The sequence below is a fragment of the Macaca nemestrina genome, chromosome 15 (assembly GCF_043159975.1).
Source record: "Macaca nemestrina isolate mMacNem1 chromosome 15, mMacNem.hap1, whole genome shotgun sequence".
NCBI classification, from domain to species: domain Eukaryota; kingdom Metazoa; phylum Chordata; class Mammalia; order Primates; family Cercopithecidae; genus Macaca; species Macaca nemestrina.
In genome coordinates this window covers 61,344,177-61,476,052 of record NC_092139.1, presented here as the reverse complement: position 1 = coordinate 61,476,052, position 131,876 = coordinate 61,344,177, and the positions used below count along the sequence as shown (strand labels likewise).

Below are 131,876 nucleotides of genomic sequence, written 5' to 3'. Positions count from 1 at the left end.
CCACCTCCTAGGCTTGATTTTCAATGTTGCTGAACAGGGGTCATAGAAAACAAACTGAACAAAGACACAAATGAAGCCTTTAACTCAGTGAGCAAAGACACAGCACCTCCCCACCCCCACAACAGCTCCAGAGCCACACAGCTGCTGCCAGAGCCTGAGCACAGGCCTGAGCTCTGGCCCGTGGATCTCACCAATGCATTTCTTCCCTCTGTGTCAAAAAATGTATCCATAAATGGGATTCGTTTACTTGGGATATAAAATAATGTATACCTCTAATTTTGTCCCAGAACTGTGTAAACCGACCTGCTGTCTGCCACAATACAGTCCTCACCCTGCATCAGGAGCTTAGATGGGGGAAGCTGGCAGGGCTGGAAGCCTGAGAGTCACAGGTGCTCGGACAGGAGAGAAAAGCACCACAGAGAGCCAGGACTTGCCTACAAGTCACATTTGTAGGGGTCTAGTGGTCTGGGCAGGCTGGGAAATGCTCTCTACAGGAAAGGCAATAAATATTGCCCCACATCTCCCACCACCAAACAGAAAGTGCAGGTGGTCAGCCCCAGGGCTCACCTGCCCTTTGCCAGGGTCACGAGTCAGGCCCAGGCTGTGCCCTTCACGCTACCCTCAAGGGGACTTCCTGCCAGGCTGGGACAACTGCACCAGGCCCTGATGCCCTGGGAAGGACAGGGTTGTGTTTAACAGAAAGAGCTAAACCTGCAGGGATGAACTTGCCTTTCCCCGGGGCCATGGGAAGACTTATAGAAAGTTCTACCCATCAGGACAAGACTTCACATGACACCATCAGATGAACTGATTTCACGCCACAGAGGGAGGAAGAGGGCACGTGGTCTGCTGGTCACAGCACACACACGCTCCTGAGAGCTTCAGACCCAGCAGTGTGGCTCAGGTGCCAGGTCAGGATGTGGGAGGACACCGTGTCTGGGTGAATCTATCACCTTTGCTAGCTGCCTTGTTTCACCAGGTGGAAGATATGGCAATGGGAGCACAGCAGTAGGAAGTCCAGTGTCCCCCAACCTTCCACATCACACCCAGGACCTCTGAGGCGCATCTATATCCTGCACATCTGGGCTCTGAAAAGCAGGAGGTCCTGGTTTCCACAGCTGTGGGGCTTCTAGCCAGGGCAGGTCCAGGTTCTCTGAAAAAAAACAAGCTCTGGGTGCTGCTTTGTCCTCAGGCTGCTCCTCCATGGGACCTGCGGGCAGAAAAATGAGTACCACCTGGACCGTGGTGTCAGCTGGAGCAGGACTGTGCTGCCTGGGGAAGGAGGGGCTCCACGCAAGTGCCTCTCGGTACACAGCATTTGATGACATGTGGACAAGTGCGGGAGCTCTAGACCAAGGACTATGTGGTGAGCAAGGCTCAGGGCCCCTTAGGAGTGAGGGCCTGGGTTACACGACCAGGCGGTCACCCGGACCCTCAGCAGAAGGTGGAGGGGGTGGTGATCATTACCTGTGCAACCTTGAGATGGGTGGCAGCCACAAGAAAAAGGGTTCATTGAACCCACATTTTGTAACTAGCACCCAGGAAAAAGCCTAGAATTTAATAAAGACAAGGCCCCTGTCAGTGCAGTGCTGGCTGGGGCACACCCCCTGGTGCACACCCGATCCTCCCCCAGGGCCTCGGCTGTGAGCTTTGATTGTAGACACACTTATGCCACGGCCCCTTCAGACTGCTCCTTTCACCTCTGAAAAACCAGACAGGATGCTTCTGTTCCTGGAAACGTGAATGCCCTTCATGTGCTTTTTACTTTGGCTATAAACTCTTCTGCAACCGAAATATATGCAGAGGCCTTGTGTGTTCCCAAGGTTTCCAGGCATCTCTGAGAGTTGATTCTCAGTTCCCAGAAGGTGTGACAGCTCCAAAGCATGTGCTGCTGGTTTCTAATCTCCGTGTATTTTTGTTCCCTGTGGACAGCATGTTTCTAACCCCCTGGCACATGCTTGGCTCAGATCTTTGAAAAAGCCAAGGGTGGGAGACAGAATGATGTGGAATGGGCAGAAACTATGAGTAAAGGCTGGCCTCACCCCAGGAGGAGACAGAATGCATTAGCCAAGTGAGGGTGCCAGGGAACCCACGCAGCAGCCTAGGGAAGGTCAGGGAATGGAGCTGGGGTTTCGGTTGTCACCATCCCAGAGTTAGACTCAGCCAGGTGAACAGCTGATTCTCCTCCACAGAACCCTTGGGCTGGCACAAAACATGCAATTCACACAGAGAAAGACCAGTCATGTCCACCCCCTGTGGCCTCCACATACCTGAGCCTGTACCTGATATATCGCAGAACAAGACTCCACAGCCATGCATCTGTTCTCTCCAGGGCATTTTATGGTGAGAAAGGGATTTACTTAACATGATGAAAATAGAAGAGGAAATAACCTTGATAAGGACATAGTTCCACACCCGCCATCCAAGGCCTAGGAATAGTGCTCAGCCAGGGCCCAGCACTTCTAGGGCTCTGGGAAGCTGCAGTGGAGTTGGGGTTGGAACAAGGAAGAGTGGCCATTTGCAGGTAGTGTGGGCACCAGGCCCTCTGCAGGGGAAAAGCCCAGTGGCAGGATGAGAGGACAGCAGAAACCTGTCAGGGGCTATTTACACCCTTACCGTGGGAAGGGGATACACTCCCAGGTGGGGCCACTGTTTAAATTGAAATCACTCAAGTCCATCACCAGAAAACACAAAGAGGATTGTCTTGCCAGAGATTAGTGACCTGAGACTTAAACAAAATGCCAGTTCGCAAATAGAAGGATTCTTAGTTCCACAGACCTCATGTCTACAGTTGCAGTAAGCAAGACTGAACTCAGCCACGCTCACCTGCAGACACTGAGATGCTTGCCAGGAGGCTGTGCAGTGGAATACAAGACACGAATGCTGACAAGGATGGGAAGAGCCTCCCTTTTCTGGCTGGGGGGAGGGGGAGACTTGGCCAATCCAAAAATAGATAACAGAAGGTCTCAGAGCTCCTGAGGCAAGAGCTACTTAGGCATTCAGAGATACTTGGATGATGGCATTGTCTTCAGTAGAACCCTGAAAAAGCACCAGGGACTCCCAGGCAACTTAGCTTAAATCTCTCAAGAGTAGAGCTAGTCTTTGAGCTCTCCATCAAGTGGGTGAGCCTTCGCCAGCATGACAGCACATAATAAAGTCGCCCTTGTTAGCAGCAGGGACAGGCCTGATGTCACTGATCCTGAGGCAGGAATCTTGTAAACCCATATAATTTAATTTTGTGTAAGCTCAAGCTCGTCACTGAGATCATCCTCTGTATGATGATCCATGAGGCCACCATGAACAGCATGGATGGACCCAGGCCACGGATGGGCCCTCTTCATCCTGGATGAGGAGCCCACAGTTGCCATTGTCCCTCAGTCAGAATAAAATCAAGACAAAAGCAATCAGAAGACCCATACACCATGAGACTGAGGGGTTTTTTTCAAAGATGTCAGAATAGGAAAATAATAAAATGGAAAAAAGTCCAGAATTCCATCCCCTGAGTTGCTTCAGAGGCCTCCCCAACTCCAGGCCACCAGGTGCAAGGGGCCTGCCGAGGAATTCTCCCTGGGTAGAAACTCCTCTGGTTTTTGCCTTCCACCCAATGTTGGCAACTTCAATTTCATCTTTTTCGACATCATAGCTAACATTAAAAGGACGCAGGTCAAAAAAGAGTGATGCGCTGCAGCCCTGACAATGCTCCCAGTGAGCATTTGTGCAAAACTCTTCCCTTGACCTGCAAAACCAGGTCCAGGCAGGGTCTTGGGGCTGTGATGACTGCATCTCTGCCTCCTCCTCTCTGCAGTGCGGTCTCTTCACAGGCAGAGCATTCACTCCTCTCTAGCTTCTCACCAGCCCAGGATGCAGGGAAGAAGTAGCTTATCAGCACAGTCTTTGAATATTTTGCTTTTCCAGCTGGGCTCCTATGAACAATGTGTCCAACTATAGGTAAACAATGTGTGCAGATAATGTGAGAGTGACAGCACCGTGTCAGGACCATGCAAGAAGCTGGCCAGAGGCACAAGCAGCAGATGGGATGCTGATGGGGGTGACTGAAATCCAGTGTGGGGCAGCTGTGTGCTGTGATCAATCGGCAGGGATAGGGAAAACAATAACCCTGGGCCTGGCTAACATTTGCGTGGGAGAACATTGACCCAAGTCCCCAGGAGAACGTGGAAGAGAACCGCAGGTCATTGTCAAAGGCAAAAGTAACCGCAGAGTTTTCTTTCTGGTTCTAAGCAGATGGGAGGGGTGTAGCCTGCAGAACCAAGGGTGTGGGGGTCCTAGAATGTTGTTGGTGGTTGTTCAGTAAAGGGCTTCACTTTTCAACCTGCAGAACTTTCCGTCTATGAGTGTGGGTTACATCTACACATATACAGGAGATCATATACTCCCACTCAGCCACCCATATCTAAATATGGGAGTATTAGGAAACATAGGAAAGCAACATCCTACTAGATTACATTGCTTGCAGTGAAACCATTTAAACCCCTGAGCCTCGGTGTCACCAATTAACACTGCGTGTAAGGAGAATGCCTGCCTCATGGGGGTTTGTAAAGACAGAATGTAAAAATAAAATCTAGAGTGCTTGGTAAACTAGAGTTCTAAATAAATATTGGTTGTTACTATTATTATGTCAGAAGTACTAGTCATAAGACTGAAATACTTCCCTTGAATGAGAACTCATTGGAAAGAAGTTGGATAAATTTGTGTTTGAAACTGCAATAGGACTAAAAATATGCCAATTAATTTATTAATGTATTCATGTTCATTAACTTATTTATATTCAAATGAATTAAATATTTAGTGCATGCTCAGAGCTGGGAACACACCACCATAAGGGCTGCACAAACTCTGTCCTCAAAGCGATTGTTTTCAGATGACCTCAGAGGAAAATGAGAAGGAAACACCGGCAATTTCCTTCAGTGGATACCTTAGCTGGCTGCATAGCTCATGTTAAGTCAGTCTTCATGAGGAACTCAGAATGTTTGGGGCTTTGGTATTAAAACTACAGATCTCTATGGCAAGCCTTCAGAGCTCCTTGGATTAGACATCAGCCGCTGCAGTAGCGTCCCCTGAGAAACCCGCACACGTTCTGAACACTTGCATGAGTTTCCTTTCCTTTCGGGCCACTATATGTGGAAAAACACTTTCACCCATGACCCTAACTGTCCCAAACTGCAGCAGAGGCAGATTGTAGCCAGCTAGTCCCTGTCAATGGCCTGTTGCCCTCTTCTGGGTCAGCCTTGTCCGTCCAGCCTGAGGTGTTCTCTGAGACAGCCTAGCCACCATGCCACACGCCCCTCAGCCTGACCAGAGCATCAGCATGCTGTGCATGGCCGTTAGCTGGGATGACTCAGAATTGTGTGCTGTGGAGCAGGGCTCCGAGTGAAGCATGTGGTCACTCAGGCCATGGAAATGATTCAAGCTCTTACTCCTCTGTCAGCTCAGTGCCTGCACAGTGGAAAGGAAGCACATCTATTGATTTCTTGGCCAAAAGAGCAAGTTGATACATTTTTTAAAGCTTTGACATTTTGTCTTAAAGCAACAGTGGGCCTTGTTCAACTAGAATCTCATTTCTCCAGCCTAATTTTGCTGGAAAGGCCCCCAACCCAGGCAAGCCCCTGGAGGAGAGAGAGCACCTAGGATGCTGGCACCAGATGGCTTTGTTCCCCAGCCTTCAATATACTCAGTTACAAAATAACCACAGCAGAGGTTTGATAAGATTACCCCCAGGCCATTTTTCAGGTTTATATGCTACCATATTTTCTACCAGAATACAGTATTTGAATCAACTTTCAGGGGCCCCAGCCTTCAGCAGACACTCTGGTGAATACAGCCATTTTTCTAGCCTCAAAAGCACGGTTTGCAAACTGGTTTGTTCTTTGCAGGAGAAAACCACACGCGTGGCCATTGAGGCCCTTGGTTAGCAGAATTGAGGGGATTTCATCTGGCTCTCACCTAGAGGTCATCGTCAGCATCCTGAAGTCACTTGCCAGCCTCTGTGCAGATGTCCCCTCAAGGGGCTTCAGTCTGTGGAAGTGAAACAGTGAACACAGGACCTGCCTAGACTTCCTGCCTCACAGCACAGCACCACAGCCTGGATTGCACTCAGCCTGATACTTGGTTGGGAACTTTACTCCATGAAAGCATCCAAATAAAAATATACAGACTCCCCACCTATCCTGTCTGCCGTCGGGTTCTAATTCCTCCACAGACATCCCATCAGGGAGCTTTCCCCCGTGACGGGGGACTCCTGCACTGGACTCCATCCCTCCCCTACTGGAAAAGCACAGGTGCTGTGGCATGAGTTTAACCGACTGAAATTCCCTGATCTTCAGAGTAATAATTCTAAAACAGGGCCACAAATACCCTTGTCAGTGTACTTGGAAGAACCTCTCATTACTTGAGGCCCTGGAAATGTACACACCCCTCCCGTTTTCCAGTGTGCTGTCAACCCTGGCATCAGAGCTCTTCCCGCCGTGGGCACTGGTAATTGTCTTACTGGAGAAAGTCAAGCTTTTAAGTCCCAGGAATACAGGGTTCCTATTTCTTTAGGCTGTGTTTATTTTTACACTATTGCTGGTAGAGTCAGTGTGCACTCAGTGAAGATGAAGCAAAAGTGTCAAAGAGTGATTTCCAAGAAGATGAAAAATGATCTGCAGTTTCTACTTCCTTAACCAGCAGGCGATGTCTCTCCTGTGGCATCAGACAGTGGAGACAGTGGCGCTCACTGTGGGGCCTCCTGGCTGAAGGAGGGGACAACACCGTGTTCCGTCTCCTTAGATGCTGTATGCACCTCACCTGGGTGGTGATTTACTTGAGAGAAACCCATGTGTGGAGTAGGGAGTGCTGCCTTTGGCACCTACCCAGGTCTAGCTCTGGACTCTGCCTCTTACCAAGGGTGACTTCTAGGCCTAACTCACCTGGTGGCTGTGAGAACCCAGTCCCCACAGATCCAGGCACTTCACAGTTCACAAGGTGAATGCTCAAGATGATAGAATCTTCCATTGGCTCATCTGAGCACAGCACTCCCACAGCATCAGCTCCATTCACAGCCAGCTGCTCTGCCAAGCGCTGCTGTTTTCCTGGAATTGTGAATGCCCGGAGTCTCCACAGGTTGCCAGCTTGAGTCCGGAGAAGGTATATGTATGTGGAGAATAATAAATAGTGAATTTTGTGAAAGTTAAAATGAAAGAAAATGAAATGAAAGAAAAAAAACTTGAATATGAAAAGGTCTTTACACACCATTTTTGCTTTGTTTTTTGCTTTCGGTCCTTTTTAGTTGGTCACAAGGTCTAGCGCAGGTATTAACATATGATGTCAGTCTTCAGGCTCAGTGAATTCCTCTGTCTCACCTTGCAGGTTATATAGGAACTTGCAGGTGGCAGAATCCTAGGAGCTGGAACTCCTGACTCTGCCTGAGGGATCACGGTGCTTCCCATGCAGTGATTCTGTGACTACAGGCACCTGCCTCTCAGAGGAGGAATTTTCAAATCTGTCACAGCTACACTTGCAGGGGTGTCCGTTGTCACTTTTTCTGATGGAGAACTCGGTTGTTGTGAAACATATAGTTTCTGATATTTTGATCCTCACACTTCCCACACTAAACAGCAGCACTGCATTCTGTCCCGCAACTTTGAAAGGGGAAGCAAGAGGTTACATCCTGTCTGAATCTCGAGGTGCTCCTTGAGGAATGTCCAGTGGCTGCTCTGGCTTGGGACAAGCAGTGTCTCACAAGACCAAAGTGCCTCGTGGCACAATCCTGTCAGCCACAGAGGCCGGTGCCAGGGCCATCACCCCAGACAACATGACCAGTCCCAGACTGCTGTCCCAGACAGCACACTGCCCATCAGTCCAGGGAACCCTCTATTTACCATTACATACTGTCGAGGGACTTCATAGAAAATGGTCTTGTGGATGTTGTGAGCTTCTTATGGTTATTTAATAATAACCCCATGAGATGCAGACCCTGAGCACAGGGGGATCTCAGTGTGCGTTCCTGTTGTAAGGGCAGGATGAACGGTCCAGTCAGAGGCCTGTGGCATTGGGCATATGGGCACGTGGATCTGGTCAGCATCTTCTGCCTGCAGCTCTTTCTTCTCCAGCAGTGCACGGCATCTGCGTTAGTCAGGGTTAGCCAGAGAAACAAAACCAACAGGATGTGAGTGTAGATGCAGAGGGAAATTTATTATAAGGAGTGAACTTGTTATTCGCAATGCCGACCAGCCCCAGATCTGCAGGATGAGGGGACAGCTGGAGGCCCAGGAAAGCCCTGTGTGGTTCTGTTCCAAGGACTCACAGGCAGGAGGAATTCTCTCTGTTTGGGGAAGGGCAGGCCTCTTGTTCCCTGTGGGCTTCAGCCTGATGGGGTGAGGCCCCCACGCTGGGAAGGGCAAACTGCTTTATTCCCTCTGCTGATTTAAACATTAACCTCATCCAGAAATACCATTGAGAGTAAGGCCTGACCACACCGGGCTCCCCGTGGCCAAGTCAAGCTGACGTATAACTGAAGGTCACAGCATCTGAGAACTTTCTCTTCCTCCTTACGTCAAAACCCCCATGAGTGTTTAGAGCAAAACAAATTCAGAACCGAGGCTCTCCTGGGTGCCCCTGTCCAGACACTCTGAATGAAAGTCCGAATTCCAAATGGGGCACCTGCCTGCTTCCCAGGCCCCTTCTTCCAGGGATTGGGGTTGGGACGTGGGTCTGGGTGCATCCACTTCGGAAGTCCACACCGGGAGGCTCAAGGTGGAGCCATAGCACTGGGCCAGGGCTATGGGTTCCTAGGGGCTGGTTTTCCAGGAAATAAGAAAGCAGCCACTTGCAGAAGAGACAGAGTTGAAGCCCTGACCCTGCAGTGCTGGGTCAGTGGATCCGTTCCTGTCTCTGCTGAAACTAACCTGTGTTCTGTTATTGACAATACAATATTCCCAGCTAAAACAAAATGTGCCCTATGCTGACCCTGCAGGAACTGTCTTTGTGAAGTCAGTACTACCAGGTTACTGAAGTTCTATTTCTAAACTGCTGAACCCAGACAGTGACCTGGACGACTGTTAGACCTGGAGGCTGGCTCTGATACAGGCCTGAGGCTGCCTAAAATCACTGCAGGAGTGGAAAAGGCCAATTGAGTGTTCATTTGACTTTTCTGCTACTGCACAAATTATGCCAGGCCTCTTTACATTCTAAGCCAACAGGTGGGATTCAAGAGCCATTCTCCATTGCTTTTTGTTTTTTTTTAAACTTCGTCAAGTTTAGATACTGGTGAGTATGTGACTTTATTTCTGTGTTCTCTATTCTGGTCCATTGGACTCTGTGTCCGTTTTTACACCGGTAGCTGTTGTGTTGGTTACTACAGTAACCTTGCCGTGTAGTTCGAAGTTGGGTAATACGATGACCCCGGCTTGGCTCTTTTTACTTAAGTTTGCTTTGGCTCTTTGGGCTCTTTTTTGGTTCCACACACATTTTAGAACAGTGTTTTCTAATTCCGTGAAAAATAGCATGGGTAGTTTGGTAGGATAAGATTTCTAGATTGCTTTGGGCAGTATGACTATTTTAATAATTTTGATTCTTCCAATCCATGGCCATGGAATTTTTTTTTTTTTCATTTGTTTGCTGTCTGTGATTTCTTTCAGCAGTGTTTTGTAGTTCTCCTTGTAGAGATCTTTCACCTCCTTGGTTACATATATTCTTAGGGATTTATTCTTTTTGTGGCTACTGCTAATGAGATTGAATTCCTGATTGGGCTTTCAGCTCTAACATTATTGCTGTATAGAAATGCTACCGATTTTCATACATTGATTTCTATTCTGAAATGTTAATGAAGTTATTACTTCTAGAAGCCCTTTGGTGGAGTCTTTCAGGGTTTGGGTATAGAATTACATCATCAGTGAAGAGAAATAGTTTGACTTTCTCTTTTTCGATCTGGATGTCTTTCATTTCTTTCTCTTGCCTGACTGCCCTGGCTAGAACTTCCAGTACTACATCCAACAGGAGTGGTGAGAATGGGAATCATTTTTTGTTCTAGTTCTCAAGGGGACTGCTTCCAGCTTTTGCCCATTCAGTATAATGTCAACTGTGTGTTTGTCATAGATAGCTCTTATTATTGTGAGGTATGTTCCTTTGATGCCTACTTTATGGTTTTTTTTTTTTTTTTTTAACACAAGGGGATGTTGAATGCCATCAAAAGCTTTTTTCCACATCTATTGAGTTGTGTTTTTAATTATGTTTATGGGGTAAATCACATTTTTTTATTTTCACATGTTGAAACAACCTTGATTACAGAAATCTACAGGGTGATGATGAATTAACTTTTGGATGCGCTGCTACGCTAAGTTTGCTAGTATTTTGTTGAGAATCTTGGGTATATGTTTATCAGGGATATTGGCCTATAGGTTTTGTGTGTGTGTGTGTGTGGGGGGGTGTGTGTGTGCGTGTCTTTGCTAGGTTTTGATATCAGGTTGACACTGGCTTCACAAAATAGTTCAGGAGGAGTCCTTCCTTAACTGAGTTTGCTTCAAGAAGTTGCCGGGGGCCGGGCGCGGTGGCTCAAGCCTGTAATCCCAGCACTTTGGGAGGCCGAGACAGGCGGATCACGAGGTCAGGAGATGGAGAGACGATCCCGGCTAACACGGTGAAACCCCGTCTCTACTAAAAAACACAAAAAACTAGCCGGGCGAGGTGGCGGGCGCCTGTAGTCCCAGCTACTCGGGAGGCTGAGGCAGGAGAATGGCGTAAACCCGGGAGGCGGAGCTTGCAGTGAGCTGAGATCCGGCCACTGCACTCCAGCCTGGGTGACAGAGCAAGACTCCGTCTCAAAAAAAAAAAAAAAAAAAAAAGAAGTTGCCGGGATTCCCCCGTCTCAACCCCAGATCCCCAGGAGAGTTCAGCACCGCCCTTGCTGTGGGTGTCACAGAGACCGATGCGGGTCCCTCTCCCCGGGAATGGGCGAGCCTGGGTCCAGTCCACAGGGCGCCTCGCAGGCGCTGATGCAGGATGGAGTTGAGGTGGGGGCAGCGCTGGACCCCAGGGCCCATGCCTGCCTCCTGGGAAGCCCGGTGACCCAGGCAGCCCTAGCGAGGTCCCCGGGCTCCCACAGGACAGATGCGGACATTGGGGCTGGGGAGGCCCTGCTACCCTCGGGACTGTCCCTCCAGCCCCCAGCTTTCTGTGATTCTCTGGGCACCCTCTGCAGAGGGGCAGGGGATCCACCCTGGATACCGAGGTGCCGAGCTTGAGGGACCCCAGAGCTTCAGCCAGGCCGCTTCGTTTGCGGGGTGAAGCTGAGGTTCAGAGGAGGGCAGGGGCAGGTCCTGGGGGCTCACCAAACAAAGGGAGCCTATCTCTTGGCTGGGGTCACAGGGAGCGCTCCTGTGCCACAACCCTGAGCTGTGTCTGGCCGGTCCGAGCCGCGGGCCCTTTAAGAGGGGGTGGTGCTTCAACCTGGCAGGAGGGACGCTGCCAGCGTGCATGTGCCTGCGTGCACGTGCCCGCGTGCATGTGCCGCCCCTACGGAAGCTGAGACTACACTTCCTGTGAGGCCTCGGCAGCGGCGGCGGAGCAGCCTGGTGGTTGGAGAGAGCTTCCGAGAAGCCGTGGTGGGTTTCGCGTGACAGTGGAGGAGGAGGCGAGTCTCGGTAAGTGTCCGGGGCATGGACCCCACTGGGAACCCTCTGGACCTCCCTTCTCCTTCCCGGTCACTCCCTGCTTTCGGGCCCTGACTTATTCTGGGCATCTGGGCCCAAGTCGTCCGCATGGAGGCGGTTGTGGGGTCCTGGCCTTGGCAGCGTCCGCCCTCCTGCCGCCCCTTGGCCCAGAGCCCCGGCGGTGACACGCTGGTCCAGGGTCTCTGCGAGCCCCATGGGCTTCTGAGCTGGGGTCTAGGGTTATTTTTGATGCCTCAAGACCTTTAGCAAGAGACCTGGCCAGAGCAGGGGACATGTGTACTTTCAATTCTTTGAGGAGTGTCCGGCTATTTAGCTGTTTTCCATGGTGTGTATCCTAATTTTCAGTTCCACCTACAGTGTATGAGTTCCCCTTTCTCGAAAACCACACTCGCATTCCTATGTTTTTCTTTTCGTTTGTTTTGTTTTCTGAGACACAGTCTTGCTCTGTTGCCCATGCTGGGGTGCAGTGGCGTGATCGCGGCTCACTGAAACCGTTGTCTCCTGGGTTCAAGCAATTCTCCTGGCTCAGCCTCCAGAGTTGCTGGGACTCTGGGCACCAGCCACCACACCCAGCTAATTTTTGTATTTTTAGTAGAGTCGGGGTCTCACGACATTGGGCAGGCTGGTCTCAACCTCCTGACCTCAGGTGATCCACCCGCCTTAGCCTCCCAAAATACTGGGATTACAGGCCTGAGCCACAGCTCCCTGCCCCTCCTATTTTTAAAAGTTTTTTTTAGGAATATTCAATAAGTGTGAGATTATGTGCATGTGGTTTTGAATTACAGTTTTCTGATGAATAGTTAATTTTGAGGACCTTATATCGTATCTGTTGTTCTTTTTTATGACTCTACAGAATTGTCTGTTCAGGTTCTTGGCGAAATAGTTGATTGGATTCTTTTGCTGCTTTATAGTGTTTTCTGTGTACACATTAGATGACAACTCGTGAATTACAAGATTGCCTGAAATTTTTGGCTAATCTATAGGATGCTTTTATTATTTGTAAAGTAATTTGTTTTGAGATGCAGAAACTTTTCAGGTTGGTATAGTCCCATATGTTTGTTTTTGCATTTCATGCATGTAATTTTGGTCACCCATATAAGAAAATATATATCAGTGACAAAGCATTTAGTTGTCAGTGAGGTTTTTCTTCAAAGGTGTTTGTTTTCCTCTTTGCAAAGATGAGCAGAGATTCAAGTAACCAAAAATACATGTTCATCCTGTGTTTTAAAAACTTTTTGTGGTTTATGGTCTTTTGGCCTTCAGTTTGGGGGAGGGGGTTTTGTTTTTCATAGGTCGTGTAAAATAAGGGTCCTGTTTCTTGCTTCTGCATCCGGATATCATTTTTCTCAAATGTATTCATTGAGCAGACTCTGCCTTCCACATTGTGGTGTTCTTTATGAAAGTCAGTTGACTATGTCCATATTTGTGTTGATCATGTTTTTGCTCTCCCTGTTTTTTTCCACAGTTCTAGGTATTTTTATTTATGCAAGTACCATATTTCTGCTGCATGACTACAACTTGGCAGTGTAATTTGATATTGAGGATTGTGGGTTCTCACTTTGATTGTATTTCTGAGGGTTCCTTTAAATATTCATTGCCTTTGTGGCTCTCTGTGATTTTTAGCAATATGTATTTATTGCTGTTAACTTTATTTCACAACACAAAGGTCTATAATTAGGGGTACATTTTCATACATATAGATGGGGTAATGATCAAATCAGGGTACTTGGGAGCTCTATTCCCTCACACAGGTTATATTTTTGTGTGGAGAGAACATTCAAAATTATCCCTTCTTGCTCTTTAGAAAAATATAATATTGTTAACTCCAGTCACCGGGGCTGAGGAGAACATTCAGATGTATTCCTTTAATGTTAAGATAACTTTGTTTCCATAACCAATCCTTCCCCATTCCCCCTCTAGCTCCCAGACTGTGGTAATCAATATTGTGCTTTCTACTTCTTTAAGATAAACATCTTAAGATTTCACGTGAGTGGTATCATGCAGTGTTTGTCTTTCTAGGCCTAGCTCATTACATTTAGCATAATGTTTTCCAGGTTCATCTGCTTGCTCTAAGTGACAGTGTTTCATTGTTTTGATGGCTGAAGAATATTCCCTAGTGTATGTATATGAGAGTTTCTTGATCTCTGTATCTGTGGATGAACAGGTGGGTTGAATGATACCCAGTAGTGGGACTGCTAGATGGTTTGGTGTTTCTTTTTTTTCCTATTTGCAGGACCCCTCAACTGTTTTTTATAGCATTAATAATAATTTACGTTTCCACAAACAGTTCCCCTTTCTGGAAATTCATACCAGGATTTTTTTTTTTTTTTTTTTTTTCTCTGAGACAGAGTCTAGCTCTGTCACCCAGGCTGGAGTGGAGTGGCCGATTTTGGCTCAGTGCAAGCCCCACCTCCCGGGTTCATGCCATTTTCCTGCCTCAGCCTCCCGAGTAGCTGGGACTACAGGCAGCCGCTACCACGCCAGGGTAATTTTTTGTATTTTTAGTAAAGATGGGGTTTCACTGTGTGAGCCAGGATGGTCTTGATCTCCTGCCCGCGTGATCCACCCGCCTCGGCCTCCCAAAGTGCTAGGATTATAGGCATGAGCCACTGCGCCCAGCCTAGGAATTGTCTTTTTAAATACTTTAATTTTTTTGTAATGTTCATTCTAGTTGGAGTGAGATAAATTCTGAGTGTGGTTTTGATCTACATTTTTCTCATGAGTAGTAATGTTAACCCCATTTTTGTAAACATTGGGTCAGTTTCCTGTGTTCTTTGCAGAAATATCTACTCAGGTCATTTGCCCAGTTTTGATCTGTGTTTTTTTCTGTTGTTTTGGTTTTTTTGCCAGCTGGCAGTGTTACTAGCTTGTACATTTTCAAAAACAACCCCTTATCCACTGTATGTTTGCCCAAACTTTTCTTATAATTTTCAGTATGCTTTTTCATTTGGTTCATTGTTGTCTTTGTTGGGCACAAACTCTTCAGTGACATGGTCCCACACTTGTAGAATTTCTTGGTTAGCTGTGCTGTTGGTTACTAATCAGGAAAAAACAAAATTGCTACCAAAGCAGTCCATTGTCAATGATTTTTTTCCTTGTATTTTTGTTACTTTTTGAAAACCATGAGCATACATCCAAGTTGCCCTAAATATACACACACCAGAGGTTGTCTTTATAGGAGCCTTATGGTTGCAAGTTTGGTGTATAATCTTTAATCCTTTTGAGTTGATTATTGTGTATCTAGTACCATAAGAGTCCTGTATTGTATTCCATATGGATATCTAGTTTTGGAAACCTTCCCCATTGTGTCATTTTGCTGGTGTTTTGAAACATGTGTTCACTCTGTAGAATTTTGTGTTGATTCTTGAGCATCCTCATTTTTCTCACTGGTCTGTGTTTCTCTGTGTATGCTAGTAACATATGGGTTGGTTAACCAGGGATTTTCTAATAATTAGAACTCAGAGAATGTGATGCATCCCATATGGTTTGTATTTCTCAGGATAGCTTTGGAAATTCAGCATGTTTCACATTTTCACATACATTGTGGCATTATTTCTATTTCTTAAAACACTATTTGCCATATACTAAATGTATATGATCAGAGGGTACAAGGAAGATTTTGATACATGTATATGTTGAGTAATGATAAAATCGGGTTATTTAGCATCTCTTCACCTCATATAGTTTTTATTTTTTGAGTGGTAACAACATTCAGAATCCTTCCTTCTAGCTACTTTGAAACATATGACACATTTGTGTTAAGGCTAATCACCCTGCTATGGAATAGAAGACCAGATTTGATCACTCTCATCTGAGAGTGACTTTGTACCCATCACTGATTCCTTCCCAGACCACCTCTACCTCCCCTGCAGACTCTGGTGACCCCTATTGAACTTGTTACTTCTAGGATGTAAAGTTCTTTTCAGTCTACATCCCTGAGATAACATGGCATCAGTCTTTCTCGACCAGGCTCATTCATTGGACTTGATGTTCTCCAGGTTTCGTCATGTGGCTGCAGATGGCAGGATTTTCCAAAGCTTTGTGGCTGAAACATATTCTGTGGTGTATCTATACAGCAGTTTCCTCATCCCTGCAGCTCCGTATGCACAGGTAGGTTGGTTCTGTACCTTGGTCACAGTTACAAGTGCTTTAGTACCCCTGGGAAGGCAGATAGCTCTCTTCAGCCTAGGATTTCAACTGCTTTAAATGTGGAACCACTGGTGTGGCTGCTAGCTGACGTGGTAGATGTACTGTGAATTTGTTCAGGAATCTCTAGCTGTTTTTCAGAGTGTGTATACTAATTTACATCCCCACCAATAGTGTTTAAGAGGTTACCATTCTATAAGTCTATACTGGATGTCACTTTCCAAAAATCTGTGTTTTGTTTGTTTTGGGTAGTATTCATTCTGAGTGGAATGAGACGGAATCATAGTGTGGTTTTCATGGACATTTTTGTGAGGATTAGTGATGTCAATAAAGTTATTTGAGAAATCCCCACATTGCTCTCCATGATGTCCAAACTAGTTTTCATTTCCACCAACAGCCGACCAGCATCCCTTTCCTCCTGTGCCTCACTGCCATTTATTCTTGTGGACTGTGTCACAATCGTCATTCTGACCAGTGTGAAATACTATCTCATGGGTTTTTTGCTTTACATTTCTCTGATGATTACTGAGGTAGAGAAATGTTGTCCTGTCTGTTGGTTGCTGTAAACCTTCTTCTGAGATGCTTGTTTTCATGCCCCTTGCCCTTCCTTCATTGAGTTTTTGTTTTGCTGATTTATTTGCTTAAGGTCTTTGAGGTAGATCCTGGATATTAGACTTCATCAGATGCATACGTGGAAACATTTTCTGCCACTGCGTAGGCTGTCCGTTTACTCTGTTGGTAATTTCTTCTGCTGTACAGCAGCCCTTTTGTACATTAGGCCCCACTTGTCAATAATTGTTTTAGTTGCACTTGCTTTTTACACATTTTGTAAAAGAACACCAAAAGACACAACGAAGAAGGGGGAATCTGCTTAATAAATTGTTTTAAAAATTGGATATCCCTATATAAAATAATAAAATAGAATCCCTATTGTGTAAAAGGCACAAGAACCAACTCAAAATGAATTAGAGACTGATACACAAAGCAGGGACATAGGCATATCCGTGCTGTGCCAAATCCTCTGTCAAGAAGGGTATTTCCTAGGTTCTCCTGCAGGCTTTTCATAGTTTGCAGTCTTGCATTACATCTTTCATTCATCTTGAGTTAGTTTCGGTACACAGTGAGACACAGGGGCCCACTGCCTTTCTTCTGCAACTGGCTAGCCATTTATCCCAGCACCATCTATCGAGAGGAGGGAATCCTTTCTTCAAAGCTTAGTTTTGTGGATTTTGTTGAAGATCAGATGGTGTTAGGGGTGCGGGTTTACGTCTGGGTTCTCTAATCTATTCCACTGGTCTGTGTGGAACGGGGTCCCTAATTTTTCAATGGAATGTAAAATCAGGAAGTGTGACACAACCGGTGTAGTTTGTATTTCTCAGCGTTGCTTTGGAAATTCAGGGTGTTTTGTGGTCCACATGAACTTTAGCATTGCGTGTTTACATATTTTTTAAAAGGTTGTCCATACAGTAATGGCATACAATGGGGGAAGTTAGAGCGGGGCATTTTGGTTAATGCAGATACAGAGAAATGTTAAAATCAGGATATTTAGAATCTCTGTTATCAGAAACTGTTGTTAATTTCTTTGTGATGGAAACATTTGGAATTTTGCATTTACAAGACTCTCTATTATCACAAACAGTTGTTAATTTCTTTATGGTGAAAATATGGGAAATCTTTTCCAGATTTTGTGAAAAAGGTGTGATGAAGTGTTAATTTACTCTAGTCACTGTGCTGTGGAATAGAGAGGAACAATTCATGCCTCTCATCTAAGTGTAACTTTGTACCTATTTCTGATCCCTGCCCATCCCCCCTCTTCCCTCCAACCTCTGGTAACCAGTATTGTGCTCTCTAGATTTATGCAATAAAGCCTTTTATTTTGGATTCTACATGAGTGAGATGTGGCAGTGTTTTTCTTTCTCTGCCTGGTTTAGGTCATTTACCATAATGTCCTCCAGATTCAACAGTATGGCTCCAAATGATGACATTTCATTCTGTTTTTCTGGCTGAAGACTATTCTATTTGTGTACATCTATCACAGTTACATTATCCCTTCATCTGTGGCTGGACAGGTAAGTTTATTCTGTATCTTGGCAGTTGTCAGTAGTGCTGCAGTCCACATAGGATGGCAAATATCTCTTGCATGGACTGATTTCTTTTGCCCTGAAAGTATACTTAATGGTAGAATTGTCAGATGAAGTGGTAGTTGTAGGTTTAATTTTTGGAGGAACCTCTCACTGGTTTCTGTAGTTTGTATACTAATTAACGTTCTTACCAAACGAGTTGCTCTCTGGAAATTTACACCCACATTTGTGTCTGTTTTAATGTATGTTATAACTTTGATAACATCCATTTGAATTATAGTGAGATGATGTATGTGTTGTTTTGATCTTTCTCATGATTTGTGATGCTATCCAAGTTCTTAAACTTGTTTTCAATGTTATGTCTTCTTTGCAGAAATGTCTGTTCAGGTTCTTTTGACCCATTTTGTTTGGTTATTAGTTTCTCATTTGTGTTTTTGCTAGTAAGTAGTGTTAGTGGCTTAGACATTTTGAAGACAACCTTTTATCAGATGTATGTTTGCCGAAACCTTTCTTGCAAACTTCAGGATGACTTTTTAATTTTTTTCATAGTTTTTTTTTTTTTTTTTTAATCTGCTTGGGCACAAACTCTAGAATGGGATGCATTCCCATGTGTGTCTGTTTTCTTGGTTCCCTGTGACGTAGGTGACTGATGAAGAAAAATAAAATCATGTCCGAACTAATCCATCACCCATGAGTTTTCCCCCTGTATTGTTTGTTTGGTTTTGGCACAGTGTGAACACAGATCCACATTGACCTAAATATACCCACACTGTATGTCTTCTCTTTGAGGGAGCTTGATGATTTCAAGTTTTGTGTATTAGTCTCTAATTCATTTTGAGTTGATTGTTGTGCCTTTTACACAATAGGGGTTCTATTTTGTCATTTTATATGGGGATATCCAATTTTTAAAACAATTTATTAAACAGATTCCCCCTTCTTCATTGTGTCTTTTGGTGTTCTTTTACAAAATGCGTGTACTACCAAGGAGTTTGGGTTTGTGATTGAGCTCCCTCATTCTGTCTGTTGGCCTGGGTGTCTTGGTTAATGCCAGTCATCTGTTGTTTAGATAACTAGCTTTTCAATATAATTTCAAATGGAAGACAGTGATGCGTCCCACATACTTTCTATTTCTAGAAATGCTTTTGAAATTTAGGGCATTTCATGGTTCCATGTTAATTTTAGCATCGTTGGCATCCTTTTTTTTTTTTTTTTTTTTTAAAGAAATTGCCCTAAAGTATATGTATATAACTAGAGGATGCAGGGGCCATTTTGATATAGGTACCCCTAGCATATTGATGAAATCACAATATTTTGCATCTGTGAAGTCCTCTAGGTATTTTATTTGTCTGTGGAGAGGATATTCAGAATCCTTTCCAGCTATTTGGAAAATTCACTACAATATTAACCTTAATCACCCTGCTATAGAAGAGAAGGGTAGGATTGAGTTCAGTTTTCTAAGTGTAACTTGGTAACCATTACCAATTCCTACCCAGGCCCCTCTTCTCCCCTGCCTCTGGTAACCACTGTTGAACTTTCTACTTCTATGAGGTCAGCTGTTTTAGATTCCACATAGGCGAGATTATGCAGTATATGTCTTTCTCTGCCTGGCTCATTCATTTAACATAATGTCCCTCAGGTTTTTCCACATGGCTGCAAATGACTAGATGTCACCCATTTCTATGGTTGAAGAATACTCCGTTCTGGATGCATGTTGCAGTTTCCTCATCCCTTCATCAGTGAATGAATGGGTAGGCATATTTCCTATCTTGGGTATTGTGAGTACTATAGTACACAGGGCAAGGGAGGTATCTCTTCCACTTAGGAATTTCATTGACTGTAAATGTACAGCCGGTGGTGGGAAGGCTAGATGAAATGGAGTTTTTACTTTGTTTGAGGAACTTCTAGCTATTTTTGCTAGAGTGTGTACCAATTGATATTCCCACCAAGAGTGTAGGAGAAGAGTTTCCCCTTCTGCAAGTCTATACCAGTTGTTTCCTTTTCAAACTTGTATTTTTGTTTTCAGTAACATTCATTCTATGTGTATGGAAGTGGTATCTCACTGTGGTTTCCCTTGACATTCTCGTGAGGATTAGAGCTGTTGGGAAACTTTTTCTTTTACCTATGAGTGAATTGCTCATCTACTTTTCAGACATGTCTGTTCAGGTCCTTGGCCCAGACTTAGCTTGGGTATTTGTTTTTGTTTCTGTTTTTGTTTTCTCCCACATCATAGTGTTAGTTTCTTGCACATATTTTGTAAGAACCCCTTTCAAAGACAGGATTTTCCATAATTTTCTTTCAGTCTTTGAGGTGCCTTCTCTTCTGGTTCATTGTTTTCTTTTCCCTACATAAGATCCAATGTTTTCCGTAGTCCCACATGTTTATATATTAGTGGTGGCTTTTGTGTACAATTAAAAACAGTGAAAAAGGTTGCAAGCCATGGCATTGTCTATGGGTTTTTTCCTTCTAATTTTTCTTTTCTTTTTCTTTTTATATTTTACATTTTGCAAATTGTGTGCATAGATTAGTCTTCTAAAATATATGCTCACCCTATGTTTCCTAAGGGAAGTAAGTGGTTTCAAAACTGAGTTTAAGTCTTCAGTGTAATTTACATGGATTCTGTCCTATTTCACTGTTTTTCAAGTGGTTATCCAGTTTCCTCAAAATCGTTTATTGAGCTGACTTTTCTTTTCCCATTGTGTCATTTTGTGTTCGTTTGAAAACTGTGTTCACTGTGTATATACATTTGGGTGGCACAGGGGACTCCGTCATTCTGTCCATTGGGTAGGCTCTTTTTCTGCCAGTAGCAGATTGTTTGGATCAATATAGGTTTTAGTTGTTTCATCTTTTTGCCCACTTAGTACCTTTAGTTTCTTGTGTGTGTTAGATAATGATTCCTTTGACATACATAATTTTCTATAATTTTATCCCAATCTTTAGGATGCCTTTCCTTTTGGTTCATTGTTTTCTTCTTGTTTAGAAATTTTAAAGTTGTCCTTTGTCTATCATACTTATATTTGCTTTTGTTGCTAGTGATTTCTGTGTCCCATTGGGAAATAAAAAGACATGGTGAAGCCATTGTATTGTGTATGTGTATATTCTCCCTAATTTTTTCTTTTTGCAATTGGTGTGTACAGATTCAAGTTTCCCCAAAATAGACACCCTGTGTTTTTTACCTGGGAGCTGTTTTAATTTCAGTGTTAGACTTAAGTGTTCATTTTATTATGTGTTGATATTTCTGTATTGTGCAACATAAGGTTCTTCAGTCCTTTGCACATGAATATCCAGGTTTCTCAACCTGAGTACCTTTGGTGTGTTTCTGAAAAATGTGTTTACTCTATATAATTTTTGTCTGATTTTCTGCCTCCTTCATTTGGTCCATTTGGTTATCTTTCTGTGTTTATGCCACTAATGGATGGAGAGGGACAATGTAAGTTTTATTTTGTTTTCCTGTGTGTGTGTTTTTCTTTTTCTTTTTCTTTTTTTTGTTTTTGATCTTTCAACCTTGATTTTCTAAAAGAATACCAAGAATACTGTGATTAACAGTATTATGAACATAGTACCAGTAAGGTGGTTCATCGATTTAGAATCTCTTTCTCAATAGGGGTAAATTTTAGTGAAATAATAGAGATAACAAAGACATTTAACAGAAGAGAGCCCTTATAAACAAGTAAGTTCCAGTATAAAAAAGTTCAGTAGGCCAGGCGTGGCGGCTCACATGTGTAATCCCAGCACTTTGGGAGGCCAAAGCGGGCAGATCACCTGAGGTCAGGAGTTTGAGACCAGCCTGGTTAACATGGTGAAACCCCTCTCTACTAAAAATACAAAAATTAGCCGGATGTGGTGGTGCGCAGCTGTCTTACCAGCTACTCAGGAGACTGAGGCAGGAGAATAGCTTCAACCTGGGAGGCAGAGGTTGCAATGAGCCATGATCACGCCATTGCACTCCAGCCTGGGGGACAGAGTGAAATTCTATCTAAAAAACATAACATAACAAAACAAAAAACAAACAGAACAAAACAAAACAAGACAAAAAAACTTAGTAAACAAATGTCACTTAAACTGTGTAAGAGTTATAAAGTGGTTAAACGTCCCCCCCAAAATTTTGGAGGGCTACTTAAGATCATTAACTGGACTGAGACACAGAGAATACTACAGACAAATAGGACATGTGGGTATAAAAGTAAAAGTTATAAATATTAGAAGCCATTGTGTCAACACATTAGTATGTCATGACCAGATATCCTTTATGGCAGGAGTGCAAGTGAGATTCAGCATTTGCAAATCCTGTAATACTGTTAAGCACATTCACAGAGTTAATGAGAATGCCATGTGTTCATGATCGTGTATGTGAAAAGACACTGTCAGGATTCTACAGCATGGTATATTTTTAAAATTTCACAAAATCAGAATTGCTGTAAAAATGTATAAAATATGAAATGGATTTGTACAGAGAAGATATAATAAGACCACAATTTTAGAAAATTATGTGTAACAGTATGAAGAGGTCAGTGATTCTTTAATCATTTGATAAATTGAGCTTGACTTCAATGTAGCTACTATCTGACTGTGCATAGAGATAAAACTGATTGCAAAGAAGAATAAACAAAAATATCCATAAAAATCTGAATATCAAAAATAACTTTTCATGTATTTTAAATACTTGGAAATCGAAAGTGTGATGTTGATTCATAACTAGACTGAGAGAAAAATGAAGCACAGAATTCAGAGAATAGAATGAAACATATATGGAAATTTTCTGTAAAATAAAAGCAGCAGTGGTAACAGAGGAGATGTAGGCTCTGAGTGTCTCATTGGAGACTGAAGTCCACATATATGCAGCAAAGCCTTTGTCTCCCTGTTGTTTTTGCCTCCTGCTGGTCATGTGCTTTCACACATGGAGAGAGGACATTTAACCTTTGAGCCAGGGCGTCATTTGCTGTTGTCTGGTGGGTGAGCTTTTTGCTGGCATACTCCATATTGTTACATGTTCTTGGGACCCACAGGATTAGTCTTGGTCATCTAAGATGTTACATCTTATCATCTTAAGGTATTACTGACTTTATCACCTTCAACCGACTCCTATTTATTCTTTGAAATAACCAGGTCCACACATTGTTTTGGTAATTCTTTCAGTTGGTGATTCGCCTGGTGTAGCACTATGTGAGAAACCTCTTCTCAAATGACCCACAAGTGATAAGAGGCTGTGAACAAACAGTTCACAGGAGGGACCAACCACGTGCAGACATGGAGTGGGTCATTTCAAGGTGAGGTGGTCAACCTGTACCCTAAACTGGCACAGACAGGAGAAGCCACAATCCTTTAGAGAGAAAAATTGCAAAGTATAAATATCCTTTGTTAAGAGAAATAGAGACCATCTTCAGAGGTTGTAATAGTATTAAAATGTGTTCTCATTGTTCAGCTCCCACTTATGAGTGAGAACATGCAGTGTTTGGTTTTCTGTTTCTGTGTTAGTTTGCTGAGAATGATGGCTTCCAGCTTCATCCATATCCCTGCAGAGGACTTGATCTTATACTTTTTTATGGCTCCATAGTATTCCGTGGTGGATATCTAGCACATTTTCTTTTTCTACTCTATCATTGATGCACATATGGGTTGGTTCCATGTCTTTCCTATTGTGAAGAGTGCTGCAGTAAACATCCGTGGAGCAGATAGTGCTCAAAGCAAGAGGAAACTCTGAGCATGATGAGCTTGAAACATGATGGGGTTCAGGCAAGATGGAGCTCTGAGCAATATGAAGCGCAGAGCAGATGTTGCTCAGAGTAAGATGGAGCTCCAAGCGTATGGTCTCAGAGCAAGATGGAGCTCAAAGCAAAATGGAGCTCCGAGCAGATGGTGCTCAGAGCAAGATGGAGCTCAGAGTGACTGGAGCTCCAGGCAAGAAGAAGGTTTGAGCAGATGGTGCTCAGAGCAAGATGGAGCTTGGAGTAATTGGAGCTCTGAGCAAGAAGGATCTTAGAGCAAATGGAACTCTGACACGTGGGGCTTAGAGCAGATGGTGCTCAGAGCAAGATGGAGTTCAGAGTGATTAGAACTTTGAGCAAGATGAAGCTCAGAGCAGATGGAGCTCTGAGCAGATTGTGCCATAGCAAGATGGAGCTCAGAGTAGATGGAGCTCTGAGCAAGCTGGAGCTCAGAGAAGATGCAGCTCTGATCAAGCTGGAGCTCAGAGTGAATGGAGCTCTGAGCAAGCTGGAGCTCAGAGTAGTTGGTGCTCAGAGTAAAATGGAGCTCCGAGCATTTGGTGCTCAGAGCAAGATGGATCTCAGAGCGATAAGAGCTCCAAGCAAGATGGAACTTGGAGCAGATGTTGCTCGGTGTAAGGTGGAGCTCAGAGCAGACGGTGCTCGGTGCTCAGAGCAACATGGAGCTCAGAGTGATTGGAAGTTAAAAACATTGCTCTGTAGGATTGGAGCTCTGAGCAGATGATGCTCAGAAGCAAGATCGACCTCGGAATAAATGGAGCTTTGAGCACAATGGGGCTTGGAGCAGATGCAGCTCCGAGCAAGATGTAGCTTAGAAAACATGTTCCTCACAGTAAGATGGAGTTTGAGCAGATGGTGCTTAGAGCAAAATGAAGTTGAAAGCAATTGGAGTACTCAGCAAGATGGAGCTCAGAGCAGATGGTTCTCTGAGCAAGATGGAGCTTGGAGCAGATGAAGTTCTGAGCAAGAAGGAGCTCTAAGCGAGTTGGAACTTGGAGCAAATGTTGCTTGGTTTCAGATGGACTCAGAGCAGATGGTGCTCAGAGCCAGATGGAGCTGAGAGAACATGCTGCTCACAGTACGATGGAGCTTCAAGCAGATGGGGCTCAGAGCACAATGGAGCTGGAAGTGATTGGAGATCTCAGCAAGATGGAGCTCCAAGCACATGGAGCTCTGCGCAGAGGATGCTCAGAGCAAGAAGGAGTTTGGAGTGATTGGAGCTCTGAGAAAGATGGAGTTCTGAGCAGTTGGTGCTCAGAGCAAAATGGAACTCAGAGTGATAGTGCTGAGTTAGTGTAGTAAGAATTAGGAAGTGTATATGTGAAGCAATGAGCTTTACAGTCAGTGTGATTTTTATTATCTTTATCACCATTAGAAACAAATCAGTTTTTCCCCTAAGTGCTGTTCCTATATTTAATGTAGTTACCAGTACCTAAACTATAGAAGTTTTTGATTCATTTTTCTCTTCATCTTTATAAGAAGTGTGATAATGGCAAAGCTTTTTTTTCTTTTGAAAACACAATTCTGAGATCAAATAAAACAGTTGACAACTTTGAAACTTAAAGGAAATCACTAGAGTGTAACATATATAATGTTCCTGCTGCCTCTCACCACATTATGTTCAAGGAAGATGATTCCAATCACAGGAATAATTCCTCTTGTTAAATGTATTTCCTGGGATCTTTTCCAATTTTACACTTCAAGATTTTTGATGTAATGAAATCGATTGCAATCTGATTGCTTTCTGTTTCTCCTATTTTATAGTTAGTCAATGCTTAGCCATTTTTTCTTCTAGGTTTTTGTTTTGTTTGTTTTGTTTTTTAAACTCTTTAATCTTCCTGTAATTTACTTTGGCTTGCATCAGAAGATGAGGTTGTAAATTGCAGTCACCCTAGTGAGTTTCCTAAATGCCATTTATTGCTTGCGATTCATTTTACAGCCAGTGATTAACAGTTGAATTAGTACTGTTCCAACAGATCATACCTCTTATCTTGTTTACCTCTGTTCCAGTGCCCAGCCAATAGAAGGTAGCCAATATTTATTGAAAGTACATGAGAATGGTTTTAATATGTTCGCTTTGTTTTTGAATCTCCCCGGCACCTAGAAGTGTAGCACACAGTGGGGTCTTTAATCTTCTGATGAATTAATGAGCTGAAAGATCTGACACTAGGGGACTGCAGTTTTGCTTTTTCTCTGCAACCAGAATGACCTTTTAAAAATTATTACCATGTCACTTTTTAGCTTACCATCCTTTAATGGCCTCCCATTTTGTTGAGACTGAACCCAAGTTCCTTACTGGACCTCTGACCTCGTCTTTGACAGTCTCTGATCTCGTCACTCTGGTCCCTCTCTCTCATGGTGCTGAAGCTGTTATTGGAAAGGGGTCCTGATCCAGACCCCAAGAGAGGGTTCTCGGATCTCACACAAGAAAGAATTCCAGGGCCAGTCCATAGACTAAAGTGAAAGCAAGTTTATTAGGAAAGTAAAGGAATGAAGAATGGGTACTCCGTAGAGCAGCCCCGATGGGTGCTGGTTGCCCAAGTTTATGGTTATTTCTTGATTATATGCTACACTAGGGTTGACATTTGTAAACTGCTATGGCACTGGTGGGAGTGTAGTAGTGAGGACAACCAGAGGTCACTCTCATCGCCGTCTTGGTTTCAGTGGATTTTGGGCAGCTTCTTTACTTCAACCTATTTTATTAGTAAAGTATTTATTACCTGTATCGTGTACCGACCTCCTGTCTCATCCTGTGACTAAGAATACCTAAACCATCTGGGAATGCAGCCCAGGAGGTCTCAGCCTCATTTTACCTAGTCCCCATTCAAGATGGAGTTGCTCTGGGTCAAATGACTGGCAATGCCACATTGACCTTTTTTTTCCTGTTCCCAGAACATTCTAAGCTCTTTGCTTGTTTTGGCCCAGGCCTTTGCACTGGCAGTTTCCACTGCCAGGAATACTGTCCTGTGACTTGTTACTATCACCTATGTCCAAGCTGAAACATGACCTCCTTGGGTTCTCTTCCTGACCACCCTGTCTGATCCTGACCCCTATCCTACCCCATCTGGCTGGTTACTCTCTGTCACATTTCCCTGTTTTATTGTCTAATCAGCACTCATTGATATTTGACTTTATAAGTCCATTTACTCATTTGTTGTCTGTCTTCTCCACTAGAACATAAGCTCCCTGAGGGCAGGGATTTTGTCTGCTCTGGATGATGTCTGTCTCCCTCTCAAAGGCCAACACATCTTGTGCTGTTAGAGCAGCCTTTAGATAGGCAGCCTTTACAAGATCTATGAGATCCACCTGATCTGACTGAGTCTCAATTCCCCATAATTGTATCCGTTTTTATCTCCTATGCCCCATATTGTCCCCATTTGTGCTCCCACTGAAAGAATATTTAAGTGCTTTCCAGAAGCTGGAGGGGGTGGGGTGAGGGAGGATGCTGTGGGAGAAGACACTGTGAACCAGACCAAGGCCATATAGCAAGGGCCTCATATGCATATTAAGAATTTGGTTTCAAGAGCAATGAGAAGACAGATTTGCATGGTGAAAATAGAGTCCTGCTTGTAGAGAATAAAGGTGTGGGAAGATTGGGAGGAGACACAGGGAGAAAATCTGGAGGCTCTTCTGGAAATGGAGATGAGAGATGCAGGGTACCTGGACTTGGTCAGTAACAGTACAGATGGAGGAAAGTATGTGGATTCAAGAGACATTCAGAAGGCAACAGTTGTAGAGAAAAATGTTTGTTTGTTTTTGAGACAGTCTGTCTCTCTGTTGTCCAGGCTGGGGTGCAGTGGTGCGATCTCGACTCACTGCAACCTCCGTCTCTTGGGTTCAAGCGATTCTCATACCTCAGCCTTTGGAGTAATTGGGACTATAGGCACCTGCCAACACACCGGGGTAATTTTTTGTATTTTAGTGGAGACAAGGTTTCACCATGTTGCTCAGGGTAGTCTTGAATTCCTGAGCTCAGACAGCCCACCCAACTCAGCTTTCCAAAGTGCTAGGATTACAGGCATGAGCCACTGTCACCCAGGCTGGAGTGCAGTGGCCGGATGAGCTGAATTCACTTTATTTTTCATTTGCAAAATATTTATTGAGGATCGACTCTGCACCAGGCAGTGGATTATCAATGGTGAGGAAAGAAAAGTCTCTTAGGGCATTCTATCTAGTGTAGTAGAGACACATTAATGAAACAACCAGAAAAATAAATATAAATGGAAAATCTGAATAAGTTACAAGGAAAAATGCTAAGTGTTATGAGAATTTATGACAGCGAGTCCTCATCTAGCCTGGGGGAGAGTCAAGGAAGTCCTTCCTTGGGTCATTCTGAAGGATGCATTTGAGTTAGCCAGATGAAGAAGAGAGGGTAGGAATCGGAGTGAGGGAGGCCTGCCGGAAAGAGGGAACAGCATGAACAAAGGCTTGAGCTGGAGGAATATTGGCCATTTGGATAAACTGAAGACCAGCATGGCTAAGGAAAGAAAAGAGAAGAATGGCAATGAGCTTAGAGAGGTTGCAGGAAACAATCAGCATGATCAAAGTTTTATAGGTCATATAAATGATCTTGGTCTTTATTTTTTTTATTATTATTATACTTTATGTTCTAGGGTACATGTGCACAAAATGCAGGTTTGTTACATATGTATACATGTGCCATGTTGGTGTGCTGCACCCATTAACTCGTCATTTACATTAGGTATATCTCCTAATGTTATCCCTCCCCTCTTCCCCCCCCCTTCCACAAAAGGCCCCGGTGTGTGATGTTCCCCTTCCTGTGTCCAAGTGTTCTCATTGTTCAATTCCCACCTATGAGTGAGAACATGCGGTGTTTGGTTTTCTGTTCTTGTGATATTTTGCTGAGAATGATGGTTTCCAGTTGCATCCATGTCCCTACAAAGGACATGAGCTCATCCTTTTTTATGGTTGCATAGTATTCCATGGTGTATATGTGCCACATTTTCTTAATCCAGTCTGTCATTGATGGATATTTGGGTTGGTTCCAAGTCTTTGCTATTGTGAATTGTGCTGCAATAAACATATGTGTGTATGTGTCTTTATAGCAGCATGATTTATAATCCTTTGAGTATGTACCCACTAATGGGATTGCTGGGTCAAATGGTATTTCTACTTCTTCATCCTTGAGGAATCGCCACACTGTCTTCCACAATGGTTGAACTTGTTTACAGTCCCACCAATAGTGTGAAAGTGTTCCTATTTCTCCACATCCTCTCCAGCACCTGTCATTTCCTGACTTTTTAATGACCGCCATTCTAACTGGTGTGAGATGGTATCTCATTGTGGTTTTGATTTGCATTTCTCTGATGGATAGTGATGATGAGCATTTTTTCATGTGTCTGTTGCGTGTATAAATGTCTTGAGAAATGTCTGTTCATATCCTTTGCCCACTTTTTGATGGGATTGTTTGTTTTTTTCTTGTAAATTTGTTTGAGTTCTTTGTAGGTTCTAGGTAGTAGCCCTTCGTCAGATGAGTAGATTGCAGAAAATTTCTCCCATTCTGTAGGTGGCCTGTTCATTCTGATGGTAGTTTCTTTTGCTGTGCAGAAGCTCTTTAGTTTAATTAGATCCCATTTGTCAATTTTGGCTTTTGTTGCCATTGCTTTTGGTGTTTTAGACATGAAGTCCTTGCCCATGCCTATGTCCTGAATGGTATTACCTAGGTTTTCTCCTAGGGTTTTTATGGTTTTTGGTCTAACATTTAAGTCTCTAATCCATCTTGAATTAACTTTTGTACAGGGTGTAAGGAAGGGATCCAGTTTCAGCTTTCTACTTATGGCTAGCCACTTTTCCCAGCACCATTTATTTAATTGGGAATCCTTTCCCCATTTCTTGTTTCTGTCAGGTTTTTCAAAGCTCAGATGGTGGTGGATGAGTGGTATGATTTCTGAGGGCTCTGTTCTGTTCTGTTGGTCTGTATCTCTGTTTTGGTACCAGTATCATGCTGTTTTGGTTATAGTAGCCTTGTAGTATAGTTTGAAGTCAGGTAGCATGATCCCTCCAGCTTTGTTCTTTTGACTTAGGATTGTCTTGGCAATGTGGGCTCTTTTTTGGTGCCATATGAACTTTAAAGTAGGTTTTTCCAATTCTGTGAAGAAAGTCATTGGTAGCTTGATGGGGATGGCATTGAATCTATAAATTACCTTGGGCAATATGGCCATTTTCACGATATTGATTCTTCCTATCCATGAGCATGGAATGTTCTTCGGTTTGCTTGTGTCCTCTTGTATTTCATTGAGCATGGTTTGTAGTTCTCCTTGAAGAGGTCCTTCACATCCCTTGTACGTTGGATTCCTAGGTATTTTATTCTCTTTGAAGCAATTGTGAATGGGAGTTCATTCATGATTTGGCTCTCTATTTGTCTGTTATTGGTGTATAAGAATGCTTGTGATTTTTGTACATTGATTTTGTATCCTGAGACTTTGCTGAAGTTGCTTATCAGCTTAAGGAGACTTTAGGCTGAGATGATGGGATTTTCTAAATATACAATCATGTCATCTCCAAAGAGAGACAATTTGACTTCCTCTGTTCCTATTTGAATATGCTTTATTTCTTTCTCTTGCCTGATTGCCCTAGCCAGAACTTCCAATACTATGTTAAATAGGAATAGTGAGAGAGGCCATCCTTGTCTTGTACCAGTTTTCAAAGGGAATGCTTCCAGTTTTTGCCCATTCAGTATGATATTGGCTGTGGGTTTGTCATAAATAGCTCTTATTATTTTGAGATATGTTTCATCAATACCGAATTTACTGAGAGTTTTTAGCGTGAAGAGGTGTCAGATTTTATCAGAGGTCTTTTCTGCATCTATTGTGATAATCATGTGGTTTTTGTGATTGTTTCTGTTTATGTGATAGATTACCTTTATTGATTTGTGTATGTTGAAGCAGCCTTGCATCCCAGGGATAAAACTGACTTGATTATGGTGGATAAGCTTTTTGATGTGCTGCTGGATTTGGTTTGCAGTATTTTATTGAGGATTTTTTCATCAGTGTTCATCAGGAATGTTGGCCTGAAGTTTTCTTTTTTTGTTGTATCTCTGCCAGGTTTTCATATCGGGATCATGCTGGCCTCATAAAATGAGTTAGTGAGGAGTCCCTGTTTTTCCATTGTTTGGAATAATTTCAGAAGGGATGGTATCAGTTCCCATTTGTACCTCTGGTAGAATTCGGCTGTGAATCCAGCTGGTGCTGGGTTTTTTTTTGGTTGGTAGGCTATAAATTACTGCCTCAATTTCAGAACTTGTTATTGTTCTATTCAGGGATTCGACTTCTTCCTGGTTTAGTCTTGGGAGGGTGTATGTGTCCAAGAATTTATCCATTTCTTGTAGATTTTCTAATTTATTTGTGTAGAGATATTTATAGTATTCTCTGATGATAGTTTGTATTTCTGTGGAATCAGTGGTTTTATCCCCTTTATCATTTTTTTATTGTGTCTATTTGATTATTTTCTCTTTCTTCTTTATTAGTCTGGCTAATGGTCTATTTTGTTAATCTTATCCAAAAAACAGCCCCTGGATTCGTTGATTTTTTGAAAGGTTTTTCGTGTCTCTATCTCCTTCAGTTCTGCTCTGATCTTAGCTATTCCTTGTCTTCTGTTAGGTTTTGAATTTGCTCTTGCTTCTCTACTTCTTTTAATTGTGATGTCAATTTTAGATCTTTCCTGCTTTCTCCTGTAGGCATTCAGAACTGTAAATTTCCCTCTAAACACTGCTTTAGCTGTGTCCCAGAAATTGTGGTAAGTTGTGTCTTTCTTCTCACTGGTTTCAAAAAACTTATTTATTTCTGCCATGATTTTGTTATTTACCCAGTAGTCATTCAGGAGCAGGTTGTTCAGTTTCCATGTAGTTGTGTATTACTGAGTGAGTTTCTTAATCCTGAGTTCTTATTTGATTGCACTGTGGTCTGAGAGACTGTTTGTTATGATTTCCGTTCTTTTGCATTTGCTGAGGAGTGTTTTACTTCCAATTATGTGCTCAATTTTAGAATAAATGTGATGTGGTGCTAAGAAGAATGTATATTCTATTGATTTGGGGTGGATAATTATGTAGATGTCTATTAGATCCCCTTGGTGCAGAGCTGAGTTCAAGTCCTGAATATCCTTGCTGATTTTCTGTCATTGATCTGTCTAATATTGACAGTGGGGTGTTAAATTCTCCCACTCTTATTGTGTGGGAGTCTAAGTCTCTTTGTAGGTCTCTATGAACTTGCTTCATGAATCTGGGTGCTCCTGTATTGAGTGCATATATATTTATGATAGTTAGCTCTTGATGCATTGATCCCTTTACCATTATGTAGTTCCCTTCTTTGTCTTTTTTTAATCTTTGTTTGTTTAAAGGCTGTTTTTTTCAGAGACTAGGAATGCACCCCTGTGTGTTTTGCTTTCCTTTTGCTTGGAAAATTTTCCTCCATCCCTTTATTTTGAGGCTACTTGTGTCTTTCCACATGAGATGGGTCTCCTGCATACAGCACACCAAATGATCTTGACTCTATCCAATTTGCCAATCTGTGTCTTTTAATTGGGGTATTTAGCCCATTTGCATTTAAGATTAATATTGATATGTGTGAATTCGAGCCTGTCATTATGGTGCTAGCTGCTAATTTGGCCCATGTGATGATTCAGTTTCTTCATAGTGTTGATGGTCTTTACAATTTGATATGTTTTGGCAGGGGCTGGTACTGGTTTTGCCTTCCCATATTTAGTGCTTCCTTCAGGAGCTCTTTAAGTCATACCTGCTGGTGACAGTATCTTCAGCATTTGCCTGTCTGTAAAGGGTTTTATTTCTCCTTCACTTATGAAGAAAAAACTGTGGGAAAATGACATTTATGTTTTTCTTTCCTAGAGAGCATAGGTCTTCCTTCCTCCAACTTTTTATTATACATCACCTATACACACATATGTAAATACATCTATATAATCAATTTATAGTATCTACTTGAGTACTGAATATGAGATGGTACTGAGATTTAGCAGGGTCAGAATAACATTAGAAGCAAAATCAGAAATGATCACGATAACACTGTGAGTCATGTCTACTTTGTATATTCTTGACGTTCAAAATTAATAAATTACTTTTTAACTTAATAACTAAACCAATTACAACTTTTTTGTAAATTATAAAAGGGAGTCTTTCTTGTCATCTTCATTAATTATATGCAATGTTACCACTACTGAATTTTAAGTAATATTAATATTAACATAATAAAATATCCTATATTTAGTCTTACTATCCCTCATTTTTATTCGTGTTTATAGTGGAACATCTGTTTGGCTGAAATTTTAAACTGCCTGCACTAAAATAGGCTAACAAATGTCATTTAACACTTAGTATAACTGAAAGTACTAAGTCTAAAAATTTGTCATAATAAAACAAGGTGATATTTACATCACTAAAAAAAACTACATAAGTTGTATAAACATAATTATTTTTTTTGTTTAAGTGGGTTATATAATATTTTATTTATTTATTTTCATGTTCTTTTTTTCTGTTTTTTTTTTTTATTATACTTTAAGTTTTAGGGTACAGGTGCACAACGTGCAGGTTTGTTACATATGTATACATGTGCATGTTGATGTGCTGCACCCATCAACTCGTCAGCACCCATCAACTCGCCATTTACATCAGGTATAACTCCCAATGCCATCCCTCCCCTCTCCCCCCTCCCCATAATAGGCCCCGGTGTGTGATGTTCCCCTTCCAGAGTCCAAGTGATCTCCTTGTTCAGTTCCCACCTATGAGTGAGAACATGCGGTATTTGGTTTTCTGTTCTTGCAATAGTTTGCTGAGAATGATGGTTTCTAGCTGCATCCATGTCCCTAGAAAGGACGCAAACTCATCCTTTTTTGTGGCTGCATATTATTCCATGGTGTATATGTGCCACATTTTCTTAATCCAGTCAGTCACTGATGGACATTTGGGTTGATTCCAAGTCTTTGCTATTGTGAATAATGCTGCAAAAAACATACGTGTGCATGTGTCTTTATAGCAGCATGATCTATAATCCTTTGGGTATATACCCAGTGACGGGATGGCTGGGTCATATTACCACGATCCTGGCCCTGCCCTGCCTTGGCCCTATGCTTTCCTGGCCCTGCCTTGCCTGCCCTGGTCCTGCCTTGGCCCTACTCTAGCTTTGACCCTGCGCTGGCCCTACTTTGGCCTTCACCCTAGACTTGCCTGGGCACTGTGCTGGACCTGGCCATAGCACAGACCTGGTTGTGGCCCTGGCCCTGCCATGGCCCTGTCCCAGACCCTAGCCCTGCCAGGTACCTGTCCTGGCCCTGCTCTGGGTCTGGCTTTATCCTTGGTTCTTAGATGACCCTGGCCCTGACCCTGCCCTTGCCCTGGCACTGGCCTTGGACATATCCGTGGTCCTAACCCCGGCCCTGCCCTGGAGCTGTCACTGTCTTGCCCCTGCCTTGACCCTGGCCCTGGAACTGCCACAGCCATAGACCTGCCCTGGTTGGTCATGCCCTGCCTTTACCCAGTGCTACCCTGGGCCTGCTCCACCCTGCCCTGGCTCTGCCCTGCCTTTGGCCCTGCCCTGACCTCGCCTTGGCCCTCACACTGGCCCTAGTGCAAACCTGGTCCTTGCTCTGGCCTTGGCCCGGCATTGACCACTGCTCCTGACCCTGGTCGTGCCATGGCCCTGGCCCTGCCAATGATCCTAAGAGTCCTGGCCCTGGCGCTGTTTGGCCCTGTCCTGGCCCTGGCCCTGGCCTGACCGGACACTGGCCCTGAAGTGTATTTGAAGGTATCCTGTCCCTGGTTTAATCTTGCTCTGCCTTCGCGCGTCCCTCTCCTGGCCCTACCATAGCCCTGCCCCTTCCCTGGCTCTGCCCTGGTCTTGTGCTTACCCTGAGTGAGAACTTGACCCTGCCCCAGCCTTGTCCCAGACCTGGCCATGGCCCTGCCCCTGCCCTGGGCCGGCGCTGGCACTGGCATGGACCCTGGACCTGGCTCTTGGCTACTTAAGGCCATACCCTGGCCCAGCCCTCCTCCTGACCCTGTCCTGGCCCTAATTTGCGCTGACCCTATCCTGGCATGCTATTCTGGCCCCACCCCTGACCCTGTCTCTGTCCTGGCCCTAGCTAAGTTGGCCATGGCCGTGTTCCTGACATTGCCCTTTCCTGGTCCTGGCCCTGGCCCTGCCCCGGCCCTGCCCCGGCCCTGGTCTGAACCCCGGCCCTGCAATGGACCTGCCTTGGCCCTGCCTATACCCTGCCTCTGGCCCTACCTCTGCCCTGGCCATACCCTTGCTCTGGCCTGGACTCTGATCCTGGTCCTTGTCCTGCCCCAGCTGTGGCCCTGGCCCTGCCCTGCCTGTACCCTGTTCTATCCTGGGCTGGCCCTGCCGTTGCCTGGTCTTGCTCTTGCCCTGCCCTAGCCTGCCTTGCTTGTGCCCTAGATCTGCCCCGGCCTTTGCTCTTGTCTTGGTTCTAGCACTGACTCAGCCGTGGACCTTCCCTGACCTTGCCTCAGCCCTGGCACTGCCCTGGCCTTGCCTTGGCATTTGCCCTACTCTCTCTAATGCCTGGCTCTGGTCCTGCCTTGCTCTGCTCTTGTTCTGTCGTGGCACAGCCCTGGCCCTGGCCCTGGCCCTGGTCCTGCCCTTATGCAGGCCTGCCCCTGCCACTGCTCTGGCTTTGACCTGGACCTTGGCCATACAGTGACCCTGCCTTGACCCTTTCCTGGCCCTGGCCTGGAACGTGGCCTTGCCAAGGACTCGCCCTGGCTCTGTCATGGCCCTGGCGTTTTCTTGGATTTGGATGTGCCCTGTCCCTTATTTGCCCCGGCCCTTCCCTGATTCTGCCCTTGCACTTCTCTGGGGTAGGGGGACAGGGTCAGGACCAGTCCAGGGCAGGGTCAGGACCAGGGTAGGGCCTTGGTAAGGCCTGAAGATGGGAAGGGCCAGGGCAGCGGCAGGGCCAGGGAAGGGTGTTAAGTTGAGGCTCTTAATGCTACCTCCCCTCGCATCTTCCTCTAGGCTTTTGTGGCTTTGCCCGCCCAGCTGCTCTGTGCCAGGAGGAGGAGGAGACACCTGGAGCCTGAGACACCACGGCTTGCCTCGCTGAGGGTGGGTGGCAGTGACGGAGACTGCAGCGTGCTGGAACGGTAGGAGAGTGACCACGCTAGGAGGTCAGGCGGCTGCAGCCAGGGTTGGGGGTGAGGCTTACAGCGATGGCCGGGCTGCGGCAGTGGCCAGGTGGTAGAAGCCTTGTAGGGTGGGCTGTTGCATTGGCAATGGGCCTGGCTTTGCCCTGCCACTGCCGTGGACCTGGCCCTGTACTGCCCTGCCTTGCCCTGGCCCTGCCCTACCCTACTGTTACGTGGACTGTCTCGGCCCTGCCCTGCTCCGATCCCATCCTGGTTTTGCCTTTGCACTGGCCTTTCCCTGAACCTGTGCTGGCCCGGCCTTGGCTCTGGCCCTGCCTCTTGTCCTGACCCTGGTCCTGTCATGGCACTGGCCCTGCTAGTGGTCATGGTCCTGCTCCTGTTCTGGCCTTGACCTGGCCTTGGACGTGTCCTGGCCCAGATTTGTTCTGGCCCTGCCTTGGCCCATCCCTGCCCTGGCCCCACCGTGGCCCTGCCTGTTGTGCCCTCTCCTGGCACTGACTTTGCCCTGTCATGGCTCAGTGGTGCCATTGACCTGCCTTACACTGCCCTGGTTGTGCCCTGGCCCTGCCTGGCACTGGCCTCTCCCTGGACCTGCTCTGACCCTGCCTTGGCCTTTGCCCTGTCCTCACTATGGCCTGGCCCTGGCCTTGTTCTGGCTTAGCCCGGGCCCTGGCCCTAGCCCTGGTCCTACCGTATCCCTGGCCTTGCCCTTATCCAGACCCTGCCCGTGCCTCTGCCCTGGCCCTGGCCTGGAACCTGGTCCTGTCAAGGACTTGGCCTGACTCTGCCATGGCCCTGGCCCTGCTCTGCCTTGGTCCTGGCCCTGACCCAGACCCTTTCCTGGCTGTGCCCTGGCCATGGCCTTTCCCTGGCCCTGAGTTGGCAGTGGTCTGCCCCTGGTCTTGCCACCACCCTACCCTGCCATGCACTGGATGTGTCATCAGCCTGCCCTGGCCCTACCTTGTCCCTCACCCTAGTCTTCGCTAGGCCCTGCTCTGGACCTGGCCCTAACCCAGACCTGGCCCTGACCCTGGCCCTGGCCTTTGTCCTTCATAGCCCTGGCCCTGAAGTGGACTTGGAGGTGTCCTGGCCCTGGAGTGACCTGGCTCTGCCTTGGCGTGTCCTTGTCCTGCCCCTACCATCACCTTGCCCTGTTCTGCCCTGTCCTAGTACTGACCCGGCTGTGGCATTGCCCTGCCCTACCCTGCCTTGGCTGTGCCCTGGCTCGATTCCGGCCCTGGCCCCGCCCTGTGCATGCCATGACACTACCTCAGACTTGGCACTAGCCTGGTCCTTTCCTGGCATGAGCCCTGCTCTTTCTATGGACCGCCTTTGGTCGTGTCCTGCGCTGGCCATTCCATGCCCTGCCCTGCCCTGACTCAGCCCTGGCCTTGGCATTGCCCTTGGTCCTGCCATATTTCTTGCCCTGTCCCTATCCTGGCCTTGGCCCTGACCCTTACCTTGCTCTGGCCCTGTCCTTGCCCTTACGCAGCCCCTGGCCCTGTCATGGACCTGCCCTGGACCTGTCCTGGCCCTGGCCCTGCCCTGCTTCAGACTTTGCCCTGGTTCACCCCTGGCCTTGACCGTGAAATGCCTGACCCTACCCTGGCCTTGCACTGCCCTGGCCCTTGCCCTGACTCTGGTCCTGTCACTGGAGAAGCCCCCGCCCTGTTGCTCTTCTTCCCATGGCCCAGACACTGCCTTGGCCCTGCCCTGACACTGTCCTGGACCCTGGCTGTGCCGAGAACCTGCACTGTTGTTGCCCTTGTTTTGCTCCTGTCCCGAACCTGGTCCTGCCCAGGCCATGGCCATGGCCCTGTCCCTGCCCTGGCTGTTCCCTGGCCCTGCTCAGGTCTTGGCACTGTCCTGGCCCTGGCCTGCCTTGGCCCTATGCTTTCCTGGCCCTGCCTTGCCTGCCCTGGTCCTGCCTTGGCCGTACTCTAGCTTTGACCCTGCGCTGGCCCTACCTTGGCCTTCACCCTAGCCTTGCCTGGGCGCTGTGCTGGACCTGGCCATAGCACAGACCTGGTTGTGGCCCTGGCCCTGCCATGGCCCTGTCCCAGACCCTAGCCCTGCCAGGTACCTGTCCTGGCCCTGCTTTGGGCCTGGCTTTGTCCTTGGTTCTTAGATGACCCTGGCCCTGCCCCTGCCCCTGCCCTTCCCCTGGCACTGGCCTTGGACATGTCCGTGGTCCTAACCCCGGCCCTGCCCTGGAGCTGTCACTGTCTTGGCCCTGCCTTGGCCCTGGCCCTGGCCCTGGCCCTGGCCCTGGCCCTGCCACAGCCATAGACCTGCCCTGGTTGGTCATGCCCTGCCTTTACCCAGTGCTACCCTGGGCCTGCTCCACCCTGCCCTGGCTCTGCCCTGCTTTTGGCCCCGCCCTGACCCCGCCTTGGCCCTCACACTGGCCCTAGAGCAAACCTGGTCCTTGCTCTGGCCTTGGCCCGGCATTGACCACTGCTCCTGACCCTGGTCGTGCCATGGCCCTGGCCCTGGCCCTGGCCTGACCCTGGCCCTGAAGTGTATTTGAAGGTATCCTGTCCCTGGTTTAATCTTGCTCTGCCTTCGCGCGTCCCTCTCCTGGCCCTACCATGGCCCTGCCCCTTCCCTGGCTCTGCCCTGGTCTTGTGCTTACCCTGAGCGAGAACTTGACCCTGCCCCAGCCTTGTCCCAGACCTGGCCATGGCCCTGCCCCTGCCCTGGGCCGGCGCTGGCACTGGCATGGACCCTGGACCTGGCTCTTGGCTACTTAAGGCCATACCCTGGCCCAGCCCTCCTCCTGACCCTGTCCTGGCCCTAATTTGCGCTAACCCTATCCTGGCATGCTATTCTGGCCCCACCCCTGACCCTGTCTCTGTCCTGGCTCTAGCTAAGTTGGCCATGGCCGTGTTCCTGACATTGCCCTTTCCTGGTCCTGGCCCTGGCCCTGCCCCGGCCCTGCCCCGGCCCTGCCCCGGCCCTGGTCTGAACCCCGGCCCTGCAATGGACCTGCCTTGGCCCTGCCTATACCCTGCCTCTGGCCCTACCTCTGCCCTGGCCATACCCTTGCTCTGGCCTGGACTCTGATCCTGGTCCTTGTCCTGCCCCAGCTGTGGCCCTGGCCCTGCCCTGCCTGTACCCTGTTCTATCCTGGGCTGGCCCTGCCGTTGCCTGGTCTTGCTCTTGCCCTGCCCTAGCCTGCCTTGCTTGTGCCCTAGATCTGCCCCGGCCTTTGCTCTTGTCTTGGTTCTAGCACTGACTCAGCCGTGGACCTTCCCTGACCTTGCCTCAGCCCTGGCACTGCCCTGGCCTTGCCTTGGCATTTGCCCTACTCTCTCTAATGCCTGGCTCTGGTCCTGCCTTGCTCTGCTCTTGTTCTGTCGTGGCACAGCCCTGGCCCTGGCCCTGGCCCTGGTCCTGCCCTTATGCAGGCCTGCCCCTGCCACTGCTCTGGCTTTGACCTGGACCTTGGCCATACAGTGACCCTGCCTTGACCCTTTCCTGGCCCTGGCCTGGAACGTGGCCTTGCCAAGGACTCGCCCTGGCTCTGTCATGGCCCTGGCGTTTTCTTGGATTTGGATGTGCCCTGTCCCTTATTTGCCCCGGCCCTTCCCTGATTCTGCCCTTGCACTTCTCTGGGGTAGGGGGACAGGGTCAGGACCAGTCCAGGGCAGGGTCAGGACCAGGGTAGGGCCTTGGTAAGGCCTGAAGATGGGAAGGGCCAGGGCAGCGGCAGGGCCAGGGAAGGGTGTTAAGTTGAGGCTCTTAATGCTACCTCCCCTCGCATCTTCCTCTAGGCTTTTGTGGCTTTGCCCGCCCAGCTGCTCTGTGCCAGGAGGAGGAGGAGACACCTGTAGCCTGTGACACCACGGCTTGCCTCGCTGAGGGTGGGTGGCAGTGACGGAGACTGCAGCGTGCTGGAACGGTAGGAGAGTGACCACGCTAGGAGGTCAGGCGGCTGCAGCCAGGGTTGGGGGTGAGGCTTACAGCGATGGCCGGGCTGCGGCAGTGGCCAGGTGGTAGAAGCCTTGTAGGGTGGGCTGTTGCATTGGCAATGGGCCTGGCTTTGCCCTGCCACTGCCGTGGACCTGGCCCTGTACTGCCCTGCCTTGCCCTGGCCCTGCCCTACCCTACTGTTACGTGGACTGTCTCGGCCCTGCCCTGCTCCGATCCCATCCTGGTTTTGCCTTTGCACTGGCCTTTCCCTGAACCTGTGCTGGCCCGGCCTTGGCTCTGGCCCTGCCTCTTGTCCTGACCCTGGTCCTGTCATGGCACTGGCCCTGCTAGTGGTCATGGTCCTGCTCCTGTTCTGGCCTTGACCTGGCCTTGGACGTGTCCTGGCCCAGATTTGTTCTGGCCCTGCCTTGGCCCATCCCTGCCCTGGCCCCACCGTGGCCCTGCCTGTTGTGCCCTCTCCTGGCACTGACTTTGCCCTGTCATGGCTCAGTGGTGCCATTGACCTGCCTTACACTGCCCTGGTTGTGCCCTGGCCCTGCCTGGCACTGGCCTCTCCCTGGACCTGCTCTGACCCTGCCTTGGCCTTTGCCCTGTCCTCACTATGGCCTGGCCCTGGCCTTGTTCTGGCTTAGCCCGGGCCCTGGCCCTAGCCCTGGTCCTACCGTATCCCTGGCCTTGCCCTTATCCAGACCCTGCCCCTGCCTCTGCCCTGGCCCTGGCCTGGAACCTGGTCCTGTCAAGGACTTGGCCTGACTCTGCCATGGCCCTGGCCCTGCTCTGCCTTGGTCCTGGCCCTGACCCAGACCCTTTCCTGGCTGTGCCCTGGCCATGGCCTTTCCCTGGCCCTGAGTTGGCAGTGGTCTGCCCCTGGTCTTGCCACCACCCTACCCTGCCATGCACTGGATGTGTCATCAGCCTGCCCTGGCCCTACCTTGTCCCTCACCCTAGTCTTCGCTAGGCCCTGCTCTGGACCTGGCCCTAACCCAGACCTGGCCCTGACCCTGGCCCTGGCCTTTGTCCTTCATAGCCCTGGCCCTGAAGTGGACTTGGAGGTGTCCTGGCCCTGGAGTGACCTGGCTCTGCCTTGGCGTGTCCTTGTCCTGCCCCTACCATCACCTTGCCCTGTTCTGCCCTGTCCTAGTACTGACCCGGCTGTGGCATTGCCCTGCCCTACCCTGCCTTGGCTGTGCCCTGGCTCGATTCCGGCCCTGGCCCCGCCCTGTGCATGCCATGACACTACCTCAGACTTGGCACTAGCCTGGTCCTTTCCTGGCATGAGCCCTGCTCTTTCTATGGACCGCCTTTGGTCGTGTCCTGCGCTGGCCATTCCATGCCCTGCCCTGCCCTGACTCAGCCCTGGCCTTGGCATTGCCCTTGGTCCTGCCATATTTCTTGCCCTGTCCCTATCCTGGCCTTGGCCCTGACCCTTACCTTGCTCTGGCCCTGTCCTTGCCCTTACGCAGCCCCTGGCCCTGTCATGGACCTGCCCTGGACCTGTCCTGGCCCTGGCCCTGCCCTGCTTCAGACTTTGCCCTGGTTCACCCCTGGCCTTGACCGTGAAATACCTGACCCTACCCTGGCCTTGCACTGCCCTGGCCCTTGCCCTGACTCTGGTCCTGTCACTGGAGAAGCCCCCGCCCTGTTGCTCTTCTTCCCATGGCCCAGACACTGCCTTGGCCCTGCCCTGACACTGTCCTGGACCCTGGCTGTGCCGAGAACCTGCACTGTTGTTGCCCTTGTTTTGCTCCTGTCCCGAACCTGGTCCTGCCCAGGCCATGGCCATGGCCCTGTCCCTGCCCTGGCTGTTCCCTGGCCCTGCTCAGGTCTTGGCACTGTCCTGGCCCTGGCCTGCCTTGGCCCTATGCTTTCCTGGCCCTGCCTTGCCTGCCCTGGTCCTGCCTTGGCCGTACTCTAGCTTTGACCCTGCGCTGGCCCTACCTTGGCCTTCACCCTAGCCTTGCCTGGGCGCTGTGCTGGACCTGGCCATAGCACAGACCTGGTTGTGGCCCTGGCCCTGCCATGGCCCTGTCCCAGACCCTAGCCCTGCCAGGTACCTGTCCTGGCCCTGCTTTGGGCCTGGCTTTGTCCTTGGTTCTTAGATGACCCTGGCCCTGCCCCTGCCCCTGCCCTTCCCCTGGCACTGGCCTTGGACATGTCCGTGGTCCTAACCCCGGCCCTGCCCTGGAGCTGTCACTGTCTTGGCCCTGCCTTGGCCCTGGCCCTGGCCCTGGCCCTGGCCCTGCCACAGCCATAGACCTGCCCTGGTTGGTCATGCCCTGCCTTTACCCAGTGCTACCCTGGGCCTGCTCCACCCTGCCCTGGCTCTGCCCTGCTTTTGGCCCCGCCCTGACCCCGCCTTGGCCCTCACACTGGCCCTAGAGCAAACCTGGTCCTTGCTCTGGCCTTGGCCCGGCATTGACCACTGCTCCTGACCCTGGTCGTGCCATGGCCCTGGCCCTGGCCCTGGCCTGACCCTGGCCCTGAAGTGTATTTGAAGGTATCCTGTCCCTGGTTTAATCTTGCTCTGCCTTCGCGCGTCCCTCTCCTGGCCCTACCATGGCCCTGCCCCTTCCCTGGCTCTGCCCTGGTCTTGTGCTTACCCTGAGCGAGAACTTGACCCTGCCCCAGCCTTGTCCCAGACCTGGCCATGGCCCTGCCCCTGCCCTGGGCCGGCGCTGGCACTGGCATGGACCCTGGACCTGGCTCTTGGCTACTTAAGGCCATACCCTGGCCCAGCCCTCCTCCTGACCCTGTCCTGGCCCTAATTTGCGCTGACCCTATCCTGGCATGCTATTCTGGCCCCACCCCTGACCCTGTCTCTGTCCTGGCTCTAGCTAAGTTGGCCATGGCCGTGTTCCTGACATTGCCCTTTCCTGGTCCTGGCCCTGGCCCTGCCCCGGCCCTGCCCCGGCCCTGCCCCGGCCCTGGTCTGAACCCCGGCCCTGCAATGGACCTGCCTTGGCCCTGCCTATACCCTGCCTCTGGCCCTACCTCTGCCCTGGCCATACCCTTGCTCTGGCCTGGACTCTGATCCTGGTCCTTGTCCTGCCCCAGCTGTGGCCCTGGCCCTGCCCTGCCTGTACCCTGTTCTATCCTGGGCTGGCCCTGCCGTTGCCTGGTCTTGCTCTTGCCCTGCCCTAGCCTGCCTTGCTTGTGCCCTAGATCTGCCCCGGCCTTTGCTCTTGTCTTGGTTCTAGCACTGACTCAGCCGTGGACCTTCCCTGACCTTGCCTCAGCCCTGGCACTGCCCTGGCCTTGCCTTGGCATTTGCCCTACTCTCTCTAATGCCTGGCTCTGGTCCTGCCTTGCTCTGCTCTTGTTCTGTCGTGGCACAGCCCTGGCCCTGGCCCTGGCCCTGGTCCTGCCCTTATGCAGGCCTGCCCCTGCCACTGCTCTGGCTTTGACCTGGACCTTGGCCATACAGTGACCCTGCCTTGACCCTTTCCTGGCCCTGGCCTGGAACGTGGCCTTGCCAAGGACTCGCCCTGGCTCTGTCATGGCCCTGGCGTTTTCTTGGATTTGGATGTGCCCTGTCCCTTATTTGCCCCGGCCCTTCCCTGATTCTGCCCTTGCACTTCTCTGGGGTAGGGGGACAGGGTCAGGACCAGTCCAGGGCAGGGTCAGGACCAGGGTAGGGCCTTGGTAAGGCCTGAAGATGGGAAGGGCCAGGGCAGCGGCAGGGCCAGGGAAGGGTGTTAAGTTGAGGCTCTTAATGCTACCTCCCCTCGCATCTTCCTCTAGGCTTTTGTGGCTTTGCCCGCCCAGCTGCTCTGTGCCAGGAGGAGGAGGAGACACCTGGAGCCTGTGACACCACGGCTTGCCTCGCTGAGGGTGGGTGGCAGTGACGGAGACTGCAGCGTGCTGGAACGGTAGGAGAGTGACCACGCTAGGAGGTCAGGCGGCTGCAGCCAGGGTTGGGGGTGAGGCTTACAGCGATGGCCGGGCTGCGGCAGTGGCCAGGTGGTAGAAGCCTTGTAGGGTGGGCTGTTGCATTGGCAATGGGCCTGGCTTTGCCCTGCCACTGCCGTGGACCTGGCCCTGTACTGCCCTGCCTTGCCCTGGCCCTGCCCTACCCTACTGTTACGTGGACTGTCTCGGCCCTGCCCTGCTCCGATCCCATCCTGGTTTTGCCTTTGCACTGGCCTTTCCCTGAACCTGTGCTGGCCCGGCCTTGGCTCTGGCCCTGCCTCTTGTCCTGACCCTGGTCCTGTCATGGCACTGGCCCTGCTAGTGGTCATGGTCCTGCTCCTGTTCTGGCCTTGACCTGGCCTTGGACGTGTCCTGGCCCAGATTTGTTCTGGCCCTGCCTTGGCCCATCCCTGCCCTGGCCCCACCGTGGCCCTGCCTGTTGTGCCCTCTCCTGGCACTGACTTTGCCCTGTCATGGCTCAGTGGTGCCATTGACCTGCCTTACACTGCCCTGGTTGTGCCCTGGCCCTGCCTGGCACTGGCCTCTCCCTGGACCTGCTCTGACCCTGCCTTGGCCTTTGCCCTGTCCTCACTATGGCCTGGCCCTGGCCTTGTTCTGGCTTAGCCCGGGCCCTGGCCCTAGCCCTGGTCCTACCGTATCCCTGGCCTTGCCCTTATCCAGACCCTGCCCGTGCCTCTGCCCTGGCCCTGGCCTGGAACCTGGTCCTGTCAAGGACTTGGCCTGACTCTGCCATGGCCCTGGCCCTGCTCTGCCTTGGTCCTGGCCCTGACCCAGACCCTTTCCTGGCTGTGCCCTGGCCATGGCCTTTCCCTGGCCCTGAGTTGGCAGTGGTCTGCCCCTGGTCTTGCCACCACCCTACCCTGCCATGCACTGGATGTGTCATCAGCCTGCCCTGGCCCTACCTTGTCCCTCACCCTAGTCTTCGCTAGGCCCTGCTCTGGACCTGGCCCTAACCCAGACCTGGCCCTGACCCTGGCCCTGGCCTTTGTCCTTCATAGCCCTGGCCCTGAAGTGGACTTGGAGGTGTCCTGGCCCTGGAGTGACCTGGCTCTGCCTTGGCGTGTCCTTGTCCTGCCCCTACCATCACCTTGCCCTGTTCTGCCCTGTCCTAGTACTGACCCGGCTGTGGCATTGCCCTGCCCTACCCTGCCTTGGCTGTGCCCTGGCTCGATTCCGGCCCTGGCCCCGCCCTGTGCATGCCATGACACTACCTCAGACTTGGCACTAGCCTGGTCCTTTCCTGGCATGAGCCCTGCTCTTTCTATGGACCGCCTTTGGTCGTGTCCTGCGCTGGCCATTCCATGCCCTGCCCTGCCCTGACTCAGCCCTGGCCTTGGCATTGCCCTTGGTCCTGCCATATTTCTTGCCCTGTCCCTATCCTGGCCTTGGCCCTGACCCTTACCTTGCTCTGGCCCTGTCCTTGCCCTTACGCAGCCCCTGGCCCTGTCATGGACCTGCCCTGGACCTGTCCTGGCCCTGGCCCTGCCCTGCTTCAGACTTTGCCCTGGTTCACCCCTGGCCTTGACCGTGAAATGCCTGACCCTACCCTGGCCTTGCACTGCCCTGGCCCTTGCCCTGACTCTGGTCCTGTCACTGGAGAAGCCCCCGCCCTGTTGCTCTTCTTCCCATGGCCCAGACACTGCCTTGGCCCTGCCCTGACACTGTCCTGGACCCTGGCTGTGCCGAGAACCTGCACTGTTGTTGCCCTTGTTTTGCTCCTGTCCCGAACCTGGTCCTGCCCAGGCCATGGCCATGGCCCTGTCCCTGCCCTGGCTGTTCCCTGGCCCTGCTCAGGTCTTGGCACTGTCCTGGCCCTGGCCTGCCTTGGCCCTATGCTTCCCTGGCCCTGCCTTGCCTGCCCTGGTCCTGCCTTGGCCGTACTCTAGCTTTGACCCTGCGCTGGCCCTACCTTGGCCTTCACCCTAGCCTTGCCTGGGCGCTGTGCTGGACCTGGCCATAGCACAGACCTGGTTGTGGCCCTGGCCCTGCCATGGCCCTGTCCCAGACCCTAGCCCTGCCAGGTACCTGTCCTGGCCCTGCTTTGGGCCTGGCTTTGTCCTTGGTTCTTAGATGACCCTGGCCCTGCCCCTGCCCCTGCCCTTCCCCTGGCACTGACCTTGGACATGTCCGTGGTCCTAACCCCGGCCCTGCCCTGGAGCTGTCACTGTCTTGGCCCTGCCTTGGCCCTGGCCCTGGCCCTGGCCCTGGCCCTGGCCCTGCCACAGCCATAGACCTGCCCTGGTTGGTCATGCCCTGCCTTTACCCAGTGCTACCCTGGGCCTGCTCCACCCTGCCCTGGCTCTGCCCTGCTTTTGGCCCCGCCCTGACCCCGCCTTGGCCCTCACACTGGCCCTAGAGCAAACCTGGTCCTTGCTCTGGCCTTGGCCCGGCATTGACCACTGCTCCTGACCCTGGTCGTGCCATGGCCCTGGCCCTGGCCCTGGCCTGACCCTGGCCCTGAAGTGTATTTGAAGGTATCCTGTCCCTGGTTTAATCTTGCTCTGCCTTCGCGCGTCCCTCTCCTGGCCCTACCATGGCCCTGCCCCTTCCCTGGCTCTGCCCTGGTCTTGTGCTTACCCTGAGCGAGAACTTGACCCTGCCCCAGCCTTGTCCCAGACCTGGCCATGGCCCTGCCCCTGCCCTGGGCCGGCGCTGGCACTGGCATGGACCCTGGACCTGGCTCTTGGCTACTTAAGGTCATACCCTGGCCCAGCCCTCCTCCTGACCCTGTCCTGGCCCTAATTTGCGCTGACCCTATCCTGGCATGCTATTCTGGCCCCACCCCTGACCCTGTCTCTGTCCTGGCCCTAGCTAAGTTGGCCATGGCCGTGTTCCTGACATTGCCCTTTCCTGGTCCTGGCCCTGGCCCTGCCCCGGCCCTGCCCCGGCCCTGGTCTGAACCCCGGCCCTGCAATGGACCTGCCTTGGCCCTGCCTATACCCTGCCTCTGGCCCTACCTCTGCCCTGGCCATACCCTTGCTCTGGCCTGGACTCTGATCCTGGTCCTTGTCCTGCCCCAGCTGTGGCCCTGGCCCTGCCCTGCCTGTATCCTGTTCTATCCTGGGCTGGCCCTGCCGTTGCCTGGTCTTGCTCTTGCCCTGCCCTAGCCTGCCTTGCTTGTGCCCTAGATCTGCCCCGGCCTTTGCTCTTGTCTTGGTTCTAGCACTGACTCAGCCGTGGACCTTCCCTGACCTTGCCTCAGCCCTGGCACTGCCCTGGCCTTGCCTTGGCATTTGCCCTACTCTCTCTAATGCCTGGCTCTGGTCCTGCCTTGCTCTGCTCTTGTTCTGTCGTGGCACAGCCCTGGCCCTGGCCCTGGCCCTGGTCCTGCCCTTATGCAGGCCTGCCCCTGCCACTGCTCTGGCTTTGACCTGGACCTTGGCCATACAGTGACCCTGCCTTGACCCTTTCCTGGCCCTGGCCTGGAACGTGGCCTTGCCAAGGACTCGCCCTGGCTCTGTCATGGCCCTGGCGTTTTCTTGGATTTGGATGTGCCCTGTCCCTTATTTGCCCCGGCCCTTCCCTGATTCTGCCCTTGCACTTCTCTGGGGTAGGGGGACAGGGTCAGGACCAGTCCAGGGCAGGGTCAGGACCAGGGTAGGGCCTTGGTAAGGCCTGAAGATGGGAAGGGCCAGGGCAGCGGCAGGGCCAGGGAAGGGTGTTAAGTTGAGGCTCTTAATGCTACCTCCCCTCGCATCTTCCTCTAGGCTTTTGTGGCTTTGCCCGCTCAGCTGCTCTGTGCCAGGAGGAGGAGGAGACACCTGTAGCCTGTGACACCACGGCTTGCCTCGCTGAGGGTGGGTGGCAGTGACGGAGACTGCAGCGTGCTGGAACGGTAGGAGAGTGACCACGCTAGGAGGTCAGGCGGCTGCAGCCAGGGTTGGGGGTGAGGCTTACAGCGATGGCCGGGCTGCGGCAGTGGCCAGGTGGTAGAAGCCTTGTAGGGTGGGCTGTTGCATTGGCAATGGGCCTGGCTTTGCCCTGCCACTGCCGTGGACCTGGCCCTGTACTGCCCTGCCTTGTCCTGGCCCTGCCCTACCCTACTGTTACGTGGACTGTCTCGGCCCTGCCCTGCTCCGATCCCATCCTGGTTTTGCCTTTGCACTGGCCTTTCCCTGAACCTGTGCTGGCCCGGCCTTGGCTCTGGCCCTGCCTCTTGTCCTGACTCTGGTCCTGTCATGGCACTGGCCCTGCTAGTGGTCATGGTCCTGCTCCTGTTCTGGCCTTGACCTGGCCTTGGACGTGTCCTGGCCCAGATTTGTTCTGGCCCTGCCTTGGCCCATCCCTGCCCTGGCCCCACCGTGGCCCTGCCTGTTGCGCCCTCTCCTGGCACTGACTTTGCCCTGTCATGGCTCAGTGGTGCCATTGACCTGCCTTACACTGCCCTGGTTGTGCCCTGGCCCTGCCTGGCACTGGCCTCTCCCTGGACCTGCTCTGACCCTGCCTTGGCCTTTGCCCTGTCCTCACTATGGCCTGGCCCTGGCCTTGTTCTGGCTTAGCCCGGGCCCTGGCCCTAGCCCTGGTCCTACCGTATCCCTGGCCTTGCCCTTATCCAGACCCTGCCCCTGCCTCTGCCCTGGCCCTGGCCTGGAACCTGGTCCTGTCAAGGACTTGGCCTGACTCTGCCATGGCCCTGGCCCTGCTCTGCCTTGGTCCTGGCCCTGACCCAGACCCTTTCCTGGCTGTGCCCTGGCCATGGCCTTTCCCTGGCCCTGAGTTGGCAGTGGTCTGCCCCTGGTCTTGCCACCACCCTACCCTGCCATGCACTGGATGTGTCATCAGCCTGCCCTGGCCCTACCTTGTCCCTCACCCTAGTCTTCGCTAGGCCCTGCTCTGGACCTGGCCCTAACCCAGACCTGGCCCTGACCCTGGCCCTGGCCTTTGTCCTTCATAGCCCTGGCCCTGAAGTGGACTTGGAGGTGTCCTGGCCCTGGAGTGACCTGGCTCTGCCTTGGCGTGTCCTTGTCCTGCCCCTACCATCACCTTGCCCTGTTCTGCCCTGTCCTAGTACTGACCCGGCTGTGGCATTGCCCTGCCCTACCCTGCCTTGGCTGTGCCCTGGCTCGATTCCGGCCCTGGCCCCGCCCTGTGCATGCCATGACACTACCTCAGACTTGGCACTAGCCTGGTCCTTTCCTGGCATGAGCCCTGCTCTTTCTATGGACCGCCTTTGGTCGTGTCCTGCGCTGGCCATTCCATGCCCTGCCCTGCCCTGACTCAGCCCTGGCCTTGGCATTGCCCTTGGTCCTGCCATATTTCTTGCCCTGTCCCTATCCTGGCCTTGGCCCTGACCCTTACCTTGCTCTGGCCCTGTCCTTGCCCTTACGCAGCCCCTGGCCCTGTCATGGACCTGCCCTGGACCTGTCCTGGCCCTGGCCCTGCCCTGCTTCAGACTTTGCCCTGGTTCACCCCTGGCCTTGACCGTGAAATGCCTGACCCTACCCTGGCCTTGCACTGCCCTGGCCCTTGCCCTGACTCTGGTCCTGTCACTGGAGAAGCCCCCGCCCTGTTGCTCTTCTTCCCATGGCCCAGACACTGCCTTGGCCCTGCCCTGACACTGTCCTGGACCCTGGCTGTGCCGAGAACCTGCACTGTTGTTGCCCTTGTTTTGCTCCTGTCCCGAACCTGGTCCTGCCCAGGCCATGGCCATGGCCCTGTCCCTGCCCTGGCTGTTCCCTGGCCCTGCTCAGGTCTTGGCACTGTCCTGGCCCTGGCCTGCCTTGGCCCTATGCTTCCCTGGCCCTGCCTTGCCTGCCCTGGTCCTGCCTTGGCCGTACTCTAGCTTTGACCCTGCGCTGGCCCTACCTTGGCCTTCACCCTAGCCTTGCCTGGGCGCTGTGCTGGACCTGGCCATAGCACAGACCTGGTTGTGGCCCTGGCCCTGCCATGGCCCTGTCCCAGACCCTAGCCCTGCCAGGTACCTGTCCTGGCCCTGCTTTGGGCCTGGCTTTGTCCTTGGTTCTTAGATGACCCTGGCCCTGCCCCTGCCCCTGCCCTTCCCCTGGCACTGGCCTTGGACATGTCCGTGGTCCTAACCCCGGCCCTGCCCTGGAGCTGTCACTGTCTTGGCCCTGCCTTGGCCCTGGCCCTGGCCCTGGCCCTGGCCCTGGCCCTGCCACAGCCATAGACCTGCCCTGGTTGGTCATGCCCTGCCTTTACCCAGTGCTACCCTGGGCCTGCTCCACCCTGCCCTGGCTCTGCCCTGCTTTTGGCCCCGCCCTGACCCCGCCTTGGCCCTCACACTGGCCCTAGAGCAAACCTGGTCCTTGCTCTGGCCTTGGCCCGGCATTGACCACTGCTCCTGACCCTGGTCGTGCCATGGCCCTGGCCCTGGCCCTGGCCTGACCCTGGCCCTGAAGTGTATTTGAAGGTATCCTGTCCCTGGTTTAATCTTGCTCTGCCTTCGCGCGTCCCTCTCCTGGCCCTACCATGGCCCTGCCCCTTCCCTGGCTGTGCCCTGGTCTTGTGCTTACCCTGAGCGAGAACTTGACCCTGCCCCAGCCTTGTCCCAGACCTGGCCATGGCCCTGCCCCTGCCCTGGGCCGGCGCTGGCACTGGCATGGACCCTGGACCTGGCTCTTGGCTACTTAAGGCCATACCCTGGCCCAGCCCTCCTCCTGACCCTGTCCTGGCCCTAATTTGCGCTGACCCTATCCTGGCATGCTATTCTGGCCCCACCCCTGACCCTGTCTCTGTCCTGGCTCTAGCTAAGTTGGCCATGGCCGTGTTCCTGACATTGCCCTTTCCTGGTCCTGGCCCTGGCCCTGCCCCGGCCCTGCCCCGGCCCTGCCCCGGCCCTGGTCTGAACCCCGGCCCTGCAATGGACCTGCCTTGGCCCTGCCTATACCCTGCCTCTGGCCCTACCTCTGCCCTGGCCATACCCTTGCTCTGGCCTGGACTCTGATCCTGGTCCTTGTCCTGCCCCAGCTGTGGCCCTGGCCCTGCCCTGCCTGTACCCTGTTCTATCCTGGGCTGGCCCTGCCGTTGCCTGGTCTTGCTCTTGCCCTGCCCTAGCCTGCCTTGCTTGTGCCCTAGATCTGCCCCGGCCTTTGCTCTTGTCTTGGTTCTAGCACTGACTCAGCCGTGGACCTTCCCTGACCTTGCCTCAGCCCTGGCACTGCCCTGGCCTTGCCTTGGCATTTGCCCTACTCTCTCTAATGCCTGGCTCTGGTCCTGCCTTGCTCTGCTCTTGTTCTGTCGTGGCACAGCCCTGGCCCTGGCCCTGGCCCTGGTCCTGCCCTTATGCAGGCCTGCCCCTGCCACTGCTCTGGCTTTGACCTGGACCTTGGCCATACAGTGACCCTGCCTTGACCCTTTCCTGGCCCTGGCCTGGAACGTGGCCTTGCCAAGGACTCGCCCTGGCTCTGTCATGGCCCTGGCGTTTTCTTGGATTTGGATGTGCCCTGTCCCTTATTTGCCCCGGCCCTTCCCTGATTCTGCCCTTGCACTTCTCTGGGGTAGGGGGACAGGGTCAGGACCAGTCCAGGGCAGGGTCAGGACCAGGGTAGGGCCTTGGTAAGGCCTGAAGATGGGAAGGGCCAGGGCAGCGGCAGGGCCAGGGAAGGGTGTTAAGTTGAGGCTCTTAATGCTACCTCCCCTCGCATCTTCCTCTAGGCTTTTGTGGCTTTGCCCGCCCAGCTGCTCTGTGCCAGGAGGAGGAGGAGACACCTGGAGCCTGAGACACCACGGCTTGCCTCGCTGAGGGTGGGTGGCAGTGACGGAGACTGCAGCGTGCTGGAACGGTAGGAGAGTGACCACGCTAGGAGGTCAGGCGGCTGCAGCCAGGGTTGGGGGTGAGGCTTACAGCGATGGCCGGGCTGCGGCAGTGGCCAGGTGGTAGAAGCCTTGTAGGGTGGGCTGTTGCATTGGCAATGGGCCTGGCTTTGCCCTGCCACTGCCGTGGACCTGGCCCTGTACTGCCCTGCCTTGCCCTGGCCCTGCCCTACCCTACTGTTACGTGGACTGTCTCGGCCCTGCCCTGCTCCGATCCCATCCTGGTTTTGCCTTTGCACTGGCCTTTCCCTGAACCTGTGCTGGCCCGGCCTTGGCTCTGGCCCTGCCTCTTGTCCTGACCCTGGTCCTGTCATGGCACTGGCCCTGCTAGTGGTCATGGTCCTGCTCCTGTTCTGGCCTTGACCTGGCCTTGGACGTGTCCTGGCCCAGATTTGTTCTGGCCCTGCCTTGGCCCATCCCTGCCCTGGCCCCACCGTGGCCCTGCCTGTTGTGCCCTCTCCTGGCACTGACTTTGCCCTGTCATGGCTCAGTGGTGCCATTGACCTGCCTTACACTGCCCTGGTTGTGCCCTGGCCCTGCCTGGCACTGGCCTCTCCCTGGACCTGCTCTGACCCTGCCTTGGCCTTTGCCCTGTCCTCACTATGGCCTGGCCCTGGCCTTGTTCTGGCTTAGCCCGGGCCCTGGCCCTAGCCCTGGTCCTACCGTATCCCTGGCCTTGCCCTTATCCAGACCCTGCCCGTGCCTCTGCCCTGGCCCTGGCCTGGAACCTGGTCCTGTCAAGGACTTGGCCTGACTCTGCCATGGCCCTGGCCCTGCTCTGCCTTGGTCCTGGCCCTGACCCAGACCCTTTCCTGGCTGTGCCCTGGCCATGGCCTTTCCCTGGCCCTGAGTTGGCAGTGGTCTGCCCCTGGTCTTGCCACCACCCTACCCTGCCATGCACTGGATGTGTCATCAGCCTGCCCTGGCCCTACCTTGTCCCTCACCCTAGTCTTCGCTAGGCCCTGCTCTGGACCTGGCCCTAACCCAGACCTGGCCCTGACCCTGGCCCTGGCCTTTGTCCTTCATAGCCCTGGCCCTGAAGTGGACTTGGAGGTGTCCTGGCCCTGGAGTGACCTGGCTCTGCCTTGGCGTGTCCTTGTCCTGCCCCTACCATCACCTTGCCCTGTTCTGCCCTGTCCTAGTACTGACCCGGCTGTGGCATTGCCCTGCCCTACCCTGCCTTGGCTGTGCCCTGGCTCGATTCCGGCCCTGGCCCCGCCCTGTGCATGCCATGACACTACCTCAGACTTGGCACTAGCCTGGTCCTTTCCTGGCATGAGCCCTGCTCTTTCTATGGACCGCCTTTGGTCGTGTCCTGCGCTGGCCATTCCATGCCCTGCCCTGCCCTGACTCAGCCCTGGCCTTGGCATTGCCCTTGGTCCTGCCATATTTCTTGCCCTGTCCCTATCCTGGCCTTGGCCCTGACCCTTACCTTGCTCTGGCCCTGTCCTTGCCCTTACGCAGCCCCTGGCCCTGTCATGGACCTGCCCTGGACCTGTCCTGGCCCTGGCCCTGCCCTGCTTCAGACTTTGCCCTGGTTCACCCCTGGCCTTGACCGTGAAATGCCTGACCCTACCCTGGCCTTGCACTGCCCTGGCCCTTGCCCTGACTCTGGTCCTGTCACTGGAGAAGCCCCCGCCCTGTTGCTCTTCTTCCCATGGCCCAGACACTGCCTTGGCCCTGCCCTGACACTGTCCTGGACCCTGGCTGTGCCGAGAACCTGCACTGTTGTTGCCCTTGTTTTGCTCCTGTCCCGAACCTGGTCCTGCCCAGGCCATGGCCATGGCCCTGTCCCTGCCCTGGCTGTTCCCTGGCCCTGCTCAGGTCTTGGCACTGTCCTGGCCCTGGCCTGCCTTGGCCCTATGCTTCCCTGGCCCTGCCTTGCCTGCCCTGGTCCTGCCTTGGCCGTACTCTAGCTTTGACCCTGCGCTGGCCCTACCTTGGCCTTCACCCTAGCCTTGCCTGGGCGCTGTGCTGGACCTGGCCATAGCACAGACCTGGTTGTGGCCCTGGCCCTGCCATGGCCCTGTCCCAGACCCTAGCCCTGCCAGGTACCTGTCCTGGCCCTGCTTTGGGCCTGGCTTTGTCCTTGGTTCTTAGATGACCCTGGCCCTGCCCCTGCCCCTGCCCTTCCCCTGGCACTGGCCTTGGACATGTCCGTGGTCCTAACCCCGGCCCTGCCCTGGAGCTGTCACTGTCTTGGCCCTGCCTTGGCCCTGGCCCTGGCCCTGGCCCTGGCCCTGGCCCTGCCACAGCCATAGACCTGCCCTGGTTGGTCATGCCCTGCCTTTACCCAGTGCTACCCTGGGCCTGCTCCACCCTGCCCTGGCTCTGCCCTGCTTTTGGCCCCGCCCTGACCCCGCCTTGGCCCTCACACTGGCCCTAGAGCAAACCTGGTCCTTGCTCTGGCCTTGGCCCGGCATTGACCACTGCTCCTGACCCTGGTCGTGCCATGGCCCTGGCCCTGGCCCTGGCCTGACCCTGGCCCTGAAGTGTATTTGAAGGTATCCTGTCCCTGGTTTAATCTTGCTCTGCCTTCGCGCGTCCCTCTCCTGGCCCTACCATGGCCCTGCCCCTTCCCTGGCTCTGCCCTGGTCTTGTGCTTACCCTGAGCGAGAACTTGACCCTGCCCCAGCCTTGTCCCAGACCTGGCCATGGCCCTGCCCCTGCCCTGGGCCGGCGCTGGCAGTGGCATGGACCCTGGACCTGGCTCTTGGCTACTTAAGGCCATACCCTGGCCCAGCCCTCCTCCTGACCCTGTCCTGGCCCTAATTTGCGCTGACCCTATCCTGGCATGCTATTCTGGCCCCACCCCTGACCCTGTCTCTGTCCTGGCCCTAGCTAAGTTGGCCATGGCCGTGTTCCTGACATTGTCCTTTCCTGGTCCTGGCCCTGGCCCTGCCCCGGCCCTGCCCCGGCCCTGGTCTGAACCCCGGCCCTGCAATGGACCTGCCTTGGCCCTGTCTATACCCTGCCTCTGGCCCTACCTCTGCCCTGGCCATACCCTTGCTCTGGCCTGGACTCTGATCCTGGTCCTTGTCCTGCCCCAGCTGTGGCCCTGGCCCTGCCCTGCCTGTACCCTGTTCTATCCTGGGCTGGCCCTGCCGTTGCCTGGTCTTGCTCTTGCCCTGCCCTAGCCTGCCTTGCTTGTGCCCTAGATCTGCCCCGGCCTTTGCTCTTGTCTTGGTTCTAGCACTGACTCAGCCGTGGACCTTCCCTGACTTTGCCTCAGCCCTGGCACTGCCCTGGCCTTGCCTTGGCATTTGCCCTACTCTCTCTAATGCCTGGCTCTGGTCCTGCCTTGCTCTGCTCTTGTTCTGTCGTGGCACAGCCCTGGCCCTGGCCCTGGCCCTGGTCCTGCCCTTATGCAGGCCTGCCCCTGCCACTGCTCTGGCTTTGACCTGGACCTTGGCCATACAGTGACCCTGCCTTGACCCTTTCCTGGCCCTGGCCTGGAACGTGGCCTTGCCAAGGACTCGCCCTGGCTCTGTCATGGCCCTGGCGTTTTCTTGGATTTGGATGTGCCCTGTCCCTTATTTGCCCCGGCCCTTCCCTGATTCTGCCCTTGCACTTCTCTGGGGTAGGGGGACAGGGTCAGGACCAGTCCAGGGCAGGGTCAGGACCAGGGTAGGGCCTTGGTAAGGCCTGAAGATGGGAAGGGCCAGGGCAGCGGCAGGGCCAGGGAAGGGTGTTAAGTTGAGGCTCTTAATGCTACCTCCCCTCGCATCTTCCTCTAGGCTTTTGTGGCTTTGCCCGCCCAGCTGCTCTGTGCCAGGAGGAGGAGGAGACACCTGGAGCCTGTGACACCACGGCTTGCCTCGCTGAGGGTGGGTGGCAGTGACGGAGACTGCAGCGTGCTGGAACGGTAGGAGAGTGACCACGCTAGGAGGTCAGGCGGCTGCAGCCAGGGTTGGGGGTGAGGCTTACAGCGATGGCCGGGCTGCGGCAGTGGCCAGGTGGTAGAAGCCTTGTAGGGTGGGCTGTTGCATTGGCAATGGGCCTGGCTTTGCCCTGCCACTGCCGTGGACCTGGCCCTGTACTGCCCTGCCTTGCCCTGGCCCTGCCCTACCCTACTGTTACGTGGACTGTCTCGGCCCTGCCCTGCTCCGATCCCATCCTGGTTTTGCCTTTGCACTGGCCTTTCCCTGAACCTGTGCTGGCCCGGCCTTGGCTCTGGCCCTGCCTCTTGTCCTGACCCTGGTCCTGTCATGGCACTGGCCCTGCTAGTGGTCATGGTCCTGCTCCTGTTCTGGCCTTGACCTGGCCTTGGACGTGTCCTGGCCCAGATTTGTTCTGGCCCTGCCTTGGCCCATCCCTGCCCTGGCCCCACCGTGGCCCTGCCTGTTGTGCCCTCTCCTGGCACTGACTTTGCCCTGTCATGGCTCAGTGGTGCCATTGACCTGCCTTACACTGCCCTGGTTGTGCCCTGGCCCTGCCTGGCACTGGCCTCTCCCTGGACCTGCTCTGACCCTGCCTTGGCCTTTGCCCTGTCCTCACTATGGCCTGGCCCTGGCCTTGTTCTGGCTTAGCCCGGGCCCTGGCCCTAGCCCTGGTCCTACCGTATCCCTGGCCTTGCCCTTATCCAGACCCTGCCCGTGCCTCTGCCCTGGCCCTGGCCTGGAACCTGGTCCTGTCAAGGACTTGGCCTGACTCTGCCATGGCCCTGGCCCTGCTCTGCCTTGGTCCTGGCCCTGACCCAGACCCTTTCCTGGCTGTGCCCTGGCCATGGCCTTTCCCTGGCCCTGAGTTGGCAGTGGTCTGCCCCTGGTCTTGCCACCACCCTACCCTGCCATGCACTGGATGTGTCATCAGCCTGCCCTGGCCCTACCTTGTCCCTCACCCTAGTCTTCGCTAGGCCCTGCTCTGGACCTGGCCCTAACCCAGACCTGGCCCTGACCCTGGCCCTGGCCTTTGTCCTTCATAGCCCTGGCCCTGAAGTGGACTTGGAGGTGTCCTGGCCCTGGAGTGACCTGGCTCTGCCTTGGCGTGTCCTTGTCCTGCCCCTACCATCACCTTGCCCTGTTCTGCCCTGTCCTAGTACTGACCCGGCTGTGGCATTGCCCTGCCCTACCCTGCCTTGGCTGTGCCCTGGCTCGATTCCGGCCCTGGCCCCGCCCTGTGCATGCCATGACACTACCTCAGACTTGGCACTAGCCTGGTCCTTTCCTGGCATGAGCCCTGCTCTTTCTATGGACCGCCTTTGGTCGTGTCCTGCGCTGGCCATTCCATGCCCTGCCCTGCCCTGACTCAGCCCTGGCCTTGGCATTGCCCTTGGTCCTGCCATATTTCTTGCCCTGTCCCTATCCTGGCCTTGGCCCTGACCCTTACCTTGCTCTGGCCCTGTCCTTGCCCTTACGCAGCCCCTGGCCCTGTCATGGACCTGCCCTGGACCTGTCCTGGCCCTGGCCCTGCCCTGCTTCAGACTTTGCCCTGGTTCACCCCTGGCCTTGACCGTGAAATGCCTGACCCTACCCTGGCCTTGCACTGCCCTGGCCCTTGCCCTGACTCTGGTCCTGTCACTGGAGAAGCCCCCGCCCTGTTGCTCTTCTTCCCATGGCCCAGACACTGCCTTGGCCCTGCCCTGACACTGTCCTGGACCCTGGCTGTGCCGAGAACCTGCACTGTTGTTGCCCTTGTTTTGCTCCTGTCCCGAACCTGGTCCTGCCCAGGCCATGGCCATGGCCCTGTCCCTGCCCTGGCTGTTCCCTGGCCCTGCTCAGGTCTTGGCACTGTCCTGGCCCTGGCCTGCCTTGGCCCTATGCTTCCCTGGCCCTGCCTTGCCTGCCCTGGTCCTGCCTTGGCCGTACTCTAGCTTTGACCCTGCGCTGGCCCTACCTTGGCCTTCACCCTAGCCTTGCCTGGGCGCTGTGCTGGACCTGGCCATAGCACAGACCTGGTTGTGGCCCTGGCCCTGCCATGGCCCTGTCCCAGACCCTAGCCCTGCCAGGTACCTGTCCTGGCCCTGCTTTGGGCCTGGCTTTGTCCTTGGTTCTTAGATGACCCTGGCCCTGCCCCTGCCCCTGCCCTTCCCCTGGCACTGGCCTTGGACATGTCCGTGGTCCTAACCCCGGCCCTGCCCTGGAGCTGTCACTGTCTTGGCCCTGCCTTGGCCCTGGCCCTGGCCCTGGCCCTGGCCCTGGCCCTGCCACAGCTATAGACCTGCCCTGGTTGGTCATGCTCTGCCTTTACCCAGTGCTACCCTGGGCCTGCTCCACCCTGCCCTGGCTCTGCCCTGCTTTTGGCCCCGCCCTGACCCCGCCTTGGCCCTCACACTGGCCCTAGAGCAAACCTGGTCCTTGCTCTGGCCTTGGCCCGGCATTGACCACTGCTCCTGACCCTGGTCGTGCCATGGCCCTGGCCCTGGCCCTGGCCTGACCCTGGCCCTGAAGTGTATTTGAAGGTATCCTGTCCCTGGTTTAATCTTGCTCTGCCTTCGCGCGTCCCTCTCCTGGCCCTACCATGGCCCTGCCCCTTCCCTGGCTGTGCCCTGGTCTTGTGCTTACCCTGAGCGAGAACTTGACCCTGCCCCAGCCTTGTCCCAGACCTGGCCATGGCCCTGCCCCTGCCCTGGGCCGGCGCTGGCACTGGCATGGACCCTGGACCTGGCTCTTGGCTACTTAAGGCCATACCCTGGCCCAGCCCTCCTCCTGACCCTGTCCTGGCCCTAATTTGCGCTGACCCTATCCTGGCATGCTATTCTGGCCCCACCCCTGACCCTGTCTCTGTCCTGGCTCTAGCTAAGTTGGCCATGGCCGTGTTCCTGACATTGCCCTTTCCTGGTCCTGGCCCTGGCCCTGCCCCGGCCCTGCCCCGGCCCTGCCCCGGCCCTGGTCTGAACCCCGGCCCTGCAATGGACCTGCCTTGGCCCTGCCTATACCCTGCCTCTGGCCCTACCTCTGCCCTGGCCATACCCTTGCTCTGGCCTGGACTCTGATCCTGGTCCTTGTCCTGCCCCAGCTGTGGCCCTGGCCCTGCCCTGCCTGTACCCTGTTCTATCCTGGGCTGGCCCTGCCGTTGCCTGGTCTTGCTCTTGCCCTGCCCTAGCCTGCCTTGCTTGTGCCCTAGATCTGCCCCGGCCTTTGCTCTTGTCTTGGTTCTAGCACTGACTCAGCCGTGGACCTTCCCTGACCTTGCCTCAGCCCTGGCACTGCCCTGGCCTTGCCTTGGCATTTGCCCTACTCTCTCTAATGCCTGGCTCTGGTCCTGCCTTGCTCTGCTCTTGTTCTGTCGTGGCACAGCCCTGGCCCTGGCCCTGGCCCTGGTCCTGCCCTTATGCAGGCCTGCCCCTGCCACTGCTCTGGCTTTGACCTGGACCTTGGCCATACAGTGACCCTGCCTTGACCCTTTCCTGGCCCTGGCCTGGAACGTGGCCTTGCCAAGGACTCGCCCTGGCTCTGTCATGGCCCTGGCGTTTTCTTGGATTTGGATGTGCCCTGTCCCTTATTTGCCCCGGCCCTTCCCTGATTCTGCCCTTGCACTTCTCTGGGGTAGGGGGACAGGGTCAGGACCAGTCCAGGGCAGGGTCAGGACCAGGGTAGGGCCTTGGTAAGGCCTGAAGATGGGAAGGGCCAGGGCAGCGGCAGGGCCAGGGAAGGGTGTTAAGTTGAGGCTCTAAATGCTACCTCCCCTCGCATCTTCCTCTAGGCTTTTGTGGCTTTGCCCGCCCAGCTGCTCTGTGCCAGGAGGAGGAGGAGACACCTGGAGCCTGAGACACCACGGCTTGCCTCGCTGAGGGTGGGTGGCAGTGACGGAGACTGCAGCGTGCTGGAACGGTAGGAGAGTGACCACGCTAGGAGGTCAGGCGGCTGCAGCCAGGGTTGGGGGTGAGGCTTACAGCGATGGCCGGGCTGCGGCAGTGGCCAGGTGGTAGAAGCCTTGTAGGGTGGGCTGTTGCATTGGCAATGGGCCTGGCTTTGCCCTGCCACTGCCGTGGACCTGGCCCTGTACTGCCCTGCCTTGCCCTGGCCCTGCCCTACCCTACTGTTACGTGGACTGTCTCGGCCCTGCCCTGCTCCGATCCCATCCTGGTTTTGCCTTTGCACTGGCCTTTCCCTGAACCTGTGCTGGCCCGGCCTTGGCTCTGGCCCTGCCTCTTGTCCTGACCCTGGTCCTGTCATGGCACTGGCCCTGCTAGTGGTCATGGTCCTGCTCCTGTTCTGGCCTTGACCTGGCCTTGGACGTGTCCTGGCCCAGATTTGTTCTGGCCCTGCCTTGGCCCATCCCTGCCCTGGCCCCACCGTGGCCCTGCCTGTTGTGCCCTCTCCTGGCACTGACTTTGCCCTGTCATGGCTCAGTGGTGCCATTGACCTGCCTTACACTGCCCTGGTTGTGCCCTGGCCCTGCCTGGCACTGGCCTCTCCCTGGACCTGCTCTGACCCTGCCTTGGCCTTTGCCCTGTCCTCACTATGGCCTGGCCCTGGCCTTGTTCTGGCTTAGCCCGGGCCCTGGCCCTAGCCCTGGTCCTACCGTATCCCTGGCCTTGCCCTTATCCAGACCCTGCCCGTGCCTCTGCCCTGGCCCTGGCCTGGAACCTGGTCCTGTCAAGGACTTGGCCTGACTCTGCCATGGCCCTGGCCCTGCTCTGCCTTGGTCCTGGCCCTGACCCAGACCCTTTCCTGGCTGTGCCCTGGCCATGGCCTTTCCCTGGCCCTGAGTTGGCAGTGGTCTGCCCCTGGTCTTGCCACCACCCTACCCTGCCATGCACTGGATGTGTCATCAGCCTGCCCTGGCCCTACCTTGTCCCTCACCCTAGTCTTCGCTAGGCCCTGCTCTGGACCTGGCCCTAACCCAGACCTGGCCCTGACCCTGGCCCTGGCCTTTGTCCTTCATAGCCCTGGCCCTGAAGTGGACTTGGAGGTGTCCTGGCCCTGGAGTGACCTGGCTCTGCCTTGGCGTGTCCTTGTCCTGCCCCTACCATCACCTTGCCCTGTTCTGCCCTGTCCTAGTACTGACCCGGCTGTGGCATTGCCCTGCCCTACCCTGCCTTGGCTGTGCCCTGGCTCGATTCCGGCCCTGGCCCCGCCCTGTGCATGCCATGACACTACCTCAGACTTGGCACTAGCCTGGTCCTTTCCTGGCATGAGCCCTGCTCTTTCTATGGACCGCCTTTGGTCGTGTCCTGCGCTGGCCATTCCATGCCCTGCCCTGCCCTGACTCAGCCCTGGCCTTGGCATTGCCCTTGGTCCTGCCATATTTCTTGCCCTGTCCCTATCCTGGCCTTGGCCCTGACCCTTACCTTGCTCTGGCCCTGTCCTTGCCCTTACGCAGCCCCTGGCCCTGTCATGGACCTGCCCTGGACCTGTCCTGGCCCTGGCCCTGCCCTGCTTCAGACTTTGCCCTGGTTCACCCCTGGCCTTGACCGTGAAATGCCTGACCCTACCCTGGCCTTGCACTGCCCTGGCCCTTGCCCTGACTCTGGTCCTGTCACTGGAGAAGCCCCCGCCCTGTTGCTCTTCTTCCCATGGCCCAGACACTGCCTTGGCCCTGCCCTGACACTGTCCTGGACCCTGGCTGTGCCGAGAACCTGCACTGTTGTTGCCCTTGTTTTGCTCCTGTCCCGAACCTGGTCCTGCCCAGGCCATGGCCATGGCCCTGTCCCTGCCCTGGCTGTTCCCTGGCCCTGCTCAGGTCTTGGCACTGTCCTGGCCCTGGCCTGCCTTGGCCCTATGCTTCCCTGGCCCTGCCTTGCCTGCCCTGGTCCTGCCTTGGCCGTACTCTAGCTTTGACCCTGCGCTGGCCCTACCTTGGCCTTCACCCTAGCCTTGCCTGGGCGCTGTGCTGGACCTGGCCATAGCACAGACCTGGTTGTGGCCCTGGCCCTGCCATGGCCCTGTCCCAGACCCTAGCCCTGCCAGGTACCTGTCCTGGCCCTGCTTTGGGCCTGGCTTTGTCCTTGGTTCTTAGATGACCCTGGCCCTGCCCCTGCCCCTGCCCTTCCCCTGGCACTGGCCTTGGACATGTCCGTGGTCCTAACCCCGGCCCTGCCCTGGAGCTGTCACTGTCTTGGCCCTGCCTTGGCCCTGGCCCTGGCCCTGGCCCTGGCCCTGGCCCTGCCACAGCCATAGACCTGCCCTGGTTGGTCATGCCCTGCCTTTACCCAGTGCTACCCTGGGCCTGCTCCACCCTGCCCTGGCTCTGCCCTGCTTTTGGCCCCGCCCTGACCCCGCCTTGGCCCTCACACTGGCCCTAGAGCAAACCTGGTCCTTGCTCTGGCCTTGGCCCGGCATTGACCACTGCTCCTGACCCTGGTCGTGCCATGGCCCTGGCCCTGGCCCTGGCCTGACCCTGGCCCTGAAGTGTATTTGAAGGTATCCTGTCCCTGGTTTAATCTTGCTCTGCCTTCGCGCGTCCCTCTCCTGGCCCTACCATGGCCCTGCCCCTTCCCTGGCTGTGCCCTGGTCTTGTGCTTACCCTGAGCGAGAACTTGACCCTGCCCCAGCCTTGTCCCAGACCTGGCCATGGCCCTGCCCCTGCCCTGGGCCGGCGCTGGCACTGGCATGGACCCTGGACCTGGCTCTTGGCTACTTAAGGCCATACCCTGGCCCAGCCCTCCTCCTGACCCTGTCCTGGCCCTAATTTGCGCTGACCCTATCCTGGCATGCTATTCTGGCCCCACCCCTGACCCTGTCTCTGTCCTGGCTCTAGCTAAGTTGGCCATGGCCGTGTTCCTGACATTGCCCTTTCCTGGTCCTGGCCCTGGCCCTGCCCCGGCCCTGCCCCGGCCCTGCCCCGGCCCTGGTCTGAACCCCGGCCCTGCAATGGACCTGCCTTGGCCCTGCCTATACCCTGCCTCTGGCCCTACCTCTGCCCTGGCCATACCCTTGCTCTGGCCTGGACTCTGATCCTGGTCCTTGTCCTGCCCCAGCTGTGGCCCTGGCCCTGCCCTGCCTGTACCCTGTTCTATCCTGGGCTGGCCCTGCCGTTGCCTGGTCTTGCTCTTGCCCTGCCCTAGCCTGCCTTGCTTGTGCCCTAGATCTGCCCCGGCCTTTGCTCTTGTCTTGGTTCTAGCACTGACTCAGCCGTGGACCTTCCCTGACCTTGCCTCAGCCCTGGCACTGCCCTGGCCTTGCCTTGGCATTTGCCCTACTCTCTCTAATGCCTGGCTCTGGTCCTGCCTTGCTCTGCTCTTGTTCTGTCGTGGCACAGCCCTGGCCCTGGCCCTGGCCCTGGTCCTGCCCTTATGCAGGCCTGCCCCTGCCACTGCTCTGGCTTTGACCTGGACCTTGGCCATACAGTGACCCTGCCTTGACCCTTTCCTGGCCCTGGCCTGGAACGTGGCCTTGCCAAGGACTCGCCCTGGCTCTGTCATGGCCCTGGCGTTTTCTTGGATTTGGATGTGCCCTGTCCCTTATTTGCCCCGGCCCTTCCCTGATTCTGCCCTTGCACTTCTCTGGGGTAGGGGGACAGGGTCAGGACCAGTCCAGGGCAGGGTCAGGACCAGGGTAGGGCCTTGGTAAGGCCTGAAGATGGGAAGGGCCAGGGCAGCGGCAGGGCCAGGGAAGGGTGTTAAGTTGAGGCTCTTAATGCTACCTCCCCTCGCATCTTCCTCTAGGCTTTTGTGGCTTTGCCCGCCCAGCTGCTCTGTGCCAGGAGGAGGAGGAGACACCTGGAGCCTGTGACACCACGGCTTGCCTCGCTGAGGGTGGGTGGCAGTGACGGAGACTGCAGCGTGCTGGAACGGTAGGAGAGTGACCACGCTAGGAGGTCAGGCGGCTGCAGCCAGGGTTGGGGGTGAGGCTTACAGCGATGGCCGGGCTGCGGCAGTGGCCAGGTGGTAGAAGCCTTGTAGGGTGGGCTGTTGCATTGGCAATGGGCCTGGCTTTGCCCTGCCACTGCCGTGGACCTGGCCCTGTACTGCCCTGCCTTGCCCTGGCCCTGCCCTACCCTACTGTTACGTGGACTGTCTCGGCCCTGCCCTGCTCCGATCCCATCCTGGTTTTGCCTTTGCACTGGCCTTTCCCTGAACCTGTGCTGGCCCGGCCTTGGCTCTAGCCCTGCCTCTTGTCCTGACCCTGGTCCTGTCATGGCACTGGCCCTGCTAGTGGTCATGGTCCTGCTCCTGTTCTGGCCTTGACCTGGCCTTGGACGTGTCCTGGCCCAGATTTGTTCTGGCCCTGCCTTGGCCCATCCCTGCCCTGGCCCCACCGTGGCCCTGCCTGTTGTGCCCTCTCCTGGCACTGACTTTGCCCTGTCATGGCTCAGTGGTGCCATTGACCTGCCTTACACTGCCCTGGTTGTGCCCTGGCCCTGCCTGGCACTGGCCTCTCCCTGGACCTGCTCTGACCCTGCCTTGGCCTTTGCCCTGTCCTCACTATGGCCTGGCCCTGGCCTTGTTCTGGCTTAGCCCGGGCCCTGGCCCTAGCCCTGGTCCTACCGTATCCCTGGCCTTGCCCTTATCCAGACCCTGCCCGTGCCTCTGCCCTGGCCCTGGCCTGGAACCTGGTCCTGTCAAGGACTTGGCCTGACTCTGCCATGGCCCTGGCCCTGCTCTGCCTTGGTCCTGGCCCTGACCCAGACCCTTTCCTGGCTGTGCCCTGGCCATGGCCTTTCCCTGGCCCTGAGTTGGCAGTGGTCTGCCCCTGGTCTTGCCACCACCCTACCCTGCCATGCACTGGATGTGTCATCAGCCTGCCCTGGCCCTACCTTGTCCCTCACCCTAGTCTTCGCTAGGCCCTGCTCTGGACCTGGCCCTAACCCAGACCTGGCCCTGACCCTGGCCCTGGCCTTTGTCCTTCATAGCCCTGGCCCTGAAGTGGACTTGGAGGTGTCCTGGCCCTGGAGTGACCTGGCTCTGCCTTGGCGTGTCCTTGTCCTGCCCCTACCATCACCTTGCCCTGTTCTGCCCTGTCCTAGTACTGACCCGGCTGTGGCATTGCCCTGCCCTACCCTGCCTTGGCTGTGCCCTGGCTCGATTCCGGCCCTGGCCCCGCCCTGTGCATGCCATGACACTACCTCAGACTTGGCACTAGCCTGGTCCTTTCCTGGCATGAGCCCTGCTCTTTCTATGGACCGCCTTTGGTCGTGTCCTGCGCTGGCCATTCCATGCCCTGCCCTGCCCTGACTCAGCCCTGGCCTTGGCATTGCCCTTGGTCCTGCCATATTTCTTGCCCTGTCCCTATCCTGGCCTTGGCCCTGACCCTTACCTTGCTCTGGCCCTGTCCTTGCCCTTACGCAGCCCCTGGCCCTGTCATGGACCTGCCCTGGACCTGTCCTGGCCCTGGCCCTGCCCTGCTTCAGACTTTGCCCTGGTTCACCCCTGGCCTTGACCGTGAAATGCCTGACCCTACCCTGGCCTTGCACTGCCCTGGCCCTTGCCCTGACTCTGGTCCTGTCACTGGAGAAGCCCCCGCCCTGTTGCTCTTCTTCCCATGGCCCAGACACTGCCTTGGCCCTGCCCTGACACTGTCCTGGACCCTGGCTGTGCCGAGAACCTGCACTGTTGTTGCCCTTGTTTTGCTCCTGTCCCGAACCTGGTCCTGCCCAGGCCATGGCCATGGCCCTGTCCCTGCCCTGGCTGTTCCCTGGCCCTGCTCAGGTCTTGGCACTGTCCTGGCCCTGGCCTGCCTTGGCCCTATGCTTTCCTGGCCCTGCCTTGCCTGCCCTGGTCCTGCCTTGGCCGTACTCTAGCTTTGACCCTGCGCTGGCCCTACCTTGGCCTTCACCCTAGCCTTGCCTGGGCGCTGTGCTGGACCTGGCCATAGCACAGACCTGGTTGTGGCCCTGGCCCTGCCATGGCCCTGTCTCAGACCCTAGCCCTGCCAGGTACCTGTCCTGGCCCTGCTTTGGGCCTGGCTTTGTCCTTGGTTCTTAGATGACCCTGGCCCTGCCCCTGCCCCTGCCCTTCCCCTGGCACTGGCCTTGGACATGTCCGTGGTCCTAACCCCGGCCCTGCCCTGGAGCTGTCACTGTCTTGGCCCTGCCTTGGCCCTGGCCCTGGCCCTGGCCCTGGCCCTGGCCCTGCCACAGCCATAGACCTGCCCTGGTTGGTCATGCCCTGCCTTTACCCAGTGCTACCCTGGGCCTGCTCCACCCTGCCCTGGCTCTGCCCTGCTTTTGGCCCCGCCCTGACCCCGCCTTGGCCCTCACACTGGCCCTAGAGCAAACCTGGTCCTTGCTCTGGCCTTGGCCCGGCATTGACCACTGCTCCTGACCCTGGTCGTGCCATGGCCCTGGCCCTGGCCCTGGCCTGACCCTGGCCCTGAAGTGTATTTGAAGGTATCCTGTCCCTGGTTTAATCTTGCTCTGCCTTCGCGCGTCCCTCTCCTGGCCCTACCATGGCCCTGCCCCTTCCCTGGCTCTGCCCTGGTCTTGTGCTTACCCTGAGCGAGAACTTGACCCTGCCCCAGCCTTGTCCCAGACCTGGCCATGGCCCTGCCCCTGCCCTGGGCCGGCGCTGGCAGTGGCATGGACCCTGGACCTGGCTCTTGGCTACTTAAGGCCATACCCTGGCCCAGCCCTCCTCCTGACCCTGTCCTGGCCCTAATTTGCGCTGACCCTATCCTGGCATGCTATTCTGGCCCCACCCCTGACCCTGTCTCTGTCCTGGCCCTAGCTAAGTTGGCCATGGCCGTGTTCCTGACATTGCCCTTTCCTGGTCCTGGCCCTGGCCCTGCCCCGGCCCTGCCCCGGCCCTGGTCTGAACCCCGGCCCTGCAATGGACCTGCCTTGGCCCTGCCTATACCCTGCCTCTGGCCCTACCTCTGCCCTGGCCATACCCTTGCTCTGGCCTGGACTCTGATCCTGGTCCTTGTCCTGCCCCAGCTGTGGCCCTGGCCCTGCCCTGCCTGTACCCTGTTCTATCCTGGGCTGGCCCTGCCGTTGCCTGGTCTTGCTCTTGCCCTGCCCTAGCCTGCCTTGCTTGTGCCCTAGATCTGCCCCGGCCTTTGCTCTTGTCTTGGTTCTAGCACTGACTCAGCCGTGGACCTTCCCTGACCTTGCCTCAGCCCTGGCACTGCCCTGGCCTTGCCTTGGCATTTGCCCTACTCTCTCTAATGCCTGGCTCTGGTCCTGCCTTGCTCTGCTCTTGTTCTGTCGTGGCACAGCCCTGGCCCTGGCCCTGGCCCTGGTCCTGCCCTTATGCAGGCCTGCCCCTGCCACTGCTCTGGCTTTGACCTGGACCTTGGCCATACAGTGACCCTGCCTTGACCCTTTCCTGGCCCTGGCCTGGAACGTGGCCTTGCCAAGGACTCGCCCTGGCTCTGTCATGGCCCTGGCGTTTTCTTGGATTTGGATGTGCCCTGTCCCTTATTTGCCCCGGCCCTTCCCTGATTCTGCCCTTGCACTTCTCTGGGGTAGGGGGACAGGGTCAGGACCAGTCCAGGGCAGGGTCAGGACCAGGGTAGGGCCTTGGTAAGGCCTGAAGATGGGAAGGGCCAGGGCAGCGGCAGGGCCAGGGAAGGGTGTTAAGTTGAGGCTCTTAATGCTACCTCCCCTCGCATCTTCCTCTAGGCTTTTGTGGCTTTGCCCGCCCAGCTGCTCTGTGCCAGGAGGAGGAGGAGACACCTGGAGCCTGTGACACCACGGCTTGCCTCGCTGAGGGTGGGTGGCAGTGACGGAGACTGCAGCGTGCTGGAACGGTAGGAGAGTGACCACGCTAGGAGGTCAGGCGGCTGCAGCCAGGGTTGGGGGTGAGGCTTACAGCGATGGCCGGGCTGCGGCAGTGGCCAGGTGGTAGAAGCCTTGTAGGGTGGGCTGTTGCATTGGCAATGGGCCTGGCTTTGCCCTGCCACTGCCGTGGACCTGGCCCTGTACTGCCCTGCCTTGCCCTGGCCCTGCCCTACCCTACTGTTACGTGGACTGTCTCGGCCCTGCCCTGCTCCGATCCCATCCTGGTTTTGCCTTTGCACTGGCCTTTCCCTGAACCTGTGCTGGCCCGGCCTTGGCTCTGGCCCTGCCTCTTGTCCTGACCCTGGTCCTGTCATGGCACTGGCCCTGCTAGTGGTCATGGTCCTGCTCCTGTTCTGGCCTTGACCTGGCCTTGGACGTGTCCTGGCCCAGATTTGTTCTGGCCCTGCCTTGGCCCATCCCTGCCCTGGCCCCACCGTGGCCCTGCCTGTTGTGCCCTCTCCTGGCACTGACTTTGCCCTGTCATGGCTCAGTGGTGCCATTGACCTGCCTTACACTGCCCTGGTTGTGCCCTGGCCCTGCCTGGCACTGGCCTCTCCCTGGACCTGCTCTGACCCTGCCTTGGCCTTTGCCCTGTCCTCACTATGGCCTGGCCCTGGCCTTGTTCTGGCTTAGCCCGGGCCCTGGCCCTAGCCCTGGTCCTACCGTATCCCTGGCCTTGCCCTTATCCAGACCCTGCCCGTGCCTCTGCCCTGGCCCTGGCCTGGAACCTGGTCCTGTCAAGGACTTGGCCTGACTCTGCCATGGCCCTGGCCCTGCTCTGCCTTGGTCCTGGCCCTGACCCAGACCCTTTCCTGGCTGTGCCCTGGCCATGGCCTTTCCCTGGCCCTGAGTTGGCAGTGGTCTGCCCCTGGTCTTGCCACCACCCTACCCTGCCATGCACTGGATGTGTCATCAGCCTGCCCTGGCCCTACCTTGTCCCTCACCCTAGTCTTCGCTAGGCCCTGCTCTGGACCTGGCCCTAACCCAGACCTGGCCCTGACCCTGGCCCTGGCCTTTGTCCTTCATAGCCCTGGCCCTGAAGTGGACTTGGAGGTGTCCTGGCCCTGGAGTGACCTGGCTCTGCCTTGGCGTGTCCTTGTCCTGCCCCTACCATCACCTTGCCCTGTTCTGCCCTGTCCTAGTACTGACCCGGCTGTGGCATTGCCCTGCCCTACCCTGCCTTGGCTGTGCCCTGGCTCGATTCCGGCCCTGGCCCCGCCCTGTGCATGCCATGACACTACCTCAGACTTGGCACTAGCCTGGTCCTTTCCTGGCATGAGCCCTGCTCTTTCTATGGACCGCCTTTGGTCGTGTCCTGCGCTGGCCATTCCATGCCCTGCCCTGCCCTGACTCAGCCCTGGCCTTGGCATTGCCCTTGGTCCTGCCATATTTCTTGCCCTGTCCCTATCCTGGCCTTGGCCCTGACCCTTACCTTGCTCTGGCCCTGTCCTTGCCCTTACGCAGCCCCTGGCCCTGTCATGGACCTGCCCTGGACCTGTCCTGGCCCTGGCCCTGCCCTGCTTCAGACTTTGCCCTGGTTCACCCCTGGCCTTGACCGTGAAATGCCTGACCCTACCCTGGCCTTGCACTGCCCTGGCCCTTGCCCTGACTCTGGTCCTGTCACTGGAGAAGCCCCCGCCCTGTTGCTCTTCTTCCCATGGCCCAGACACTGCCTTGGCCCTGCCCTGACACTGTCCTGGACCCTGGCTGTGCCGAGAACCTGCACTGTTGTTGCCCTTGTTTTGCTCCTGTCCCGAACCTGGTCCTGCCCAGGCCATGGCCATGGCCCTGTCCCTGCCCTGGCTGTTCCCTGGCCCTGCTCAGGTCTTGGCACTGTCCTGGCCCTGGCCTGCCTTGGCCCTATGCTTTCCTGGCCCTGCCTTGCCTGCCCTGGTCCTGCCTTGGCCGTACTCTAGCTTTGACCCTGCGCTGGCCCTACCTTGGCCTTCACCCTAGCCTTGCCTGGGCGCTGTGCTGGACCTGGCCATAGCACAGACCTGGTTGTGGCCCTGGCCCTGCCATGGCCCTGTCCCAGACCCTAGCCCTGCCAGGTACCTGTCCTGGCCCTGCTTTGGGCCTGGCTTTGTCCTTGGTTCTTAGATGACCCTGGCCCTGCCCCTGCCCCTGCCCTTCCCCTGGCACTGACCTTGGACATGTCCGTGGTCCTAACCCCGGCCCTGCCCTGGAGCTGTCACTGTCTTGGCCCTGCCTTGGCCCTGGCCCTGGCCCTGGCCCTGGCCCTGGCCCTGCCACAGCCATAGACCTGCCCTGGTTGGTCATGCCCTGCCTTTACCCAGTGCTACCCTGGGCCTGCTCCACCCTGCCCTGGCTCTGCCCTGCTTTTGGCCCCGCCCTGACCCCGCCTTGGCCCTCACACTGGCCCTAGAGCAAACCTGGTCCTTGCTCTGGCCTTGGCCCGGCATTGACCACTGCTCCTGACCCTGGTCGTGCCATGGCCCTGGCCCTGGCCCTGGCCTGACCCTGGCCCTGAAGTGTATTTGAAGGTATCCTGTCCCTGGTTTAATCTTGCTCTGCCTTCGCGCGTCCCTCTCCTGGCCCTACCATGGCCCTGCCCCTTCCCTGGCTCTGCCCTGGTCTTGTGCTTACCCTGAGCGAGAACTTGACCCTGCCCCAGCCTTGTCCCAGACCTGGCCATGGCCCTGCCCCTGCCCTGGGCCGGCGCTGGCACTGGCATGGACCCTGGACCTGGCTCTTGGCTACTTAAGGTCATACCCTGGCCCAGCCCTCCTCCTGACCCTGTCCTGGCCCTAATTTGCGCTGACCCTATCCTGGCATGCTATTCTGGCCCCACCCCTGACCCTGTCTCTGTCCTGGCCCTAGCTAAGTTGGCCATGGCCGTGTTCCTGACATTGCCCTTTCCTGGTCCTGGCCCTGGCCCTGCCCCGGCCCTGCCCCGGCCCTGGTCTGAACCCCGGCCCTGCAATGGACCTGCCTTGGCCCTGCCTATACCCTGCCTCTGGCCCTACCTCTGCCCTGGCCATACCCTTGCTCTGGCCTGGACTCTGATCCTGGTCCTTGTCCTGCCCCAGCTGTGGCCCTGGCCCTGCCCTGCCTGTATCCTGTTCTATCCTGGGCTGGCCCTGCCGTTGCCTGGTCTTGCTCTTGCCCTGCCCTAGCCTGCCTTGCTTGTGCCCTAGATCTGCCCCGGCCTTTGCTCTTGTCTTGGTTCTAGCACTGACTCAGCCGTGGACCTTCCCTGACCTTGCCTCAGCCCTGGCACTGCCCTGGCCTTGCCTTGGCATTTGCCCTACTCTCTCTAATGCCTGGCTCTGGTCCTGCCTTGCTCTGCTCTTGTTCTGTCGTGGCACAGCCCTGGCCCTGGCCCTGGCCCTGGTCCTGCCCTTATGCAGGCCTGCCCCTGCCACTGCTCTGGCTTTGACCTGGACCTTGGCCATACAGTGACCCTGCCTTGACCCTTTCCTGGCCCTGGCCTGGAACGTGGCCTTGCCAAGGACTCGCCCTGGCTCTGTCATGGCCCTGGCGTTTTCTTGGATTTGGATGTGCCCTGTCCCTTATTTGCCCCGGCCCTTCCCTGATTCTGCCCTTGCACTTCTCTGGGGTAGGGGGACAGGGTCAGGACCAGTCCAGGGCAGGGTCAGGACCAGGGTAGGGCCTTGGTAAGGCCTGAAGATGGGAAGGGCCAGGGCAGCGGCAGGGCCAGGGAAGGGTGTTAAGTTGAGGCTCTTAATGCTACCTCCCCTCGCATCTTCCTCTAGGCTTTTGTGGCTTTGCCCGCTCAGCTGCTCTGTGCCAGGAGGAGGAGGAGACACCTGTAGCCTGTGACACCACGGCTTGCCTCGCTGAGGGTGGGTGGCAGTGACGGAGACTGCAGCGTGCTGGAACGGTAGGAGAGTGACCACGCTAGGAGGTCAGGCGGCTGCAGCCAGGGTTGGGGGTGAGGCTTACAGCGATGGCCGGGCTGCGGCAGTGGCCAGGTGGTAGAAGCCTTGTAGGGTGGGCTGTTGCATTGGCAATGGGCCTGGCTTTGCCCTGCCACTGCCGTGGACCTGGCCCTGTACTGCCCTGCCTTGTCCTGGCCCTGCCCTACCCTACTGTTACGTGGACTGTCTCGGCCCTGCCCTGCTCCGATCCCATCCTGGTTTTGCCTTTGCACTGGCCTTTCCCTGAACCTGTGCTGGCCCGGCCTTGGCTCTGGCCCTGCCTCTTGTCCTGACTCTGGTCCTGTCATGGCACTGGCCCTGCTAGTGGTCATGGTCCTGCTCCTGTTCTGGCCTTGACCTGGCCTTGGACGTGTCCTGGCCCAGATTTGTTCTGGCCCTGCCTTGGCCCATCCCTGCCCTGGCCCCACCGTGGCCCTGCCTGTTGCGCCCTCTCCTGGCACTGACTTTGCCCTGTCATGGCTCAGTGGTGCCATTGACCTGCCTTACACTGCCCTGGTTGTGCCCTGGCCCTGCCTGGCACTGGCCTCTCCCTGGACCTGCTCTGACCCTGCCTTGGCCTTTGCCCTGTCCTCACTATGGCCTGGCCCTGGCCTTGTTCTGGCTTAGCCCGGGCCCTGGCCCTAGCCCTGGTCCTACCGTATCCCTGGCCTTGCCCTTATCCAGACCCTGCCCCTGCCTCTGCCCTGGCCCTGGCCTGGAACCTGGTCCTGTCAAGGACTTGGCCTGACTCTGCCATGGCCCTGGCCCTGCTCTGCCTTGGTCCTGGCCCTGACCCAGACCCTTTCCTGGCTGTGCCCTGGCCATGGCCTTTCCCTGGCCCTGAGTTGGCAGTGGTCTGCCCCTGGTCTTGCCACCACCCTACCCTGCCATGCACTGGATGTGTCATCAGCCTGCCCTGGCCCTACCTTGTCCCTCACCCTAGTCTTCGCTAGGCCCTGCTCTGGACCTGGCCCTAACCCAGACCTGGCCCTGACCCTGGCCCTGGCCTTTGTCCTTCATAGCCCTGGCCCTGAAGTGGACTTGGAGGTGTCCTGGCCCTGGAGTGACCTGGCTCTGCCTTGGCGTGTCCTTGTCCTGCCCCTACCATCACCTTGCCCTGTTCTGCCCTGTCCTAGTACTGACCCGGCTGTGGCATTGCCCTGCCCTACCCTGCCTTGGCTGTGCCCTGGCTCGATTCCGGCCCTGGCCCCGCCCTGTGCATGCCATGACACTACCTCAGACTTGGCACTAGCCTGGTCCTTTCCTGGCATGAGCCCTGCTCTTTCTATGGACCGCCTTTGGTCGTGTCCTGCGCTGGCCATTCCATGCCCTGCCCTGCCCTGACTCAGCCCTGGCCTTGGCATTGCCCTTGGTCCTGCCATATTTCTTGCCCTGTCCCTATCCTGGCCTTGGCCCTGACCCTTACCTTGCTCTGGCCCTGTCCTTGCCCTTACGCAGCCCCTGGCCCTGTCATGGACCTGCCCTGGACCTGTCCTGGCCCTGGCCCTGCCCTGCTTCAGACTTTGCCCTGGTTCACCCCTGGCCTTGACCGTGAAATGCCTGACCCTACCCTGGCCTTGCACTGCCCTGGTCCTTGCCCTGACTCTGGTCCTGTCACTGGAGAAGCCCCCGCCCTGTTGCTCTTCTTCCCATGGCCCAGACACTGCCTTGGCCCTGCCCTGACACTGTCCTGGACCCTGGCTGTGCCGAGAACCTGCACTGTTGTTGCCCTTGTTTTGCTCCTGTCCCGAACCTGGTCCTGCCCAGGCCATGGCCATGGCCCTGTCCCTGCCCTGGCTGTTCCCTGGCCCTGCTCAGGTCTTGGCACTGTCCTGGCCCTGGCCTGCCTTGGCCCTATGCTTTCCTGGCCCTGCCTTGCCTGCCCTGGTCCTGCCTTGGCCGTACTCTAGCTTTGACCCTGCGCTGGCCCTACCTTGGCCTTCACCCTAGCCTTGCCTGGGCGCTGTGCTGGACCTGGCCATAGCACAGACCTGGTTGTGGCCCTGGCCCTGCCATGGCCCTGTCCCAGACCCTAGCCCTGCCAGGTACCTGTCCTGGCCCTGCTTTGGGCCTGGCTTTGTCCTTGGTTCTTAGATGACCCTGGCCCTGCCCCTGCCCCTGCCCTTCCCCTGGCACTGGCCTTGGACATGTCCGTGGTCCTAACCCCGGCCCTGCCCTGGAGCTGTCACTGTCTTGGCCCTGCCTTGGCCCTGGCCCTGGCCCTGGCCCTGGCCCTGGCCCTGCCACAGCCATAGACCTGCCCTGGTTGGTCATGCCCTGCCTTTACCCAGTGCTACCCTGGGCCTGCTCCACCCTGCCCTGGCTCTGCCCTGCTTTTGGCCCCGCCCTGACCCCGCCTTGGCCCTCACACTGGCCCTAGAGCAAACCTGGTCCTTGCTCTGGCCTTGGCCCGGCATTGACCACTGCTCCTGACCCTGGTCGTGCCATGGCCCTGGCCCTGGCCCTGGCCTGACCCTGGCCCTGAAGTGTATTTGAAGGTATCCTGTCCCTGGTTTAATCTTGCTCTGCCTTCGCGCGTCCCTCTCCTGGCCCTACCATGGCCCTGCCCCTTCCCTGGCTCTGCCCTGGTCTTGTGCTTACCCTGAGCGAGAACTTGACCCTGCCCCAGCCTTGTCCCAGACCTGGCCATGGCCCTGCCCCTGCCCTGGGCCGGCGCTGGCAGTGGCATGGACCCTGGACCTGGCTCTTGGCTACTTAAGGCCATACCCTGGCCCAGCCCTCCTCCTGACCCTGTCCTGGCCCTAATTTGCGCTGACCCTATCCTGGCATGCTATTCTGGCCCCACCCCTGACCCTGTCTCTGTCCTGGCCCTAGCTAAGTTGGCCATGGCCGTGTTCCTGACATTGCCCTTTCCTGGTCCTGGCCCTGGCCCTGCCCCGGCCCTGCCCCGGCCCTGGTCTGAACCCCGGCCCTGCAATGGACCTGCCTTGGCCCTGCCTATACCCTGCCTCTGGCCCTACCTCTGCCCTGGCCATACCCTTGCTCTGGCCTGGACTCTGATCCTGGTCCTTGTCCTGCCCCAGCTGTGGCCCTGGCCCTGCCCTGCCTGTACCCTGTTCTATCCTGGGCTGGCCCTGCCGTTGCCTGGTCTTGCTCTTGCCCTGCCCTAGCCTGCCTTGCTTGTGCCCTAGATCTGCCCCGGCCTTTGCTCTTGTCTTGGTTCTAGCACTGACTCAGCCGTGGACCTTCCCTGACCTTGCCTCAGCCCTGGCACTGCCCTGGCCTTGCCTTGGCATTTGCCCTACTCTCTCTAATGCCTGGCTCTGGTCCTGCCTTGCTCTGCTCTTGTTCTGTCGTGGCACAGCCCTGGCCCTGGCCCTGGCCCTGGTCCTGCCCTTATGCAGGCCTGCCCCTGCCACTGCTCTGGCTTTGACCTGGACCTTGGCCATACAGTGACCCTGCCTTGACCCTTTCCTGGCCCTGGCCTGGAACGTGGCCTTGCCAAGGACTCGCCCTGGCTCTGTCATGGCCCTGGCGTTTTCTTGGATTTGGATGTGCCCTGTCCCTTATTTGCCCCGGCCCTTCCCTGATTCTGCCCTTGCACTTCTCTGGGGTAGGGGGACAGGGTCAGGACCAGTCCAGGGCAGGGTCAGGACCAGGGTAGGGCCTTGGTAAGGCCTGAAGATGGGAAGGGCCAGGGCAGCGGCAGGGCCAGGGAAGGGTGTTAAGTTGAGGCTCTTAATGCTACCTCCCCTCGCATCTTCCTCTAGGCTTTTGTGGCTTTGCCCGCTCAGCTGCTCTGTGCCAGGAGGAGGAGGAGACACCTGTAGCCTGTGACACCACGGCTTGCCTCGCTGAGGGTGGGTGGCAGTGACGGAGACTGCAGCGTGCTGGAACGGTAGGAGAGTGACCACGCTAGGAGGTCAGGCGGCTGCAGCCAGGGTTGGGGGTGAGGCTTACAGCGATGGCCGGGCTGCGGCAGTGGCCAGGTGGTAGAAGCCTTGTAGGGTGGGCTGTTGCATTGGCAATGGGCCTGGCTTTGCCCTGCCACTGCCGTGGACCTGGCCCTGTACTGCCCTGCCTTGTCCTGGCCCTGCCCTACCCTACTGTTACGTGGACTGTCTCGGCCCTGCCCTGCTCCGATCCCATCCTGGTTTTGCCTTTGCACTGGCCTTTCCCTGAACCTGTGCTGGCCCGGCCTTGGCTCTGGCCCTGCCTCTTGTCCTGACTCTGGTCCTGTCATGGCACTGGCCCTGCTAGTGGTCATGGTCCTGCTCCTGTTCTGGCCTTGACCTGGCCTTGGACGTGTCCTGGCCCAGATTTGTTCTGGCCCTGCCTTGGCCCATCCCTGCCCTGGCCCCACCGTGGCCCTGCCTGTTGCGCCCTCTCCTGGCACTGACTTTGCCCTGTCATGGCTCAGTGGTGCCATTGACCTGCCTTACACTGCCCTGGTTGTGCCCTGGCCCTGCCTGGCACTGGCCTCTCCCTGGACCTGCTCTGACCCTGCCTTGGCCTTTGCCCTGTCCTCACTATGGCCTGGCCCTGGCCTTGTTCTGGCTTAGCCCGGGCCCTGGCCCTAGCCCTGGTCCTACCGTATCCCTGGCCTTGCCCTTATCCAGACCCTGCCCCTGCCTCTGCCCTGGCCCTGGCCTGGAACCTGGTCCTGTCAAGGACTTGGCCTGACTCTGCCATGGCCCTGGCCCTGCTCTGCCTTGGTCCTGGCCCTGACCCAGACCCTTTCCTGGCTGTGCCCTGGCCATGGCCTTTCCCTGGCCCTGAGTTGGCAGTGGTCTGCCCCTGGTCTTGCCACCACCCTACCCTGCCATGCACTGGATGTGTCATCAGCCTGCCCTGGCCCTACCTTGTCCCTCACCCTAGTCTTCGCTAGGCCCTGCTCTGGACCTGGCCCTAACCCAGACCTGGCCCTGACCCTGGCCCTGGCCTTTGTCCTTCATAGCCCTGGCCCTGAAGTGGACTTGGAGGTGTCCTGGCCCTGGAGTGACCTGGCTCTGCCTTGGCGTGTCCTTGTCCTGCCCCTACCATCACCTTGCCCTGTTCTGCCCTGTCCTAGTACTGACCCGGCTGTGGCATTGCCCTGCCCTACCCTGCCTTGGCTGTGCCCTGGCTCGATTCCGGCCCTGGCCCCGCCCTGTGCATGCCATGACACTACCTCAGACTTGGCACTAGCCTGGTCCTTTCCTGGCATGAGCCCTGCTCTTTCTATGGACCGCCTTTGGTCGTGTCCTGCGCTGGCCATTCCATGCCCTGCCCTGCCCTGACTCAGCCCTGGCCTTGGCATTGCCCTTGGTCCTGCCATATTTCTTGCCCTGTCCCTATCCTGGCCTTGGCCCTGACCCTTACCTTGCTCTGGCCCTGTCCTTGCCCTTACGCAGCCCCTGGCCCTGTCATGGACCTGCCCTGGACCTGTCCTGGCCCTGGCCCTGCCCTGCTTCAGACTTTGCCCTGGTTCACCCCTGGCCTTGACCGTGAAATGCCTGACCCTACCCTGGCCTTGCACTGCCCTGGCCCTTGCCCTGACTCTGGTCCTGTCACTGGAGAAGCCCCCGCCCTGTTGCTCTTCTTCCCATGGCCCAGACACTGCCTTGGCCCTGCCCTGACACTGTCCTGGACCCTGGCTGTGCCGAGAACCTGCACTGTTGTTGCCCTTGTTTTGCTCCTGTCCCGAACCTGGTCCTGCCCAGGCCATGGCCATGGCCCTGTCCCTGCCCTGGCTGTTCCCTGGCCCTGCTCAGGTCTTGGCACTGTCCTGGCCCTGGCCTGCCTTGGCCCTATGCTTTCCTGGCCCTGCCTTGCCTGCCCTGGTCCTGCCTTGGCCGTACTCTAGCTTTGACCCTGCGCTGGCCCTACCTTGGCCTTCACCCTAGCCTTGCCTGGGCGCTGTGCTGGACCTGGCCATAGCACAGACCTGGTTGTGGCCCTGGCCCTGCCATGGCCCTGTCCCAGACCCTAGCCCTGCCAGGTACCTGTCCTGGCCCTGCTTTGGGCCTGGCTTTGTCCTTGGTTCTTAGATGACCCTGGCCCTGCCCCTGCCCCTGCCCTTCCCCTGGCACTGGCCTTGGACATGTCCGTGGTCCTAACCCCGGCCCTGCCCTGGAGCTGTCACTGTCTTGGCCCTGCCTTGGCCCTGGCCCTGGCCCTGGCCCTGGCCCTGGCCCTGCCACAGCCATAGACCTGCCCTGGTTGGTCATGCCCTGCCTTTACCCAGTGCTACCCTGGGCCTGCTCCACCCTGCCCTGGCTCTGCCCTGCTTTTGGCCCCGCCCTGACCCCGCCTTGGCCCTCACACTGGCCCTAGAGCAAACCTGGTCCTTGCTCTGGCCTTGGCCCGGCATTGACCACTGCTCCTGACCCTGGTCGTGCCATGGCCCTGGCCCTGGCCCTGGCCTGACCCTGGCCCTGAAGTGTATTTGAAGGTATCCTGTCCCTGGTTTAATCTTGCTCTGCCTTCGCGCGTCCCTCTCCTGGCCCTACCATGGCCCTGCCCCTTCCCTGGCTCTGCCCTGGTCTTGTGCTTACCCTGAGCGAGAACTTGACCCTGCCCCAGCCTTGTCCCAGACCTGGCCATGGCCCTGCCCCTGCCCTGGGCCGGCGCTGGCAGTGGCATGGACCCTGGACCTGGCTCTTGGCTACTTAAGGCCATACCCTGGCCCAGCCCTCCTCCTGACCCTGTCCTGGCCCTAATTTGCGCTGACCCTATCCTGGCATGCTATTCTGGCCCCACCCCTGACCCTGTCTCTGTCCTGGCCCTAGCTAAGTTGGCCATGGCCGTGTTCCTGACATTGCCCTTTCCTGGTCCTGGCCCTGGCCCTGCCCCGGCCCTGCCCCGGCCCTGGTCTGAACCCCGGCCCTGCAATGGACCTGCCTTGGCCCTGCCTATACCCTGCCTCTGGCCCTACCTCTGCCCTGGCCATACCCTTGCTCTGGCCTGGACTCTGATCCTGGTCCTTGTCCTGCCCCAGCTGTGGCCCTGGCCCTGCCCTGCCTGTACCCTGTTCTATCCTGGGCTGGCCCTGCCGTTGCCTGGTCTTGCTCTTGCCCTGCCCTAGCCTGCCTTGCTTGTGCCCTAGATCTGCCCCGGCCTTTGCTCTTGTCTTGGTTCTAGCACTGACTCAGCCGTGGACCTTCCCTGACCTTGCCTCAGCCCTGGCACTGCCCTGGCCTTGCCTTGGCATTTGCCCTACTCTCTCTAATGCCTGGCTCTGGTCCTGCCTTGCTCTGCTCTTGTTCTGTCGTGGCACAGCCCTGGCCCTGGCCCTGGCCCTGGTCCTGCCCTTATGCAGGCCTGCCCCTGCCACTGCTCTGGCTTTGACCTGGACCTTGGCCATACAGTGACCCTGCCTTGACCCTTTCCTGGCCCTGGCCTGGAACGTGGCCTTGCCAAGGACTCGCCCTGGCTCTGTCATGGCCCTGGCGTTTTCTTGGATTTGGATGTGCCCTGTCCCTTATTTGCCCCGGCCCTTCCCTGATTCTGCCCTTGCACTTCTCTGGGGTAGGGGGACAGGGTCAGGACCAGTCCAGGGCAGGGTCAGGACCAGGGTAGGGCCTTGGTAAGGCCTGAAGATGGGAAGGGCCAGGGCAGCGGCAGGGCCAGGGAAGGGTGTTAAGTTGAGGCTCTTAATGCTACCTCCCCTCGCATCTTCCTCTAGGCTTTTGTGGCTTTGCCCGCCCAGCTGCTCTGTGCCAGGAGGAGGAGGAGACACCTGGAACCTGTGACACCACGGCTTGCCTCGCTGAGGGTGGGTGGCAGTGACGGAGACTGCAGCGTGCTGGAACGGTAGGAGAGTGACCACGCTAGGAGGTCAGGCGGCTGCAGCCAGGGTTGGGGGTGAGGCTTACAGCGATGGCCGGGCTGCGGCAGTGGCCAGGTGGTAGAAGCCTTGTAGGGTGGGCTGTTGCATTGGCAATGGGCCTGGCTTTGCCCTGCCACTGCCGTGGACCTGGCCCTGTACTGCCCTGCCTTGCCCTGGCCCTGCCCTACCCTACTGTTACGTGGACTGTCTCGGCCCTGCCCTGCTCCGATCCCATCCTGGTTTTGCCTTTGCACTGGCCTTTCCCTGAACCTGTGCTGGCCCGGCCTTGGCTCTGGCCCTGCCTCTTGTCCTGACCCTGGTCCTGTCATGGCACTGGCCCTGCTAGTGGTCATGGTCCTGCTCCTGTTCTGGCCTTGACCTGGCCTTGGACGTGTCCTGGCCCAGATTTGTTCTGGCCCTGCCTTGGCCCATCCCTGCCCTGGCCCCACCGTGGCCCTGCCTGTTGTGCCCTCTCCTGGCACTGACTTTGCCCTGTCATGGCTCAGTGGTGCCATTGACCTGCCTTACACTGCCCTGGTTGTGCCCTGGCCCTGCCTGGCACTGGCCTCTCCCTGGACCTGCTCTGACCCTGCCTTGGCCTTTGCCCTGTCCTCACTATGGCCTGGCCCTGGCCTTGTTCTGGCTTAGCCCGGGCCCTGGCCCTAGCCCTGGTCCTACCGTATCCCTGGCCTTGCCCTTATCCAGACCCTGCCCCTGCCTCTGCCCTGGCCCTGGCCTGGAACCTGGTCCTGTCAAGGACTTGGCCTGACTCTGCCATGGCCCTGGCCCTGCTCTGCCTTGGTCCTGGCCCTGACCCAGACCCTTTCCTGGCTGTGCCCTGGCCATGGCCTTTCCCTGGCCCTGAGTTGGCAGTGGTCTGCCCCTGGTCTTGCCACCACCCTACCCTGCCATGCACTGGATGTGTCATCAGCCTGCCCTGGCCCTACCTTGTCCCTCACCCTAGTCTTCGCTAGGCCCTGCTCTGGACCTGGCCCTAACCCAGACCTGGCCCTGACCCTGGCCCTGGCCTTTGTCCTTCATAGCCCTGGCCCTGAAGTGGACTTGGAGGTGTCCTGGCCCTGGAGTGACCTGGCTCTGCCTTGGCGTGTCCTTGTCCTGCCCCTACCATCACCTTGCCCTGTTCTGCCCTGTCCTAGTACTGACCCGGCTGTGGCATTGCCCTGCCCTACCCTGCCTTGGCTGTGCCCTGGCTCGATTCCGGCCCTGGCCCCGCCCTGTGCATGCCATGACACTACCTCAGACTTGGCACTAGCCTGGTCCTTTCCTGGCATGAGCCCTGCTCTTTCTATGGACCGCCTTTGGTCGTGTCCTGCGCTGGCCATTCCATGCCCTGCCCTGCCCTGACTCAGCCCTGGCCTTGGCATTGCCCTTGGTCCTGCCATATTTCTTGCCCTGTCCCTATCCTGGCCTTGGCCCTGACCCTTACCTTGCTCTGGCCCTGTCCTTGCCCTTACGCAGCCCCTGGCCCTGTCATGGACCTGCCCTGGACCTGTCCTGGCCCTGGCCCTGCCCTGCTTCAGACTTTGCCCTGGTTCACCCCTGGCCTTGACCGTGAAATGCCTGACCCTACCCTGGCCTTGCACTGCCCTGGCCCTTGCCCTGACTCTGGTCCTGTCACTGGAGAAGCCCCCGCCCTGTTGCTCTTCTTCCCATGGCCCAGACACTGCCTTGGCCCTGCCCTGACACTGTCCTGGACCCTGGCTGTGCCGAGAACCTGCACTGTTGTTGCCCTTGTTTTGCTCCTGTCCCGAACCTGGTCCTGCCCAGGCCATGGCCATGGCCCTGTCCCTGCCCTGGCTGTTCCCTGGCCCTGCTCAGGTCTTGGCACTGTCCTGGCCCTGGCCTGCCTTGGCCCTATGCTTTCCTGGCCCTGCCTTGCCTGCCCTGGTCCTGCCTTGGCCGTACTCTAGCTTTGACCCTGCGCTGGCCCTACCTTGGCCTTCACCCTAGCCTTGCCTGGGCGCTGTGCTGGACCTGGCCATAGCACAGACCTGGTTGTGGCCCTGGCCCTGCCATGGCCCTGTCCCAGACCCTAGCCCTGCCAGGTACCTGTCCTGGCCCTGCTTTGGGCCTGGCTTTGTCCTTGGTTCTTAGATGACCCTGGCCCTGCCCCTGCCCCTGCCCTTCCCCTGGCACTGACCTTGGACATGTCCGTGGTCCTAACCCCGGCCCTGCCCTGGAGCTGTCACTGTCTTGGCCCTGCCTTGGCCCTGGCCCTGGCCCTGGCCCTGGCCCTGGCCCTGCCACAGCCATAGACCTGCCCTGGTTGGTCATGCCCTGCCTTTACCCAGTGCTACCCTGGGCCTGCTCCACCCTGCCCTGGCTCTGCCCTGCTTTTGGCCCCGCCCTGACCCCGCCTTGGCCCTCACACTGGCCCTAGAGCAAACCTGGTCCTTGCTCTGGCCTTGGCCCGGCATTGACCACTGCTCCTGACCCTGGTCGTGCCATGGTCCTGGCCCTGGCCCTGGCCTGACCCTGGCCCTGAAGTGTATTTGAAGGTATCCTGTCCCTGGTTTAATCTTGCTCTGCCTTCGCGCGTCCCTCTCCTGGCCCTACCATGGCCCTGCCCCTTCCCTGGCTCTGCCCTGGTCTTGTGCTTACCCTGAGCGAGAACTTGACCCTGCCCCAGCCTTGTCCCAGACCTGGCCATGGCCCTGCCCCTGCCCTGGGCCGGCGCTGGCACTGGCATGGACCCTGGACCTGGCTCTTGGCTACTTAAGGTCATACCCTGGCCCAGCCCTCCTCCTGACCCTGTCCTGGCCCTAATTTGCGCTGACCCTATCCTGGCATGCTATTCTGGCCCCACCCCTGACCCTGTCTCTGTCCTGGCCCTAGCTAAGTTGGCCATGGCCGTGTTCCTGACATTGCCCTTTCCTGGTCCTGGCCCTGGCCCTGCCCCGGCCCTGCCCCGGCCCTGGTCTGAACCCCGGCCCTGCAATGGACCTGCCTTGGCCCTGCCTATACCCTGCCTCTGGCCCTACCTCTGCCCTGGCCATACCCTTGCTCTGGCCTGGACTCTGATCCTGGTCCTTGTCCTGCCCCAGCTGTGGCCCTGGCCCTGCCCTGCCTGTATCCTGTTCTATCCTGGGCTGGCCCTGCCGTTGCCTGGTCTTGCTCTTGCCCTGCCCTAGCCTGCCTTGCTTGTGCCCTAGATCTGCCCCGGCCTTTGCTCTTGTCTTGGTTCTAGCACTGACTCAGCCGTGGACCTTCCCTGACCTTGCCTCAGCCCTGGCACTGCCCTGGCCTTGCCTTGGCATTTGCCCTACTCTCTCTAATGCCTGGCTCTGGTCCTGCCTTGCTCTGCTCTTGTTCTGTCGTGGCACAGCCCTGGCCCTGGCCCTGGCCCTGGTCCTGCCCTTATGCAGGCCTGCCCCTGCCACTGCTCTGGCTTTGACCTGGACCTTGGCCATACAGTGACCCTGCCTTGACCCTTTCCTGGCCCTGGCCTGGAACGTGGCCTTGCCAAGGACTCGCCCTGGCTCTGTCATGGCCCTGGCGTTTTCTTGGATTTGGATGTGCCCTGTCCCTTATTTGCCCCGGCCCTTCCCTGATTCTGCCCTTGCACTTCTCTGGGGTAGGGGGACAGGGTCAGGACCAGTCCAGGGCAGGGTCAGGACCAGGGTAGGGCCTTGGTAAGGCCTGAAGATGGGAAGGGCCAGGGCAGCGGCAGGGCCAGGGAAGGGTGTTAAGTTGAGGCTCTTAATGCTACCTCCCCTCGCATCTTCCTCTAGGCTTTTGTGGCTTTGCCCGCTCAGCTGCTCTGTGCCAGGAGGAGGAGGAGACACCTGTAGCCTGTGACACCACGGCTTGCCTCGCTGAGGGTGGGTGGCAGTGACGGAGACTGCAGCGTGCTGGAACGGTAGGAGAGTGACCACGCTAGGAGGTCAGGCGGCTGCAGCCAGGGTTGGGGGTGAGGCTTACAGCGATGGCCGGGCTGCGGCAGTGGCCAGGTGGTAGAAGCCTTGTAGGGTGGGCTGTTGCATTGGCAATGGGCCTGGCTTTGCCCTGCCACTGCCGTGGACCTGGCCCTGTACTGTCCTGCGTTGCCCTGGCCCTGCACTACTGTTACGTGGACTGTCTCGGCCCTGCCCTGCTCCGATCCCATCCTGGTTTTGCCTTTGCACTGGCCTTTCCCTGAACCTGTGCTGGCCCGGCCTTGGCTCTGGCCCTGCCTCTTGTCCTGACTCTGGTCCTGTCATGGCACTGGCCCTGCTAGTGGTCATGGTCCTGCTCCTGTTCTGGCCTTGACCTGGCCTTGGACGTGTCCTGGCCCAGATTTGTTCTGGCCCTGCCTTGGCCCATCCCTGCCCTGGCCCCACCGTGGCCCTGCCTGTTGTGCCCTCTCCTGGCACTGACTTTGCCCTGTCATGGCTCAGTGGTGCCATTGACCTGCCTTACACTGCCCTGGTTGTGCCCTGGCCCTGCCTGGCACTGGCCTCTCCCTGGACCTGCTCTGACCCTGCCTTGGCCTTTGCCCTGTCCTCACTATGGCCTGGCCCTGGCCTTGTTCTGGCTTAGCCCGGGCCCTGGCCCTAGCCCTGGTCCTACCGTATCCCTGGCCTTGCCCTTATCCAGACCCTGCCCCTGCCTCTGCCCTGGCCCTGGCCTGGAACCTGGTCCTGTCAAGGACTTGGCCTGACTCTGCCATGGCCCTGGCCCTGCTCTGCCTTGGTCCTGGCCCTGACCCAGACCCTTTCCTGGCTGTGCCCTGGCCATGGCCTTTCCCTGGCCCTGAGTTGGCAGTGGTCTGCCCCTGGTCTTGCCACCACCCTACCCTGCCATGCACTGGATGTGTCATCAGCCTGCCCTGGCCCTACCTTGTCCCTCACCCTAGTCTTCGCTAGGCCCTGCTCTGGACCTGGCCCTAACCCAGACCTGGCCCTGACCCTGGCCCTGGCCTTTGTCCTTCATAGCCCTGGCCCTGAAGTGGACTTGGAGGTGTCCTGGCCCTGGAGTGACCTGGCTCTGCCTTGGCGTGTCCTTGTCCTGCCCCTACCATCACCTTGCCCTGTTCTGCCCTGTCCTAGTACTGACCCGGCTGTGGCATTGCCCTGCCCTACCCTGCCTTGGCTGTGCCCTGGCTCGATTCCGGCCCTGGCCCCGCCCTGTGCATGCCATGACACTACCTCAGACTTGGCACTAGCCTGGTCCTTTCCTGGCATGAGCCCTGCTCTTTCTATGGACCGCCTTTGGTCGTGTCCTGCGCTGGCCATTCCATGCCCTGCCCTGCCCTGACTCAGCCCTGGCCTTGGCATTGCCCTTGGTCCTGCCATATTTCTTGCCCTGTCCCTATCCTGGCCTTGGCCCTGACCCTTACCTTGCTCTGGCCCTGTCCTTGCCCTTACGCAGCCCCTGGCCCTGTCATGGACCTGCCCTGGACCTGTCCTGGCCCTGGCCCTGCCCTGCTTCAGACTTTGCCCTGGTTCACCCCTGGCCTTGACCGTGAAATGCCTGACCCTACCCTGGCCTTGCACTGCCCTGGCCCTTGCCCTGACTCTGGTCCTGTCACTGGAGAAGCCCCCGCCCTGTTGCTCTTCTTCCCATGGCCCAGACACTGCCTTGGCCCTGCCCTGACACTGTCCTGGACCCTGGCTGTGCCGAGAACCTGCACTGTTGTTGCCCTTGTTTTGCTCCTGTCCCGAACCTGGTCCTGCCCAGGCCATGGCCATGGCCCTGTCCCTGCCCTGGCTGTTCCCTGGCCCTGCTCAGGTCTTGGCACTGTCCTGGCCCTGGCCTGCCTTGGCCCTATGCTTTCCTGGCCCTGCCTTGCCTGCCCTGGTCCTGCCTTGGCCGTACTCTAGCTTTGACCCTGCGCTGGCCCTACCTTGGCCTTCACCCTAGCCTTGCCTGGGCGCTGTGCTGGACCTGGCCATAGCACAGACCTGGTTGTGGCCCTGGCCCTGCCATGGCCCTGTCCCAGACCCTAGCCCTGCCAGGTACCTGTCCTGGCCCTGCTTTGGGCCTGGCTTTGTCCTTGGTTCTTAGATGACCCTGGCCCTGCCCCTGCCCCTGCCCTTCCCCTGGCACTGGCCTTGGACATGTCCGTGGTCCTAACCCCGGCCCTGCCCTGGAGCTGTCACTGTCTTGGCCCTGCCTTGGCCCTGGCCCTGGCCCTGGCCCTGGCCCTGGCCCTGCCACAGCCATAGACCTGCCCTGGTTGGTCATGCCCTGCCTTTACCCAGTGCTACCCTGGGCCTGCTCCACCCTGCCCTGGCTCTGCCCTGCTTTTGGCCCCGCCCTGACCCCGCCTTGGCCCTCACACTGGCCCTAGAGCAAACCTGGTCCTTGCTCTGGCCTTGGCCCGGCATTGACCACTGCTCCTGACCCTGGTCGTGCCATGGCCCTGGCCCTGGCCCTGGCCTGACCCTGGCCCTGAAGTGTATTTGAAGGTATCCTGTCCCTGGTTTAATCTTGCTCTGCCTTCGCGCGTCCCTCTCCTGGCCCTACCATGGCCCTGCCCCTTCCCTGGCTCTGCCCTGGTCTTGTGCTTACCCTGAGCGAGAACTTGACCCTGCCCCAGCCTTGTCCCAGACCTGGCCATGGCCCTGCCCCGGCCCTGGGCCGGCGCTGGCACTGGCATGGACCCTGGACCTGGCTCTTGGCTACTTAAGGCCATACCCTGGCCCAGCCCTCCTCCTGACCCTGTCCTGGCCCTAATTTGCGCTGACCCTATCCTGGCATGCTATTCTGGCCCCACCCCTGACCCTGTCTCTGTCCTGGCCCTAGCTAAGTTGGCCATGGCCGTGTTCCTGACATTGCCCTTTCCTGGCCCTGCCCCGGCCCTGGTCTGAACCCCGGCCCTGCAATGGACCTGCCTTGGCCCTGCCTATACCCTGCCTCTGGCCCTACCTCTGCCCTGGCCATACCCTTGCTCTGGCCTGGACTCTGATCCTGGTCCTTGTCCTGCCCCAGCTGTGGCCCTGGCCCTGCCCTGCCTGTACCCTGTTCTATCCTGGGCTGGCCCTGCCGTTGCCTGGTCTTGCTCTTGCCCTGCCTTAGCCTGCCTTGCTTGTGCCCTAGATCTGCCCCGGCCTTTGCTCTTGTCTTGGTTCTAGCACTGACTCAGCCGTGGACCTTCCCTGACCTTGCCTCAGCCCTGGCACTGCCCTGGCCTTGCCTTGGCATTTGCCCTACTCTCTCTAATGCCTGGCTCTGGTCCTGCCTTGCTCTGCTCTTGTTCTGTCGTGGCACAGCCCTGGCCCTGGCCCTGGCCCTGGTCCTGCCCTTATGCAGGCCTGCCCCTGCCACTGCTCTGGCTTTGACCTGGACCTTGGCCATACAGTGACCCTGCCTTGACCCTTTCCTGGCCCTGGCCTGGAACGTGGCCTTGCCAAGGACTCGCCCTGGCTCTGTCATGGCCCTGGCGTTTTCTTGGATTTGGATGTGCCCTGTCCCTTATTTGCCCCGGCCCTTCCCTGATTCTGCCCTTGCACTTCTCTGGGGTAGGGGGACAGGGTCAGGACCAGTCCAGGGCAGGGTCAGGACCAGGGTAGGGCCTTGGTAAGGCCTGAAGATGGGAAGGGCCAGGGCAGCGGCAGGGCCAGGGAAGGGTGTTAAGTTGAGGCTCTTAATGCTACCTCCCCTCGCATCTTCCTCTAGGCTTTTGTGGCTTTGCCCGCCCAGCTGCTCTGTGCCAGGAGGAGGAGGAGACACCTGGAGCCTGAGACACCACGGCTTGCCTCGCTGAGGGTGGGTGGCAGTGACGGAGACTGCAGCGTGCTGGAACGGTAGGAGAGTGACCACGCTAGGAGGTCAGGCGGCTGCAGCCAGGGTTGGGGGTGAGGCTTACAGCGATGGCCGGGCTGCGGCAGTGGCCAGGTGGTAGAAGCCTTGTAGGGTGGGCTGTTGCATTGGCAATGGGCCTGGCTTTGCCCTGCCACTGCCGTGGACCTGGCCCTGTACTGTCCTGCGTTGCCCTGGCCCTGCACTACTGTTACGTGGACTGTCTCGGCCCTGCCCTGCTCCGATCCCATCCTGGTTTTGCCTTTGCACTGGCCTTTCCCTGAACCTGTGCTGGCCCGGCCTTGGCTCTGGCCCTGCCTCTTGCCCTGACCCTGTTCCTGTCGTGGCACTGGCCCTGCTAGTGGTCATGGTCCTGCTCCTGTTCTGGCCTTGACCTGGCCTTGGACGTGTCCTGGCCCAGATTTGTTCTGGCCCTGCCTTGGCCCATCCCTGCCCTGGCCCCACCGTGGCCCTGCCTGTTGCGCCCTCTCCTGGCACTGACTTTGCCCTGTCATGGCTCAGTGGTGCCATTGACCTGCCTTACACTGCCCTCGTTGTGCCCTGGTCCTGCCTGGCACTGGCCTCTCCCTGGACCTGCTCTGACCCTGCCTTGGCCTTTGCCCTGTCCTCACTATGGCCTAGCCCTGGCCTTGTTCTGGCTTAGCCCGGTCCCTGGCCCTAGCCCTGGTCCTACCATATCCCTGGCCTTGCCCTTATCCAGACCCTGCCCCTGCCTCTGCCCTGGCCCTGGCCTGGAACCTGGTCCTGTCAAGGACTTGGCCCGACTCTGCCATGGCCCTGGCCCAGACCCTTTCCTGGCTGTGCCCTGGCCATGGCCTTTCCCTGGCCCTGAGTTGGCAGTGGTCTGCCCCTGTTCTTGCCACAACCCTACCCTGCCATGCACTGGATGTGTCATCAGTCTGCCCTGGCCCTACCTAGTTCGTCACCCTAGTCTTCGCTAGGCCCTGCTCTGGACCTGGCCCTAGCCCAGACCTGGCCCTGACCCTGGCCCTGGCCTTTGTCCTTCATAGCCCTGGCCCTGAAATGGACTTGGAGGTGTCCTGGCCCTGGAGTGATCTGGCTCTGCCTTGATTTGTCCTTGCCCTGCCCCTACCATCACATTGCCCTGTTTTGCCCTGTCCTGGTACTGACCCGGCTGTGGCATTGCCCTGCCCTACCCTGCCTTGGCTGTTCTCTGGCTCGATTCCGTACCTGGCCCCTCTCTGTGCATGCCATGACACTACCTCAGCCTTGGCACTAGCCTGGTCCTTTCCTGGCATCAGCCCTGCTCTTTCTATGGACCGCCTTTTGTCGTGTCCTGCGCTGGCCATTCCATGCCCTGCCCTGCCCTGACTCAGCCCTGGCCTTGGCATTGCCCTTGGTCCTGCCATTTTTCTTGCCCTGTCCCTATCCTGGCCTTGGCCCTGACCCTTACCTTGCTCTGGCCCTGCTCTTGCTCTTACACAGCCCCTGGCCCTGTCATTAACCTGCCCTGGACCTGTCCTGGCCCTGTCCCTGCCCTGCTTCAGACCTTGCCCTGGTTCTCCCCTGGCCCTGACCGTGAAATGCCTGGCCCTACCCTGGCCTTGCACTGTCCTGGCCCTTGCTCTGACTTTGGTCCTGTCACTGGAAAAGCCCCAGCCCTGTTGCTCATCTTCCCATGGCCCAGACCTTGCCTTGGCCCTGCCCTGACACTGTCCTGGACCCTGGCTGTGCCAAGAACCTGCACTGTTGTTGCCCTTGTTTTGCTCCTGTCCCGAACCTTGTCCTGCTCAGGCCATGGCCATGGCCCTGTCCCTGCCCTGGCTGTTCCCTGGCCCTGCTCAGGTCTTGGCACTGTCCTGGCCCTGCCCTGCCTTGGCCCTATGCTTTCCTGGCCCTGCCTTGCCTGCCCTGGTCCTGCTTTGGCCATACTCTAACTGTAACCCTGTGCTGGCCCTACCTTGGCCTTGAGCCTAGCCTTGCCTGGGCACTGTGCTGGATCTGGCCATAGCACAGACCTGGTTGTGGCCCTGGCCCTGCCATGGCCCTGTCCCAGACCCTAGCCCTGCCAGGTACCTGTTCTGGCCCTGCTCTGGGCCTGGCTTTGTCCTTGGTTCTTAGATGACCCTGGCCCTGACCCTGCCCTTGCCCTGGCACTGGCCTTGGACATGTCCGTGGTCCTAACCCCGGCCCCGCCCTGGAGCTGTCACTGTCTTGGCCCTGCCTTGGCCCTGGCCCTGGACCTGGCCCTGCCGCAGCCATAGACCTGCCCTGGTTGGTCATGCCCTGCCTTTACCCAGTGCTACCCTGGGCTTGCTCCACCCTGCCCTGGCTCTGCCCTGCCTTTGGCCCTACCCTGACCCCGCCTTGGCCCTCACACTGGCCCTAGTGCACACCTGGTCCTTGCTCTGGCCTTGGCCCGGCATTGACCACTGCTCCTGACCCTGGTCGTGCCATGGTCCTGGCCCTGCCAGTGATCCTAACAGTCCTGGCCCTGGCCCTGTCTTGGCCCTGTCCTGGCCCTGGGCCTGGCCTAACCCTGGCCCTGAAGTGGATTTGAAGGTATCCTGTCCCTGATTTAATCTTGCTCTGCCTTTGCCTGTCCCTCTCCTGGCCCTACCATGGCCCTGCCCCTTCCCTGGCTCTGCCCTGGTCTTGTGCTTACCCTGATGAAGACCTTGGCCCTGTCCCTGGCTTGTCCTAGACCTGGCCAGGGCCCTGCCCCTGCCCTGGGCTGGCTCTGGCACTGGCATGGACCCTGGACCTGGCTCTTGGCTACTTAAAGTCATACCCTGGCCCAGCCCAGTCCTACTGACCCTGTCCTGGCCCTAATTTGCCCTGGCCCTACCCTGGCATGCTTTTCTGGCCCAACCCCTGACCCTGTCTCTGTGCTGGCTCTAACCAAGGTGCTGGTCCTGCCATGGCCGTGTTCTTGACATTGCCCTTTCCTGTTCCTGGCCCTGGCCCTGCCCTGGCCCTGCTCTGGCCCTGGTCTGAACCCCGGCCCTGCAGTGTACCTGCCTTGGTCCTGCGTAGACCCTGCCTCTGGCCCTACCTCTGCCCTGGCCATACCCTTTCCCTGGCCTGGACACTGATCCTGGTCCTTGTCCTGCCCCAGCCGTGGCCCTGGCCCTGGCCCTGCCCTGCCTGTACCCTGTTCTATCCTGGGCTGGCCCTGCGGTTGCCTGTTCTCGCTATTGCCCTGCCCTAGCCTGCCTTGCTTGTGCCCTAGATCTGCCCTGGCCTTTGCTCTTGTCTTGGCTCTAGCACTGACTCAGCCCTGGCACTCCCCTGGCCTTGCCTTGGCATTTGCCCTACTCTCTCTAATGCCTAGCTCTGGTCCTGCCCTGCTCTGCTCTTGTTCTGTCCTGGCACAGCCCTGGCCCTCCCCTGCCGTATCCCTGGCCCTGGTCCTGCCCTTATGCTGGCCTGACCCTGCCACTGCCCTGGTTTTGACCTGTACGTTAGCCATACAGTGACCCTGTCTTGACCCTTTCCTGGCCTTGCCAGGTACTCGCCCTGGCTCTGTCATGTCCCTGGCGTTTTCTTGGATTTGGATGTGTCCAGTCCCTTATTTGCCCCGGCCCTTCCCTGGCTCTGCCCTTCCAATTCTCTGGGTAGGGACAGGTTCAGGATCAGGCCAGGGCAGGGTCAGGACCAGGGTAGGGCCTTGGTAAGGCCTGAAGATGGGAAGGACCAGGGCAGCGGCAGGGCCAGGGAAGGGTCAGGGCCAGGGATATGGTGAGACTAGGGGCAGAGCCAGTGCTAGGGCTCAGCCACGGCAGAGCAGAAGAGATTACATTAGGCTATTATTTACAAATTTTGTTTTATATTTTTAAGGTAACTATAGTAGTAATAATAATATCTGTATTATGTTGTTTGTAATAGCAGTAGTATTTGTAGTAAATCATTACTAAATTTTAACTTATACTTTCTTTGCTTTCGGTAGTGTTCTATGAGTATAATTTTTTTTTTTTTTTTTTTTTTTTTTTTGAGACGGAGTCTCGCTGTGTCTCCCAGGCTGGAGTGCAGTGGCGTGATCTCGGCTCACTGCAAGCTCTGCCTCCTGGGTTCACGCCATTCTCCCGCCTCAGCCTCCCAAGTAGCTGAGACTACAGGCGCCCGCCACCACGCCCGGCTAGTTTTTTCTATTTTTAGTAGAGACGGGGTTTCACCATGTTAGCCAGGATAGTCTCGATCTCCTGACCTCGTGATCCACCCGCCTCGGCCTCTCAAAGTGCTGGGATTACAGGCTTGAGCCACCGCGCCCGGCCGAGTATAATTTTATAAATACGTATATTTGTGAGGCATCGATTCTCACAATTACTCTATGTGCTGGGTACTTATGGCATCCCCATTTTCCTTACATAGGAAACAGACTTAAAGAGGTTAAGTACTTGGCCAGATTACTCCCAGCACTTTGGGAGGCCAAGGCAGGGGGATGGCTCGAGTTCAGGAGATTGGGACCAGCCTGGACAACACTGTGAAACCCCATCTCTACTAAAAATGTACAAAAATAGCTTATTAAAGTTTCTTGTATCATTCTGGTTACAAAACACTGGTCAAATACACAGGGCATGGTTTGGGCAGGGCCGGGGACAAGGTCAGGCCAGGAAGGGGCCAGGGCCAAGGCAGGGCCAGAGCTAGACTTGGAGGTGTCCTGGCCCTGATTTGCCCTGCCCCAACGTTGGCCCAGCCCTGCTCTGGCACTTCCTGCCATGCCCTGTCCCTGGCCTGAGCATTGGCCCTGGCCCTGTCCTGCTTCTGGCCCTGTCCTGGAGTTGACCAGGCGTTGCCATGGCCCAGTCCTGCCATCGCCTTGCCCCCTGTCCTGGTGCTGCCGTGGCCCTGCCTTGGCCCTAGCTCTGCCTCAACCCTCGACCTGCCCTGACCCTGCTCAGCCCTGGAACTACCCTGACTCTGCCTTGGTGCTGGTCCTCTCCTCTCTATGGCCTGGCTCTGGCCCTGCCTTGTACATGCTCTGACCTGCATGTCCCAACCTGGGTCCAGCCCTGGTCCTACCGTGTTCCTGGCCTGGCTGTACCCTTGTTCTGGCCCTGACCCTGCCCTGGCCCTCTTCTGGCCCTTCCTTGGTCCTGCTGTGCCCTTCCATGTCCTGGCCTTGCCCTCACCCTGCACTGGCCCTGCACTGGTGCTGCTCAGCCCTGACACTGCCTTGACCCTGACTCTGCCTTCTCCCCAGCCTTGTCCTTGCCCTGCCCTGGCCTGACCCTGGGCCTGCCATGTCCATGACATGGCCCTGGACCTGCCTTGCCATTCTCTGTCCTGGTCTTGTATTGTCCCCACCATGCTCTGGTCCAGCCCTTGCCCTGGCCCTGTTGCCAGTCCTGCTACTACTATAGCCCTGCCCTGTTTTTGGCCATGCCCTGTGTTACCGTAGCCCTGCCCTGCGTTGGCCCTGGCCCTACCCTGGCCTTCTCTTATCCTGGCCTGGCCCTACCCTGGCCTTTTCCACCCTGGCCTTTTCCACCCTGGCCTTTTCCACCCTGGCCTTTTCTACCCTGGCCTTTTCCACCCTGGCTTTTTCTACCCTGGCTTTTTCTACCCTGGCCTTACCGTTCCCTGGCCTTGTCCTGCCCTGGCCCTGTGCTATCTTAGTCCTGCCCTGGCCCTACCCTCACCCTACCCTGGCCCTGCCCTACCCTGGCCTTGCCCTGCCATGACCTTGCCTTTGGCATGCCCTGGCTCTGGTTCTGCCCTGGCCCTGCCCTTGCCCTGGACCTTCCCTGGCCATGGTTTTTCCCTGGTCCTTCTCTGGCCTTGCCCTGGCCCTGGCCCCTTTTTGGTCCTGCTGTGTTTCTGGCCTGCCCTGTCCATGTCCCAGACCTGGCTCTGGTCCTGGACTTACCTGTCCCTGCCCTGCCATACCCTGACCCATTCCTTGCTCTACACTGAACCTGGCCTGCCTTGGCCATGTGCTACCCTTGCCCTTCCCTGACCCTCTGCTGGCCCTGGCCCTGCCGTGGGCCTGGCCCTGACATGTCCCTGCCCCGTCCCTGGTTCTGCTGTGCTTTGGGCCCTGGCCTTGGTCCTGACTTGTCGCTGGCTGTGACCCTGCCCCTGGTTTTTCTTTGGCCGTGACCCTGTCCCCGTTCTGTCCTAGTCCTGGCCCTGTCCCAGTTCTGGTCCTGCCCTGGCCCAGCCCTGACTGGTCATTGCACTACCTTGGCCCTGCCCTGCCCAACGCTGCCCATGCCGGGGCCCTGCCTTAGCCATGCCCATGGCCCTGCCCCTGGTCCTGCCATTGTCCTTACCCTGCCACTGGTCCTGCCATATCCCTGACCCTGACTTGGCCCTGGTCCTCATCTTGCTCTGGTCCTGCCCTGCTTCTGGCCCTGCCCTGGCACTACCTTGGCCCTGGCCCTGCCAAGGCTCCCACTTTCCCTGGCCTTTCCTTGACCTTGTGCTACCCTGGCCCTGCCATGCCATGGCCCTGCCTCTGCCTTGGCCCTGCCCTGGGCATGGCCTTGGCATTTGGCCTGGCCCTGCCCTGCCCCTGCCCTGGACCTGCCCTACCACTACCTGGCCTGTCCCAGCCCTGCCCTGGCCCCCTCCTGGCCCTGTCTTGGCCCTGTGCTACCCTGTCCCTGCCCTGTCCTGGCCCTGCCCTTGCACTGGCCTTTCCCTGGCCCAGGCCCTGGATTAACAAAGCTGTACAATCATCAATCACCACTGATTCTGTGCAGAACATTTTCATCTTCCCAAAAAGAAACCTGTTAGTAGTCACTCCCCGTCCCTCTCTCGCAGCCCTTGGCAACCACTATTGTAATTTTTTGTCTCTGTGGATTTACTTACTCTCAACTAGACATTTCGTATAAATGGAAACATTCACATGCCTTTTTGTCTGGCATGTACCAAGATTTTTGAAGTATACTTTTTAATTTTTGTCTGATGTTTTCTAGATTTTAAAGTTTAGATTTTTTAATCTTTCTGGATTTAGTTTTTTTTTGTTTTTGGGGTTTTTTTTTTTTTTTTTTTTTTGTTTTTGGAGACAGAGTTCTTGCTGTTCAGGCTAGAGTGCAATGGCGTGATCTTGGCTCACTGCAACATCTGCCTTCGAGGTTCAAGCAGTTCTCCTGCCTCGGTCTCCCTGATTTAACCTGGCTCTGCCTTGGCCTGTCCCTGCCCTGGCCCTATCATGGCCCTGCCCCTCCGCTGGCTCTGCCCTAGTCCTGTGCTGACCCTGACCCAGACCTTGGCCCTGCCCCAGCCTTGTCCTAGACCTGGCCATGGCCCTGCCCCTGCCCTGGACTGGCGCTGGCACTGGCACTGGCATGGACCCTGGCCCTTGCCCTGGCCCTTTGCTAGTTAAGGCCATATCCTGGCCCAGCCCTGGTCCTGATGCTGTCTTGGCCCTAATTTGCCCTGGCCCTACCCTGACCCTGCTATTCTGGCCCTGGCCCTGGCCCTGTCCTGGCCCTAGCCCCATTGCTGGTCCTGCCATGGCCCTTGTCTTGACATTGCCCTTTCCTGGTCCTGGCCCTGGCACTGCCCCAGCTCTGGCCCTGGTCTGAACCCTGGCCCTGCAGTGGACCTGCATGTAATCCCTAATAGCTGGGATTGCTGGCATGTGCCACCGTGCCTGGCTAATTTTGTATTTATAGTAGAGATGGGGTTTCTCCATGTTGGTAAAGCTGGTCTTGAACTCCCACCCTCAGGTGATCCGCCTGCTTGGCCTCCCAAAGTGCTGGGATTACAAGTGTGAGCCACCATGCCTGGCTAAAAAATGTGTTTAAAAAAATGTATTACAAAAAAGAAAAAAAAATGTAGCTAGATGTAGTGGCAGGCACCTGTGATCCCAGCTACTCAGGAGGCTGAGGGAGGCTGAGGCAGGGAGAATTGCTTGAACCCGGGAGGTGGAGGTTGCAGTGAGCTGAGATCATGCCACTGCACTCTAGACTGGGCAACAGAGCGAGACTCCATCTCAAAAAAAAAAAAAAAAAAAACAAGAAGCTTATCATAGGGTTAAACTTTGGAAAGGATTTTCCATAAGAATCTTAACATAAAGATTCTTGAATGACATAATGTACAAGGTCTTTGATAGCAATGCGACCCAAAGCACAAAGATGTTTTACTAGTCTTGTTGGTGTCTCAGATTGGCTCTCGGTAAGTAATCGGGACATACTGTGAAATTTTAATTCTGTAGAGACAGTTCAACTTAACAGGTTCGAGTGATACAGTCCAAATAGATGACTTTCTTCTGGTCTGGCTTAACATAAACCTTGAAAAATCTGATAGAGTAAATATTTAATATATCCTCAGTTCTTAACCACACTTCTTCCCCTTTTAGACAGCATCACAGGCAGGACACCCTTCCAATGGTACACACAATATTATGTACAGTTCTCACACAAGAAAGCACATAATCTCAGTGAGAATGATGTTCTCACAAGGTCAGTGATACTCAGTGTGCACAGTTGTCCGAGTGTAGGTATGAAACCAAATCATTGGCAAGAACCCCAGTCTGATTATTAATAATAAGAATCTACTTGTGACACAGCTTTTCTTTGTTGAAACAAAATATTGTTTTGACATCATGGTTGAAACATTGGTCTTAGGCCAACACTCTCTTTTATCTGTTGTTGTTGCCTAGCCTTTGAGCGGTATTTTATGTAGGGCAAAAGGCTCCTTCCTGTCTCTTTGGTCAAAGCAAAGGAGGAGTACAGATGACTGAGAGAGTGATCACGCTGCTGTGCCCACCTGTGAGATAGCCCTTGTTCCTGGGTTGCGAGATATTTTATGGTCAGGGTGCAGTAGAAAGAGCACACAGGTAGCAGTAAAGAGAGGTTACCCTGACTGCAGCTCTGCCTCTAACTTCCTGAGTAACCTCAGGCTAGTCGCACAGTGACTGCTCCCCACATTCCTTTTTGTAAGCTCCAAGGATCGAATCAGACAGTAGCCTTTAAGTTTCTTCTGAACTTTGATACTCAACAATGCCAATGATGTTGGCAGCATGAGCTTCATAGATTATGGGCCTAGTGAAACATGAAAATACATGGCTCCTTGTTCAAAAATTAAGAATTTCAAGATGCAACAGCAGAGCATTGTAAACCAAGTGCACAACCCCTCTGAGACCAGGGCTCTCTGCAACTGCCCAGTCATAACCCTTGAAGACAGCCTGGTGTCAGCTTCCCATTACAAAGCTGATTTGTCACTCAGGGCTCAGAAGTTGGATCTTCCAGGCTGAAAGTGGGAGGAGAGCACATGCTATGCTAGTGACAGCCAGAGATAATACAAAGAGGACTTAACAAGGGCCCAGGCACAACACACATTGTTACACAGAAGAAAAGAGGGCCACCTATGGACTCAACACAAAAATGACCCTCTGTCCACATCTCCTCTCCAGGTTTCAGTCATGGTAAGGACTGTCCCAGATTTCAGAGCCTTCAAAGAAGATCTTAACTCTGAAATCTGGGCAAAGTCTGGGGATAGCAGTTTGTGTGCCACCTCACTCTCCTGTCTCTTTCTCTCTGAATTAACATCTTTTATTAGGAAGCCCAGCAGAATACAGTCAAGAAGCATATAGGTGACTGCCATTCCCCTCTTGCTGAAATCGCAGCCACTTAGGATCAGCGTGATGGTGATCAGTGGTGGCTCAGGCCTTGAACATGTGAGAATAGACTGTGTTGTCAAGGCACTGATGCAACACACTTCTGCCTGACTTGGTGCATTTTCTCAGGTCTCAGCACTCACAGCGGATGCTCATAATCCTACACACAATCCCCAGATGTCAATGAGGATCACTGGCCAGCCATACCTCAGTGCATGGGGGGTAGTAGGGATATCCACTAAGGCCCTACCTTCCACCACCCAAATGCTTCCAATCAGAGGGTTGAGCTTGGGTAATTTTGGGATGCGTGACAGGATGGTGTCAGCAGACTGGCCAAATCCACATTCAGTATTTCCCATCATGAGATCTTTGGTGTCAGTTGACATTAAAGACTGAGAGTGGTGAAAAAACACCTCTGGTGAATCACTTTCCAATAGGCTGAGAATGCAGCTTTCAAATCACTTCCATTACTTGGCTTAAAGAAAATGGAAAGCTAAGTGAAAGACAGAACACAGGGCTGATGGTCAGAGGACCTAAGATCCCGCTCTCAATTCCCACTTACAGACTGAATGACCAAAGGGAAGTCATTTGCCCTCGTGTATGTCTGCTTTCCCATTGAAACATGGCAACAAACTACTTCCTTCGTTGCGACCCTGTGACCAGAAAATGAGGCATCCTATAAAATATACATTTAAATATAAAATCACTGCCAGGTGTGGTGGCTCACACCAGTAATCCCAGCACTTTGGGAGGCCAAAGCGGGTGGATCACCTGAGGTCAAGAATTTGAGACGAGCCTGGCCAACATGATGAAACCCCATCTCTACTAAAAACACAAAAAATTAGCTGGGCATGGTGGTGAGTACCTGTAATCCCAGGTACTCAGGAGGCTGAAGCAGGAGAATCGCTTGAACCTGGGAGGTGGAGGTTGCAGTGAGCTGAGATCCTGCCGCTCTACTCCAGCCTGGGTGACAGAGAGAGACTCCGTCTCAAAATAAATACATAAAAATAAAATCACTCTGCAACTAGTGGGTACAAGGGTACAACCTGAGTTTCCTTTTTTTTGTATGTGTATGTCTGTTGCCCAGGCCATCGCCCAGGCTGGTGTAATCTCGGCTGTCGGAGTAGATAGGATTATAGGAGTCCATCGCCATGCCCGGCTAATTTTTGTATTTTCAGTAGAGACAGGGTTTCACCATGTTGGCCAGGCTGATCTTGAACTCCTGACCTCAAGTTATCCACCCACCTCAGCCTCATGGGATTAGAGGTGTGAGCCACCATATGTCCCCATCATATTCTATTATTGGGCAAAACAAAATGTAAACCACGTACTCAAAACATCAAATATTGTGGGTGACAGCGACACTGGTATTCAGAAAGATGAAGAAGTGTAATTAAGAAACCAGACAAAGAAGTAAACATGCCATGTAACTTTCAAAAGACCAGCCACATTGTGTTTATTTTAATATTGTTTAATGGTAACACCTAATAAAGAGAGCGTCATGATGGTATGAACTAAATTTTCAGTCATAATGAATGCTACAAAACTTAACCTCCCAAGTTTAAATAGGCTACAATGTCTTGGGAAAAATGCAAGAAGAATTACTGATAAAGGTGACGGTTTTTCACACCTGAAAATAATGTTTTTCCTCCAGCCTATCTTGATCAACAACCAGCAGCAACATATTGCAGTGGCATGTGCTTGTCACTACATGCCTAACTTACTATAGACTGAGGATCATGGAGATTTTGAACGTAACTTCCCACATGACAGGAGATTAAATAGACTACATTGGAAGAAGGCAAGAAGAAGCTAGGTGTCTGGAGTACCAAAAGTAAACCACCCAGTTCTAGAGGCAGGAAAACAGCAGAAAATATACTTTCAGATGGGCTACTTTCTCAATAGTTCTTGCTTGCAAGAGCTCTAGGGAACGTATGAGTTACTGGGTAAGAATGTGATAGAAAAGGGGCCAGCCTTGGGAAAATATGCAATGGAAGAAAACCAGTGTCTCCTCATTTACAACTGTCTTTCTTCTCTTCCTTTGTAATGCTTCCTTTCTTGGGCTATTCCTTCCCCTAGAATACCCTGCCTGTCACCCCATGAGAACCTGCTCTTGAGATGGCATTTCTAATACCTATAATGAGATGTTAGATCAATGCCTTATCTCTCAGTGTGTGTATATACATATTAAGCTTTCTGTCTATGCTGTGCTTTCTCATGCAGGGATATCAGAAATTAATGAACCAGTTAAGAAGATACTGGGATGCAGAAGAACTTTCCCAGTGTCCCGGGAGCCGTTCTACACAACATCCTACACCATGGCTTTGGATCTGCTGTGCTTTGTTTCTTTACTTGTGAAAACAGAGTAACAGTAGCACCTGCCTCACAGGATGGTTCTGAAGATTAGAGGGTTCTTTCATGCAGAGCTCTAGAGCAGCTTGAATGGTATTGGTATATAGAAATACTACTAATTTTTGTACATTGACTTTGTATCCTGAAACTTTAGTGAATTCATTTGAGTTCTGGGGGTCTTTGGGAAGAAACTATGGGGTTTTCCAGTTATAAAACCATATTACCAGCAAGGAGAGAAATTTGACGGTGACTTTTCATATTTGGAAGCCTTTTATTTCTTTCTCTTGCCTGATTGCTTTGGCTAGAACTTTCAGTACTCTCTGGAATAGAAGTATAGAGAGAGAGAATCCTCATCTTGTTCCTATTCTTAAGGGAAGTGCTTCCAGTTTTTGCCCATTCGGTATTGTGTTAACTGTGGCTTTGTCATAGATGGTTCTTATTATTTTGAGGTACATTCTCTTTGATGCTTAGTTTGTTGAGGGTATTTATCATAAAGGAAGATTGGATTTTATTGAAAGCCTTTTCTGCATTGACTGAAATTATCATATAATTTTCATTTTTAATTCTGTTTATGTGTTGAATTATATATATTGATTTGCATGTTGAACCAACTTTGAATCCCAGGAATGAAGGCTTCTTGATTGTGGTAAATGAACTTTTTGATGTGCTGCTGAATTCAGTTTGCTATTATTTTGTTGAGAATTTTTGCATCTATATTCATCAGAGATATTGGTCTGTAGTTGTCTTTTTTTGTTGTATCTTTGCTAGATTTTGGTATTAGGATGATGCTGGCTCCATAGAATGAGTTAGGGAGGTATCCCTCCTCTTCAATTTTTTTGGAATAGTTTCAGTAGAATTGTTACAGCTCCTTGTACATCTGGTAGAATTCATTGTGAATCCATCTGGTCCAGGGCTTACTCATTGGTAGGTTTTTTACTACTGATTCAGTTTTAGAACTTGTTATTTGTCTGTTCAGGATTTCAAGTTCATTCTGATTTAATCGTGGGAGGTTGTTTGTTTCCCAGAATTTATTGATTTCCTCTAGGTTTTCTAGTTTTTGTGCATAGAGGTGTTCATAATAGTCTCTGCGGATGTTTTGTTTTTCTTGGGTTTGGTTATAATGCCACTTTTGTCATTTTTGTTTATGTTTATTTGGATCTTCTCTCTTTGTTTTTCTTTGTTAATCTAGCTAGCATTCTATTGATCTTGTTTATCTTTTCAAAGGAACTAACTTTTGTTTCTATTGATCCTGTGTATGGATTTTTGGGTTACAGTTTCATTTAGCTCTGCTCTGATTTTCCTTCTTTTCTTGTGCTAGCTTTGGACTTTGTTGGTTGTTGGTTTGTTCTTGTTTTCCTAGTTTTTTGCTTAGGCGTGAGGTTAGATCACTAATTTGAAATCTTTCTAACTTCTTGATGTAAGTGTTTAGTGGTATACACTTTCCTCTTTATACTGCCTTTGCTTCATCCTCGAGATTTTGGTGTATTGTGTCTCTGTTTTCATTTATTTCAAAGATTTTTTTTATTTTACCTTAATTTTGCATTTTAGTGACAGATGCATGTGTGGAAGAATAGGCTTGCTAAGGGAGATGTAATGTCATAGGAGACCATTTATTTTTAAGATCAAAGGTCACATGTTTGATTGTAGCATTTGTTATAGATGTTTGATTGGAAAAGAAGCCAGGGTGAAGATTTAGGAGAAAAGAAGTAATAGAGTAGAATTAAAGTCTCTGAGACTTTGGGGGAAATTTTAGAACACAGCCTGGGAATGGGCCATGGTTAGAGAGAGTAACAGCACTTCCTTTGAGATTGAAGGGGCTAAAAATGGATAAGTTTGGTAGAGATTGGTTATCTATGGTCTTTTGGGGGAGTTGATGGAGGACAGAAAGTGGATAACTAGGTATTGAGGGAGTTCATACATTGTTATGAATATGTATCAGAGAATTATAGAATATGAAACTGTAGCATTGAAAAAGACTTTGAAAGTTGTTGAAGATTGGGATATTGGTACCAATTCTTCATTTCCTGTGACAGTATATTGATACCATTTGCTGTGTAGTATTACCGTGCTTTTCTATTGGGGATAGAATGTAGATCTTTGAAAATGGGCTTTGCCATGTGACTTGCATTGGACATTGAGATGCTAGAAGATATGATGTGAGCAGGAGCCTTATATGTGCTTGTGTTTGGCTTCATCACCACGACTCGGACATTCCATGAACAGCCACCACTTTTTCATTCTGGACTCCAGAATGAACATACGCAAAGCAGAACTTATTTCAACCCAAAGGTGTGGATCCCAATGAATACCCTTTAAGGAGATGTACCAAACAAATATGGGCATATAGGGAGGGCAGAGGTGGAGGTCATTTTCAGCTGGCAAGCAAGCTCATGAAGATTTAGAAGCCATTGAATTGACCAGACTCAGTGTTCCTCTGTCTAGTCACTAGATCCATAAATGTTAAAAGGTAGTGGTGGTCGTGACAGCAATTCTAACTCTCTGATCTCTGGATTGTAGTTATGATGGAAGTTCTTCAAATTGGCTAAGTGGCGGCTTCTGGACTTGTTGCACATTATTCTTCCTTCCACCATTTCTGTCTGCACTAAATTCTCTGTTTTAAATCTTTTTCTGCTTTCAATGTCTACAGTGAGTTCTGTTTCCTACATTGAACCCTGACTGACTCACTCTGTAATCCTTCCTCCTTCCATTTATTTTTGGTGTATGCCGATTTCAGTGCTACCCATAGTGTGGTCTCTGGTTGGCCAACTGTTTGCAACCAGTTTGCATCAGGGTGTAAATTAATTTAGCCATTAAGCATGCTTTTCAATTCATCTGATTTATGTATTTGTTTATTTATTTTGGTAGCAAGGCTTGCTCATAGAAGAAAGTAGTGTATTAGTTTCTATTCCATCACAGGTTCCTGATCTCATTGTGAATGGGTACTTGGAGCATCACTGGCTTACTCAAAGGTCACACAGAATCCACATATTCTGTATTTTCTTCCTCTAGGCATTAAAATGGCTTCTTCTTATTTTGTTTTTGTAGATATTTCAGTTTTATCCCAGGGAGCACGTGTGTCCTGGCATTGGATTACCTCTCTGTAATGAAAATTATTTTTAAAAATTATGTGACTTTTTAGAAGTCATTTTTGCTTCTTATTTTAAAATAATTTTTAAGTAATTACTTCTTCCACTAACAAAGAAATGCATACCCATGATAAAAGTTCCAGCACTTTAATTAAAGTTTAAGCACAGAATAATATAATATGAAAAGAAAAAATTTATTTACCTCCCCAATTTCTTAATCAAATTATCTACGGTAACCATTAACAGTATTTTTATATAAAAAGCTGTTTGTTTCAGTAGAAATAGTCCTCGCCAACCTCAGTTAAGCTTCACAACTACAGTTGTGCCTTTACTTTCCTCACCCAACATAGACAATGTGAATTTTTTAATTGCATGTCATTGAGATTTTTATCACAATGACCTTTATATGAACCAAAGCACCAAGTAGACTTGGTCTCTATGCTATTGCCTCAGGATAGGGATGTAATTTTAACATCAGTTTTCGATCATATTAGAAATATCTATCTCAACAAGGCAAATGACACTTATTTCGTTCAAATGTTTAAACAATTCCCATTATGAGTAAGATATTGGAATTGGGGACCTAGATATTCAAATTTCTGTTTGAAATGTTAGCATGGTTAGACTTGAAACAAATTATTTTAGCTACTTTTGTCCTTCTATTCTAAACAATGACAAAGTTTATTTCCATGCAAAAGACAATACAATTCCGATGATTTCCCTTAATAACTTAAAAATTGATTTAACAAATTTACATACTATTTCTTTTTGTTGTTTTTCTCAATTGAGAAGATACATTTCGATCTTCAGATGTGTGTTTTAAGTTAATAGTCTTGGTTTGGGTAATCGTAGTGGAACATCAACTTTAAATGTGTGGTCATAATCATAGGGACTACCAAAGTAATCATGCACAATATTACTTTCATAGGTTTGGGAAAAATGGACTGAATTTTCTGAGCTCACCACTTGTCAGCACAGAATGCTTTAAAACAACATAAAGCAAAATGTTTTCAAGTATTTCAATAAAAAATAACCTAAAGTAATCAGGGGGAAAATATCTGCTTATGTAAAATACAATGTGGAATGCCTACCCTTTGAGAGTTCTTAAAGATTCCACCTTCATAATGTATATGATATTAAACACTGATGTGCTACGTAAATTGATTTGACTGCTATCCTTTTTCATTCAAAGATGCCCTGTTGAATTCTCTTTTGGCCCTTAGAAATGCCGCGCTGAAGAGACTTCAAGGTTTTAATGGAAATGCCATTTCCCGTAAGAAAATTGAATTTTAAATCGAACTATCCTACTTACTAAGTACAAGATATTGGGCAAGTTACTTTACTTTTAAATGCTTCACCTTTTTTCTCTGTAGAATTTTGGGTTGAAATGCCCATCACAAAGGGCTATTATAAAAGTGAGATTGAATGATGGTATAAAGCCAAGAGGATGATGCCTCTTCCATAGTAGTTGCTTAGTTAAGTGTTAACTCTCCTCTTCCTCCTCTGTCTTTGGCCTTGGAGATTAGCTGAGATGCTAAAGAGAGAAGTCCTATTTTATTAATATGTATGTACTGGATAGTGAAGATAAATATCTCAGAGGTGAAGAGGCCTCAGGTTACAAAATCTGTGTTTGTGTTTTTGTTTTTTTTTTTTGTTGTTTTGTTTTTTTTTTTTTTTTTTTGAGACGGAGTCTCGCTCTGTCGCCCAAGCTGGAGTGCGGTGGCCGGATCTCTGCTCACTGCAAGCTCCGCCTCCCGGGTTCGGGCCATTCTCCTGTCTCAGCCTCCTGAGTAGCTGGGACTACAGGCGCCCGCCACCTCGCCCGGCTAGTTTTTTGTATTTTTTAGTAGAGACGGGGTTTCACCGTGTTAGCCAGGATGGTCTCGATCTCCTGACCTAGTGATCCGCCCGTCTCGGCCTCCCAAAGTGCTGGGATTACAGGCTTGAGCCACCGCGCCCGGCCTGTGTTTGTGTTTTAACAGTGGTGATGAACATGTTCTTTCAGTCCTGTTGGTGTATGTATGTAGCATCACATTTGGAGAAAACATTAGAAGTCCAGATTTGCATGAGAATCCTGACTTAACTGACACTCTTGCACTCTCCATGATAGGCCCTGATCACAGGGTCCTTTGTTACATTTCAAAGGTGGATTTTTAAAAAAATACCTCTATTGAGGCATCATTTATTTCACAAAAGTCACCCACTTTAAAAAATGATTCAATTATTTTTAGCATATTTATAAAACTATCATTGAAATCAGTGTTAGAACATTTCTACCACTCCCAAACTCTTCCTTGTACCTATTTGCAGTCAGTACCTGTTCTCACATCCAGCCCCAGGATAACACTAATCTATTTTATGTCTTTTTAGATTTACCTTTTTCAGAGGTTAATTTTTCTGGAGGCTTTATTCACTTGGATTCACATTGGTTGGAAGAATGCATGAGACCAGATTTGTTGGTAGTACTGACACAGTAATTGCTGTTGGCTTCCTGGTGATGGAAATGAGCTTCTTTGCAGCTGCTCTGGGAGCTCCCAGTCTTATTGATGAGAAATAGTACCAGAAACCAACTAGCCTGGGACCTGTATCAGTCAGGGTCCAGGCAGGAAACAGAAACCACTGCAGTCATTTTAACAGAAAGAATTTAATATAAACAGTTGCCAAAGGGTATCGAATAATTGAAAGATAAACAGAGAGAATTAAAGTATTATAGAAGGGTACAACAGCAGGAATTAACTACCAGCTCCTGGGTTGAGAAACAAAGGCAAATAATGGAATTATCACAATTTAGAAGTTTGGAGGAGGGTATCTCTGGGGTTGGGACCCATGAACTTGAGGGGATGGAAACAGACAATTGGCGCTGATGCCCCTTAGTGAATGCAAGCTAGATTTAACTGAATTCAAATTCTGCTATTGGAACAACAACTGCTTCTGATTGAACTGAAGCAGTTAACTGCAAGCTAGATTTAACTGAATTCAAATTCTGCTACTGGAACAACAACTGCTTCTGAAGTCATTGTTAAGATGATGCTTATAGTAACGGAAAACCGAAAGGAAACAGACCTCAGTGAACATCTTTCTTTTCCTCTGGTAGAATTTAACGGGGAGCAGAGGGCAAAGCAGAAAGGTGGTTCAGAGAGCCTGAGATTGATCATAATATTGAAAGACACAGTCCTACAGGCTATATTCCCAAATGTTGAAATCCCAAAGATCAAAATCTCTAAAGTTTAAAATTCCTGGTGTCTAAAATCCTGATAATCACAGTCACAAGACAGTTGCATCATGTTAGGCGGAGCTATTACCTTGTTACCGTCCTTACACAGAAGAAAATAGATTTCAATTGAATCCCCAAGCCATAATGACAGATTTGGAACTAGGAATGACCAAGGCTGCTAAAAGAGAATGTGAAAGTATTACCAGTAAGGTGTGTTTTTTCCATTGAGCCCAAAGCATTTGGCAGAAAATTCAGACGAGTTGATTGACCATGATGTACAGCAATGACAAAAACTTCAGTTTAAAAAAATGCATCATTTGCCCGCATTGACATTCCTTTCAGCACATGACATTTCAGGAACTTTTAATAAATTAAAGCCACATTTGTTGAGGAAGCCAGCAAAGCTACTGGCTGGTTCAAAAATAATTATATGCATGGTAGGATAAGAAGACACTTATACAGTGGTGTTACTATTTGATCACTAGTATTATTTCTGCCAAATTGGTCTATGTATAAATGCATGTAGAATGGATTTCTACATACCCAAAACAACATAGAAGCATGACACTGAAGGTAGGAAGATTTAATAGGGAATGCCTGTTTTGGTGTATATGGAATCATAGAATAATTTTGAAAAGAGCAGCACCATGTAGAAAATGAATATTCTCTGAGGAAGGCCAAGTCCTAAAAGAAAAAAAGCAGTTGTTCATTGTGATACAAGACTTCAATGTATATTTAATGATCATGAAATCCAGCCATCCCTTAGTGAACTATCTCCCTGCAATTGCCCATAATTTTTCCCTGTAATACACTATTTCATATGTCAGATTTCCTTTTTAGTTTTTCCTTTTCTTTTTCTCACTATTTTAAATTTTCAAAATATATCTTACAATTTGCTATGCTACATATTTTATCTTGCATTATTTTCAATACTGGAAATATAAATTATGTAAGGACTTTTAGAGAGTTCTAATTTGTTTTATGCTTTTTTTTTTTTTTGCAAATTTGACTTCATGAAAGTGCTTTATCACAATGTGACTTTGTTTGCAAGCTTTGTGTATGTATGTAAAAATGTTGGAACTTTCTCAATAAATAAAGATATGTCCATACATCTGCATTTGTGTAAGATACAATTTCTCAAAATCTTGGCTCTTCAGACAACTGCATATGTGGCGGTGATTCATCACAACTTTTACTCCATCTGATCAGAAGACTTGGGTTTTTAGTCATGGTATTTCAGATGACTGTAACTCTAAAGCTGGGTATACACACTACCAACTATAGTGATACGTGTTTATACATTTCAATTTTTGACTCATTTCTTTGTGAGTACAGTTCACCTGCTCATAACAGTCATACCCATGTGACTGTCATTGGTATACCTGAGTGCTTATGCTTGCAAAAATATGTATGTTATTTTGACTACTTTATTGTGTAAAGTGATCTATGAAGTGTTTTGTCATGTTTTTATATGTTTCTCAAATCCCCTTTAAAATGCAAATATCTTTTAAATAATTTTAAAATTATTTTTCCCAGAATTATATTTTTGGACTTGTGATCTTTCAGATTTTTGACATTTGAGATTATGGTGTTTGGGAATTGTGTCCTTCAGGATTATCAGAAGCTCCTAAAATCCACCATTCAGCCCATTACAATGTTCTATAGAGCTGATTCTTTAACCTATGGACCTCCAGTTGCAGTTTCCCACTAGTACCCTGATACAAATCATATCTCACAGAATTAATATAAAATAAAAACAGATTTATATTTTTCAAATATTTTAACTAAACATGCATAATTAGATATGTCATGGGCCAAAGTTGGCTGAGTTAATAATTCTTGAACAAGGTAAATGAGTTTGCATTTGAGTCAATGTTGAGATTGTACACCTATTATTCTGAATAAATGGTTATAAAAATGATGGAGAGTAGCAATTATAAAAATTATCTTTTCTCCTGGAAAATGGAGTTTGTATCTGTAACAAATCCATTTAAAAATAATTTGTTCAGATTTCCTTTCCTCTCTATTTATGCATTCTTCTGTCTCCATTCACCATTTATATCATATTCCAACACAATTATAAAAATTATCAATGTATTACAGTTATTGTGCTAAGCATTAACGAATGAGATATTTTAGTCCTTATTTTACAATTCAGGAAATCAAGAGTTAGGAACTATAAATAATTTTCACTGAGTGACATACTTTAAAACGCAAAGTTGATTCTAAAATTTAGGTTTGTCTGATTTCAAAGCCTGTATATTCCATGCTAATAAATTTTACTTTAAAATTAAAATTTAATTTTATTATTGTCTTTTAGAGACCAGGTCTTGCTCTGTTGCCAAGGCTGGAGTGCAGTGGTGCAATTATAGCTCACCAGCAATCTTGAACTCCTGGATTCAAGTGATCTGCCCACCTCATCCTCCCTAGTAGCTGGTACTACAGGTGAATGCCACCACACCAGAGTAATTCAAATTGTTTTTGTTTTTGTAGAAACAGGATCTCACTGGTCTTAAACTCCTGGTCTCAAGCAATCCTCCTGCCACTGCCTACCAATGCACTGGAATCACAGATGTGAGCCATAGTGCCCAGCCCATACTATTTTTATGTTTATATTCTACATCTTGTTTATGAAGTTCCAGACATTGGTATACTTCAGTAATTCAATGTCTCAGTTTTCCACAGATGCAGGCATTGAGAATCAAAATATACAGTTTTCACCCATTTAAAATTCATGCTTTGCTTGATAGATTTCTTGTTTAATCTTTCATCCAAAAATGCCAACTGGGAATCATCTTTTTTTCATCTGAGTTCAAAATTTCCTTGATATTCAAGGTTTCCACAAGCTCCTCATTGAGCTATCCTTAACAATCCAAAGGAACAATACACATTTGCTACCTCCTCATTAATAATTACCTATTCAAAGGCATTGTATTGATGAGTTTGGGTGATATATCCCTGTGTATGGTGTGAGAGATGTGGTTCCTCTTTAACATAGTATCTTTTCTGAGGGAAGATAAAACGGATTATCTATCTCTAGGCTGTTTGGAAAGTTCATTATTTTTCTAAACTCTGAGCAAATTAAAACTCAGATTTTCCACAATTACTTGTCCTCACATATTTTCTATAAACAAACTTCATTTATAATGCATCTTCCTGGATGGATGGACAATATAAACACCAACACTGTTTCACCAATGTTTTCAATCATCCTAATGCCTAACAGAGTGTTCAATAAATATTTGTTGAGTAGGCATGTACATGAATAAATTATTTTCCCCTCTGTCAATTTAAAAAAAAAATCATTTAATCTAGTAATACCTTACCTATCTGTTGTCTTGCTGGGAATATTGAAACTCAAAAATCTAAAACTAAAGTTACTGTATGTGTTTGTTTAGTAGGTGTGACAAGTGATCTAGGTTTGCTTTATTTTTATCACTTTGTCCATTTTGCAACTTTGTCATTTGTTTGAAAAGCCAATGCCAAACATTTGAACTTAAAGTTGAAATGTACAACTCAACAATAGAAAGGCAAAGGACCAAATGAGAAAGATGGACAGTAGATTTGAATAAACATTTCTCCAAAGAAGGTATACTAATAAGTACATGAAAAGTCGATCAGCCTCGTTAGTCATTAGAGAAATGCAAATCAAACTACAATGAATTCCCCTTCATACCTACAATGATGGCTGTAATACAGAAAATGGAAAACAAATGTTGGTGAGGATATTGAGAATTTGAAACCCTTGTGTGTTGCTGGTGTGAATGTGAAATGATGCAGCAACTGCACAAAATTGGCCATTCCTCAAAAATTAAAAATAGAATTGTCATATGATCTAGCAATTCCACTTCTAGATATGTACAAGAGAACTGAAAACAGGTGTCCAAACAGAAACATCTATATGAGTGTTCATAATAGCATTATTAATATTATTCAAAAGCAACCCAAATGTCCAGCAACTGATAGATAAAAAACAATGGTATGCCCATACAACGGAATATAATTCAGTCATAAAAGGTACTTCTATACAGATGGATCTTGGAAACATGCTAAGTGAAATAAGCTAGACACATAAAGCCACATCTTGATCAAGCTCATTTACATGAAATACCCAGAATAGGCAAATCAATAGAGGCAAAAAGGAGATTAGTTGTTTTTAGGGCCTGAGAGGGAGAGAGGAAACAGGGAATGGTTGCTTAATGGGCACAGAGTTTTTTTGTGTGGTTACAAAAACGTTTTGGAATTAGATAGTGATGATGTTTGCATCACATAGTAAATGCACTAAATGTCACTGAATTGTACATTTAAAAAATAAATTTTATGTATATTTCAGGTATACAACACGATGGTAAGGGATACATGTAGATAGTAAAATGCTTACTATAGTGAAGCAAATTAAAGTATCTACCATGTCACATAGTTACCCGTTTTGTTTTTTGTGTTGCAGGAACAATTAAAATTTACTCATTTAGCAAACTTCCAGAATACAGTATGTTTTATTAACTATAGTCCTCATGTTGTACGTTACATCTCTAGACTTGTTCATCTTACATATTTGTGACTTTGTGTGCTCTGACCTGCATCTTCACATCTCCTCCTCCTACCCCCTTGAGTTTTATTCTCTATCTCTGTGTATGTGACTTTTAAAAACATTTTCTAAATTCACTAAACACTTTAGTGAATTTCATATAAGTGTGTAAGTTTTATATGAGTGTGAATTTTACCTTAATTTAGAAAGATGAGTGAACAGAAACTCATTCAGGAAAAAAAGGATATTTAAGACAAAGCAAAGGGGGTAACATAAGGAATGGACCCATTAATAATATTAATAATAGAACAGGAAGTAAAACACATTTCTTCAGCTTCTCTGCTTTTCCAAGATCTTCAAATAAGACTTGTATTAAAACTCAAAGCCCATAAGGAAAAAAGAAGGAGAAGGACTTACTGTATATTGGAAAACATGAAATATGAAACACTACTAAAGATAATCTGCTTTTTCTAGTAATAATTAAGCCCCTATATCCTGGTCATTATGGTTGATGTCACCAGTGAACTTTTCTTTTTGGTTAAGTATTTTTCCCTCTTAATAATTTTATAGTCTTATTCACACATATTCACAAGAATTAAAATGACACTGATTTAAATGTGCAGCTTGAAGATATAGAACATATTCCAATCTAATTTACCTGTCCAGGGGAGACCAAGGTGTAGTCAGAGAAGGACATGATGAAAGTGGTATTAAACATTTAAATTTTGTGAATTTCCTTTCAAATCCTATTGCTTCATATTTCTGTTTACTCCTGAGTGAATGTGGGAATGCCAAATGCTAAATCAAAACTCCTGTTCCCCATCTGATGTGTCTAGTGTGACTATGGTGAATAGTCTAGGAAGAGGATTTCTGTCTTCCTGAATGCTTTCTCTAGAATTGGATGGCCCTTGGTATAAAGTGGCAAGACCTAAGTGACTGTCTGAAATTGGATGATGTCGGAAAGCAAGGCTGGGGGCATAATGGTCATGGGCCTGGCTAATCATTAGTGCCTGGAAAGGTCAGACTGGGGCTGACATGCAGCTGGTATGCTCCAGGAGAGCTGTATAAATTGTTAAAATACTGCTTGGTGGTAAATATCTGATGACTGGAGCTTTTTCAGTGTTCTACTACCCTGCTTATAATCTGGAAACCAAAGGTCAATGCATGGCTTAGCAGGGAGCCTCTAGGTCCTGACCTAGTGCCCTGGCCAGTGCTATTTCTGATGGGCTGCTGCCTGTGCAATACCATATATTAAATATTGTCTCTGAATGGGACCCACTAGAATTGAATTTTAAGACCCTTGTGTTCCATCCTAACCTTCTCAGTTTATATGTTACCAAATTAGGAAATACACTGCTCCTCGCGTCCCACTCCACGCACCCTGGTGTTCAGGGTATCAAGTTTTGATCTTTAATCTGAGTAGAGAGTTTTGTTAATCTCTTAGGGCTTTATAATCTTCATAGCAGGGGAAAAAAGAAATGTGATTGTTTCATGCCAAGCTGCCTAGGAATTCCGTTTTCCCCTTAGAACTAGGCTGAGGAAGAGGAGGGGTTTGAGAACCTTTAAAATCTTTAACCTCCTATCCCAATCACCAGGCAAAGATTCAAACAGTGTCTCTGATCAGCTTTTTTTAAAAAGTCCTTTCACTTCTCTTTGGTTCATGACTTCACATTTCAAATAGTCCTCAGGTATTAATGAAAATTTTAAACTTAAAGTATGCTCTCAATGGTGTTTCTTTGTAGTGGTTTTATTTTCTAGGAAACAGTTAATTTAATGCCACTAGCTAAAATCCTGCATGGAAAAATGAATGAACAAACAAATAATAGTTGGAACCTGTTATGATTTTTTTCCTAGTTCAATTTTTCAATTGGGTTGGTTCTTTACTCAAAAGTAAATATGGTATTCAAGGACTCCCATGTATTGTGGGCTGGAAGTATTAGGTTGGTGCAAAAGTAATTGTGGCTTTTGCGATTACTTTCAATGGCAAAGACTGCAGTAACTTTTGCACCGACCTAATATTTCCCCCACAACTTGCCTCCTTGAATTAGTGAAGAAACATGTTGCACTGTGGGCAGGAGTTAAGGGAAGGCTGAGTCATTTGGAGGGGGCAGGTGGTGGTGGTGGATGGTTGAAGGCTGATGGAATGGTTTATTTGCAGCCTCCATCCAATTGACAGATCTCCAGGTTGCTGGGAAACGAAATCATGGAGATGGCCAACTCCCTGAAATAAGCAGTCTTCGCTCAGAATTCTTTTTTCAAATGGAGCAAAGTGCTCCTTTGCTCCATCTAGTTCTTTCTTTCTATTTTTTTCTTAGCTGAGAGGTATGCTAGTTCTTAAGAATTTGAAGATAATTTGTTTTCCGTTCTAAAAATATTGGACAAAAGGGAAATGGTGTTTCTATCTTCTCTTCCTACGTTCTAGAGAAGATTTTAATTAATATTCAAATTATGGCAGAAACTGCCCGATCGATTCCCCTTTTAGTCAAGAATTTATTATCAGGGAATTAGTTTAACAAGGCTGTTTTGTAAGAGACTGTGGTTGCATTCAAAAATTAGAATGGAAACAATGACTCGTAAAAATTCAACATTTTATTTTATTATTTATTTTTGAGAGGGAGTTTCGCTCTGTCACCCAGGCTGGAGTGCAGTGGCACAATCTTGGCTCACTGCAAGGGTTCAAGCGATTCTCCTCCCTCAGCCTGCCAAGTTGCTGGGATTACAGACGTGCACCTCCACGCCTGTATGATTTTTGTATTTTTAGTACAGAGGGGGTTTCGCAGTATTGGTCAGGCTGGTGTCGCACTCCTGACCTCAGGTGATCCACCCGCCTTGGGCTCCCAAACTGCTGGGATTACATGTGTGAGCCACTGCACCCGACCAAAAGTCAACACTTTAAACTACCACTTACTGTATTCACTGTGTCTGTGATTGGACATATCTTTCTGGGTGGCCACAAAATTATAAAATGGATACAGAATAGTCTCTTCAAAAAATTAAGGAAGTTCTTTCTAAAGCAGAGCCTTTAGGCACCCGCCTGCAGCTCAGAGCCCGCCGGGACTCCGGAAGCCGCTCCCTGCGCCAGCAGGGGGCGGCTACAGCTCGGGCTCAGGCACCGCTGGCTCGCGGGTTCTCTGGGCCCGCCCAGGACGCCCCAGGATCGCAGGCGCGCAGCCCGCCCAGCAGCGCTGGCCGCCCTGCTCGTCTGGAGAGTGAGAGGGTAGCTGGCCGGGGCCCTCCGCAGCCACCGGGGATGGGGCTGAGTCAGTTTTTGCCTGTAGTGCGGCCGCCGCCAGGCAGACCGCCTGGCTTGGCCGCAGTCACCGCGGCATCTGGCCCAGGTTCTGCGAGGTTGGGGTCGCTGGAGGGCTTGGAGGTTGCCTGGCGGCTGCTGCCTGCACACACACAAATAAAAGCGGCTGCAGCTTGGGCAACCAGGAGGGCTGGCGGGGCATGGCCTAGGAAGCCGTGGGATTGCGAGCGCGCGCGCGGCTGAGAGTCCGTCCCCTTCGCCGGGCCTCCCCTTCGGCTTCTCTGCCGGAGCTCGGGACCGCTGGCCAGGCGGTCCAAGGGAGCCCAGACCCCACTCCGCGGCCAACAGAGATGGGGCTGAGCGGCAAGTTCTCAGTTCTCGCCCCTGTGCAGCCGCCGCCAGGCAGACCACCTGGCTTGCCCACAGCCACGGTGACATTTGGCCCGGGTTCTGCGATCCAGGGAGCGCGAGCGTGCTTAGGAGTTCCCAGCCAGCTGCTGCCCGCAGGCGGAGGGCGGCAGCAGCTTGGGCGTCCAGGCGGGGGAGCATGGCCTGAGCGGCCTCTGGATCACCAGTGCACCGAGCCTAAGGGCCCGCCAGGCCCTGCCCCCTCCTCTGCCAGAGCTCGGGACCGCTGGCCAGGGGCCCTCTGCAACTACCGGGGATAGGATTGAGCGGCAGGTTCCCGCTCCTGTGCAGCCACTATGGAGCAGACCATCTGGCTTGGCTGCAGCCACCGGGACATCTGCCCCCGGTTCTGAGGCGTTAAGAGTGCAGGCTGGCTTAGAGGTTTCCCATAGGCTGCTACCTGCACAGAGAGGGTGGCTGCAGCTGGGGAAACCAGGCGGGCTGGAGGGGCATGGCCTGGGAGGCCTGGGGATGGCCAGCGCGCCCAGCCTGAGGGCCCCCAAGTCGTGCATCCCGCTCGACTCCCCCACCTCAGGCAAACAGGAGCCGCTGGCATGGGCAGTCCGCAGTCACCTGGGATGGGTTTGAGCAGCAGGTTCTCAGTTCTTGTTCCTGTGCAGCCTCCAGAATGTCTGGCCCAGGCTCTGCGATGCCCGCGGCGCGAGCGGGCTTGGGAGACGACAGGCGGCTGCTGCCTGCACACACAGGGCAGAGGACAACTTCACCTTGGCCTGGGCAGCCTCTGGAATGCGTGCCCGCCAGGCCTGAGGGCCCCCCCTGGCGGTGCCACCCGCCCCGCTCCTCCTCTGCGGGAGCCTGGAGCAGCTGGAATGGCCGCTCTGCGGTCTCTAGGGATGGGGTAAGTATTCTTATCTCATGCATGCACACAAAAAAGGTAACTATTATGTGAGGTAATTAGTATATTAATTGACTTCATTTTGGTAATCATTTCAGAATGTGCATACATATAGACACATCAGATTGTAAACTTGAATATGTACAATATTTATTTCTCAAATATACCTCAGTAAAGCTGAAAAAAACAGGATTGAAAGGATAAACACACAGTTCTATAATAGTAGTTGGACACTTCAATACCTCATTTTAATTAATGGGTAGAAAAACGAGACAGAAACTTCATGAGAAATAGAAGACTTGAACAACAGTATAAACCATTTAGAGCATGTACAGAACAGTCCACCCAACAACAGCAAAATATACATTCTTTTTGAGTGGATGTGGCACTTTCTCTGGGATAGGCCATATCTTTGTCCACAAAAATATGTCCTAATCATTTTTAAAAGTTCTAAATCTTACAAAATATAATTTACAACCACAATGGAGGAAACAACAGATAAGTGAAAACTGAAAAATTCACAAATATGCAGAAATTAAACAGCATACTCTTAAACTACCAGTGAAAGAATAAATCACAAGTGAAATTAGAAAATATCTTGAGACAAAATAAAAACAAAACATACCAAAACTTAGTGAATGCAGTGAAAGTAGAGTTTGAAGGAAAATGTATAGATATAAACAACTATATTTAAAAAATCGCAAATCAGTAACTTCACTCTATACCTAAAGGCAGTATAAAAGCCAGAGAAAACAAAATATGAAGCTAGCGGAAGTAAAGAAATAATAAAGATTAGAGTATAAATCAGTAAAGTAGAAGGTTGAAAAGCAGTAGAAGAAATAAACATAGCTAAAAGTTGGTTCTTTGAAAAGAATAATAATTTCACCTCAGTAGCCTAAGATTCTTCTTTAGGAACGTAGAGAAAGAAGAACAGCTTAAATCTAAGAAACTAAAGAAAGGAACTAATAACGATTAGGGCAGAAATAAGTGAAATTGAAAACCAAAGAGAGAGAAAGGGAAAGAGAAGAGAGAGTACAGATTACTAACAGCAGGACTGAAAGACAAGCTATCAATACACATTATAGCATAAATAAGTAATGCTACAAATAATTTTACACACACAAATCTAATAGATGAGACGAAAAAGAGGAATTCCTCTAGAGACACAACACATACTGCCAAACCTCACTGAAGAAGAAGCGGTAACAAATAGTCCTTTATTAATTAAGAAGTTGCATTTGTAAATAAAATCTACCAAAAAATCTATTCACATGTTCTTTCACTGATTTCTATCAAATATTTGAAGAGTACATGATTTTGACAGTACACAAACTTTTAGAGAAAATAGATGAGATGGGAGCACTCCCAACTCATTTTATAAGGCCAGCATTACAATAACACCAAAACCAAAAAATGATATTGAGAGAAAAGAAAACTATAGATAAGTATCAGTCATGGACATATATGAAAAATGACAACAAAATATTGTGATATCAAATTGAACATCTACCCATGTAGGATGATTCATTATGTCCAGTAAAAACAAAGCTGATTCACTATTAAAATCCAATCCAAGTAATCTGCTATACAAAGACTATTTTTAAAACATTTCTTCTCAAGAGATGCAGAAAGAGCATTTGATGAAATCCAACATCTATTTCTGACCAAAACTTTCATAAAATTAGGAATAAAAGAACTTAGGATATATGTTTAAATCTGTATACTATATGATGCTTATGAAATGATTTTTCCTTAAGAGTGGGAACAAGTCCTATTCAATATTGTATTACAAGATTTGCAAAGTGCAACAAGACAGCAATAAGAAATTAATAACATACATATTGAAAAGGAAGAAGTAAAACTGCCTCTATTTGCTCATAAAACAAATGTTTATATACACAATCCTACAGTATTTACAAAAAGCTTCTATAAAAATACGTGAAATGAATAGTGTTTTATTATCAAAGGTCAATATAGAATGTCAATAATTTTCCTATGTGTTAGGCATTAACAGTTGAAAAAACTAAATTACTGTTTAAAATAGAAGCAAAAATTAAGTACTTAGGTATTAATGTAACAATCTAAGTGCAGGATCTATATGCTGAAAATTATAAAATATAAATGCAATAAATAAGAGAAAATGTAGGTAAAAGAGGGGAATTAAATATTTATGAATTCATAGTCTCAATATAGTTAAGCTGCCAGTCTTTTCCATTTCTATTTGTAGAGTTCCTGCATTAACAGTGAACATTTCTGCATGCTTTTTGTTGGTAGTTGGAAAGCAAAAGAACTAGAATAGTCAAAGCACTTCTGAAAAAAAAAACAAAGTTAAAGGATATACACTACTGATTACAAGGTTTACTATTATGCTACAGTTCTCAAAATATTGTGGTTTTGTTTAAATATTGTTAAAACACTAGACACATAGACAAATGGAATGAATAGAGACCCCAGAAATAGACCCACACAAATATATTCCATTGCATTTTGAAAAAGGCACAGAGGAAAAGGGGAAAGTATAATCTATTCTCTAAATGGGAATGTAATAATGGGATTTCCCCATGTTAAAAAAAAAAAAGGGGGAACCTTAATGCATATTTTACAACTTTTACAAATGTGGACTGAAGTGGACTATATAAAAGTGTAAAGTATACAGCAATAAAATACTATCATAAAACAGGGGATATTAGATATGACTTTGGGGTCATTGATGAGTTTCTAGATAAAATACCCTACACATGATCCATAAAAGAGAAAATGAAAAAATACACTTTATCATATTTGAAAATGCTCATTCTGTGAAAGAACCATTACAAGAGCAAAAAGCTAAAACAATCAGGGAAAAATATTTTTAAGTCACTGTGTTAGTCTGTTCAGCTGCTGCTATGAAGAACTGCCTGAGACTGGGTAATTTACAAAGGAAAGAGGTTTAATTGACTCACAGTTCCAGATGGCTGGGGGAGGCCTCAGGAAACTTACAATCAGGGCAGAAGGCAAGCAAACATGTTGTTCTTCACATGGTGGCAGGAGAGAGAAGTGCCAAGCAAAGGAAGAAAAGCCCTATATAAAACCATCAGATTTTATGAGAACCCACTCACTATCATGAGAACAGCAGCAGCGGGGTAACTTGCCTCCATGATTCTATTACCTTCTGCTGGGTCCCTCCCACAACACATAGGGATTATGAGAACTACAATTCAAACTGAGATTTGGGCAGGGACACCACCAAACCATATCAGTCACATATCTTGTACAAGCTTTTATCCAGAATAAATAAAGAACCCTTAAAACTCAACAATACAAAACAAACAGTCCAATTTAAAATGAGCAAAAATTTTGAGCACATACATCTCAAAAGAAGACAGACATGTGGCAAATAAACATATGAAAACATGTTTATTGTTATTAATTAATAGGGGAATGCAAATCGTAACTACAATGGGATACTACTACCTGCCATTAGAATGGAAATAAAAAATTGAAATATCAAATGCTCCTGAAGATGTGTAGCAACAAAGATTCTCTTTCATTACTGTTGGGAATGTAAAATGACATGGTCACTTTAGGAGATAATTTAGCAACTTTATATTAAGTAAAACATATGTCCAGTGTGAGGTTCAACCATTCCATTCCTATATATTTATCAATGTATAATGAAAACAAATTCACATAAAAGCCTGTAGGCTGGGCAAATGTTTTAGCAGCTTTACTCATAATCTCTAAAACCTGGAAACAACCAGGACGTCTTTATTTTTTATTATTTTTTTCTTTTTTGAAATGGAGTCTCACACTGTCACCGGGGCTGGAGTGTAGGAGTGCAATGTCGCGATCTCGGCTCACTGCAACCTCTGCCTCCCAGGTTCAAGGAATTATTCTGCCTCAGCTTCCCAAGTAGCTGGGAATACAGGTACCCACCACCACACCCAGCTAATTGTTTTGTATTTTTAATAGAGACGGGGTTTCACTCTGTTGGCCAGGCTGGTCTCAAACTCCTGACTTCATGATCTGCCCGTCTCAGTTTCCAAAGTGCCGGGATCACAGATGTCAGCCACTGCACCCAGCCTAACCAAGACATCTTTCTACAGGTGAATAGAGAGACTATTGCGTCAATACCATGAACAATAAAAAGGAACAGACTATTGCCTTACACACTAGTAGAGATGAACTTACATGTATTATGTATGTGAAAGAAGTCAGCCCCAAATGTCTACATATTGTATGATTTCATTTGTATAGCATTCTGGAGAAAGCAAAATTATAGGTCAAAAAAACAGATCAGAGGTTTCCCACAATTGGAAGAAAGGGAAGGGTTGATCACAAAGGCATCACACAGAGAATTTTAGGGTGATTCAGCTGTTCTCTGTAGTGCTGGATGATGGACACATGTCTCTGTGGGCTTCTCAAAACCTACTAAATCCTACACTACAAGATCTCATCCTTATTTTCCGCAAATTAAAAAAAAAAATCCACTAGGAAGTCTGAGGTTTCCAGGAAGAAAAAGAAACTGATCAAAGACACTTTGGAAAATTGTATTTTGATTGGCTACTCTAAGGTTAAGACCAAACAAGCTGCATAGAAACACTCCACTTTGTCTAGTAATTTTGTTTATCACAGGGACAAATGATAATTCTGACACCAGGCTAGAATAAATGAGTAAGTAAGTTGTAGATAACATGAACTGGAATTTTTACTGTTATGAAATGACTTCTTCTTGTAGTGTTGAAAATGTGTTTTTTTTCCCCAGTCATGTGTTAGTTCTCCCCAGGATTCTCACCAACCTATTCAAGTATTTTTTTAAATACTTGCTCTTATGATTTTAAGACAAAAACACACCTGTTTTCAGCCCAGTTGGAGAAGCCTCATTACTATCACATCCTTTGTGTTCTAAATGAAAGTCTGCACATACAGCAACAAATGAGCATGTGAAGTGTTGGAAAAGTATAATAAGGAAGTCAGACTCCCTGGGGAGTTACACAGTGGTGTGTGTCTCCTATATTTCTCATCTGCCCTGGAGAGAGTGCTGCAGAAGCCGCCAACCAGAAACCACACCCAACAAAACCAATCCTAACAAAACACCAGCTTTCTCAGCCAAAGAACCTGGACAATAATGGCATAGCAGGGAATACCCACCTGACTGTAGCCAAACATCAGTGGAAAAACCCCCAAACATCATAGTTCAGTGGAGTCCAGTGTGGAGCTGATGATCCACTTCACTTCCATGGAGTGGAAGAAAGCAGCAGTGCTCTGATTCCCTTGCCTGATGGTGTCAGTGGGGACAGGAACGGAGATAAATCTGCTCTCTCCCACATTGCAAAATAAGGTGGCATTCTGGTATTTCTATCAAGGTCATGTCAACAGACCAAGAAAGAAGCTGTTCTTCCATTTTCTGTCTGGCAAAAGCAGACAGTTCTACAAATCCCTTGCCAAAGTACTGTCTGGAGGTGCCAGAGGTAAGCTTAGCCTCAAATTCATGCAGCAACATTGAGACTGAGGCAGGGTGAGGTACGCTAGTGTCACCTTCCTAACCCTTGTCACTGAAGTCAAGAAGGAAGCTGAGCCTCTGCTGCACCCAGTGCCACCACACTGACAAGGTGGCATCATCTCCAATTTCCCCCAACCCCACTTCTGGTGTCGGTAGGACCCTGGGGTGAACCAAACCTCCACACTGACACAGCTGCAATGAGACTGAGTGAGGTGGCACCAGCAGGCAATTAGGAGTTCTTTTGAAGCAAATGTAAATCTTGAAAATCTCCACCAAAAAATGAAAGTTATAAGAATTAACCAAATGGAAATTAAAGAATTAAAAAAAAGATAACTGAAATAAAACTTTACTGGATAAGCTTAATAGTAAAGAAGAGAAAAGAGAAGATAGAATCAGTAAACTTGAGGACAAATCAGTAGGATTTACTGATTCTATTCTGAACAAGAGAGCAAAAACAGATACAAAATGAAACAACAGAGAACACCCTTGGGGACCTGTCAGGCAGCATCATAATATTGAGTCTATGTATCATCAGAGACCTAGAAAGAGAGTGGAAAGAAATAGTGGCGCTGGAAAAAGAGTCAATAAATTGATATCTGAAAACATCTTAATTTTGACAAAGACACAAACATAGAGAACGAAGTAGCTGAGTAAATACTAAATAAGATAAACCTAAAAGAACTCATATTAAAACATGTCATATAAAAATTTCTGAAAACAGAAGACAAATAAAAATTCTTGAAAGCCTACCCCCAAAAAACTATATGGACTTATAAAAATAAAATTCAAATGACAACAGAGTTCTCATCTGAAACAGTGTAGGACACAAGGATGTGTCCCAACATGTATGTCCTGAAGGAAAAAAAAAACCTGTCAAGTGCAAATTCTATGTCCAGCAAAAATAACATTAAAAAAGAAAGGGGAAATAAAGGCATCCTTATGTGAAGGAAAACTGACACAATTTGTGTTTTACCAAAACTCCTCTTAAAAAGCTGAAAAGTAAGTCCTCTAGACAGAAACCAAATGATATCTGAAAACTGCTTGGAACTTCAGAAAGAAAAGAATAAGAGAATGGGAAAATGTAAATAGATGTCATAGGTTATTCATCATCTCAGAAGTTTTTAAAATCATATTTGGTGTTTACACTAAAATTATCACACTGCCTGTTGCAGCATCCAGTGTATTGGATGTGTTACTCAGTGCGATTCTATTTTTAAAAGCAAGGAGGCTAAAAGGACTTGTGGTCCTTTTATACAGTGGTATAACATCAATGCCAGTTGACTTTGGCATCAGTTACACATGTATAACAATAATAAGATAAAGATAGTAAGAAAATTATATAGAGATGTACTAAAAAACAGTATAAATAAATCATTATATAATCCTAAAACTACTTCAATAACTCACAGTAAGGTTAGGAAGGAGAACAGAGGAAACAAAAAGAGAATGAACAAGCAGAAAATAAATTATAAAGTAGAACACCTAGGCCTTGACATATGTATTAGAGTTATCTTAAATATAAATTGTGTACATGTGTCAATTAAAACATAGGGAATATCAACCTGGACAAAGAAACATGATTCAAAAATACATATGCTACTGATCTCAATTGATGCAGAAAGAGCATTTGCCAAAATATAGCACAGTTTTATGATAAAAACGTTCAGAAGCCTAGACATACAAAGAAATTTCCTGAACTTTATCAAGACTATTTATCAAAAACAAACAGCTATGTCATGCTTAATGATGTCGGGAGGCTGAGGCAGGAGAATGGCGTGAACCTGGGAGGCAGAGCTTGCAGTGAGCTGAGATCCGGCCACTGCACTCCAGCCTGGGCGACAGAGGAAGACTCAATCTCAAAAAAAAAAAAAAAAAAAAAAAGAATGAATGGTTTTCCCCTCAGGGTGGAAACAAGGCAGAGACTTCTGCTCTCAACAACGCTATCTGACTGAGCGCTAAAAGTTCTAAGCAGCACAATTGGGCAAAAAACAAGCAAAGCACACTGATAGAAAAAAAAAAGAAAGAAGGAAAGTGGCATCTATTGCACATTACACTATTGTATTTGTAAAGTCTCAGCGAAACTAAAAATATTCTTGTAGAAATAATAATACTTAGCAAGTTCACAGGATAAATGATCCATCCTCCAAAATTCATCATATTTCTATGAACTAACAATGAATGTGTGGAAACTGATAGTACCTTTACAATTGCTCTAAAGAAAATACTTAGGCAAAAATCTGACAAGACATGCAGAATCAAGATGGCAAAAGTGACAAAATGTGCATGAAAGAATTGAGAGAAGAATTAAATAAATTCAAACGTACATTATTAATGGTTTGGAAGACTCAAGATAGCAAAGATGTCAACTCTCCTCAAATTGATGGGTAGACTTAACGACAGTCATATAAAAACTCCAGCTACATATTTTTTTATGCATATAGATAAACCTATTTTAAGTTTATAGGAAAAGGCACATGATATTGGTGGAGAGATGGAGACATAAGTCAGCAGAACAGAAAAAAGAACTCAGAAATTGACACAAGTAAATATATCCAACTCATTTTTGACAATGGTAAAAAAGCAATTGAAGGAGAAAGAATAGTCTTCTTAAAAAATGTTACTGGAGAAAACAAACATTTATTGGCTCAAAATCTCAGTGTAAACTTCGTACTTTATACACTAACTAACTTGAAATGGTTTGCAAACTTAAATATAAAAGGTTGTACTGTAAACCTTTTAGGAAAAGAGTTCTAAAAAAATTATTGGGATCTAGGGCTAAATAAAAGTATTTTGTTCTTATTTATATGTAGCTTTAAATGTTTTCTTTTTCAGTAAAAGATCAATGTGTGCCTGTACTTATTCTAAAAAAGAAAAAATATTCAATGTGCTCTTCCAGATTAATAGACAAATCAAATAGACTCACTTTCTTTATGAACCCATAGTGTATCACTGATCTAGCCATTATTGTTTTCCTGAGAGGAAAATTCTCTTTACACTTATCATATTTTTGGAGTATTAAGAGGAGAACCAGAGGGCCTTAGGTGAGGTGAACGTGCTGTCAGTGGAGGTGAGCAGGGAGGAAATTTCCAAACCCAAGCAGTGGCAGAAATTGCTGGAGAGAGAATAGTTGCTTTGGCAAGTCCAGAGATCACTTGTGATGCACCCTGCTCTGCAGAATAACAGAAAAGAGCATTGTATTCCAGCCAACAATAGAATGGGTGAGAATAATCCAATGATGTTACAACACACACACGTATATACACACACACATGCGTATACAGACCTGTGCACATATACACACACAGATATGTATAATATGTGTGTATTTATAACTGAAGTTAAACCATTAAGCAATCAATGTGCAGTCCTATTTTTCAACCCTCTCTTTTCTAACATCCTTCAAACAGATGATGTTTTGTAAGATTTTCAATTATTTTCAATAATTTTAAAAAATCACAAACAGAACAAATATGCAGGCTGAATTATTTATCAATCCCCTATTTTACATGTGGTTGTAAATAAGCAATGTATTGTATAGAGATTTCAGCATCTTAGATGTTAAAGTAAACATATAGCTGCTCCTCATTTTTACAAGAGTGGATTTACAGTATGTGTGTGCAAGTTGTATATTTAAATTACTTAAAAATAGCATCTTCTTTGGTAATCGTTTTTAAAACTAAATTTGTGGCACATTAGAAAGAATGTTTTTAAGCAAAATTGCTTTTTAGTTTGTATTCTCTAAACATCAGAATTTTACTTTGAAGGATTTCAAAACTTACAAGGATATTCATATTTGGCCTCTAAAATAAATAACTTAGATGGAAAAATTTGAATTTGAAAATTTCTTTTTACCACGAAATTTGAAGTTTTAATGACATTTTATTTGTACAGATTTTCTTTGAAACATGATATTGGCTACTGGAAAGAGTTAAGACCCTTCATGAAAATATGATTTTTGTGATGCAACTTATATATGAGGTAGAGGAGGCATTGATTCCTGTGCCCATTAACTAAGGAGATTTTATGAAACAATTTTTAACAAGGGCCACAGTCGGTACTGGGAGTGTGGTCAGGCACGCCTCCCTCCTCACTGGGCCCACCGGAAGCGTTCAGGGTTCTAGGAGAAACATGCGCAGGTGTGCAGAGGATGTCACAAGGGAAGAAGGGCCAGGGTGGGAAACCCAGCACAGGAGGCCTGGCCTCATAGGGGAATCGGAGAAGGTTTTCTGAGGAAGCTTTGTCCAAGCCGAGATCCTTCCTGTTCCATGTGCTCCAGCACAAGGCCTGCAGGAGGAGCCCCGTGAGCAAGGCCGACCTAGACCAGCCGGGGGGATTCCCTTGGCAGTGAGGGGGAGCATGGCCTGAGGAACTGAGGGCGATCTCAGAAGGATGGCATCAGAGGAACTCTCACCGTTTCTATCAAGAACGTTACAGTTTGATATCAGCATGGGGGTTGTGACTGGGTGATCCTGGGAAGGGTCTGTCAGCGGGTCAGGGGCTTGCTCGAAATTGGACGCTGTCTGATAGAGGAGTCTTTTCTATTGTTTGGTATCTCAAGGAATCTTATCTAGAAGAGGGCAGAGGCCGCCAGGAGAAAACCGCTGCTGGTAATGAGGTAGATGCCGCTCATTTTCACCAAGTGAGTGCAGTGCTAGGGATTTTATGGTGTGGCAAAGTGACCTTGATATATTTTGTTTGTGCCGGTCTCTGTTAGACTCACTGTGGGTGTCTCCGTGGGGATCTCTGTGTTGTTTTTGAAGAGTCTCTGTGTGAGTCTCTCTCGGGGATTTCTGGGGGGGGGGGTCCTTCTAGGGGGTCTTTGTGGGGGGATCTCAGTCAGATTCTCTGTTGGGGTCTCTGGGGATCACTGTGGGGAATCTCTGAAATATTGATGAATGTGGGGTCTCTGTGGGAATCTTTGAGTGTTGGGGTCTACTGGGGGTCCCTGTGGAGTTCTTCTGCTGCAGGTCCCAGGATCCTGGGTCCCATAGATGTTAGGCCCACACTGGAGTTGCCCAGGTCACCACCCCAGACAGGACTTGGCTCCAGCAGTAGTTGGGACACCCAAAGTGACACCAGGGCATGTTCAAAACAGGTCCCCAACTTGGGTCCTACCAGGCCTGGGTACAGGCCTGTCCCCTTGTCCTCAGCCTCCACAACCCCTGCAAGTGCAGAGGTCCCCTGGGGCAGAAGGCCCCTGGGCAGATCCCTATGAGGAATTGGCTCCTGCCTGCCCTGACCTTGCTCCTGCCTTCCCTGGGGATGGCCAGGAAGGACCCAGCACCAGGACGGAGGGAGCACAGGACTGGGCCATGTGGGGACTGTCCCTGCCAACCATGTGACCAGATTCTCTGAGCCCCAATGTGTCCCCTGCAAGCACATGGGCCTGGAACCATAGACGTGCTGTGTGACCCAGGCCAACCCTTGCCTTCTGGGTTCCCCTCCCCCGGGAGTGGCACTGACCACTTTTGCTTGTAATGGTCACCAGACTGCGAGGACCCTGGTTACAGCTGCAGGCAGCTTTTGGATCCTGCACTTGCAATCTTAGGCTCATCTTCCCTGATTCTTTTCCCACCTCCCACCCTGAACCGAAGGTCCTCTTCTGTGGTTCCTGACCACAGAGTCCTACCAGAGGAGTAGGCAGCAGCCCTGGGTGCCTCCTGAAACGGACACCCCACACCAGTGGGCTGGGAGACTGCTCTGGGGAGTGAGGCCGGGGATGGCAGACATGAACCCAAGGGTGTTATCAAGGCTGAACCAAGTGTTGGCAGGGCCCAAGTCCATCCCGGAACTCAGCAGACAGGAAAGTGTCTGGGGAGGGTGTCATCTCTTCCCCACCAGGAGATCCTGGAAAGAGCAGTCCTGCCTCTGACCCAGGGCCAGCACAGGACACCCCCACATTCCCAGACTACTGTGGGGCAGGGGGGTTTCTGGGATCCATCACTCCTGGAGCCTACCACCCCCTCAGTCCGTGAGGCCCCTGCAGACCCAGCTCCTACAGCAGCACAGAAGTCACCTTAGTGAGAATGGGGGTTGCAGTGAGCCAGAGCCCAGGTGGAATCTCCAAAGGGTTTGCTATCCTTACACGTCCTGAAGGCTCTGAGTCATGATCCAGTTTGGAAACCAGACACAGTGTGGGGACAGGGAGAACATGGGGTCTTCCAGGTCCCTGTCAGCCTCCTCCTGGCCCAGTCATTCTGGGAACCACACTCAGGAGGAGCTGACACTGAGCCCTTTCCTGTGCCCTAGCATGGCACAGACAGAAGCTTCCACCTCTGCAGGGAAAGCAGGTGCATTGGGAACTTCTCCGTGGAACTCAGGAACACATGGGAACGGTGATGATCCATGCAGGACAGGTTTGTTATGTAGGTGTCCAGTGTTATTTGAGTAGAACCCCCTGACTCTCCCAGGAGAGGTGTGAAAAGCCTGAGCTGGTTCAGGAAGCAAGACACATCTGTGTAGACCTCAGTTCCTATGGCTGTGGATGGGGCCATGGGAGGTGCTTGCCTCTCATGGCCTGTGGTGGTGGGGACCAGCTGGGGACACAGGCTCCCTGGGAGGTGGGAGCCCAACTGCTGTCTCTGTCTCTGATGCCCTTGTTTTTGACAGGACAGTTGTGGCCCTTGGGGGTGGCTTTGGGGCTGCAAGCCAGGGCTCTCATCTCTCTGCTGTGTTCCTGTTGGTAGTGACTTCTGTGGCAGCAGGAAGGCACATTCTTCTGGGCTTGGAGGTCGCCTTTGTGGCAGTTGATCTCTGAGGGACCACATCCCTGCTGAATCCCCAATTTGTCCACCAGGATTTGACCCACAACTCTGATGATGGCCTGGGCTTCTTTAGTCATGCTATCCATAAACAACCTTGCTGGATCAGACTCCTAGCTCTGGACAGCATCTGCCCTGGGCTTGCCTTTCTGAAGTACGTCTTCCTGCCCTGCACCTCTTTTCCTGAGGTGTAGACTGTTGGGGGAAGTCAAGGACCCTGAATGGAGGGACCAGCTGAAACCATGGCCAAAGAACATAAGTTGTGAAGATTTCATGGACATTTATTAGTTCCCTAAATTAATACTTTTATAATTTCTTATGTGTGTCTTTACTGCAATCTCTGAACATAAATCATGAAGATTTCATGGACATTGATCACTTCCCCAGACTATACTCTTGTAATTTCCTATGCCTGTCTTTACTTCAATGTCTTAATCCTGTCATCTTCATAAACTGAGGATGTATGTTGCCTCAGGACCCTGTGGTGACTGTGTTATCTGCACAAATTGTTTGTAAAGCCTGTGTGTTTGAACAATATGAAATCTGGGCACCTTGAAAAGAACAAGATAACAGCGATTTTCAGGGAACAAGGGAGATAACCATAAAGTCTGACTGCCTGTGGGGCCAGGTAGAATGGAGTCATATTTCTCTTCTTTCAGAAAGCACATAGGAGAAATATTGCTGATTTCTTTTCTCATCAAGGAATAACCATGGGAAAATGAATGCATTCCCAGGGGAAGTTTTTCTCTCTTTTGGACTCTTTCTTTTTATTTCTCAGACCAGCCAACACGTAGGGAAAATAGAAAAGAACCTATGTTGAAATATTGGGAGCTGGTTCCTCTGATAGTATGCCCTGTGAATGGTGATTGATCTTTCTCCAGAAGTTGCACTCTGGTGGTGCCTGTCCCTTCTCTAGCTGAGGCTTGTCATATTTCCTTTATTGTTTGTCTCCTATTTCCCTGGCATGGGCAGGGTGGCTCCTCCAACTGGCTTCGGAGGTCCTGGGTCCCTTGCACCTATGTCCCTGCTACCCTGGTCTGGGCCTCCTGCAGGCCTCGCCCTTGTTCACAGACCCCAGCATCTTCTGACTCTTCTGTGGGGCCTTCACTTTTGAGCTCACAGGCTCCTGTTGCCCCAGTCTGTCCCCTCCCTTACACAGGAGGGCACATGGCCCCTGGAAAGCTGCCATGTTCCTCCTACTGAACACAGTCTGGGAGGTGGACAGTGGGGCATTAGTGAGTGGCCAGTCTATGGCTGGGAGCATGTCCACTTTGTGGCCTGGAAGGCACAGGTCTGTGGGGCCCTCCTGGAGGAGGATGCTGGAGACACGGCCTGGCACCTGCTCCTCTGAGTCCACCTGCACTGTGAGCACAATCTCATTGACTGCCTATGCTTTCAGACACAGATGCCCTGGATCCTGAGCAACACAGATTGTAGACACTGAGGTCTACAGACACCAGTTTACACTATAGTGTAGACACTAGTGGTCCCCACAGCCTCTGTGCTCCTCAGGTCCACCTGAACACTTCCTGAACTTGCCCTCACACTGGCTCCCAAGGTGGCTTCCGAAGCAGGGGGTTTCTCCTCCTCAGCCTCCAGTGCTTCCAGGGTGTCTTTGGCCCTTGCCCACTGGGACCTTATGCAGAACTCTTGCAGGGCTCTGTTATGACAGGAGTTTCCTGGGGACATGCTTTCAATCTCAAGCCATGCCTCATTCCCAGCCATTTCTGAACCCCTCAAGGTTGGATTTCCCAGACCCCAGGACAGTCCTGCTCTGCCAGGTTCTGCCTACAAGGCTGCACATGGGGGACTGAGAAGACACCTTGTCCTTCTGTCCAGTCGGAGAGGCCTCTAATTGCTTATGGGTGTCAGCTGACTGGGACCATCTTGGAGCCCTCTGGCCTTCCTCCTGCTCAGGTGGTGGGACAGGGACAGGGCAACTCACAATGGGGCTGACTTGCCTGTTGTTCTGTTGTCTCCTGGACCATTCTGGGGAGGTTTTTCCAATAAAATGACAAACTTGGCTACAGATTCAACCCGAGATTCCCAGGAGGCCCAGAGGGGAAATGTGGAGTATGGGAGGAGTGGGGGCTGAGCCTTACCTGACTGGACATTTATGGGCTATAGGGACTGGAGGTCTGGACCCCACCTGTGCCTCACACAGAACCTGAAAAGATGTGCTTCCAGCATCTGCCGGGTGCAGGGATGAAGGAAGGAAAGCTCCTGGGAGGTGTTCACGTGGGCTTTCCCACCCCTCCAGGATGCCAGCTTCCCCAGTTTCCTGTGGGTGTCAGACTTGGGAACAGCACGTTTGGCCATGAACCAGGAGCAATACAAAGATACAGAGATCGAGCCCTCCTTGATCTCCCCCACCTTCCTGTCCATATGGACCTGCAGCTTGTTTTCCAAATGCTTCCTGTCTGGGTCCCTGGGTGTGGAACTTACTGATTGGTACTTCCAGGGCTTCCTGAAGTCACTGTCTGCCTCCTCCTTGTCTTTCTCCAGAATCTTCACTGAATTCCTTCCTGTGCCTTGATCCTGGCTTGGTTGTGCCTCTAGTTTGGACCCTAAGCACCTCTTCCTAGATAACCTTCCAGAGCTCCTGAGTCCTGTCTTCTGCATATTCTTCCTGCCCTTTCCTGCAAATTCAGAAGCCTGGGAGGGCAAGAGGACCCCCTGTGTGTCTTCTGCCTGACCCTGGGACCTCCCTGGGAATTCCCCCTCAGGTTGCAGAGGTCTCCAGATGGAATCTGCTGGGAGGGCCATGGGACTGCTCCTGGCACATGGCACTGCTCCTGGCACATGGCACGACTTCCTTGCCACGGGTGCTCTGGGATCTCAGTGCTGGAGGCAACCCCAGAAAGAATGGAGGCTGACTTGGGGCTCTGAAAAGCCGGCCTCTTCTGGGGAAGGTGGACAGTGGGCTGGCTCAGGACGGCCTGAGAATTTTTTAGGAGAAAGGAAAAAGCCCTCTTCCACTTTAGTCACTTCTGCAAGGGCCATTCAAGATACTCCACTCGACTGGGGATGACAGACTGTGCCCTCTCATTGGATGTAGGGCAAGCCCACAGAACCTGATCTGGGGTGGAAAAGAGCACGGTAGGCTTGGGACGGGGTGAGCAGTGGGACTGCTTCTGGATCCCAGCCAGAGGTGGGGGCTGGGACTGGGGCCAGGTTGAAGTGAATGGTTGGAGCTGGGCCATGTGTGGGGCTGGGACTGTGCCTGGGAAAGCTGTAAGGATGCCTCAACCTCAGGTTCACCTTGAAGAGAAGTGGAGGCTTTATCCAATGGTACAGAGTACACATTCTGTGAGGAAGGGTTCCTAGAATCCCAGGCCGTGACCACCAGGGACTCCCTATTGAAAGAGGGGAGAAGAGGTCTCAGAAGAGCTGGCTGCATTTCCACTGTAAGTGGTCCCCCATGGACGTGGGGACCTGCTGAGGACTGGGCAGCTGCTGTGGTTGGGTTGTCACATTCCAGAAGGGATTTAGAGTCGTGATGTCCCACTCCTTCCCCAGTGATGTCATCTGCAGGTAGTCTGCCTGCCTCCTTTCTTTCTCCTGCCACATCTTCATCACTGCTCTCTTGGTGATGAGAGTTTCCAGCAGCTTCTGCATGTCGGGGTGGATGAATGTGTAGGCACCTACCTCCATCTGCCTGGGTGTGGGGTCTCCCCAGAAGGAAGCCTCTAGGGAGTGGTCAGGAATATACGGTTGCTGGGACTTGCCATGTGAGCAGGTGGAGAGGCCCCAGGTGGTGGCAGCCTCCCTCCAGCAGGAGAGGTCCCAGATGGGATCGCTGGAGCACCCAAAGCTGGAGATCACCCTGGTTGGAGAAGGCAGCCCCTGGTTGTGGAAAAGGCAGCTCTGGGGAACGGGGCATATTGTGGAGCCACACGGAAATTCAGCCAGGCCGGAGCTGGGTGGAGGTGGAGAGGAGGCCGTGGGAACAGGGGGCTGTGGTGAAGGAGGAAAAAGCACATGTGGCTGAGGTGCAGGGTGTTTTAGGGGTAATGAGGGCTCTGGTGACTGGAGGTACTCAGGCTTGAGTGTGGTCAAAAAGGCTCTAAGGTGGTCGTTGCGCCTGGTGACAGGGTGGAGGCCAGAGTAGCTGGGAGAGCCCTTGGGGACAAGCTGGTGGGAGATGGACATTGCATGCATTTCCCATGCAGTTGGTGGGCCTTAGCAGGCGCTGGTTGGTACATGTCACCCAGGGGGTCTCCAGCTAAGGGTAGGTGAGAGCCAGCCTCCCCAGTGAGCTTTCTCAGGTGGCTGCAGTAGACATGAGGCACAAGCTGCAGCTAGGGGCGGGTGGGGCTGGGAGGTCGGGAAGGCTGGGTACCTGGTGCCCACAGCTCCTCCACCTCCCCCACTGCTGAATTCACAAAGTTCTATCTATGTCAGCCTCAGAGCTTCAGTCAATTCCTGTTCCCTTTCCAGGAACTCCCCCTCCCAGGTCACCACCAGGCCCTAGGGTTGCATCAGAGGCCCTGGTATAAAGGAGGACATGGAGAGAAGGGGGAGTCTCCTCATCTTTCCAGAGGGTTGGGCAGGCCCCCAGTCTCCCCCGGCTCCCTCAGGAGGATTCTGCAAGCTGGAAGTCAGGAGACGGGGTTATGGTGGGGAGGGCAGTGCCAGCAAACTTCACAGGAGGCTGAGTGGCTGTCTCTTTAGGGGACACCACGGGGAACTAGACCCTGAAACCCACGCATCTGTGTCCAAGGCCACATGGCCCCAATGGTGACAGCAAGGTGTGCACTGTACAGAACCTTTGTCGTTTGCAAAAAGTGCTTCCAGGTACACCCCCTCATGGCTGTCACAACCATCTATTGGGGAGAGCGGACAGGGGTGGTCTCTAAGAAGAGTCAGCCATGGCCGAGAAGAACAGCCGTCCGCATGGACCTGGAGCCTCCCTGACCTCCCCCCATATCCTGGCAGGTCTTGGTGCCTTCCCCACAGCGCCCCCTTATGGGCAATACCGGTTCCCAGGCCCATGGCTTCATTCCCACAGATAATCTGAGGCGGCCCCGGGTTCTGATTTCCCTCCCAGGAGCTTCCTCTCAGGCCTCTGCAAATGACTTCCTCAGGGACAGGCGATGCTCAGTCACCTCTGGGGAGTCCTGGGGAGCAGTAGAGCCTCACCTTTCAGAGCTAGGATCTTCTTCCTGCTCCTGGGTCTCCCAATCTCTTCCTTTGATGGTAAGAGGCAAGCAAGAGTGAGGGGCTGGGACCAGTTCTCAGTCTCCTCTCCCCAGGCCAGCTGCACACACGCAGTGCTCATGAGTAACACGGCTTTCTGCCTCTAGCTCAGGGAGCTCTGTGTGCATTTCTTTTACTCATGTTTCATTGATGAAATGTTTTCTGTTTTCCTTCTTAGGGAAATGCAAGTGGGGGTTTTGTGTGTGACTCCACCCTGGATATCCCCAGTCCCTGCTCCTCTGCTGAAGGCAGACCCAAGCTCAGGCCTACAGGCACCTCTGAGCTGCCAAGTAGGATTCTGCTTCAAAGGAGGCCAGACATGAATCCAGGCTCTGGCGGGAGGCTCTCAGGGTCTCAGCACAGCTCCCAGATCACCCCACATAGAAGCGTCTGGGCCCCCAGGTACCAGCCTCGGAAAGAGGCTGATGAGCCAGAGCTGGGGCCTGTCCTCCCACAGAGACCTCACCCCTCTCCTGATCTGGTCCTCGCGGCTGAGACCAGTGTCGGCTTTTGCCCTGATGCCTCCTGCACATGTCACAGATGGTCTGGGAGCTGCGGATGGAATCCTCCGCCCACTCCCACCCCTGCCTGCCCTGCCCTTCCCTAGAGGGATGATGAGATTTCCCATCACAGAAGGGTCTCTCGCTGCTTAGGAAAAGTGGGAATGAGGGGAGGAAAAGAAGAGAGAGAGTCTTTCTCTGTGGGGCTGGGCTGGGGGCTCCTTACCTTCCTGCTGCTCCTCTTCCTTCCAAGCGGGGGTGACAGTGGGTCACT

At 52.2% G+C, this 131,876-nt stretch overlaps 3 long non-coding RNA genes and 1 pseudogene across 3 annotated transcripts; 3 read left to right on the top strand and 1 right to left on the bottom strand.

The window, feature by feature from the left end:
* Positions 1-11,522: 11,522 nt before the first annotated feature.
* On the top strand, positions 11,523-33,279 carry LOC139358863 (uncharacterized). Its single transcript, XR_011614380.1, has 5 exons — positions 11,523-11,636; positions 15,665-15,776; positions 17,744-17,881; positions 19,530-19,641; positions 33,148-33,279. It is a non-coding gene; the product is annotated as an uncharacterized lncRNA (long non-coding RNA).
* A 6,231-nt stretch (positions 33,280-39,510) lies between these two features.
* Positions 39,511-52,100, top strand: LOC139358548 (uncharacterized). Its single transcript, XR_011613695.1, has 4 exons — positions 39,511-39,656; positions 43,430-43,557; positions 47,326-47,453; positions 51,233-52,100. It is a non-coding gene; the product is annotated as an uncharacterized lncRNA (long non-coding RNA).
* Positions 52,101-62,894: 10,794 nt separating this feature from the next.
* Positions 62,895-70,972, top strand: LOC139358862 (uncharacterized). The gene is made up of 3 exons (XR_011614379.1): positions 62,895-63,070; positions 66,839-66,966; positions 70,735-70,972. It is a non-coding gene; the product is annotated as an uncharacterized lncRNA (long non-coding RNA).
* A 54,606-nt stretch (positions 70,973-125,578) lies between these two features.
* LOC139358861 (spermatogenesis-associated protein 31E1-like) lies at positions 125,579-129,699 on the bottom strand (annotated as a pseudogene).
* Between the last annotated feature and the right edge of the window lie 2,177 nt (positions 129,700-131,876).